At 34.7% G+C, this 144,179-nt stretch overlaps 2 protein-coding genes across 2 annotated transcripts; one reads left to right on the top strand and one right to left on the bottom strand.

Annotated features, from left to right (window-relative positions):
- Positions 1-58,490: 58,490 nt before the first annotated feature.
- On the bottom strand, positions 58,491-119,773 carry LOC149562332 (uncharacterized). Its single transcript, XM_089825856.1, has 6 exons — positions 119,316-119,773; positions 116,051-116,600; positions 97,241-97,409; positions 96,775-96,885; positions 96,119-96,494; positions 58,491-59,867 (listed from the first exon to the last, which is right to left on the bottom strand). The coding sequence occupies exons 1-6, from the start codon at positions 119,451-119,453 to the stop codon at positions 58,626-58,628; spliced, it is 2,586 nt and encodes an 861-aa protein (XP_089681982.1). The 5' UTR covers positions 119,454-119,773; the 3' UTR covers positions 58,491-58,625.
- A 14,553-nt stretch (positions 119,774-134,326) lies between these two features.
- LOC149562331 (uncharacterized) lies at positions 134,327-138,026 on the top strand. Its single transcript, XM_089827962.1, has 2 exons — positions 134,327-136,218; positions 137,750-138,026. Exons 1-2 carry the CDS (start codon positions 134,327-134,329, stop codon positions 138,024-138,026), a joined length of 2,169 nt encoding a protein of 722 aa, XP_089684088.1.
- Positions 138,027-144,179: the final 6,153 nt, after the last annotated feature.

Raw genomic sequence — 144,179 nt, 5'->3', positions numbered from 1 at the left:
TCATCTGAGGGATGTTAGAAACAATAGTCCACCAAGATAACTGAGAGGGGAGGGGGGTGAATCAGTTATCCAATAATTAAAATATTTATCACCCTTAAATAATCTTAACCATTCAATAAAAATAATCAACAACTATAACAAGATGCACATATACAATTACACTAGATATGTTAACCAGAGAAAGCTTTGATCAAAGGGGAAACCCTTGATCAGAGGGAAAACCTTGGTGGGAATGATGCCCACAAGATGATTTACTAATATAAATATTCCTTGTTATTGGATGGATCCTGTAAGGAGTCTATTACAACATTTAGTACCTATGAGTCCCTGTTAGAACACATTGAATTCCTATTAGGAGATTCTAACCCTATTAGTAGTTATGTCAACCCTGTTAGGAGTTGTGGAAGACAAAAGGACCCACTATCCAAATAGCTTCTAGGGCAAGACCACTGAACTCACTATCCAACTAATCTCTGAACTATTCCTTGCAGAATAATTATTTTTACTAAAATTCAACTTATTTCCTCAATCCTGTCAATCAGACCAATCACTATCAGACCTTGTAGACCAGGTCACAAACCTCAGATCCAAGTATCAAACTTCAGATCACACAATAAAACCTTCGCAATGAAGTTTCCTTCACTGTCACTCTACTCCACTTAACTTTGGATTTTGATCTTTGTGTTGCTTACAATCATTCACATTTCATCCATACATGATAAAGGAAAACATCCCTTCTTTATACCAAATCCATAAAATAATTCCTTGAGTTGGTTGTTACACCTTCTCAATTAATTATTATAGGACCACATTAAGAACACGTTACACTTAATGATAACATTAATCTTTCACCTTGTAACTTGAATAACTTTTCATACATGTAATATTATGATGAGAAATCTTAGCCACATCATCTCCAACATACCTTCTTCACATATTTATCTTCTGCTTCTCAAATTAAAAATTTTTGATAAGAGATATAACAAGTTTACCAAAACAAGCTTCTATAAACTCCATCCTAGAATAGTTTTCACCGAAACTTGCATAACTTGTTCCAGACTTAATATCTTATGCTTCTGAGGTTTGTTTCATATACTAGACATATGGTATAATCTCCCTTTGACCTTGCTAGTGAAAGTACTCAACGATCTATCCATACCAACTTGATCTTTATTGTTAATCATCTGTCAGCTACCACAAAAAATTGTTATGTTGACATCAATAACAAACATGATCATGAATGTAACATATCATCATGATAATGATCTAATCAGGTTTCTACAATACTCTCCCATAGGAATATCATTAGCATTCATGCTTTCAACAAGGGATGGGTATTTTGAGTTTTTGCTTGTTTTATTTTCATGTTCTTTTCCTATTTTTGTTGGGAAAACTATGAAGGGAGTGTTGGCATTACTCACCCTTAGATAGGGTAGAAGGGGCCATGTAAAGGGTAGGGGTTATTTGGACTTCATTTTAGTGTAGAGTCCCTTCTCACAATGAGAAGGGGGATGAAATTCAAGGTGTATGGACCCTTGCATGCCACTGCCTATTGATTTTGTTTGGAGATGAATGGATTGTGAAAGATGGTAATCCATGTGAGGTTCTAGCCTTGGAAGAGGCATGTTCTATATGTTTTTGGCATTGGCCTCTCCTACATGAAAGATCCACCTTCAACAATGTGATAGGTTCAAGATGAAACCTATTGTGTATAAATTGGATGGGGATTGTATGTTGACTTACATATGTGTGTTTGCATTGTAAATGTCACCTAGTTAGTTACAGATTCTCCTAGCTTGGTGGGTGGCCTTTCAAGGCCTATGATGTGAGGTGAGCTCTCCATGGTTTTTCTTTTTTATTTTTCAAATTTCTTAGATAGGTCCTCATGATGGAGCAACCTAGGTTTTGGGGCACTAATTGTGATCTTGATGTCATTATAGAGTAATACCACTTATTGTATTGTACATTCATGTTGAAAATGAATATGAAAGGAATGGATTAAATGTTGTAACTCCAATATTGATAATATAAATTTAGTTATTGTATGAGATATGCAAGTTATGTGATAAGGTATTATTGGATTGAAAATCATATCTTACTTTCAAATTTATTATCTTGCAAAAAATTCAAGTTGAATACTCTCTATTTCCTCCATGAAATCTTTGATTTAATTCATTGTATTCAAATATTTCATGTTATAGGGCGTTGATGTATGAGTTATTTAATTTATAGATGTAATCTTTCATCCTTAAGATCACAAGATATAACAATGCTCGAATTAGATACATTCATCCTACCTACACCTTTAAACCTTAGCTAGTATACATTTTGATAAAACAATGAAGTGTACCCTTTGATGCAATGTATGTAAAATACCTAAAATCATTCCTATTTGCATATAAAATTCATACCAATATTATATTTACAAACCCACTCAATAAAATGAACCAAATATTAATACACTATGCCATTATAAAATGCCTAGGAAGGAAACACCTTGTAAAGGAAGGAGCAAATAAGTAAAACAACCCCATGTATTTGAGCCAAAAAAGGCTCTCTAGAATTTATATGGGAAATCTTTTTTCCAATATTATGATAGAGAATATTCTCTGTAGATGCTCTCTAAATAAATTACATACTTTAATTTATAACAATAAAAATAAAATAAAATAAAAATCAACTTACAAAATATCTATATTTGAAAACCATCTTCCCCCCACCAAAAAGTCCCCACCTATAGAACTTTACCATAATTACCCATTACCCTATCACATAATTAACCTACCTAAACCATCCACATCATATTCCTCCCCTTCCATGTGTGTCTTGTCTTGAGACATGGACATTCACTTGAATAAATGTAAAACCTTGCTCATTTATAACTTATTAAACTTGAATACCCGCTCTTACTTGTCATTAGTGGGAACCTTATGTTTTAAAAAGCAAATATAATCATGACATGTTTACCCTTAGAGAAAGCCTTAGGTAGCGAATTGCAAACCTAGGTCAGCATGCCAGGCTTTGGAGGCCGCCCCATGACCTTGGGGAAAGGTAATGACAACTGGCCAAGTGGCCTTGGATAAAGTTAGGAGTAGGTTAGGAGATAATTAAAGGGTTAGTAGACTATTAGGGGGTAAGTGGAGTTAGTTAGTGTTAATAAAGTTAGGAGTACATGTTAGTAGTTTAGGATTAAATTAGTGATGTTTAGTACTAATTAAGTAGGAGTGATTAGGAGTTAATAAAGGTAGAATTTTTTAATGGGTTTTAAATAGGTAGTATTTAGGAGATAGTTAGAAGTTTAATGATTTAGGTTTGGATGTTGATTTTAAATATATATTTTTATGGGATATTTGGAAATTGAATTTCATATTTAGAATAGAATAGATTTAATTAAATTTGTAAAATTATTATGGGATATTAGTCTTTAGGTGTAATATTAGAGTTAAATCAGGATAATGACATAGTGAGGTAAACTATTTTTTTTGTTTTTTTATGTATGGATATAGGTATAAATAGATTTAACATAATGAATGAATCCAAACATTACATTATTTCTATTAAATATTTAATTGGTTATAAATTTAATGATTTTCAATGTTGGGATTATAAGGTGTCATCAAGTTATAAGTGTTCATGTAATGTTTGAAGGTGTTGAAAGTCAAGTTGACTAGACATCTTGATTTAGTAAATTGGATTATGTTTTAAAATGAAATGAATGACATATAAGGCATAATGAGGATCATTTAATAATTAAATTAGTTTTATTAGAGTATAATTTTGATTGTGACTAAGTACTAAGGTCAGAAGTAAACTTTTGAAGAGATGCAAAATTAGTTCACCTAGGGAATTGTCCAACATAAAAAAAATGAATATATGGAATCATGTCAAACCTATAGTGTCTTATGTAATTTAATCAAACATATTTAATTAAACTTTAACTGAAAAAATATGGAACCCTGATGCTTATCAAATATGATGTCACACCTTGACTAGAGTTTAATCAAAGAAATTATGTATCTCGACCTAGGTGTTCTTGTAGCACTGGAACCTAGGGTTTTGAATCCATGTAGTAGGATTGAATACAAACTCTATATTTGCATGCAATGAAAAAAAAACTCAAACTATGTACCTAGATCATGTAACCCAAAAAAATAATTGTACCATGCTATCAATCTTCTACAATGTACTCAATGATGGTCTACATGTTTATCTATTAACTTAGTTGAATTTACCTTTTAAAAAATGTTTGTGTGTTTTTGCCCTCATTTTTGGGCGTGATGTTTTGGTATCATAGTCTAGTTTCAACACTAGGTACCTAAACCCATTACGTTTCAACTAATTTAAACTATAACTATTGTGAAGGATGCCTCTTGTCACACAAAATGCCCAATGAGGTAGAGGTCATAGAGCTGCAAGTATTGGGGCAGAATAGAAGGATGGATCACCACCAACACCACCATGGAACCCCAACCAAGATATTCTGGATGCCCTCCAAAACTTGATTGGGGTAGTCTAGTAGAGGTTATTGCCACCCATACTATAGCATGAGAATCAGATTCCTAAAGGGGAAGCATAGGTAATAGAAGGAGACAGGGCAGATGTTAGAGAGAAGAGTAGGAGTCCTCCACCGACAAAGGTTAAGGGACAGGGTGATCACAAGGGTGAGTTGGTGCATCAGTTGGAGCCACCACCTGATAGAACTACTAGATATTTAGGAGATGAGATCAAGGAGTTTCTATGAATCTAGCCACCATTATTTTTAGGTTCCAAATACAGGGCAATAGTAGAAGCTTGGTTATAGAGTCTGTAGTGGTAATTTGGATTATGCCCTCATGGGAGTAATCTAAATGCATGACTTGCAGTCCATCTACTATGGGAGAATGTCTCCAACTAGTAGCAGCAAGAAGAGTCCATAGGAGGAGTGAGGATTGACACCCTCACATGGGAGACATTTTTGGCTAGATTACGTGAGAGGTATCTGTTTGAGCACTTTAAGCAAAGGCAAATAGAGGAGTTCCACTCTCTATAGTAGATGGGCCTCACAATAGCCCAGTACGAGAGCCAGTTTCTCAAGCTCCTTCCTTATGTTGAATACATAAAGGACAAGAAACTATGGGTCCATAATTTCATTATGTGCCTTAATTTCTCTCTTCAGGGCACAATCCACTTGGCATTCGCTACTACTTTCAAATAGGTAGTTGAGATAACACTAGTTATTGAGGATACTCATGTTAGACAGGAGTCTCAAAATTAGTCTTAGAAGTGAAACCCTACCTAGTAGTTAGGACAAAAGAAATCCCCTTGGAAAGGGAATCAAATTCATTTAGCAAGGTCCTTTAAGGGCCAATAGTTCTAGTAGCAAAAATCATAGAAGGACTTTAGGTAGAAACCATCACAGGGATATCAAGGCTCTAAGCCCAAGCAATGGCAGTCACATAGTCCTAAATAAGATCAAAGGACGTAGACCCCATATTCACAGCGAGTAGGGAATCAGTTACCCTCTAGAGGTGGTTATAGTGGATCTAGTAGGAATGGAGGTCCACAACAGTCTAGATCATAGGGTGTATAGGTTTATGCCCGTGGATTGTGCTACACTTGTGGTGGCATGGATCACATAGCTAGAGAGTTTCTATAGGGATAGTCATCCAATGGTCAAAGAGGGGCTACTTTTGAGCCTACAGTTGGTGATAAGGGTACATTCCATAGAGTGTTTGTAGTGGTTGATAACTGTCATATTGAGCATCAGGCCACAGGTATGATACAAGGTAGTGTGGTTATTATTTTATTTGATTCTAGAGCTACTGACTCATTTACATCACCATTTATAGTGGAGCATTGTAGGCTAGTGGCAATTAGATATGATGTTAGTTGGGAGGTAGAGTTACCCTCAAGAGCCAAGGTGTTAGTTAGTTCTATGGTACAAAATTGTTAGATTTGAGTTGGAGACATGTCCACGATATCTGATCTCTGAATTACCCCTCTAGGTTCATATGATGTTGTCATTAGCATGGATTTTCTTTATGCCCACAATGTCAAGATGGATTGTCAATAGAAGAGGGTAGAGTGTGTGGATGAGCATGGGATTCTTAGGGTGATCTCTGGAGTGCAAAGACCTTATTCCTTTGTATGATTTTTGCTATGCATCTTAGGCAACACATGCAAAAGTGATAGTTGTTTGCTATCACCATTAGTAATAGAGAGGAGGATTTAGAGGGGGATCATCGATGATTTTCCTATTCTACCAAATTTTGCATATGTATTTCCTTCAGAGCTCCCTGGTATGTCTCCACCTAGAGCAGTGGGTTTTCACATAGATCTTATGCCAAGATTTAATCCAGTATCAAGAGCACCATATAGGATGATACCCATGTCAATGATTTTCCTATTCTACCAAATTTTGCATATGTATTTCCTTTAGAGCTCCCTAGTATGCCTCCACCTAGAGTAGTGGATTTTCACATAGATCTTGTGCTAGCAGTCAAGCTAGTATCAAGAGCACCATATAAGATGACTACCCATGAGCTTTTTGAGCTAAAGACCTAGCTAGAGGAACTCTTAGCGGAGGGGCATATTCAACCTAGTGAGTCACCTTGGGGTGCACCAATGATCTTCATGAAGAAGAAGGATGGATCACTTAGGTTGTGCATTTATTATTAGTAGTTGAGAAAAGTAACCATTAAGAACCAATACCCACTTCCCAGGATTGATGATCTCTTTGATCAGTTAAAGGATGCCCAAGTATTCTCAAAGATAGATCTTGTTAGTACCTAGTACGGACACAATTTTAAAACTCTTAACTTATGTTTTTGAATCACTTCGAACTAAAGTTCAAAGTAGTTCGAAGTGGTTCAAAGCAGTTTGAAGTGGTTCACTGGTTCAAAGTGGTTCAATCTACATAAGAAGTTTCACAGATTCAGAATTCAGTTTGGGTGTTTGCTAATCTCAATGAGTTCATATGCTCATAATTTGAAGGCTACAAATCAATGAGTTAAATTCAAAGGTTCAATTTCAGAATTATCAAGGATACGCCATTAAAAGTGTAGAGCCCCTAACACATGATACATGAATTCACAGTCAGCTCAATATATCAATACTCCAAATAAAAGTGAATATGCTCTTTTGGGATTACATTTACTTATATATCAATTGAAATCCAAAGGGTGGAAAGTTATCCAAAACATGTGAAGAACAAATTCGGCCTTGGTAAACATGAAAGACTTCTATGTGTATAAGGAGATCACTGGCCCAAGCCATTGAAATGTATATGAAGCAATGATCAAAAGCTATCGCTTGGCGAACCCACACCATTCAAAAGGTAGGAGAAATAAACACAACCCAGCCAAGGGTAGTGGTATGACCAAAACCCGATCCCCATGAATACAAATACCATAAGGAAGTCCCATAGCGCCATATGTAGGATTCGAGTTTTGAGAATGAAGTGATGCAGGGATTAATCACAGAAATATGTGTAGAGTTTTGTCTCAAATTTCCCATATGATAGATTTGTTTAAGGCTTTATGATAGGGAATACAAAAAAGGGAGAAGTGAGGGTGCGAATTTGATTTCATATGAAAGTGTTCAAGCTAACCCGATGATGGCCATTTGGGTATACACCTAAGGTATTGACTCCTGACCCGTGCCTCTTTTTGTGTTGAAAAGAAAGAAAAGGTAGTAAAGAGAAGGATATAGATGTTGGTAGATATGATGAAGACAATGGTTTTCATCATCAAATACATGGACATCGGCCCTTAATACAAACCATCTTCTATGGACCGCTCCAGATTTTCCAAGTTGACATATGGAACTCGCAGCAAGCTCCCCAAGTTCCAAGCAGTAATTGAGATTTCTGTGGTATATTGATAATACTTAGGCACATAGCAATGGTTTCCATATCAAGTGTAGATTGCCTTATTCAAAGGACCGACCGTAATATGAAGAAAAGCTCTCAACACTCTATTTGGTTTCCACACCAAATCATTTATGGGGAGCTTGACATGAGTAAAATTCATCAAAGTTGAACTTCATATAAATGTCTATGTTCTCACCTTCAAGTGTAGAGGCGACAAGTTGGAGATAAGTCAATAAAGAAGTATGTAATGTGTTTGATGTTATGTCCAAGAAGATTTAATGATATCAGTATGAAGATTTGAGAAGCTGAAGTTGTACCAGTTAGCCCAACTATGTACATGCACTTTCAAATATTCTTGAGATGTCGCTACTTCAATTGGGTTTGAAGACAAAAACCTTCTCTCAGCATCAAAGAAAGAACATGGTGCGATGACAAGTACATACGCAAATCAGACCACTACACTATGGAATTCTTGCATCTTATTTTAATAGTATTTCTGACATCTATGTACTCGAACAAAAGAGATCTGAGAAAAGGGCAGTTCCTGTTGCAATGAATCTTTTAAGGGGATATTATGGGCTTTCGCCAGGTCAGAGAAAGGGTAATGAAGGAATGGAGATGTATATATACAAAACAGATAATAAATCTTGCACAGAGTGTGAACCATTAACTCCATCTCAAATGCATACAAGTGATGGATCCCTTCATGCTTGTCGGTCATCATACCCATTCAAATCTGTAACAATGGGCATGGAGGCTCTATCTCTAGGTTCATCGAGTCCTTTGGCGACTCACTGGTAGCCAATTGGAAATGAGGCATGGGTCCCATATGTGAACCAGAACAATATCATAAATCTCCAAAAGTCGATATCGGTGGAGATGACTAGTTTTTAATTAACAATAATTCAATTGCCCAGCGAAGCATGAAAGAGAATCATTGAGAGGTTGCATGAACCTCAAAGCTGGAAGGAAAAGATGTCAAATCCACCATAGAAGTGAATAATGTCATGGCATATAATATATATATAGAGCCACATAATCAGTTTGTCCATCATGTGGATACCACAGAGGGAATATTGGTGCTATAACTACAAGTGCCCATGAAGCATTGACACAACCCGATTGACAAGTCTTTGTAGATGTTGATAAAACTTCTGGGATCATGCCCATAGGGAAAGAATCATAGTTTGATATCATTATGAGAGGCTGGTGAAATGGAGTATTGACAAATATGCCGAACACCAAAGGAAGTGTTTTTGTGTATAGGTAATGCAAGTTATATAATGTCTAGACAGGTTCAGATTCATTTAGAAAGGATTAATCTTACCACTATGAACAACTATTAAATCTTAACGGTACTTTTTTCTATTATAAAGTTGTATTTGTAATGTGAAAAACATTATAAATATTAATATTGTAATAAAGAAAGCGGTCTAGGAAAAGAGAAAGTTATAAAGACATGAGAATAAACTGATTTAAGGGAAGGCAAATCATAAAGTTTTTCAAGATTTAGTTAGGGAAACTGAAAAGTTTTTAGGGGAAAAGAGAAGAGATAAATAAATTGACAGTAGCAAAGAAAAGGGGGCTATATTTTCCTTTCCTAATGATAGACTTTGCGCTACAATAGTGTTGGTAAACAGATTTGTCCTCTCTTGTTCCTTATGAAGATACGACTCTTAATGCCTAAATAATGAACAATATCTATTTACAACAATTGAAAAGCCATTCTTTGATTACTGGCTTCTCTCTGAATTGGTAGGTACAGCTCCCCGTGTGAATGATGTTCAAGGAATTGTGTTTTATTCCTAAAGCTAATATGGGGTATGCTCTTAACCCGAGAGCAGAAGAGGCAAACCAAATTAAGCCTAACTAGAACTTAATTCAGGCGTGAAAGACTTCTAAATACTGAAACATATTCACGTATCCACACTTCTTATGAATCCATAAATCTATTCACATATGACTAGAATAATTTGAAATTCAAATTTAAACTATGATTGATAAATCAGGAAAACTAAAGGAATCCTTTTGTCAAATGAATTATAACAATACTTATTACGTTCATTTATATTCTGGAAAACAGGGGATATGAAACTCTATTCTTCCTTAGTTCTCTGGAATATAGAAAGGAAATACTCACTAATCGCAAAATGTACTGGAACAGAAAATGATTGAAACAAAATACCATTCAATTGTCTCTGCAACAAAATAGTACTTCACACCAAAATTTTGCCGACCTTTGATTAATCATTGAATTTCATACATATAGGATTTGAGAGATGATAGTTACAATGGGAATATTAATCAGTTCATCTTCTCCTGATGACAAATGGAAAGATGCCAATTTATCATATCAAAATATTAACAAAGACTTCAAAAATTACAACAAAAAATGAAAAGGGGGTAATTTGAATCACTTAGACTTCTTCCCCTTTTCAGTTTTCGTCCTATATGTTTTAGCAGCCACCATGATGGGAATCAACTCTTCATGATTGGGTACTTGTACGTTGGTGAATCTCAAAAGCCATCTTGAATGCTCTAGAGCTAGTTCTTTTACTTCATTCAACTGACTTGCCACTTCTTCAGCAGCCATGTGCACGCATCCACCAAGTGTTTGCAATTCTGTTACCCTGTTTTGACTGCTTGAAGCTATCCAGACAGGTTATTTAAATATGTAGAGAAATTATTCTTCATCACTTCTATATTGATAAAGGATTTCCCTTGTCCACTGGTTTGTGACTCAGTGTGCAATCCTTGCATAAGCTCAAATGCTCTGTCTTGGGTCTTCTTCACTTTGTCCCCTATTTCTCTGAGTCCTTTCTCAGCCTCTTGAATCATTTCTAACTTGAAATGCATACTCTGGAGCCATTCATTTAGAGGTTCATTTCCCTTCTTAAGAATCTTTGCTTCAAGTGCATCCTTTGCTTTCATCTGAATAACCATCATCAAGAGAGAAATACATTCTATACACCTCGCTCTTTCTCCAACCAAGGTATTACTGTTAGACATAATATTATCCTTTTCAATTTCTAGTCGGAGGATAATATTCCCAATTTGATCGATTAGGGAAACTCCATCGACATTGAGTTTCTCAATCCATTCCTTTCCAATCTGACCAAAATGCCTATCTTTTTGGAGTTGTGATATGAAGGCTTATACCTCTTCTGCTAAAGGATTTTCAATGGCAGGCACACCAGTAATAGTTGCCAATGGAACAACTAATTGCCTGATGAACCTTCTTAACTCTTCTATTTTAGCTTTCATTCTGATCTTCGATGACTTGAGGTTCTCCAGTTGCTCTTCTATCACCTCATTACTCGATTTCCATAGGCCTACCTTTGTATCATGTCTCGCCTCTCTCAGATCAATTGAATGTAGAGCGAAGTCCTCTGGCGTCATATCTTCAATTCTCCCTGCCTTGTTTGGTTTTGCTACCTCCATAGTTAAGTGCCCTGTTTCTGGATCTTGTCCCAATAATGACAAGGTCTTCTACTTTTTAGCTTTTACTATGGCAGATCCTAAGCGAACCGCTTGAGATACAACATCTTTTGAAGGAACACTTTCATCTTTTCTTTTTTGCTTCTTCTCCAAAGTATCCTCGAGCCAAGACTCTGTATTAATCAATTTGGAGGCTGTTCCAAGTGATTAAATGCTGAACATTTTCTTCTTCAATGGAGTCATTGTCATTGTAGTTGTAGAAAAGGGGGTCTTTGGATCTCAAGAAAGAAGCCTAGATGAACCTGGAGCTTTCTCTTCTTCTTGAGTTTTCTTTGCAACTTCATCAGACTCAGTGGATTCACTACTACTACTTTTATCATCTCCAATCTCTACTATTTGAATGGGAGAACTAGTGGGCTTTAGAAAAGGAGCACTTACAGATGGTGTAGGGCTATGATGAGGGGATAAGACAGGGGCGACATGAGGAGATGAGACTGGAGAAGCTTGAGGAGATGGGGGTAGAGTGGCATGTGGAGGTGAGACTGGGGCAGGAAATCCATCTTTCTATTCTTCCATTTCTTTTTCAGCTTTGGCTTGAGCTCCAATGACTGGTAGTGATCCACCTGGACAGGTTGGAGCTATTAGAACATTCTTCTCTGAGGCTTGATCACCTCCTCCTACAGATTGAGTTGGACCTTAAGCAGGTGTAGTAGTAGCACTAGGTGTGGCACTTTGAGATGAAGCAGGAGTAGCTGCAGCTGGAGAAGCTTGAGTAGTTTTGCTCTTGCTCCGGCCTTTCTTAGCTGTCCACTCAACCCACTTCCTAGTCCTTTTGATAATTATAATTCTTGCCATCATGACATCAAAATCTTCTTCTATGTCAACATATGGTTCAAAGCTAATGGGAGTATTCCTCAATTTTGTCAAATATGTATTAATGTACATATTTTGACCATCATCTTCCAACCCTTCCACATTTAGATTTATACCATATGTCTTTACTTGATCAATTGTAAATCTGGCAAACGCACGATCTCGACTCTCCAGTTCATTTTTACAGCCTACCCAATAATCCTCCATGGTTGTCACATATCTAATTATGCTTCTAGTTTGAAGCAAGTCTCTAGAATATCCATTCGGATCAAACATGGACCTTACTAGCTCATATTCTTCCAATTTGAATTTACTCTCAAATTCTTTGAGTATATTCTTCGCATATGATCTAGTCTCACAATTGTATGCTCCGACTTTTATAGGGAATTCATACACTTTCTTCCTCAAATTGGTGCTCAACATGTTCACTTGTATTGCTTGCCTCACAATCTCCACGAGCACGATCATATCATTTGGGTACCTAGGCAACTTCAGTGGGAATCCATCGAATGTTGCAAGATGCAAATAAAAAAATGATGAGAACTGAATGAAATAACTGCTAAATTGGTTGATAGTTGCCATCGCTTCTGGACTGAATCTCTGCTCTGGACACCCTTGGAGCTCCCTGCAAATCCTCATGTTGAATGCATCATTTACCCGGATGTATTTTGCATAACATTTTCACCCATCTTTCAAAAAAATTAGAACAGAGTACTTCCTTGGGCAAAATCTGCTTAACTCAATTCTGTTTGCAATAACCTAATCAATCCACTGATTTTTTTATATTGACTTGCCCAAAATAATCTGCAATCAACTCACATACTTACCATGCTTGCAGGAATGATTTTTCTTGAAATGTGGAAAATGGCCTTCGAGGGTAGAAAACCCGCAGCAGAGAAGCAAATTTCTGATTTTTCTCTTAAGCTTCCGCTTTTACCTTTCTATTTAGGCCTTTGCAAAAAATTTACGTCTTGGTTTGAAGTCTGCCAGAGGAGCAGCTACTTTTGAGTTTTTTAACGATGCTTATCCTGATCATCTTAATGAGTTCTAAGTAATTTCCGCTATGAAAACATGATAATTTTGAATGTTTTGACCATAATATGGCTTACCTTTCCTTTTTCCAGCCTATAGATAGCATTTATGGATCACTGCGGAGTTTCACCTTCTGGGTGCGAAAACTCACTATGGAGAAGAAGAAACTTTGTTTTTTGCCAATGCCCATTGTATTACTTCTTCTACCCTATTCACTTTATTTTAAGCCTTCGAAAAACACAAAACTAACTTCGTAAGTGAGAGATGGGACCCATTGGCTCTCTTAATTCCTTTACATACACCTCTTCGAAAAACTGATTTCTGACTTTGGAATCTGCCACGGAGAAGCTCTTTCCTGATTTTCTGCCGATCACTATTTTGGTTATTTTTCAAACTTTAAAATGATTTCTCACTGTGAAATCATGACATCAACTGAATGATATTTTCATAACATGATTCTCTTTACTTCAATAAAGCTTACAAATAGCATTTGCCAGCCTTTGCGAAAATTCACCTTCGAGGTGCGAAAACCTACTCAAGAGAAGTTGAAACCTGATTTTCTGCCAATTCAATTTTCTCTATCTCCAAACTAAATGAGCTACAATAAATTCAAATGATGTAGCACAATTCAAGAATCTCCATCTATTATGGCTCTAAATTACCCCTAAGACTCATGATAATCAAGAAATACCCACCCGGGCTATATGTGACACGGGAGAAAGGAAAAGATGAAAACCCGATCGAGAAACTCAGCATCTAAAGAGGAAAGACCTATTGACCAGACTTTGACAAAACATGACATTAGTTCACTTTCCACTTTTCAAAATTTGTATATGATGAAAAGTGGAGCAACAAATAGGAAGGAAGAGTATTTTCAAATTCTTTTGTTCTTCTAGGAGAGAGAGTAGAGTTTTTCGGTTTATTTTTCTGAACTGTGTTGGAAAAGAGGAGATATTTTGATTTTGAATGTAATGTAGGGGATAAAATTCATGTTTCCTTTTTAGATAGTGATTTTGATGCATAATGTAATGAGATCTTTATTATCTTTGCATTTTTAGAGAAGGGAGGTTCGGGAGACAATTGCATACCAAAACTTTGAATTTGGGCAATTTTCTTTTCACTAATTGTTATCTTTGTATAACTTTCAATTTTCTCTAAACACATTCAATATCATGGTTTTCTAAATATATTTGATTTCAAAGTGTCTTTAAAGCTCTAATTCTTCACTTTCTCAGACTTTCTTTCTCTTTTTAATACAGTGTGCAAATGGATTTTGTGTCATTTTCTACGTATATTCTTATAGTCATTTAGCTTTTTGCATCTACTTTGTGTTTACAGGTAGATGTTTTTTATCCTTTCGTTCTTTTAGGTTAAAAGCATTCATATTTAAATTTATTGTAAATCATATAGGGGGAGCTATACCTGGATAATTTAGACGGCACTTACACTCTTTCAATAGTGAAGTGACCCAACTGTTAGTGTTGATTAGTCTTCTTACTTGAGCATTTAGAGTTAATTTGCATGTATTTCCTTGGAGAACAATCAGTTGAGGATTGTGGAGATTTATATCCACAAGACTGCATTTCATATGAGGTATGGTCATTATGAGTTCATTGTGGTACCATTCAGCCTCACGAATGCTCCAACTATATTGATGAGCCTCATGAATGGAATATTTCATACCTTTTTGGATAATTTTGTAGTCATATTCTTGGATGATATTTTGATATATTCTCGCAATTAGAAGTAGCATGAAGAGAACCTAAGACAGGTTTTATAGAAGTTGAGAGAAAACTAGTTGTATGGTAGCTTGTCAAAGTGTACATTCATCATACCTAAGATACATTATTTGGATCATGTTATATTAGGCGATGTGGTCTTAGTAGATCCATCAAAGATTAGGTTCATCATGGATTGGCCAACACCCACCAATGTCACTAAGGTGAGGAATTTTATGGGATTAGCAGGATACTATTGATGCTTCATTGTGGGATTTTCTAGATTGGCATACTCAATCACATCTCTTCAAAGAAAGGTAAAGAATATGAGTGGATAGAGAAGTGTGAGATCTTTCTGATATCTCAAGAGAGCCCTCACAAGTGCACCAATCCTCGTAGTGCCAAATCCTTTTACGGATTTTGTGGTGTGCACAAATGCATCTTTGGATGGTATAGGGGCAGTCTTTATGCAAAATGGATGACCTATTTCCTACAAATATAGGAAGTTGAAGAATCATGAACTTAATTACCCTACTCATGACTTAGGGCTTACAACAATGGTACATGCTTTAGTGAGGTGGATACACTTCCTTCTAGCTCATAGATTCAAGCTTTATTCCTACCATCAGAGCTTGCAATACATATTCACACAGTTATACCTTAATGCTAGGTAGAGAAGGTGGATGGAATTCCTTTGTGAGTATGATTTTGGTGTTCATTACATCAAGGAAAAAGAGAACATAGTCGATGCCTTAAGTAGAAGGCACCATGATCTTTCATCTATGACTACTTGCAATGATTTGAGAAAATGCATCCTACATCATTTTCTAGAAGATGAGCTATATGCAGAGTTTAGTTAACTGGTGCATTCTCAGAGACCCTTAGAAGGAAAATATTTATAGTATTCATTGGAGTCCAATGGACTTTTGCATCATAGAGGATTCATCTATGTACCTTACATTGAGGTTTTGCATGAGCTTGTTGTACTTGAGGCTCACAGAGCACCTTATGTAGCACATCCTAGTGTTAATAAGTTACATACAAATCTAAGGTAGTTATATCATTGGCTAGACAAGAGAGTGCAGATTATTAGCATTGTTGTGAGATGCCTCAAGTGCCAGAGGGTGAAAGCAAAGTGCCATCATCTCGATGGGCTTCTTTAGCCTCATGAGATTTTAGAGTGGAAGTGGGATACTATTTCTATGGATTTTATTATTGATCTTTGCATATATTCATGTCGCTATGATGCCATTTTGGTGATGGTCAACATGTTGACCAAGGTTTCCCACTTCTCACCCATACGTACTACTTTCACAACACATGACATAGCTCAAATGATTTTTGCGGCACATTGTCAAACTCCATGGTATTCCCTATAAGATCATCTTAGATAGAGACTCATTGTTCACATCATCCTTTAGGAGAGACCTATAGGAAACATTGGGCACTAGGCTCAATTTTAGTAGTGTACCATCCATAGATTGATAGTTAGACTGAGAGAGTAAATTAGGTATTGGAGGATATGTTACACATGTATGTGATGGATCATCAGGTCAAATGGGAGGAATATTCGTATCTTGTCGAGTTTTCCTATAACAATGGGCACCATTCCTCTATAGGTATGACACCTTATCAAGCCTTATATGGAAGACTTTTCAAGACACCCTTGAGTTCAAATAGGATCGAGAATAGAGTATCTATTGGTCCTCAAATGGTCAAAGAGATGGAGCAACCAGTAGTTTTGATTCGACACTGCCTTAGAGAGACACAGGATAGGCATAAGAAGTATGTTGATGCAAAGAGGATTGATTGAGAGTATAGAGTTGGAGACAAAGTCTTTTTGAGAGTGTGACCACACAAGAGTCTATTTTTTTATAGAAAGGACTCTAAGTTTTCACCTCAGTTCGTTGGACCATTTGAGATCTTAGAGAGGATAGGACTAATTTCTTATCATCTAGCTTTTCCACCTAGCATGTCGTACATCCACGATGTATTTTATAGTTTTATTCTTAGAGGATATATATATGATGAGTCTCACATTATAGATTGGGATGACTAGCAGGTGGAGTTAGACAAGAAGCTAGCACTAGAGCCCATCCATATTATTGCCCGACGGACCCTAGCTGTTTGAGGATAAGAAATGGACCAAGTTAGGGTCTAGTGGGATAGTTATGATGAGGCGATAGCTTCATCGAAGGATGCGGTATAGGTGAGATGTCAATACCCATACCTTTTTTATGAACTCCATGAGGAAGTTCATGCCTAGTGGGGGAAGATGTGAGCCCTCACCCTGATCCATCATAGCACATCTGATACATTTTATTTTGACACATTATGACTTGATATGTTTGAGACATTATTTGATGGACTGTACATTATCTATATTATTATTTATATCATGTGATGTGTTGCTTTAAAAAATTTTATTATGTTATTTGATGCTTTATGTATAGGCATACATTATGATGGTACATTTCAGTAAATGATTCAGGTTTATGAATATGTCAATACTTTAATTATGAAAGGTATCTTGAATATATATATATATATTGGAATGTGTGTGTGTGTGTGTCTGTGCAATAGGTGAGCAGAGTGTGTGCCCCTAGATTAAAGTCGTTGCTAACACTTTAACAAGAGTAATGGCTTTAACAGAAACATAAACAACTCCACTGATTATGTTGCCACTACAAGATTCCTCCAAATGAAGACAAATCAATGGAAATACCACATAAACATGCAGAGAAAATAGAAGGGGTCTACCTACTGTGGAGTCAGTATGATCATAAGATAATATATAGATGATATTATTAAAAATGAATTGACATCATTGCCCAAAGAAATTAGAACTAAAATCACAAAGGAGGAAAGATCACATAAGATATGCAAAGAAGAATCTTTTTTGGACCATGACATACAGACCAAAAAGAATCAGTACTACTAAGTCACAGATCGAAGCAGATTACACAAGGAAACATGTACAAACAATAGCACAAGTACAACATAACATGAAACAACATATGGAATAATAGATATACATATAGAAGAATAGCACAACAAATTTGATTCCTTTATCACCTTGCACCAATCGAGAAACAAGGATCATATAAAAGAATCTAACAACATGTAGCAAACACATTATGGGAGAAGCACAAAACAATAGGCAAACACAAAACAAAGAAAACTATCATAAAGGACAAGCCAATCAAGTGTGTCGCCTACCCTCCCCATCTCATTGTATATCATTTACAGAAGGTGGGTAACTTGCAAGAGGGACTATATCCAACATAGTAGGAATGATAGCTAGTTCCAAATAGGGATCCTCTTGAGAATCACATTATTTGATACTAGGTGTAAGTGTCAATTGTAAGGAAAGCATATTAGATAAATCAACGTCAATGTCAATAGTTTCATATTCATCATTAACATCATTAATATCATCAAGAGTATCTTCTTCATCTAAATTAATCAAAATAGGATCTAAGATATGAATAGAATCATCATAATCATGCATCTTAACATCATTAGTAACAACTTCTTCTAACACATCATACATAGTTGTATCCAAAAAAGGTAAAGATTTTTGAAGAATAGGATTACAAGCTTTAGCTTGAGCACAACTCTACTTAGGATGTTCATTAGCAAATCAATTATGTTTTGTCTTTCTTGAAATGTGTTGAGAACTAGAAGGAACAATTATTGGATCCTTCACATGTTCTATAGGAGGATTAATGGGATTATTGGGAGACTGACAAGCAAAAGGAGGAGCTTGATTAATAGAGGTAGAAGCCATAGATAAATGAGGTATAGAAGGTGTAGGAAAAAGACCACAACTAAGATCCATAGGAGGTAAACTTAACTTGAGAATCATACAATGCTTATAGGCTTGATATGAAAGGAAAAGATGATCAAGTTGAGAAGGACATTAATTAGGTAATGAAGGCCAAAAGAAGTCAAGGGTAGCACAATCCCTAGGCTTATAACTGCAATATAAACTATGATTAACCATCTTCACTTAATCATCATGAAAAAATTTAGGACATTTATGAATAGGTGAAGCAACAACATGCATGGAATTTAACCATAGAAAACCAAGCTTAACTTGAAATTGATCAGAAGTAGGAACAACAACAAAAGTAATATTCACAATTTTTCCACAAAGCTCAGTAAATCAATAGAACCAAATGATGGATAAAGAAAAACATTACAATTTTGAATCCACACATCCAATGCATCATCAAAATCACATTGCAAACTTTTCATAAAAAAAAATTCTTTAGTAATAACATTGACTAAGGAGGTAGGATCAAGAAGACAACCACGAGTGGGTATCTAAGAAATCTTAGTATAAATATAAAGGGGACCATCAGGATCTTTAATAGTCTCAAAATCATCAATGGTAATCAAAATTTCTCGAGGTCTTTTATTTTTAAGTTGTTCTTGAGGTTTAGGTCGAGGCTTCAATTTAGGCTTAGGTTTCTATTGTTTGTTGAGATGAAACTTGAGATTGAAGTGGAGGTTGAGATTGAGGTGGAGATATAGATTGAACTACATGCTCCACCTAATTAAAAATGTGATTAAAATCATCCAACTTTGAACCATACACAATATCCATAGAAGATGGCTGAACAATAGTATTAGTATCATGTTGAGGTAAGAGATTCATATAGATTTGTAGATTTTGATTAGGAGGAGAAATGGATTTATTCCCACTACCATCAAAATTATCAATAGATAAAGAATTAGAGTCAATTAAGTCTTTTACCTTATGCTTTTAAAGAATAACATTTCTCAATATCATGCCCATTCTAATGATGATATTGACAAAAATATTTAGGATCAAAAGATTTAGACGTCATTGTAGTAGGTAAAAGAGGTTGAATAAGAGGTAAAGTAATCATATTAGAATTTAACAACTTATTCATAATTAAATGTAAATATTCAGAAAGAGGAGTAAACATATGATTTAATCAAAAAGCAGTGGATGTAGAAGTGGCATTGTGAGATGCAACAACAACTTGATCAGCAACTGCACTTGCTTGTTTCTTTATCTTGATATAATTGTTAAATTTTTTAAATTTATTTGGATTAGGAGGAGCATCACTTTTATCAATAGGAATAGGAGCCATTGGAGTGGTTCTCACAAATGAACTCGCTTGTAATTGATAATGATGAAGCATTGCACAAAGTTGTTGAAAAGAGGTAAATTTAGTAAGCAAAATCTTATCTCTAATATTCTTTTGCAAATTTGAAATAAACATACATTGAATATCAATATCAAGAATATGATAGGAAATATGAGCATGCAAATGCTTAAATCTACTAATAAATTCAGTTAATTTTTCCTTAGAATTTTTTTTTACAATGCATCAAATTAGTCAAAGACACTTGTGGGCCAATTTTGTTTTGAAATTATTGAATAAAAGCATTAGCAAGTTGTGGAAATGAATCAATAGAATAATGAGGTAAGGAACAAAACCATTGTAAGGCCTTGTCATGAAAGGTTCAAGAAAATAATTTGGCTAAAATCCTATGATCATGAGCATAATCACTACAAAGGATTTGAAATGTTTTAACATGATGAATAGGGTCTCCCTTACCATTATAATTCTCAAGATGAGGCATATTGGCTTGCTGAGGAATGAAAGTATGAATAATATCCCTAGACAAAGGACTTTCCATGTCACAAGAAGGAACACTAAACTAGTTTTGAGTCAAGGATACAAGTTGTTGTTGTAAAGATGACACAGGTTGAGCTAAACTAATAAATTTTGAATCATTAGAAGAAAGAAGAGGAATAGAAACATTAGAAACACTAGGTAAAGTGTATGAAGCTATAGGAATGGAAGACACAACTAGAGAAACACTAGAAACCACAACTAGTAGATGATTAGAATAGTAAAAGGAGCATTATGATAAGAAGGTTGTGATATAAGAAGAGACATGGGAGGAACACTCATAAGAATAGAGGGAACCATCACAGTCACCAAAGAAGGAGTATAGGTAGGAGTACTAGGGAAAGGAACAAAAGAAGGTTCTACACCAGTGATAGGAGGAATCAACCCTAAATCTTGAGCTTCTTGAGCTAAAGGTTTAAAATTGGAATTCACAAGATGAGTAATACCATGCAAGAGATTAACACCTTGATCACTATCATGAAGAACCTTCTTAAGAGCCTCTATAGCTTGAATAGAATCTTGATTATGGTTTTCTTGAATAAGCCAATTACCCATTTTATCAAGTTTAGTGGAAAGCTTTTGGACTTGTTCAAAAGGAACTCTTAAAGAATCATCCTCATAATGAGATGAGTGAGAAGAGTTTTGCTCCATAAGAGGATTAGAATTAGGAAGAATCAAATTCTCATCTGGGATCCTAAGGAAAGGAGAAAAAGACTCAAGTTCAAAGGTACCCATAAGTCTATGACTGTGTCTAATTTGAAGATTAGAAGTACAACTAGAAGTAATAAAGCTCATAAACCAATACAACACAAATGAACTAAACTAAGAAAACATAAATCATAAATATATTTATATTTTGAAAGAGATTTTGCAACAAAAAAAAATGTATTTTTGAATTTTAAAATGAAAGAGCATAAACTAAATCTAATCTTAATGCAAGAAAAGACCTAACAAGTATGAAATGAAATTAACACCACAAAACACAATAGGGCATCTAATTTCATAAAAGAGAGGAGGTAAACATGTTGGGTTCACCAAACTAAATAGGAAGAAAATGGGATCTATCCTCAACCCAAACTCCCAAAAGGGAATGATCCAATTCGATCAATCACAAAGAAGTGATCAATGCACAAATGAATCAAGCAATGGAGAATAGGAAGACAGGAGTAGATCCTATGGTCTTGTTATTGATTTTAAGTATTTGAAATCTAAAATGAATAGAAGACAAATACTAACCTTGAAGTTGAGTAAATCTGAAAAATGCTGATTTATGATGTCTATGCATAGTTTCAGGGAATTTCACAACCTATTCCAGACTAGAAATGTCAAGACAAAGAAAACCTAGAAAAAATTTGTCCTTTTGAGGGTAGGTCGACCTTGACCCAGATAGCAAGACACAATCTTAGGTCCCTAGGAACAATTGTACCCCAAAAATTTGACCTTGAACTACACTACTCTGATGAAATTTTTGTTCATGGATCTCGCAAGTTTGACGAAAATGGTATCCAAATCTGCACTTTAATTTGTTGTTCCACACTTGTATCTACAATAAAAATGGTTTTGTTGTTTGGGTGTGGGGTTTGCCTTGGTCAAACCCCAGTTTGGAATCAACCTTCAAAAATAATTGAAATTGTAATATGTAAATAAAGTAAATGAAACAATTCACCTTACTTATATTGAAATTGTTGTGGAGGATTTGAATCCTTAAATCCACAAGTATAGATGCTCCAAATGAATGTATAAATGTATGTAGGATGTCTCAAATAAATGGCATTTAGGTATTCAACACCAATCTTGAATGGATCTTTCCATAAGAAGAAGCTTGAAGGAATGTGAATTTAGAAATCTTCAACAAGAGGGCTCCATAGAGATTGAATCCTTCAATGGATAAAAATGGACTTCCTTGATGAACTGAATCTTGAATGCTTGAATGATAATAGATCCTCACTTCATAGAATAATGGATGTGTGAGATAGTGGATAGATGAAAGAGGGAAGAAGGCTTCCTTATATAGTGATCTAGGGCACAAACTTCTAGAGAAGATGACATTGGAGAATTAAACCCCAATTAATCATAACCCCTATAAATGGACCTGTATTAAATGTAATTTAAGAGTCTACCATTTTGAAACTCAAAATAGAGAAACTTTTTAAAGCTCAATATCCCAAAACTCCCAAAAATTGTAAAATTAGACCTAGAGTCAATGATGAGGTTGTCCTTGAGCTAGGTTAGGGTTGAGGTCGACCTTGACCCTTTAGGTTGTCCTTGACCCATAAAGTCAAAGTCCTTAGTTTCATAGATAAAATTGTCAGAAAGAGGTTGGAAATAAAGAGAGAGAAGTAGAATAGGGGGAAAACTACTAGATCCATGCCAAGACCTATTCAAGGTGCTTGACATGACCCCAAACCGCTTACTCAAAGAGACAAATTCTCTTAGCATGGAAGTGCTTCTATTTTAAGATGATAATAATAGTATTTTAGATGAAGGAGGTAGTGACACAAAATATAGATACATTAGTGCCAAACATTTCAGTAATGCAAGCCATTTTAACTATTGAGAAGGATGGAACTGACATTTACATAGGTTAGGAAGCTAGTCCTACACCTATTTCACAAGTTCAAGGTGAAGTTCAAAAGGAAGTAAAAGAGGATAATAGGACCAAAGAATCAACTTTGACTATTAAGCTAGAGGAACAGATTTCCATATAGACATTAGTCACACTACCAATTTTTGTATCACCTCTTACTAGTCAAACTCTTTAGAGGCCGAGCACAGATGCTACCCCATTGTAAATATCAAGGCCTAGTCCTAGAACATCAAAGAGTGTTGAAGATACATCTTATGGAGATGTGAGCCTAGATGAGGTGATTGATCTACCAAAGTTTGATATTAACACAATCACCATGGAGAAAATGAGCATTCTATAGGAAGATCTACAAAGAAAGAAACAATAAGAGTTGCTAAGAAGGGAGCATAAGAAGAAGCAACTGCTTCATGACATCAAAGACATATTTCTTGATACTTTCAGCCTTCCAGAGCCAAATGAAGAGAAACCCATAATTGAGCCACTAGTAAACATTGTTGACAAGATAAGAGATGAAAACCTAGATTCAAATGTAAAACTTTTAGAATAGTCTGAGAAAAAATTTCACTCTAAGGTACTTGAAAATATATCTAGTGTTATTGCACTAAGACAGATTAATCTAGAAACCAAAGTGGAGAGTGTGAAGAAGGTCTTCGAGAAAATATTCTCTCTTTACACCAAGCTATGTGATGTGGATCTATTCATAGAAACTACAGAGGGCTATTGGCTAGTTGCAAGGAAATCTATAGCTAACAAGTACAACATTGCAACTATCTCTTGGTCAAAGCTATTCTCATTTCCAGAGACTTCTGTCAACTCGAGGTGAGCTAGTTGAGTTACAAACACAAGATGCAAATATAAGGGCTACCTTGATCAGTATCTAGTCCATGTTGACCCCATACATGGAGATGTTGCATAAGGAACTATCCTTTGCTAAATTATTGATGAAGAAAGATAATCAAGTTTCAACTCATGATGGCTTAGTTGACCTTTCTGCCCAGCTTGACATTCAATACCAATCTTTAGAGGTAGAATGCAATAACTAGGATGCAGCATTGAAAATAATAATGGAAATTCATAAAGCATTTTTGAATAAACACACTATTTGTGTACCACCTAGGATATAAGTGTCAAAAAAGGGGGAATAGATGTAAAAGAGGGGAAAGTGAGCAAAAGGGAAGACGCGTATTAATAAATGAGCATAGTATAGTTTGAGTAAGGGGGAGTACTAATGCAAAAATAGGGAACAACAAAAGAGCACACATTTACTCAGCAAGAGTACAAACTTCAAATACAGAAAGGAGACATCTACTCAAGGGGAGTTTTGGAGTTTTGGAGAAATAAGATATGACAGATAAGTCATCAATTTTTTAATTTTGCAATTTTTTGTAATTTTGTATGGGAGTCGAGTAAGGTATATAGATTGTCTGAGTTATGCTCATATTAAGGATGTATATGCATGACCAAGTGTTTTTGTCACTCATGTCAAAGGGGGAGATTCTTGATCTCATTTTGGTTTTGCCAAGGTAGTGACAAAACACTTAAGTCATACTCTAAGTTAGTGTCAAGCACCAATATGTGCCAAGAAAATAGTATGTGTCAAGTCACTCAATTGTCAATGATCAAAACATGATCCAGAAAGATGTAGAGGATGTTGGCACAAGAAAAAATGGGAAAATATCAAAATCCATTCTTTTGGTATTTTCTATGTTCTAGTATTTTGCATTTTTGGAGGTCTCCAAGGTATTTATGGGCTTCATTAGTGCCAAGTATTCATAGTGCTAGGCTCAACACTTCAAATAATAAATGTAGAACTCTAGAAGATATTTCCATAAATTCTAACGGTTTGTGATTTCAAGCTCTGAGTAGAAAGTTATGACTTCTAAAAGTAAACATAAATTTTAATGTAGATTCTTGTAGTTTTTGTAGTTGTTAGAGTTTTTTTGTAATTAATTAGCTTGTGGACTTCTTGTTTTCATATCCAAGAGATAATGGTAACCCTTGGGATCCATCAAACTTGTATAAACTCTATTTTTCAAAATGAATGGATGACTTTTTGGCTTGCAAAAATATCTATTGTTGCATTTTAATTGCTTTCAATTTAGTCACAATACCGTAGATTCTACACTAGGTATTGTAATCTAAATCTTCATTTAGATCAATGTTATCAGAGCTTGTTCGCTCATGTATGTCCCATTGTACATGGCCATCTTATTGAAGGTTGGGATTGGCCATGAGAAATCTCTCAAATTATCTTCCTTTGAGACACACATGGTCACAGATGGCAAAAAAATCATCGAAAGGGATGGATGAATCCTTCAAAGTACTAGTAGAAGAGGCATTAAATAAACAACGTGAAGAAATGATACAACAATTTTCATAGATGCTTGAAAAATGTAAGTTACATTCTAGTCCAAGCAATTCAAAATTTGGTAGGCAAACCCCATTCAAGGTGTAGGTAAATTTTGACATTCCAAATTTTCAAGGAAAAATTGATGCAGATGTTGTTGATGATTGGCTGTCTAAATTGGAGAGCTAATTTTGAGTTAATAATTTCTTAGATATTGAAAAGATAACCTTCGCCCTCCTCAAAATTGAGAATCATGTGAAGTTGGCATGGTAGGTACACTTGAAAACTAAAGAAACCCAAGAATCTTAGGATGGACATGAATTTTCTATGTTATTTGATGAAAACCCACATGGGAAGAATTTACAGAGCATATAAAACAAGAATATTACCTTGAGGATACCTATGAACAAAAATATACACAATAGAAATTACTCTAACAGAAGAAAGACCAATTAGTTCAGGAGTACCCCAACATTTTTTATGCTCTCTCTATAAAGCTTGGCATCAAAGACTCGAAAAAACATCAAGTTCTAAAGTATAAGAGTGTTCTTCATAGATACATTCAGACTTAAATAGATTTCTTGAATATAGAAATGTTGGCCAGTGCTTTCAAATATGCATCAAAAATTGAGAAGTTCAAACAAAAAGGGAGGAGGGAAAATACAATGAACAACAAATGGAAAGGTGAAGGTAATAAGCCAATGGGAAATCAAATAGTCAAGGAACCATCTCCAAATTCAATAGCAAAGAAGACAAGGGAGGTAAAGAAAATAGGGCAAGAATTGGGTATGTGGTGTAAAGCCCATAAAAGTCTCTCGCATAACACTAAATATTGTAGAATTATAAATAATTTAATTATGGAAATCCATGGAGAATCTATTGAACCCGAGATGACAAAATTTGGAAAATAAGAGGATGAACAAATGATTGAGGTTGACCCATATGCCATTGTGGCCACTACAAAGGTATTTTTCATGATGATGAAGAGAGATTAATCCATTCACAAATGTGGGTAGGAGGAAAATCTTTGCAAATTTATTGTTGATAGTTGTAGTCAAAATAATTTGATATCTTCTAAAGACTATAAAGAGATTTAATCTAAAGAAAACATCACACCTGTAACCATATTCTATGGGGTGGGTGAGCCAGGGGTGAGACATTCAAGTAAACAAGCAATTTCATCTTTCATATTCCATAAAACCATTCAAAGATGATGTGATATGTGATGTAGCTCCTCTTGATGTGTGTAATATTTTGTTGGGGCAGCCATACATGTATCAACATCATAGAGTGTATGAGTCAAGGCCACGAAGCATGAAAATCAAATTAGGTGGACAAAAGTAATGGATTTCAGAGGTAATTCCTACACACTATGCATCTTTGATTAGTGTAAAATAGTGTAGAAGGTTAATAGCCCAAACTAGTACATTTGTATTATTAATGATCTGTCTTGAGGAAAATAATTTTTTTTTGTGTAATTCCCATTCCATGGTGTCCATTACAAAAAAACAACAAAGATCAATGGATCAGAATTTAACAAAATATTAGAATGTGTTTGAGTTTCCAACAAGGGTACCCTCACATTGCCAAGTTAGACACTCTATTGATTTGATACCAAGAACCCCATTGTCTGATGAGCCAGTATATAGGAGATCAGCTCTAGAAAATGATGAGATACAAAAGGCAGTACAAGAAGTAATTCAGAAAGGGCATATCCACCCAAGTGCATCTCCCTACGGTAGCCCAATTGTTCTTGCAAAGAAAAAGGATGGTACATGAAGGCTTTGTATTGATTACAAATTATTGAATAAGATCATTGTAAAAAATAGATACACAATTCCTCAGATAGATGATCTCTTAGACCACCTTAGATGGACAAAATTCTTCACTAAAATTGACTTGAAATCTAGGTACCATCAAGTACCAATTGATCCAATAGATGTATGGAAGACTACTTTTAAATATAAAGAGGGGCCATTTGAATGATTGGTGATGCCTTTTGGTCTCACAAATGCCCTAGCCACATTTATGAGGATGATGAATGATGTTCTTAGGCCATTCACTGACTCAATTTTGGTTTTGGTTAGTTTGTGGTGATTGATCAGGGAAGTATTGTGCATACTTCATAATACATATGGTCGACATGTTGAAAACCTAAAGTGGTAAAAATACTTGAATAAAAGGGCTTAGGGTTAGGGATTGTTTCATTGTTGTAATGCAAAAATTGGTTCTTGCGGTGGTATTGAGTTGTAAGAGATTACAGATTGTAATCAGGTTGTAATCATTGGATCATAATAATATTAGACTTGTTTTTTGGTGGACGTGGTCCAAGGATTGGGTGAACCACATTAAATCTCGGTTTCTTGTGTTCTTTTTTGTGTGATCTATTAATTTTTGATATTGTTTAGATTTGCATGTAATTGCTATTTATGTCCATGGTTTAATGCTAACAAGCGGTATCAGAATGAGGTTGTTTTTCAATTATTCTCTGCAGTAAAGTCTCACAGTTGAGTGGGAGGGATGGAAAATGAGAGCAAGTTGAGGGTTGATAGGTTTGATGGGCAGAACTTTCAATTATGAAAGATGTAAATGGAAGACTATCTTTATCAGAAGGATTTATGGAATCTGTTGGAAGGAAAGCCAAGAATCAAGGATCTATGTCAAATGATGACTAGGATCTTTTGGATAGAAAGGCACTTGGAAGAATTCAATTATACCTAGCACCATTGGTGGCACTTAATATCACAAAAGTGTAGACAACAAAAGAGTTGATGCAAACCCTAGTGAAACTATATGAAAAGTTCTCCACTTCAAACAAGGTATTTCTCATGAAGTGTTTATTTAATATGAAAATGGTAGAAGGTGGATATGTTGTGGATCATTTAAATGAGTTTAATACTGTTACTAGTCAGTTATCTTCTATGGGTATCAATTTTGATGAAGAAATTAGGGCTCTCTTGATTTTGTGTTCTTTGCCTGAAAGTTGGAATGGTTTGGTAATGGTTGTGAGTAATTCTATTCCTAGATCTAGTACCCTAAAATATGATGATGTAATCAGTGTTATTATGAGTGAGGAAACTCATAGGAAATCCTTAGGTGGATCTACATCAAGAAGTGCTTTGAACGTAAAAAGCAAAAGTAGAATGATCGAAAGAGGAAATAATTCCAAAAATCATGGGAAATCAAGAGGAAAGTCAAAGGGGAGGAGGTCTTGGTTGAGAGGACAGAATGACTGTTGGTACTATGGGAAACCAGGGCATAAAAAGAAAGATTGTTGGACTCGAAAGAAAAATGAAGGAGATAAACCAGATGGAGACAAGGAGGAAAATGTGGCAAGTAACAAATCTGAAGAGGATGGTTTGCTTCTGTCTTTAGAAAGTATTGATGATTCATGGGTTTCAGATTCAAGTCCTTCATTTCATGCTACACCTCATAGAGGTTATTTCATTGATTATGTCCAAACAAATTTTGGACTTGTTTATTTGAGGGATAATGAACCCTGTCAAATCGTTAGAAAGGAAAAAGTTAAGATTAAGTTGTAGAATGGGAATCAATGGCAACTTCATGATGTAAGATATGTTCCAAGGCTAAGTAGGAATTTAATTTCAATAGGGAAACTTGGTGATGAGGGTTGTGTAGTTAATTTTAATGATAAAAATTGGAAGGTTTCAAAAGGTTCCCTTGTGGTAGCAAGAGATGTGAAAGTAGGCACCTTATATTTTTTTACAAGTCATATTGTTCCTTCTACTTTAATTGTTTCAAAGAAAAATGAATGTGTAGGAACAGTTGTTGCAATTGAGCAGGGAGAAAAATAGCTATTGTAGATTCTGATACAGCACTGTGGCACAATAAACTTGCGCATATGAGTGAGAAAGGTATGAAAGTACTTCATTCAAAGAAAGTTTTACCAGGTCTAAAATGTGTTAATTTGGATTTTTGTGAAAGTTGTGTGTATGGAAAACAAAAGAGAGTGAGTTTTGTGAAGACTGGGAAGGAAAATAAAAAGAAGAAATTAGAGCTTGTGCATACCAATGTATGGGAACTAGCTCAAGTATCTTCTCTTGGTGGCTCTCATTATTATGTTAGATTCATTGATGATGCAAATAGAAAAGTATGGGTTTATTTTCTTAGAAAAAAATTTGATGTATTTCAAACTTTTAAGAAATGGAAATGCTTGGTTGAAAATGAGATTGGTAAGAGATTAAAATGTCTCAGATCTGATAATGGTGGTGAGTATTGTAGTCATGAATTTGAATATTATTACTCCACTAATGGTATTTGTAGACAAAAAATGGTTCCAAGGACTCCACAGGAAAATGGAGTGGCCAAACGCATAAATAGGACTATAATGGAGCATGCAAGGAGCATGAGGTTGCATGTTGGGTTGTCCTTACACATGTGGGCAGAGGTTGTCAATACTACTATATATTTGGTTAATAGAGGTCCCTCTACTCCTTCAGGTTGTGGTATTCCGGAGGAAGCATGGACTAGTAAGAAGGTGAGTTATTCTTTTCTCAAAACCTTTGGTTGTGAAGCATTTTCTCAAATAGATTCTGAAAATAGAACCAAGCCTGGAAGTTAAGTCAAAGAAATGTGTATTTTTTGGATATGGCACTAATGAATTTGGTTATAAGCTTTGGGATTTTGAAAATCATAAAATTGTAAGAAGTAGGGATGTCATATTTAATGAGAAAGTGTTGTGCAAAGATCTGTTGCAACAACATGAGAAGAAAGAAGATGATTATGTAGTGCTGGATGATACTCCAAAAGATGATGTTCCAACCATTCCTCATGATGTGCAACAATCACAACAACAAATACCACACACACCAATGAATGTTAGAAGGTCAACAAGGAAAACTAGACCTCCACAAATATTTTCTCCCTCTTTGTATTCTATTTTACTTACTGATGATGGTGAACCTGAATGTTATGATGAAGTTGTATAGGTGGATACTAAGATTCAGTGGGAGTCTGCAATGAAAGATGAAATGGACTCTTTGCTAAAAAAAAAAGACTTGAGATTTATGAAAGTTTCCTATAGGTAAAAGGGCTTTACAGAATAAGTGGGTTTACATTATAAAAGAAGAGGATGGAGGTAAGAAAATATTTAAAGCCAGGTTAGTTGTAAAATGATTTTCATAGAAAAAAGGCATTGATTTTGATGAGATATGCCCTCATGTTGTTAAAATGACTTCTATCCATACTGTTTTAATTATTGTGGCTACTGAAGATATGCATTTAAAGCAGCTTAATGTTAAAACAGCCTTCCTTCATGGTGATTTGGTTGAAGAGATATATATGGCTTAGCCACAGGGATTTGAGGTCAAAGGTAAGGAGAACTCAGTGTGTAGATTGAAGAAAAGTTTATATGGCTTGAAGTAAACACCTCAGAAATGGTATTTGAAATTTGATGGTTTTATGCATGAGCATGGATACAGTAGTTGTCATTTAGATCATTGTGTTTATTTTAAGAGGTTAGATGATGATAGCTACATTATTTTATGTCTACATGTTGATGATATAATTGTAGTTGGGTCTAACATGGATCATATTAAGGGGTTGAAATGTCAATTAGCACATGCCTTTACTATGAAGGATTTGAGGGCAGAAAAAAAAATCCTTAGTATAGATAGGAAGAACAGGAAATTGATGTTATCTTGAACTGATTATGTTGAGAAGGTGTTGCAACATTTCTCTATGGAGATTGTTAAAGTTGTCAGCACACCTTTACCTAGTCATTTGAAGTTGACTAAGGAGATGTGTCCCAAGACACACGAAGAGGAGGATGAGGTGTCCAAGGTACCCTATGCTTCAGCTACAGGAAGCTTGATGCATGTTGTGGTATGTACAAGGCCAAATATTGTACATGCATTGGGAGTCATTAGCAAGTATATGAGTCATACAAGAATTGAGCATTGGAATGCAATCAAATAGATTCTCAAATATTTGAGAGGAACATCCAATAAGTGTTTACACTTTGGGAGCTCTACTACTGATTTACAGGGTTATGTTGATTGAGATTTGGTAGGGGATATTGATACCAAGTGGAGTACTATAAGTTATGTCTTTATTGTTGGTGGAGCAGTCGTGAGCTGGGTTTCTATGTTACAGAAGGTTAATGTTTTATCCACTACAGAGGCAAAGTATGTTGTTGCTACAAAGGCAATGAAGGAGATGATATGGCTTCAGTTCTTCTTGGAAGAATCAGAACACCCTCAAAAGTATAATTATTTGTTTATAGATAGTCAGATTGTGCCATTCATCTTATAAAGAATTCAACTCTACATTCAAAGACCAAACACATACAGTTGCAGTACCATTTCATTTGGTCTGTTTTGGATGATGGACAGTTAAAGTTGGACAAGATACGTACATATGAAAATCTATTAGATATGTTTACCAAGGTAGTGACAAGGGAGAAGTTGAATTCCTCTTCTAGACTAAATAGGAATAAAAGAACAACAAATTCCAAGGTGATTTGATCCAGTGGGAGCCCCATGTGGTAGTGGTATTGCTACAAAATCAACCTCCAAGTGGGAGATTTTTGTCCAATGTGGAGTGTGATCAATCCCCAAGTGGGAGATTGTGAGTTTGTGTTGACTGATTAGGGAAGTATCCTACATACTTCAAAATACATATGGCTGACATGTTGTAACCCTAAAGTGGTAAAAATACTTGTATAAAAGGGTTTAGGGTTTAGGGTAAGGGATTGTTTCATTACTATGATGAGAAAATTGGTTCTTGTGGTGATATTGAGCTATAAGGGATTACAAATTGTAATCAGGTTGTAATCACTGGATCGTAATAATATCGAACTTGTTGTTTGGTGAATGTAGCCTAGGGATTGGGTGAACCACGTTAAATCTTGGTGTCTTGTGTTCCTTTTTGTGTGATCTATTAGTTTCCACTATTGTTTAGATTTGCATGTAATTGTTATTTTTGTCCATGGTTTAATCCTAATAGTTTTATATCTAGATGATATTCTAATTTTAAGTAAAACTTGGGAAGAACATCTGCAACATATGGAACAAATAATTTCTACACAAATAGACCATGGACTCTATGCAAATAAACACAAATATTATTTTGGTATGAAAACTATTAAGTACTTGGGATATATTAATGATAGTGAGGATGTTCATGTTGATCCTGAAAAGATCTAGGTAATTAAAGATTGGCTTGCTCCAAGGAATCTCACAGAATTGTGTAGCTTCTTGGGGTTAGCTAACTTTTATCACAAATTTGTGCTTGGATTTTCACATTTGTCTTGTCCTTTGAATAATTCATTACAAGGAGGTATGAAAAAGAAATTCAAGTGGACAGATGCTCAACAACAAGCATTTGAGGAGTTAAAACAAAGGCTATGTTCTGCACTAGTTTTATCTCTTCCTGATTTACAATAGTCTTTTGAAATACAAACTGATGCATCAGAATATGCCTTGGGAGCAATCCTTATGCAACATGGACATCTAGTTTCTGACCATAGTTAGTCTTTTTCTGACACAGTGCATAGATATCCCACCTATGACAAAGAATTACATGCTATTGTTCAAGCTTGCAAGCAATGGAAACATTATATATTGGGAAAGGAGACTATCATCCACACATATCACAAACTCCTTAAATTTTTGCAAACACAAGGTAAACTACAAATGATAGGCATCAAAGATGGTTAGCTTATCTTCAACAATTTCATCTCAACATTCATCATAAGATAGGAAGCACCAATAAGGTAGCAAATTTTCTGAGTAGGCCTTCAATTGTAGGAATAAGTATGGCATTAGAATCATGTGGTCACCAAATAGAAAATTGGGCACTTGTATGGACATGATAATGAATTTTCTAATGTTTATACTCAAGCTAGTGGAAGGTAAACGTGTGAATGATCTTTACTTGCAAGATGGAATTCACTGTAACTTTGGCCAAGTCTGTGTTCCTGAGGAAGAACATAAGAAGTTAATATGGGAAGCTCACTATAGTAAAGTTGTTGGTCATTTTGGAATAGGTAAGACTACTATTATACTACAAAGATATTTTTACTAGCTAAAAATGAAAAATGATATGATGAAATACATTCAAGCATGTACAACATGTGCCATTGCAAAGCCTGCAAATTGTGAGCTAGGTTTATATTTACCACTTCTTATCTGAGATAAACCTTGGCATTCAATATCAATGGATTTTACATCTAGTTTTCCTATTACTAAACATGGACATGATTGTGTATATGTTCTAGTTGATAGATTTTCAAAAATGGCAATCTTGGTAGCTTGTAGAAAGGCAATCTTTATAGAAGAAACTCTGAAACTCTTTTTTGAGCATGTTTGAGTTCATTTCAGGCTACCAAAAAGCATTATTTTAGATAGGGGTAGTTGGTTCTTAGTAAATTTTGGTCTTCATTATGGCCAATGATGGACACAAAACTAATAAATTCTACAGCTTTCTACCCTCAAACATATGGTCAAACAGAGGTTGTTATTCAAAATGATTATTCAAATCCTGCATATTTATCACTCCAAACATCATCGTACATGGGATGAGAGCCTTCTCTATGTACAACATAGCTACAACATGGTGTTGGTGTAAATAAGTATTTACTATTTACACTTTAATTAAGTTTTCTTAGGTTAATGCATTATTTTATTATTTATTTAGCTGAGACACTTAGGATTTTGTGTACTCTCATGAGTTTTCATGTTGACAAAACTAGAGTAAGAAACTCTAATTCGGCACATAGTGTCTACAACACTAGAGTTTGCACCATTAACTGAGTTGTCATGTAGACAACACAATTATTTGCACTCCTAATTTAGCACATGGTGTCTACAACATTATTTTTTTTCCTACACCTTTGTAGGCTTATCCTCTCATCATTGTACTTACTCTTGTGCTTACTAGAGGATAACCCATATCTAGTGGACATGTGCCTAGCTATATGACTTATCATGTTGCTGACTTCTATGCATTCTAGAAGATTTCTAGAGGCCTTTATATACATGCACTCCTAATTTACTTTCAATTGAATATTGAATGAATATATCATCATTCTGATCATACTCTTTCTGGTCTATTGTTGTGTTTCTATTTGAGTTCCTTGATCTTGAGTGCATTTTCCTTAAGACAAATTCTTACATGGTATCAGATCTTGAGGACATTCTCTTCACATAGCCATTCAAGATTGTTCATGCTTCAACACCTTGATTTGAATCAAGAGAATCTGTAGAAATTGGGAGCGTCTAGAGCCAAATTAGACCTCACCATTAAGTCCAAAATATCGATTCAATGAAAATCGGCTATAAATTTGCCTATGCTAGACTAAAGTCTATTGTGAGGCAAAACGTTTTTGTAAACTGGCACCCGAAAGTACCAATTTACAACTTGGGTATGGTCATTTATTCGATCTACACATTTCAATTGTTTCAGATCTATAATTAATTTAATCTCTCTACAATTATTTTTTTGAATTTCTACTTTCAAAAGAAGAAAAAATTCATCCAATCGGACTAGCAGAGAAATTTTTTTTGCAGAACTGGGCAATGACACCCTAGCCTCACAATTTGGGAGGAATATTCTATTATTTTAGAGAATATTATATTCGGTGGGCATTTGCATTTAAATCAAGCATCCCCCACTCATTTGTGGTTGTACAGTCCAAAATCTAGCAACTATACTAGTGGAATAGAGCCACAAATCCAATGGGCATACTATTCCATCGGACCACCACAATATTTTGGTAGGCCACATCCAAACCCTTTGGCCACCTAGCAGTGATCTATTTAAGGTCTGTGGCAATCTTGTTTTTAACAACTTGCATAGTGACTCCCTCTTGCATGTGGGACTAAATTAAGTCCCCACTGTCGAAACTCTTAATTTCCAGAGCCTAGGAAAGACATTATCAGTGACCTATTCTAAGACAGTAAACAATGATACATGGCACTTTAACATTTGTCCACACACCTCTGCCAACTTAGCTGAAAACTCTGCAACCCACATGCACAGCAAGGAGACACGTGGCCATCCTGTCACATAGACCGCCATTCACCAGTCCCACATCAACGATCTACACACTAACACGTGACGTATAAACTAGATGTCAACCTCCAAATCAGTAGACTATACATTGAGTCAAAAAAACCTATCAGCATTTTTCGTGCAGTCCATACGAGGTGACATCATCATCTGTACTGCTGACATCATGTTGATGTCATCACAGGGATGAAAATTGTTGATCTCATCAGTTCGTGAGCCTAAATTTGTCAGTCATATAACCGTCATCCAAGGGAAAAATAAAATTGTTGTGATGGTCATATGACCCTCAAATTTAACCCCGTCTTTTGCTGATACAACCCCTCCCCGGACTGATTTTTGATTTTGTAATCTGACTTTGGGAGGCCACATCTCAAGCATCTGGACTCTAAATCAGGTGCATTTTTTTTGAAATTGGGTAGAATTTCCTAAAATTTTAGTGGTATAGCTCTTTTTTTCTTTTGGTGCAAGGATTTGTCATAAATTGCATCTTTTGGTGACTGTACCTATCCAATCCTGCATTTTACAACTTCAAATGCTCTGTATGGGCTCATCTAGACACGAAAATAGGGTCCATTTTTTTTGAAAATGCGTTATTTTTCATCCACTTTCTAGATTAGCAATCAGATTATAGGGTTGTGTGGACAAAAGTGTCACTTTCTAAATTAGGTCCTTTTCTACATTGTAATACTTTGATATATCTTCAGAATTGTTGTATATCTAAGATACATTGTAATGTTCTAGTTTTGAACTCTATAAGGAGGTTGTAAAAAGAAAAATCAAAAGTCCACAAAGGCCAAAATTGGCAAGTGGTCATTGTAATCGCACTACATATAAAGTGCCAAAAGCATCTTTTTTGGGGGGGGTTCTTTATTTAGTGAAAAGGGAGGGTGTTGTTGGTGTTGTGTTCCTCTTTTTATGTAGTTTTGCTTTCATTTTCTGCATCATGAGAAATTTTAAGTTTCTAAAATTAACTCCTCATAACCATGCTACAAGGTCCATTAAAATGTGGTGTCATTTAATGCATAAAGGAGTTTCTCAATATGTAGATGGTACCTTTCCTAAACAAATAGGTGATCAAGTATCTACCAATGAAATCATTGATTGGAAAACAATGGATAGGAAAGCCCTAGGTGATATTTGTTTGGGGGTTGATGACAAGATCATGTATCAAATTCAGAAGTCTCGTACATCTAAGGAGGCTTGGGATACCCTCCAAAACCTATATGGTAAAGTGTCTAAGGAAGATGTTTTCAAAATTGAAGATGAGCTTGTCTCCTTAGATTCTAAGGCATTTAATTCCATACAAGATTTCATCATAAAGGTGAATGAATTAAGAACGAAACTAGATAATTGTGGGAGTCCTATTAAAGATGACAGGTTAATATATCTCATACATAATAAGCTGCCATCTGAGTACTCCACATTTGTTTCTACTTATAACACCTCAAAGCTACATTAGGGTATGCCTATCAGAAAGTCTCTTTTGATGATTATGCTGACCTGTTGGATAGAGAAGAAAAGAAGTTGAAATCAATGGGGATTCTCAATTTACCTAAGTCAAAGGCATTGGTGGTCAATAATGAGGGTTCTCAAAATTTAGCTGGTCAATATTCAAATAAAGGAAAGGGCAAGAATAAGAAATGGAAGACTAAAAAATCAAAGGATGAAGAAAAGACAACACCACAATTAAATCAACAAGGTAAGTCTTCCTTGAATTCAAATAAGAAGGGAGACAATAATAAGGACAAGAAAAAGTGTGCTTATTGCAAGAAATTGGGTCATGAAGAACATGAGTGTTATCATAAAAACATTGATGAGTTGATGACTAACATGAAGAAACATAATGTTCCACTACCTAATGCTTACAAGGAGAAAGGATATTCTTCAGGTTCAAAGGGCAAAGGGCAAGCACTCATGAAAAATCCAAGTTCTTTAATGGAATGGATTCTTGACTCAAGTGCCTCATATTATATGGGTTCTTCAAAAGGGGATTTTTCATCATTGAAGTAGTCAAAGGTACTGCACATCTTTGTGGGAGATGATACAAAAATGGAAGTTGAAGGGAAAGGAAATGTGCAGATGGAAAATGGAGAATTCAAAGATGTTATCTATGTTCCAGACCTAAGTTCAAATCTCCTCTCAATTTACTAAATCACTCACCTAGGAGATGGTCATAAAGTTGAGTTCCTTCCTGACTTAGTAAAGGTGCATAGTCTAAAAAGTGATTCATTGGTTGCAGTGGGGAAAGTTAATCATGACAAAACGTTTTATTCTTTCTCCTACTTTGTGCCCAAGTCTCCTTCACAAGCCTTGTTGACTCAATCCAATTATGGCATGATCAGTTTGGTCATCTTGCCTTTCTCTATCTTCAGCAAATTTGCTCCAAAAAAAAGTCAAAGGTCTACCTTCAATCAACTTTTCCACAGGTGAATGTTCAACAAGGTCACTGGATATGCATCTAGAGGAGAAGTTACATAAATAAAAGTCTTCAAGAGCACCAGTTGTTCTTCAATTGGTTCACATGGTACTAGCAGGTCCTTTTGCAGTGACATCAGTTAGCCAAGGTCACTACACACTCACTTTCATTGATGACTTTTCACACTATACTTGGGTCTACTTTTTTCATCACAAGAATGAAGTGTTGGATAAGTTTCTAGCCTTCAAGGCTCATGTTGAAAAAAAATCAAGGAAAGCCATCAAAGTTCTAAGGATGGACAATGAAAGAAGATATGTGAACAAAAAACTTAAAGAATTTTGCAAACTTGAGGGTATTGACCTTCAAAATCCACCAACATTTAGTTCACATAAGACAAATGTTGCAGCACTAAGGATACAAACTATTAAATCTATGGCAAGTTGCATGATACAAGCCAAGTCTCTCAATCCATGACTTGAAGTTGAAGCAATCAGTAGTGCCAATCACATACTTAACAGGTCTCCTCATCTTACCTTAGATAGCAAGACTCCTTTTGAGGCATGGTGCAGCAGAAAACTAGTTGTGACACACTTCAGAGTCTTCTATTGTCCCACATGGGCAAACATATCTTCTAGGGGATGCAAGGCACCACCACCTCAGCCTTGTACTTTCATTGGATATGAAGACAGTGTAAAGGCATACAAACTTATGGATCTTGAGACACATCAAATCTTTGTGGAGAAGGATGTACACTTTGAGGAAAGTTCACTAAGCTTATCCTCTAATCCTCTTTGCACATCATACAATATGGAAACTGATAGTGACACCAGTGATAGTGCTTCAATAGATTCAAACTCATGGGGTTCTATTGATAGTTGCAGTGAGAGGTCACGACATCAATATAGTCCACATGCATATATTGCCACAATGATAAGTCCAGCACAGTAGGGTACACATTGTTTTCTAGCTCTAGCATCAGTGTTAGATTTGGGAGACAGTATTGATGATTTGCCTCTTCTCTTTGATGAAGATGATCCTTCTATAGTTTTTGTGAGGGCTCACTTTGACCCTCATGTCCATTCTCTACATGATCAATCTTTACAGGTTTGCGTGATTGTGGATACTTATGAACAACAGTTGCAGAGGGTTTCTTCATCATTTGAGGAGATAGTTGGCTCTTTGGGATAGGTTCTACATTCATCCTTGAAAAGGATAGTTGATCAAGTCTCAAAGACATCAGTGATCATCGGGGCTCTTTCCACACACAGCAAAAGCATCTCCCTTGTACCCATGGTAGTGTTTCTTCCAAAGGGGAGGAACACTATTCTGCAGTCTTGGATCAGCTTCTACGTCAAGGTGGATATCACTGATTGGTACTCTTAATTTGGGGGGAGACTACCTTATCTCTCTTCTTCTTCTCTCTTGTGGGGGGACCTTTTCCTCTTTTGGGATAGTGTTCTTCTCACATTTCTCTATTGTATATACTTGATGTATGTCGTAATGGGGGGGTCTTGATTACTCCATCCATCCATGCATCTAGTTTTTTCATCTCTCTTTTTGGGGGAGGGTTTTTCCCATGAGGTTTTGCCTCTTTCTCCACTTTATGAGAGATTGCATTTCATTATGTACATGGGTACCTAATATGGCCTAGTAGCTGGGACCCATTATGCATTTCATTCTAGTTTTAGTAAGCTTAAGGGCATTCCCCTAAGTTGCACTTAAGGGGGGTGTTGGTATAAATAAGTATTTACTATTTACACTTTACTTAAGTTTACTTAGGTTTATGCATTTTTTTATTATATTGCATTATTTTTCTATTTATATAGGTGAGACACTTAGGAGTTTGTGTACTCTCATGAGTTGTCATGTTGACAACACTAGAGTAAGAAACTCTAATTTAGCACATAGTGTCTACAACACTGGAGTTTGATCATTAACTAAGTTGTCATGTAGACAACATAGTTATTTGCACTCCTAATTTAGCACATGGTGTCTACAACATTATTTTTCGTGCTACACCTTTGTAAGCTTATCCTCTCATCATCACACTTACTCCTATGCTTAATGGAGGATAACCCATATCTGGTGGACATGTGCCTAGTTGTATGAATTATCATGTTGCTAATTTCTATGCATTCTAGTAGCTTTTCAGAGGCCTTTATATATAGGCACTCCTAGTTTACTTTCATTCAATGGATATATCATCATTCTGATCATACTCTTTCTGGTCTACTATTGTGCTTGTGTTTGAGTTCCTTGATCTTGGGTGAATTTTCCCTAAGACAAATTCTTACACATGGAAATTCATAGTTCAACTAGCCATAGCCTATTTGAAGTTTGTCTCAGATATCATCCCTTAGCACCAATAAATGTTTATATTCTTGTTATACAACTTGACTTGGTACCATGCTTTGATAAGGAGAAGAAAAAAGAAATGAAGTTCATTGATAGAATTCATCATTTGCAGCAGCAAGTTCATGAAATTTTGGAGCAGATGACTAAGAAGTATAAATAGAGGCACAGTGAGCATCAAACTCCTCATAATTTTCAGGCTGGGGATAAGGTATGGTTGCATTTCAGAAGGAATGCTTACAAGGTCCTCATAGGAATCTTCGTCCTCTTCACTATGGTCCTTATAATATTATAAAGAAATTTGGTAAAATGCATTTGAACTCAACTTGCCTCCATTTTTGGGTTTTTACCTAGACTTCAATGTAGAACTGTCGAAGTCATATTTCTCTCCTTTACTAGATATTGCAAATGTTGTTGAAGAATACGGTGGTATAGAGTTGAATCCATAAGTTTTCAATCCACTTCAAAGTGATCAAATTGTGGAAGTTGTCATGAAGAATTTGAGGAACCAGAAAATCTATTTGTGTTGTGTGGTAAAAGCAGGACAATTTGTTCAACAAGGAAAATGGCTTACACATGAAAAAATCTAGCTTCATTTTCCACATTTGATGCAAAGTGTGGATGAAATGGGGCCTATTTCCTCTCAAGGAGGAAGGAATGATCAAAACATAGTCTAGGAAGATGCAAAGGATGTTGGCACAAGCAAAAATGGGAAAATACTGAAATCCATTTTTTTCAGTATTTTCTATGTTCTAGTATTTTGCATTTTTGAAAGTTGAGTTGCAGCATTGAAGATATAGTGATGGCCAAGTATTAGAGCCTTTAGGTGTCAAGTGAATAATTTCTGGCATAGTTGTTTGTAATGACACAAACTTCTATGTAAACCATTTTTGGACTGACCTAAGGATTGTTTTGTGATTCTAGAAAGTAAGTATGAATGTATATTGTGAATCACTTTGCAGTGCATGCAACCAATTAGAAAAAGGGATGAAATAAAAAGCAATATGTATCAACCAAAGTCATTGATCAATCCCTAGCCTACCCATGAAAATGCTTATACAAGGAGGACAAACCCTCAAAAAATTGTGAGCCTAGTGTGTGTAGAGAATGTGAGAAAGAGAAGTGATAAGGGCATTCGTGGTGGCTAAGGAGGTTGAGATAAAGGTATGAATTGCAAAATCAGTTAGATAGAACAAAAAACAACAAATAAAGGACAGAGGATACGTATCTGATTAGAAGGATCAAGGATACATCAAGAAAGAGAATATCTGACATCTAGCAGTGAGGTGCTAATTGAAGGATCATGGTGTCGAATCATTTTAACAGGTGATATAGAGAAAATCTCCTAACAGAGAAGCCTTAATAGGTTTTGACTTCTAAAAAGATCTTATAAATCTCTTAATAGAGTGCTTACTTCATTGTGAGTTAAAATCCTCTAACAAGGTGAGACCTAACAGTCTTTGTAGCCTTTGACAGGACAAGCCCCTCACAAGGTAGATCATAGTTTATGATCAAATTCATTGTAACCATAATTGGGTACACTTTACAATTGCGAAAATGAAGATTTGTGGGTGTCATCCCCACCCCAGTTTTACCTTCTCTTTGCAGGGTTTCTAAGTAACCAATATCTTATGTCAAATGTTAATTTCTTTATGTTATGAATGACATGCATGGATAGTTATTTCAATTTACATATTAGATTATGAGATGGACGTGTGGTGAATATGTTATGATTAAAGTTTTGAAGTGTTGATTCACCACCCACCCCACCCCCACCCCTCTCTTGGGATTCAATTTTCCATTAAGTAATTCCAACAGAAAGTGATTTAAAACTAATATAGGACACTTGTCTATATGTAGAGCAATATATTATAAGATCACTTTTTTAACATTATAAAAAAAGGAGACCAAAGATCATGAGAATTATTATTAAATTTTCCATTTCAAGATTTAGTAACTAAAATTGAAAAAGACCATTGGAAAGGGAAGAACATAAATATGTAATAGAAAGATAGAGAAAAGGGGTTTCACTTATTTTTATGGGAATGGTGAGCTACATGAAGAAGGTGTTTTTCTAATTTTTGTAATAGAGAGGATATGTATTTCTTTTCAATGCAACTCAGTGTGCATATTTTGAACTTGTGAGCTCATTTTCTTGATATTGAATAAACAGAGAAAGCATTTTTGGGTTTGTGCATCTTGTTTAGTTTGGGTTATGTTAAGTTGTGCCTTTTATAATCATTTTCAATATCATTATCAATTTTGATATGTGGCTAGTTTTGGGACTTTTTTTTTCAGATTAAGCCATTCATTAAAAGGGGACATGGACTCTTTATTCTTTCTTTTTAGTTGTAGTTTTGGATGTGAGGGAATGGGCTGTATATTAATTTCTCTTATTCATTGGATTTTGTGTTCAAGTCTTTTGCATCTTTTCCAAGTCTATGAATAGATGTTTGCATGCCTTACTTTCTTACAAGTTAAAAGTATCTTTATTTTTAGTATAATGGATTCGTTGAAGATCTTACATTGGGAGTTGTACCTGAATAATTTAGAGGAAGATTATCAATCTCATCCTAATCTATCCAATTGTTAACAAGGATTACACTTCCATATGGGTGTCAAGAGCTATTTCATCTTGGTTTTTCTAAAGTGCAAAATCATTCACTAACATATTTTTGGCGACTTCACTGGGGAAAGAAAGAAAAGCTCTAGTTCTTTCTTTTTCTCAAAAAATTGAAGGTTCCTCCCTAAGGATAGAGGTTGGGGACTCTATCTTTATCTAGTAGAAGAATCATAGTGTTGATCATGGCCTTGATTGTGGCTCATTCATGACGGTCACATTTTGGCCATTTTGGTCTTCCTTATTACACATCCATGCCTACAGGATCAAAGCAATACTTTCCAAAGTTTTTCGAAAGAAGTAACCAAGATCTTAAGAATCACATTTGAGCATTTAATACAACTTGTAGGATTCTTGGGGTTTTGGAAGAAGATGTCTATGTATGCTTGTTTGTTAAGTCTATTGTTGGTGATGTCACTACTTGATTTCAATATTTGGAAGATACGTGTATCACAATTTGGAATGTGATGGAGGATAAATTTCTTGCTAGATTCAAGACAGCAATCAATGTGTTCTCACTCTTGTACCAGTTTATTCAAATTCAAAAAGGGGAGAACAAGGAAATAAGAGAGTTTGTGGAAAGATTCAATCGGACATTAGTAAAAATTCCACAAGTTGATCAACCCAGCCAAGCCAACTTGTTGTCAACTTTTGTTGCAACGTTATATCCTGAGGTTAGACTCTATCTTAAAAAATATAAGGTATCTGACTTTGAATTTTCAAAATAAGAGGCTATCAAAATTCAAGATGTTCTATTATTATTAATGTTTATTAAACAAAATAAATTTACTAAATCATCTTATAATGAATGTGTTGATTGTTATTATCTTGAATCAAAGGTCCCTAAACTTTTATCTCACACAAGTGAAAGGTCAAGCCTAACAAATTTCACTCAAGAGTATTCCCAAGATAATAGAGTCAATCATTTGAATGAGTGCTTTGAAACAATCAAAACATTCAATCCTTTTTTGAATGATGATTATGATAGCTCGAGTGATGAAGGAGAGGATGAGTATATTCCTCCACTGGTTCAGCAATCCATACCTGTTGATGTCATGAATGGTAAGGAGGGAGAAAAATCAATTAGAGAAACTACTAGTGAAGACAAACATATTTTAGGCTTGGCCTTAGACTTTGAAGATTCCTCTTTTAGAAGTGTTAATGCTACAGTTGTTGAAAGAAGACAAGCTCTTATTAGTATAGCACAATACAAAAGTAGTGCTGATATGAATGCTTCTCCATTAATATTGGAGGTTATAATTGGTGTTCCACTTAGTGAAGATGAATAGCTGGAAGATGGCATGACCATGGGTGAAAAACATGGGTATATCTCACCTCTTTTCAATCCACTTTTATCACCAAAAAACCTTGGTGAAGCCTTTGAAATTAGAGATAATCCTCTCTTTGAATTACATGTTGATGAAGATATGGAATGGTTAGAAAAATGTGACCTTCATACTGATTTTGCAGGGGGAAATACTACTGAAACAATATGTTATGAAAAAGATGAGGAAGGGCATTTTTGTATTGAACCTGAGGCTTGGGACAACTATAAACCTATAGAACAAGCACTTAATTTTGCTCCTATTAGAGGTAGTCTTCATGGTGGTATAGAAGAAGATATTTAGATAAAAACCACAGGTAATTAATTTTCAGCCTCTAAGGAAGAGGCTATGTTAGAGACATTTGAAATAGATCAACGAGTTGGAGTGATTAATGAGGAAAAGTCACTACTGAGCTTTTTCTTAAGGGTAATTTCACATTTGACAAAGTTAATACAACTTGCAACATTTCAAATGTTTGTAGAGATGAAGTTGATCTAGATCAAGATACACTGGTAGGTTATCTACAAATGAATGGATCAAGTTTATGTGAAATCAAATGTGGAGTTACAAAAAATCATAAACATAGAACATGTGGCAGAAATAGGATTATGGATAAAAACTTTATTTACCGAGCCTTCTCACATGTAGCGAGTCTTTGGTCGGTTCTCCAACTAAGCCTAAATGTGTGGATGCATCATAAAGGAACACATATTTCCTATAGTAGCACAAACTATTGATCTCATTTTGGTTTTGACAAGGTAGTGACAAAACACTTAGTCATTATCTAGTAGAGAACAATGCAAGTTGAGTGCATTATGTATGCTGAGCATAAGGGCCCAGACAATACATGTTGATTAAAATGATAGTTAGTGTCCAGCACTAGTAGTTGTTGAGTAGTCAATGTGTGTCGAGTCACTTAGGAGTCGAGCCAATAGAAGGAGCCAAGTCAATAGTATGTGCTGAGTGATTCAGGTGTTGAGAAAATAATGAGTGTCGAGCTATTCGGAGGCCAAGTATTAGCATAAAGAGTATAGTGAAGGTCAAGCATCAGAGCCTATTGATGCTGAGTGAACAATCTTTGACATATTTGTTTGTAATGGCACAAACTTATATGTAATCAATTTTTGGTCGACATAAACATGATTTTTTGATTATAAGAAATAAGGATTGAGTCATCTTACGAATCCATGTGCAATGCATGAAACTAATCAAAAAAGGGAAATAATTAGGAAGCAATAAGGATCAACTATAGTCATTGATCATGACCTGGCCCATCTTCACCAATGCCTATTTAAGGTGGCATAGATGGTTGTGACAAAGTAACAAAAGAAAGTAGTGAAAGGATAGAGAAGAAATATCTAATCAGAAGGATCAAGAGTTAAATAGTAAAGAGGAGAACTGACATTAAGTAGCAAGGTGTTAATCAAAGGATCAGGTATTGGATCATTCTAACAGGGGATACAAAGTAAATCTCTTAATAGAGTAGTCCTAATAGACTTTGTAAATCTCCTAACATAGTGCTTACTTAATTGTGAGTTTTAAATCCTTTAATCAAGGTGAGACCAAATAGTCTTTTAAGTCTTTAACAAGGCAAACCTTTCATAAGGTAGATCATAGTTTATGATCAACACATTGTAGCCATAATTGGCCACACTTTACAACTATAGTAGTGAAGATTTGTGGGTGTCATCCCCACCCCAGTTTTAGCTTCTCTTTGGAGGGTTTCTGGGTAACCAAAATCTTTTGTGTTATGTGTTGAATTTACTTTATGTTGTGGATGTGATGTATGGTTACTTATTTCAATTTACATGTTAAGTTATGAGATGAATGTATGGTAATTTATTATTAAGGTTAAAGTTTTAAGTGTTAAATTTTGAAGTTTTTTTAATATGGAATTTCAAGTAGACTATGATGCTAGCAACAATGTCATTGGAGTTGTTTTAAGATAGGAGGTAAACCCATTACTTATTTAGTGAGAAGTTTCTTGAATCCTTTAATTAAGATAAGGAGTTTTATGCTATAGTTTAGGCATTAAGGAATTGGAGATATTATATTTTTCCTTTAAAAATACTTTGTTTACTAATCATCAAAACTTATAGTATTTGAATAACCAAGGAAAGTTGAATCAAAGACATTTAAAATGGGTTGAGTTTTTGTAAAGTTATATTTTTGTTTATAAGTAGAGGATTGAAAAGTCTAATAGGGTTACGAATTCGCTAATAAAAAGGTGTCATTTGTTTCAATAGAGATGTAGGTTGAATTTGTTGGGTTCAAGAAACTCAAGAGTTTGTATCATGAGGATCTTGGTTTTCGTTTAGTCTAGAGAACTTGCACAAAACTTGTTACTCTAGGAATGACCAAATGGTTGGCTTTTATTATCCAAAATAGAATGTTATTCAAAAGTAGCCATTTGAGAGTTCCAAAGAGCTCCATGATGGAGAACATAATTAGAGAGAAGCATAATGGAGGATTATATGGACACTTTGGTCAAGATAAAACCACTGCTATCATTAGTGAGAATTATTGTTGGTGGCAATTACAACAAGATGTTAAGAAGTTTGTGCAGAGTTATAGAATTGTCAAGTGGCAAAAGAAATTAGTCAGAATAAAGGGTTAGATCAATCATTACTTCTAACAGAGAGATGATCGGATGATATTAATATGGACTTTATTCTTGGTTTACCAAAGACTCAAAGAGTACATGGTTCCATTTTTTGTGTTGGTAGATAGGTTCTCAAAGATAGAACATTGTATTCCTTGCAGAAATACCAATGATGTTGTTCATGTGGAAATTTAATTTTTTGGGCAAGTGATGAGGTTACATGGTATACCAAAGAGCATAGTTTCAAAACAAGACAATATTTTTTTAGTTTTTTTTAGGACATTCTTGAAAAAGCTAAAGAAAAAATTGATTTACGGCTTAGTTCACCATGCACAAACAGATAGGTAGACAAAAGTGGTAAATAGAGGTTTGGAAAACTTACTAAGATTCTTAGTTGGAGATAAACCAAAGGAATGTAATTTAAATTTAACACAGGCATAATTTACATATAATAATTGTTTCAATAGGAGCACTAGTAAATCATCATTCTAGTTTGTATATGGAAGTAGTCCTTGCTTTTGAGTTAAAGAAAATGGGATAAAGGAGAGAGAAACTAGTGTCAAAGTCAAAGACTTTGCAAAATACTTTTTAAAAATGCATGAAGAGGTGAGGAAGCATATTAATAAATTGAATATCCAATACAAGGATAAAGATAATCAGTCAATGAGACATACTAAATTTCAAATTGGAGATGAAGCCATGGTTCATTTGAGAAAGAAGATATTTCCAACAAGAACATACAATAAGTTTAAAATGAAGAAATTTGGACGATGCAAAATATTCAAGAAACTCTTATGAAGTAGAGTTGTGAAATGAACTCAATATTTCATCAATGTTTATATTTTAGGTTTCATAGAGTGATATGAAGGAAGTATTGATAATGAGATAACAAAAACACAATGCAATATTTTAGCACCTACTTTAGCTGTAGGAGAGGTAGAAGAAATCTTGAATAGTTGTGTTAATATAAACACAAGAAATGAGTAATGTGAAAAGTATTTACTCAAATGGAAAATAAGACATTGAAGTTTCATCACAATTGCTATAGGAGGAAATTGAGCTCTTTGGTTTTCCTCTAAACATTTGAGTTAAGAAAATGTCACTTCTCAAACTATCTTGAGTGTGTGGTGTAGGAGCATCTAGGGTGTAACAGAAATTTCACATCACCCAAAAATATTCTCTAACATTTTAATATAGGCTATCTTTTGGCAGGGTTACTAATTTGGCAAGTCTAGTATTTTTAGTAAGTTATTTATTTCAGCACATATGTTCCAATTGCTTCCCCATAGATTCACAAGATCAAGTCTAATTTTGAAGATAATGAGTTCTCAATTTTGGTAAGGTAGTACAAAAACTTTGAACTCATTTTTAAAGATTTTAGGGGCTCTGAAAGGGGGTTCAAACTTTGATTGATTGGTCTTTGGTGAGCCCAAGACTATAGAGTGCTTCAAGAGGTTTTAGAAAAGTGGTTATTATAACCAATCGGGTCCACAATTCATAAGATATGGTCTCTGAAAGTTTTGCTACTTTAGGAGAAAAAGTTAAACCCTTTAAAAACTCCAATGTGTATTGAAAACTATTTGGGGCATATTCCAATGTAAGGAAAAATAATATAATGGATGTCAACCTCCAAAACCTTCTATGGCAATTAAACTTCTCAATATATAAAAGAGAACCAAATAAGGTTATCAAGAGCAGTTATGATGGTGCATATGATGGCTCTAGCTTTTAGATTAAGGATAACTTTAGTGGTGAATATTTTCCAAATGGTGAATTTCACTCATTGTGGACCCTGAATTTGGCAAAAAAAATGCACTTTTAGGGTAGCCATAGCATCCACACTTTATGAAAATTGGATCCCATTCTCAGACCAATCGTCAATAATGATACATAATTATTTTTATTTTGGTGATGACTTCCCCAATGGAATCTAATCTTTCCACATGGAAAATTAAATATTTTTGCCTATCATTTCGAGGTGTGTCTTACTCAATGGTCGCATTTGCCAATATGTGGTAAAACTTTAAGTTAGGTTATATGTTAAGTACATATACTTGACATGTGTCGCTATTCTAAAGACTTTCCAAGTAATTTTTTATACTTTTATTCTTTAGCCCAAAATAGATTTGATTGTGGACATGTGCCATTATTCCGAAGACTTTCTCTAAAACTTGTTTTCATTTAACATTTTGACCCAAAATAGGATTTATACTATTGATTTATGATCATCTAGTGGTTATTGAAATGGGTTAGTGCATTTTAGAAGATACAAAAATATAGTTTCTAAGTATTTGTACTTTTGGTCATGATTTTCTTCAATAATTAAAGATTCGCACGGTTTTACAGAATTTTCACACGATAAAAACAAAATCGTCAATAAAATTATTATTTTTCCTAATTCAAAAAAAAATATTGTCAATAGAAATTAATTTTCTCTCTAAAATAATGTTGCATTTGCCAAGATTTTATATTTTTTTCCAAAGGGGGTTTCTTAAAGTTATCCATGTTTCAAATTATTGTGATCAAAATGTCAATGTGCTTGTAGCATGTTACTTTTTTAGTATTATGATGGTGTTTTATTGAAAATAATAGAAAGTGAGTGTTTATGTTCTTACAATTGCTGGTTATTACATTTTTATTATTATTCCTCTATTGTTTTGTGTTAATGAGAGTGCCCTTCATCAATCATGCATTTGGAGCCTTGTATTTGCTAGTTATCTCTTGTTGTAGTACTTTGTTCTTACCAACAAATGGGTATTTGTGTTTGTTTTTGTAATCAAATTTATCCACTTTGTTATCTTTAAATTTGCTTGTATAATGTACTTTTAGATTATTACTAATTTTTAGTACTGAAAATTGCAAGCATTTCATTGATACTTGTTCTAATATTGTGCTTATTGCAATAAAAAGTTGCTCTACTATGTTCCCTTTCTATTATTAAATTTTTTAATCTATAATAATAATAAAAGCAAATTACCATATATAATATTATGTAATAATATGTTTTATACATACATATATAGACATGTGTGAGAGATAATAATATAAAATATTCATATTTTATATATAGACAAACTTAATATAAAAAATGATATCATATATACAATAATAATTATAAGCTAGAAGGCTTTCTAGGGTTGGCTAAGCTCAACCATACAAAATGCAATAAGACAATAAAAAAAAAATCAAATGAACGAAAACACTTTTTGACAATTATTGTGGATTTATAGCACAAGGGATACATATCATGAAGATGAATGTTGAAAATTGAACAAATGTTCAAAGTCCAGTGTGTTTTATGTTTTTACAAATTTGATTAAAGTTGCATTTTGAAAGGAACATAGGCTTTCACTGTCGTCAGCTATCCAAGGAATGCAACCTTTTTAAGTCGCTTGTCCTAGTCACCATATCAAATGCTTGATGACAGCATTGAAAGTGGGGACCAAAAAATATTATTAATAATCATCTAAATCATAAGGCTCTGACAAAGAAATAACTTATTTTCTTGGAAGGTCACTATAGAGAAGATTCAACATGCAAATTGATTGATTTTCAACCACTCTGTGAACCGTATTAAAATTCCTTCACTCATTCATCACTGTTGATCTCATGAATGTCATTAAAATCAAAGAGAAACTCCAGCGTCTTGAAACTGATGGGGTCAATAGCATAGAAGGGAACAACGCATGTTAGAATTAAGAATACACTTCTCAACAGAGATTCAGCATCCTAATAATCGTCGATTCAAGCAGGATAGAATGCACAACAAAGCACACATATTATAACATATTGGAATTAAATGCAAAAGGTCGTTTGCCCCTAGAGCCAAACGACCACCTACCATCCTTGATGACCTGCACAATGAATGTGGTAGGTGAGTTTTGAAATCACGTTGAGAGGGAAAATGAAATATGAAAAAAGAGAATGTTTTTCATTTCATTCAAGGTAGGTAGTGTTCAGCATAACAAAAAAAGAAGAGAGTCAGTTCAGAGTTCAATAGAGCAGAGAAGGAAGAAGAAGAAAGTGATCAGTAGATCCAATCTCTCTAGTTGCACGTGTTTCCCCTGTTCACTTTGTAAGTTTGTTATTGTTGGATTTGTCCTGTTGAAGTAGTGATTGCTCCAGGCACCATTGTATGCAGCCATTAGAGCTACAAGTTTAAAGTTCATTAAAGTTTGAAGTTTTATCAGTTTAGGGTTATTTTAGGATTTTCTGGTTGAAGCTGAATGCTCCCAAATTTTGTAATATTTATAATCTCAGTTGAATAGAAAAACAAGCAGGCATACTTGAATCCATTGTTCTTCATCTATTCATTGTTTTTTCTGAGAAGTTTATTGTTGAATACTTCAGTTTGGCTCTTTGTCTTAAGTGGTAAAAATATTAAGTATATGAAACAAAACACTCGGCATCCTCTTTTGTTGTGTATCACTTCCTAGTGAATGTCGAGCATTGCCTTTGAGTGTCGAGCTCTTCTTGTGCCGAGCTAACTCGGCACCTACTACTTGTCACTCGACACCTTCACATGCCGAGCAACCTGTCACTCGGCACCTTCACGTGCCAAGCACATTGCCACTCGGCTCCTTTAGGTGCCGAGCAAAAATGGCACTCGGCAATTGCAAGTGCCAAGCAAAATTTTAAAGTTGTGATTTATTTTTTCACATAACACTGACATGGCGTCTATGAATTAACACTAAGCAATAGAATATTATAACTGAATATTGAGATAAGAGAATCTTTATATAATACTTTAAGAATCAAACCATCAAAGAAGAGTTATGAACAAAAAATAGGAGTTTAACATCAGAATGGACCATATCAAGGGATGAGACTTGAAGTTCCATAAAAGTATGAAGATTTTATTTGTAATTAAATATAGCTAAGACTCTCAGATGAGCCACAACAGTACCATAAATAGACACGTGAGTAATAAGAGTATAATTAGTGCTAGTACCTGTTGGGTAACTAAAATCATTTTTACAAATGCTATTATATTGTCATTGTTATAGATATATTGCAAATGCAGATTTGGATCTCATATAAGTATGATAGAAGGAGACATGTCGCCAAGGTTTAAACATCATTAATTAGTATATAATAATATAACTAATCATACATATAATATATGCATAATTATTATTATTATTATTATTATTATTATTATTATTATTATTATATAAAGGAATATTTATATTATCATCAATAATGAAACTCATGATCTATCAATCTGATTGAACTACAAACTTAACACTCCCTCTTAGTTAGGAAGGATTGATACAGAACATATTATGTTCTTGAGTATACAAAGAGATATCATCTCAATATGATATTCCTAGAATGACATATTTAAGGATATCAACATAAATCTATCAACACACATATTATATATTGAATTTGCTACAATTCATAATGAGACTAAATTTATCTACACTTTTCCTTTCAGAAAGGAGGGAAATTAACTTTAAGCAATTACTATAACTTTAATATGAGTTTGAATACCACGTTAAGTAATTTAAGTTATGTTTTCCGGCAATATCCAACCTAATAGCAATGACACCAATAATTTTCATGGTGTCTGGCAAGATTGGGCCTAATAACCATGATGGATATCAATGTGTCCAGCCAAATCCGGCCTAATAACAATGACACCAATAATTTTCATGGTGTCCAACAAGATCCAACCTAATAACCATGATGGATATCAATGTGTCCGGCAAAATCCGGCCTAATAACAATGACAACAATAATTTTCATGGTGTTTGGCAAGATCAAGCCTAATAACCATAATGGATATCAATGTGTCTGGCAAATTCTGGCCTAATAAAAATCACACCAATAACTTTCAACACTTTCGGTATTAGAAGGTGGGTCATCTATTGATAAGATCGTCACATTACAATAATTACCTTATGTTCATTATCATAACTTTTAGAACACCGAGACAACAATTTAATGTAGTTTGTTATAATAATAAGTCCAGTTATTGATAAGATTGTCACCTTTGAATCCCCTCTAAATATATACATCAATGAAAGATCGTCATCTTTCATGACATAATTACAATAGCATCATGTAGTAACGCATGATATCCACCATGAACCAAGGCAGAGGGTGGACCCACCATAACTGCTACTAGAGGGTGGAACAAAGAATTTTCACCTCATACTTCTCTCTCATAGAGAAGAGCGCATTACAGAGAATTTCTATTAGAACTTCACCTCATAAAAAATATATCATCTACAAAAGATTGCATCTCAAAATTTCTTCCTTTGAACATCGATCTTGGGAAATTAGATCCTCTAGTTACTTCCTCAAAAACTCTCTTCAGCCAAGGATCCCTATCTAACTCACTCTGAATCTAATATCAATCTTTAGATTTGCTAGTGATAAGTCAATATTTCCTCATAATATATATAGAAGTAGGCCCATCAACATCATGCAGTCACCCACATGTATTTCTAGACTCTTTCTAAGTATCAATCTTCTAAGCTCCTACATTGCCTTCGAAGAAGTGTCATGCTCCCTCTTAATGTAGAAAACTCTCATAATCTTAATCATCAAAGACGAGAGCCTCATTTTATCCATCTTGATCATTAGGGTCTTTGGAGCTACTATCATTAGGTTGAGTTTGCACAATATCTAGCAGCATATTTAAAGTACTAACTTTCTTTTGCTATAAGAACATCCTCAACCATAAAAGAAAAGATTAAGTTAAATAAACTTTATAGTACACACAGAAATTACAAATAAGAGAGAGATAACTGTTATAACTAAGAATACTTATCTACAAATGAAGATTCGGAATTTTCTTCTTGGATTATTTGAGAATGGAACATCTCCCCTATAAAAGTGGGAATGGTACATTGACTACTGTCCCCCCCCCCCCAAAATGTAAAATTTCCACTTATTCTTATAAAGTTGAACAAATTTGTATCAAAAATGATAACTCTTTTCTAAGTTATAACTTGCTCTTTTATCCATTGAAAGTCCAAACATTCATTTAGCTTAATAGTAGAAGTGAACAATAGAACAATATCTTGATTGAGTATGATTGTGCCACTTGAATGATTCTACAACTCAAACATCAAGTTTCATTTATCAAAGAGAGACTCGTAGGTGGTTCAATTGAAGTCATCACTTTCTCATGATGTACACAAGGGTAGGCCCATAAAAATCATAAAGTCACACCCTTGTATTTTTCAGGCTCCTCTGAATATGGATCTTTAAAACTCCTTCGTTGCTTTATCCAGCTTGATCATCAAATGACTAATGAGTTCTTGATCACAACTTCTATGGAGCTACTGTCATGAGACTGAGTCTGCACAATATGCCTAATGTACATTCTTTTTTTCCTACAAGATCACCTTTAGATACAAAAGGAAAAGATCAAGGGAAATAACTCATATAGTACATATAGAAATATGAATAAGAGAGAGACTATAATGAATAGATAAATGTAATAATTAAGAATAATAAATACTTATCTATACATCAACATCCTTGATATAAATGCTCCAATTAAGGTCTATATGCATCAAACCAAAAAATGCCTCTAATGGGAATGAAACTTTGAGTTAAGTTAATTATTCATCCCCCACAATGTAAAATTCCTACCTACTTCATTTTATAGATTTCTCAATCACTATCAAGTCTAATGAGAGACAATCATCCATGAATGATATCAACCTCTCTTTGTTAGTAAATTCTTCTTTCTTCTTTTTGAGTTTTCATCTTCTTTCTAGTTTGGTCTTTTTATTCAATGAAGATCCAAACATTCATTAAGCTTATCAATAGAAGTAAATGAGAATTGGCATTTCTCTAAAATCATCCACCATATACCAATATCTTGACTTAGAGTGTTCATGCCACAAGGATTTATTACTCATACTTAGAGCTTTGTTCATCAAAAGGATAACCATAGGTGGTTCAAATGCTTTGGCGACCATAACCATACATTTTTGATAGTTTGCCCATTCTAATTTTACTTAATGTTATCTATCATATAAAATTTGATGATACTAGATCTTTGATTGACATTTACATAGACTTCTTGTCCTCGACCCTTGATAATAATCATAAACTCTTATTTGGTTATCCAAAAATGAACAATATGATGAAACAAAGAAGGTGATTCTTTCATACCTCGATGTTCATAAAACTTTAGGTCACCTTTTAAGAATCTTCTTCAAAGTTTCTAATGAATGTTCAATAATTTAATTGTATGCATATCCTTTAATTTATGTACAATATAGATGTTTCCAATACTGGATCCTCCTTGCATATGATGGTGTGGTTAAAGAAAAGCAACGCCTCTTAAGGTATATATCTCACCTCACCTCTTCAGGATATTAATTTCACTTCTTTTATTTAATAATTGTGTTGTAAATTATCAGATCAACAAACAAGGACATCTGATCCAATAGAAAAATGGAAATAGAAATCTCCAACAATATATAATTCTTTGACTTTCGGTTATGAATGCATATCACTTATTGTACTGCCTTTTAACAAATTTGTTGACTGTACCCAGATTGTATCTTTCTTAGTTCCTCATGTGGATATGGGGAATGCATGTTGGATGGTTGATCGTTATGTTTCTAAATTCAAAACTTATGACTCTCGTATTCAATCATCCGCCACATAAAACATGGATCAAATGGGGTGGGTTGCCTATATTATGTGAGGTTGCCTTTTTAATACATTTCTCCTTTTGGTCAACCTGTTGGTGGGGTCTATTGTTTAGTGTGGACCATGATATCCACATAGGTGCACATTGAATTTAAATATTAAATTAACCACACTATATATTAAGTGTCAAGCTGCTGACTTGTACAGACCTGAGCCCTATTCGTATCGTACAGGCAGTTGTGATAATTCTTGGGGTTCGAAACTTGGCTGCTACTTCCCATTTTATATTTTTTCAGTGTTACTTTCCACTGATGAGTACCTGTAGGGCTTTGCTAATAAGAAAGTTGAGGCTTAATATGACTTGTTTTTCCTGATTTTGATGCATTATTATTTGCATTTGAATTCAGGATAGCCGCATATGTAGTAGGAAAAGTCATGGGCACTCTCATGATCATGGCCATTAGTCACACTTTAATTTAGTTTATTTTATATTATCTCTAATATTGTCGTCATGTTGGCTTAGATTGGCCGTGAAGTAGCATGCTTAACTTCCACATTGAGTCGCACACTCCATTCATTGTACAATCACATACTTCTGAGTAGTGGTGATCTAGTAAAAATCCTACAACTTTATATAATCTCTGACTGGCAGTTCCAACAGTGTAGATCGTTCTTCCTCTCATACAACAAGGAGTGAGTCTCAAATCATCTTGGAGAAAAAATCTCGATCCCTCTCACACAGTGGAGATCACATACACAACTCTTAGATTTTGACAGTCAGGGTTCTAATAGTAGAACCGAGAAGCTTATCTCAATAAAGACAATATCAATGAAGATGACCCTATCGAATGCCTAATAAGTGCATAGAATCCAATCTATGCCCTTTCCCATGGATCTTTGATGAAGACTTATGCGGTCCCACCCTATGCTTCATTGGTCTGACCATCCATTTCACATATTATTGGCAATGATCAATCTTTCAGCCTTATCCTAGAAGAACATAAGTTCCCTTGATATGCACCCACCATTTGAAGAGTCTTTTAAATTAAGTTGATAATAATTTCAAAAATGTCTTCTTATATTTGCAAATCTAGCTCTGATACCATGTTGAGAAAGTAAGATCGTTTCTGCAAATGTAATTATATTGCCATTGTTATAGATATATTTCAAATGCATATTTGGATCTCATATAAGTATGAGAGGAGACATGTCCTTTGAAGAGACATGTCTCCAAAGTTTAAACATCATTACTTAGTATAAAATAATATAACTAACCATATGTATAATATATACATTATTATTATTATATATATAATCATCAATAATGAAACTCGTGATCATATCAATCTCACTGAACTACAAACTTAATAGTACCACCAAGTCACAGCCCACAAGAGTACATTGACACTCCCCTAAGGCCTCGATCACATTTTTCTTGACTGAGAATCAGAAATATAAGACTTATCATTTCAATACAACGAGAGTTGGATTTTTGAACCAAAAGAGATAAAATTCAACACCCTTTAACACAAGGTTTCACACCGATCAAACATATTGCGCTAACTTATTGGATTCTGTAAACTATACACTATACTGGTCATTTAAGTTATCTAATCAACCAAAAAATCTATTTAATAATAGCTATAACCTACATGAATTTACAAGAGCTATTACAAATGTCTACAAGGTGATCAAATATTGTAAATTATAGTAAACGAAGAGAATTCAAGGTAATTGTCCCAAATCCCCAAGCCATTATAGACAAGAGACATTATATGCTCTTTCCATTATACACATTCAGAATTCAAGGTAATTCTCTCTACCAGACATCCTCAAACACATTCGGAAAACAAAGCAAACTGGGTTGCATATTACATAAAATGTAGTCTGCTCAGTACATACTTCAATTGGATAGCCTCTATATCGTAATATACCTTCATCTTAAGCTATTAATGAAAAAGATGAATTAACGGAAGTAATATTTAAATAGCCTGGATCATATTACTTCAGTCTCGAAGAGATCAAAAAGTTGGATTTGTTTAGATTTTTGGGTTAGACTTTCTAATATTTTTCATCGTCAATGTTTCGGATCATACTACATTATCATCAGAATGCAATGACTGCAGAGCATAAATGAGATGTTAGTTGTGGACTGATGAGACTAAATAGAAACAAGGATGGGATCCTAGAACTTAGAATAGAGGGAAGGAAATTGCCCCCAAAAGAGCCCAAATTAATAAAACCGCCTGTAAGGATGAATCATGAAATCAATAAAGAAAAGGCACTAGCAAACTTGGCTAGAAACTAGTCTGATATTAAACTATTACATAAGTTCTAATGTCTAGAAAAAATCGATATATCAACTTAAACATTGGATCTTAACATAAAGATTATATTGTCCTTACGCTGTCCTATGTTTTTGGAGAATACTGTATAATAATCTACCACAAATTCAAATTTTATATAGAATTTTTCAATTCAAATCATCCCACCAAATTGAGATGCCAAAATTATTTTTAAATTGACTCAAATGCTTCAAATTTAGAATGAACTCCATGTCCCCTTATTTCGCTTCAATACCATGTAAAAAAAAGTAGCATTGAGTGAAGCTAATTTGAAAAATGTATACATAAACATTTCATGCTTCCATATGTTTTCATCTAATACACATTTCATAAACATATATGAATTGCATCTCCTCTATTATTTGGAACCTCCTCTAACAACTCCACTAATTCATTGAGTTGTTTCAGGAACTCAAACAAACAAGCATTCGACAAATAATCATTTCATGATACACTAACAAACCTTCCGGAATGATGATATTCCCAACAGAAGAAATACAGTATAAACTTTTCATTCCAAAATCCTATTAGTTGCATCAGCGTGGACAAAAAATTAAAGAAATACAATATACACCTTTCATTGCAAAATCCTAATCTAAGTCAATTTCTCAACTACAAGATAAAAATTCAGAACCTTCCACTAACAGATGCCAATAGAAAACATATTTTCTAGATATTTCATTTAAGTTTTAACATTCCCTGCAAAGCTACGCAGTACTTGCATCTGGACAGCTCAAAAACCACAAATTTTAAGAGATTAAATTAACAATATTTGAAAAGTCTAAACAGTCAACTAGTTTTCTGGAACAGATCATACAACTCAGGGACTGCATTTAATAGTTCTATCTTGAATTTTTCCCATTCATCAATTGCTTGCTCCAACCTATCATCCAGATTTTGTAATCTGGTACACTGTACTGCTGCTGTATCAACAGACTCAGGCTTCTCTTTCAGAACATCCAATGTCTCCTCCACTGCCCATATAACTACTTTCTGCAAAGCCTTCCATTGGTACTCAGCACGATCCTTGCAATTTTCAAGTTGCTTAATAATAGATGGGCATGACTCGTACCATTGGTGAATTTTTGTAGCCTTCTCTTGTGCTTCTTGCAATTTACAAAGGCGATCATTCAAGGTGGTCAGAGTCAGACATTGTGATGTGACTTGCTGAACTTCACACAATAACTTACTGCCTTCAACATTTCTCTTAGTCAACAAAGTCGGCCAGTTATGCAGTTCAACAAGGATAGTAAAAGACTCTTGTGTGGCAACACTCAGCTTTCTGTATGATTTGTTTACCTCTTTTTCTAACTCGTCTGCTATCAATAAATATCTAGAAACCAGGTCTCTATTTATGTTCAATGGGACTGGATCCTTATTCTTAGAATCTGCCAAAATCTTCAATGCCACTTGCAATTTATCAATGGTATTAGTTGGTAAATCTTCCTCAGAAACATTGATAGCTTCTGTGAATGTCTCATGAACAAACTTGTAGATTGAATCAATCTTCTGATGTAATTGTTCATTTTCCAACTTACATTTGGCCACTCGCTGCTCAATCTGTTTTTGGAATGAACTGGCTACTGTTAGAACTGTAGTATGTTGCATTTTGGTAGGTTCTAGAACAATCGAGCTAGTTAAGGCTGGCCCCATTTCTGAAATCTGTGAATTTACCCTGGAAGCACAGACAGTAACATCTCGAGACTTTAATTTCTGCTTCTTTCTCAAGTGTTGCAAAAAGAAATCAAGGCCCGCTGGTGGTGTTGCATCTGTGCATGCATTCATTTCTATTATTTGGGTTTCTGCAGAACATTGAAAAGATACAAAATGATCCTTTTCTGGCTGAGGGTGCACTATGGTGTCTGTGACATTCACTTCTGATATTGTTTGAATAACTGCTTGTTTTTGGTTTACTGAATCTTGATGTCTTTCTTCACTTTTCTCTCTTGGTTGATCTGTTTGGTCAACTTGTGGCCTCATGGGAGTTTGAGTTGAGAAATCCTCTGTATTGTGAATTTGACTATCCATTCCCTGTTCATCAGTATTCCCAATCAGTGAAACAAATAAAAATATAAATTAGAAACCAAGGAAGAAATAACATGAACCAGTCCAAATTGAGGCTAAGAGGAACAAACCAAATATTGTGATAGAAAACACCTAAACAGAATCACTTCATGAAACTAGAGATACATACTATAGCATTCAAGGATAGAATTTGGTGTTCCCCAATTTAATGTGACCCCAATACTCAAGAAATAAATTCTTGGAAATTGAATGAATAGATAAACTACAGCCAACCTCAAACAAGCTATGTTATAGTGTTCCGTACATTTTCTATGTGACATGGTCCTGGCTGGTAATTAGGGCTGATCTAGATTTAGCTATTGTGCGTCTGAGACATGCTCAAGCTGCATCCTGACTGAACCCAAGGGGAATGAATGGGGTTCAGAAAAAAACAGAATTTAAAGAAAATGAGTTTAATATAATGGAAGAAATGTACTTGTTTGAAGAATTTGGAGATTTGCTCAAAGCATTAATGTTATGAAAAATGGCATGCACTATAGAGGTGACTAATAGCTATGGCTTGGAATGCCTTAATTTAGGCTCGGTGGTGGGAATTCCACCCCAAAACCTTACAAGGGATGCTTCCTTATTGTCTTTTTACTTGATTGAGAAGCAGCATTTTCTCATTAGTTTTTTCAGATCAAATCCTAAGTAATTGTAGTTAATTTCTTGTCTTGGTTTGCCTAAGTCAATCCCTATTCCAAGTACTACTATGATATAAAGTTTTTTTAAAAATTAATTTATCTCTTTGTATGATTTGACAATTGACACTGCATTATCGACCATCACCTATATTTCCAATTCTTTATTCAATTTGGTGTGTGTGTGTGTGCGCGCGCGCCCCAAATCTAGCTTTATTTAACCTAGGGGGAAAATTTTGATGAATCAATTGGACCCAAATCTAAAACAAAGATTGACAACATTGCTATTTTGGTCATACACAGTAAGGTAATCTCAAGATACCAAACATAATAAGGACAATGTTCTTAATAGACTAAGAGCTTGTGATCGTGAAATAAGTTGGGGCTACTCAAAAGCTAGACCTGCTGACATCTTTGCCTAGCCCTATCCTCTTATCCTTCACATAAGGCAAAGCAAGAAACTGTCCCAATACAAAAAGGCAAATTACATTGATTTGACTAAAACTAGTAATAATTCTCAAAATTTTATTTTATCTAAAAAATTCTACACTAATTTATGTAGAATTACCTGGTAATGTCCAGTCAAATCTTAAAAACAGAATGGACATATGCTCAATATTCATCAGAAATTAATTATGTAAATCAAAGTAGGAACCCCACATGGATGAGAAAGCACCATGTTTGATAACCTCAATCCATGTCCATTAATTCAAAAAATGTTTTTTCTCAGCACACATAGGATTTTAGAAACCATGGCTTGAACCTAGAACTTGTCCCAATGAAATCTCATCACTGGATTCAAAATTAATACAAATTCAAGGCATATTCAACATTTCTGAGCAACAAGATAATTCCCTTTGGTTTGGTATTTTGGATAGCTTCCAATTAAAGATTGCTATATGGAAAGGAAATCTGCTTGGTCAAGCTGGGAAGATTCAGCTGATTAGATCTGTTCTTTAGAATTTACTATTTAGTCATCTATGCTATAGGCCTTTTTAAATTTCCAAAAAAAATCACGGAGAGAATTGAGCAAATTCATATAATGTTCCAATGCACTAGTACTGGAAAAACAAAGAGGATTCCTCTTGTTGATCAGGAATAAGTTTGCAAACCTAAGAAGATGGTGGACATGGTAATCAGAAAAATCAGCGAGCTCAATCGTGCTTTGCTTGCCAAACAATTCTGGAGACTCTTTCTAGAAAGTAATAAATGGAGAAAGATTATGGCCGATACATATCATGCCGGTTTTAGTAATTTAAGACAAGTGCTGATTTCTGAGGGTCTTCCTTCTACATCTTTGCTATGGAATAATATTCTGAATCTAGATTTATCATTTCAAAACATGTTAGGTGTGTTAAGTTGGAGGATCTCTTCAGAATGCTTCTGATATGCTGCGACTGGAATGCCATATGCTGACAGGAATGTAGTTGGTAATCTGCAATGTTGCTTTGTTAATTCTGGGACTGCAAGTATGTTATGTCTTTCATATTGCCTTGTCCACCGATGAGACTAACTATATATATAAGTGTGAAGAGTTATGTCCCCGTAGGGGCATGACTCTACATGGTCATAAACAAATGTTTGTTAACCATAACCATTCAAAGGTTAATCATACCCAATAACCTGTTCAATAATGATCTCAATGTTTATCAATGGTAATACAAATGAAGCCTGATCCCTGATTGGTGATGATAGATAAATCTGAAAGTAATCCGATGTGTATCGATGGCAGTTGTAATATCAAGAATGATAGAACCCGATGTGAATCAGTAACAGCAGTAATATATATATATATATATATATGCCCGATCTGAATCACATCTGTCTAAGTTATACATAGACATACCTGTACATATATACGTATGCATATTATCATATATATATATATATATGACAAAGCATAATATATTCAGATGCTCAGTATTACTCGACTGAAGCTAAGCTTTCAACACTCCCTCTTTAGCAAGGGAGAAGTAATAAAGAATCCAGATATTAGAATATCTACACATAATATATTATTTGACACTACCACTCTAAGAAATAGAGACTTGTCAAATAACATAAATCACAATGCTATGAACACTATCATATCATAAATTGTGATCTCTAATTGTCCGAAACAATATCTAGAGTAATCATAATGTATTTTTTATTCATGACTTCTGAAATATCCGGACCAACAATCATAATAATAGGCCTATCATTTGTAAGATCATCACCTTACAAAGATTACCTTCAGTTTATCTGTTATCATGGTGTCCAACAAAATCCAGCCCAAAGAACCATGATAATAGGTCTACCATTTATAAGATCGTCATCTTATAATAGTTACCTTCTATTTATATGTCAATGAAAGACCGTCACCTTTCATTACATATCATATGTGAAATAGTAACCACCATGAACCCAATCAAAGGGTGGTACAAAAGCTTTCACCTCAAATTTTCTCTCACAGAGAAAAATGCATTTCAATGAATTTGACTTAAAACTTCTCATAGAGAAGATATCATTCACAAAGGATTGCATCTCAAAATTTCTCCCTTTGAACAACAATCTTGGGAAGTGAGGTCCTCTAGTTACTTCCTTAGAAATTCTCTTCACCCAAAGATAATTCATCACTTCCTCATGATATACATAGGAGTAGGCCCATCACATCATGCAGTCACCCACGTGTATTTCTAGATTCCCTCTATGAGTATCAATCTTTTAAGCTCTTGTGTTGTCTTAGAGGAAGTGTCATACTCCCTCTTAATGTAGAAGAATCTCATAATCTCAATCATCAAGGATGTTTGCTTCAAGAGCCTCAATTTATCTATATTGATCATTAGGGTCTTTTGTGCTACTATTATTAGATCGAGTTTGCACAATATTTGGTAGCATATGTAAAGTACCAACCTTCTTTTCCTATAAGAATATCCTCAAACATAAAGGAAAAGATCAAATCAAATAACACTTATAGTATGTATAGAATTACAAATAGATGAATAGATAAATGTAAAAGATAACAAGTACTTATCTACCCATGAGGGTCATGAAATATCTCCTTTTCTAAGGATGGTTCAAGTGGGAATGAAACATTGGCTATTATTCCCCCTCACAATGTAAAATTCCCTCTTATATCGTTTGAACACTTTTACATCACATCAAATTTGATGACTTCTTTCTAAGTTCCAACTTGCTCTTTTCATCCATTTAAGCACCAAACATTCATTAAGCTTAAGAGTAGAAACTAACATAAACTCATCCACAATACACCAATATCTTGATTGAGTATGATTGTGCCACTTGAATTCAACTCTTAAACTCATACGTCAAGTTTTATTTATCAAAGAGAGACTCGTAGATAGTTTAATTAAAGTCACAACTTTCTTATGATGTACACAAGGGGTAGGCCCATTTACATAGTTGCATGAATTACAGTCCTTTTGACTGTTATAATTTATCAATCACTAAAGATTCCATCACAACATTGGTTTACTCCCTCTGAATCAATATGATCGATATCACTGATGGTTGACGAAACCATATCCTCTATCTGCTCCCTCTGATGGATGTGTCAAAATCCCTCTGAACATAAATCTTCTAAGCTTCTAAAATAAACTTCCCTTTAACAAAGTGTTAGACTCTCTTTGAATTTGATATTAATCCTCATTTTCCTGCAAGAACATTCTCGAAGCAAAAAATCAAGGCATAATAGCTCCTACAACATAATTATATTTCTCATTAATATTATCATGATTCACATTGTAACTCATATTAATTGTTATATAATTTCCAATATAGCATAGATCAAATAAATAAAAATTAAATGATACAATAATATTCAAGGATAATCAACAAGTTTGCATAATGATATAAAATCATTTTATTAATAATTCTACATAATAATATAAGATCATCCCAGTATAATATAGATACATGCATATACTTTGAAGTTTTAAACATATAAGCATATCTTCCATTTTCTATATATACTATGAACTATTTTAACATATTACTTCCTCTATTAATAACACAAACATCTAAAGTGATCAATTTCACTTATATTCATAAAAAATATATTTTACTTTATATACACATATAATCACCATATATTTTTAGTTATATTACCTCATATAGTATAACTACAAAATAGTTATTAATGATGACACATAGAATGTACCACTCTTGATGCATTATAATAATAACAATTTCAAGAAACTTAGTATAAGTTATGTACTTACCTCAAAGGGATCAGTGTCTTTACCACCCTTGAATCCTTGTATTGTGCATCACTTATCTCCCTTGAAGGCGTATTCATTTCGTTGTATTTTCTTTAAGTCTCCGGATAGGTCTCTATGCTCTTACTTATCAAGTCTTGTTTAACAATACTTTGCCTTTATGTTTATATGTTTATATCCACGATGAAACCCAAGATGTCACCAACCAAAATGCGATGAGGATGACAACCAACATCTGTACCTATAATATCCAAGACTTGAACATGCCTTCACAATTATCTTCGCCTTATCTTTAAAACCACTCTTGGGGCAGTTGTATATGCGAAGAAATTTAAAGTTTGTTCTCATTAATAAAATGGTCATCATGATATTCTCTTTGCTAGAATGACACCTTTCTTTTCTTCGAATATATAATGTCAATTACTAAATCAACGTGCGATTGCCTTGTTCAGCCAATATGTCAAGGCATTGGAGAATCTCTTCATTTTGTGTGTGTTCAGAATGGATATCTGGTTCCGCATTGAATTTCTATAATGCCCTCTATCAAGAGTCTTATTATAAATCTTGTCTTGTTATCATGTTCGATATATTTCACTTTCCTTGTCTTGTATGCGTATGAACTTATTGTAACTGCCGAACATGACAAACTAGAGCAATATCATATCCATTTTGATGTTCTATATATAATCCTTCTATATATTTGATGGTTACTTGACAATGCAATTTGACCATTTCCTATCAGATGGAAAAGTGAGATTCATTGGATGTTTTTCTTTGTCTTGGTTCAACATCTTCCCTGATCTTCTTGCGATTAGATTGAAGCGATACGTAGTTCATTCAGTAGTCCACTCCTTCAAATCACACTTCCTTAATCCATCTCTACCTGGTGTTGCTTGTCTTGATAAAAATAAGCCTCCCTTTAAAATATCATTTCTTATATTTCCCATCTGATCGGTCTTTAACATTTGATTAAACAATATCTCCGACATCTTGTGATGGAAAGATATATCCTCTCCTTCAGCCAAGGATTGGGTGGGCATTAGTCTCCTCCTTACTCCATAGATGATAATTTCATAGGCTTCATTTTTCTTTCCACATGCCCAATTTGGACAAAGGGCACCTGTTCCATAAATCTCTCCCTTATCAATCTTAGTTCTCCGTATGAATTCCGAATATTCCATTGGGGCAAATTCTATCAATGCAAATGTGCATTTCCTTGCCGACAATGAGTCTGTAACATTTTAGATCCATATGGTATTCACATCCAATCAAGATGAGATGTGTCATGTTTGTGACAAAAGATTATCTCATAAGCTATGTGAAATATGGGCTTGGAGAGGAAGAGTTGGATGAAGTGGAAGAGGTTGTATCCATCACGCACAAGCAGTCAGACATCTGCAATGCGTCTGTGATCAGGAATGGAGGGAACTGGAATAAATTTCTGATGCTGTAATGTGGAGTTCTTTGTACACTTCTGGTAATCGCTTGACATCCTCCTTGATCAACCTTCAAGCTGTTTAGGCTTTTAGAAAAGGAACTTGGCTCTGATACCATGTTAAGTTACAGGATCTCTTCAGAATGCTTCTGATATGTTGTGATTGGAATGTCGTGTGCTGACAGGAATGTAGTTTGTAATCTGCAATGATACTTTGTTAATTCTGGGACTGCAAGTATGTTATGTCTTACATATTGCCTTGTCCACTGATAAGAGTAACTATACATATAAGTGTGAAGAGTTATATCCCCGTAGGCGCATGACTCTACGTGGCCAAAGGCCACGTAGGGTCATGACCCTACGTGGTCATAAACAAATGTCTGTTAACCATAACCATTCAAGGGTTAATCATACCCAACAACATGTTCGATAATTATCTCAATGTTTATAGATGGTAATACAAATGAAGCCTGATCCCTGATCGGTGATGACAGATAAATCTAATAGTAAGCCGATGTGTATCGGTGGCAATCGTAATATCAAGAATGATAGAACCCGATGTCAATCGGTGACAGCAGTAATATATATATATATATATATATATATATATATGCCCGATCTGAATCACATCTCTCTAAGTTATACATATACATATATGTACATATATACGTATGCATATTATCATATGTGTGTGTGTGTGTGTGTGTGTGTGTATGACAAAGCATAATATATTCAGATGCTCAGTATTACTCGACTGAAACTTTCAACAAGGTGGGTTCTTGGTAATGGGATGCCTATTCACTTTTGGGACAAAAGGTGGTCTAGTGACGCTCCTATGAGTGATCTTACCTAGGGGCAAACTTTCAAAGACCTATGTATCGGGAATTTTGCAGGATGGGAGCTGAAAACATTTCCCTTTGCTGGACTCTTATCTTGCTGTTTTTCAGAAGGCTCTAACTTCCTTCATATCCTTCTTCCTAGGGATGATCAATGTAATGTCCCCTTTCCTAGCACGCATTGTATGATGTTGTCGTTAGCCTATTTCTCCATGGTGATGTAACCCAACCAGGAAAAAGAGTTTTGAGACAGTTTTGGGCATACTTACTATTTACACATCTAATTAATTGTATAAAATCAACAAAAAGATTTATTCATCATTGATATGATTTATTATGAGTTAGTAAAATTATTTTATACAGTAATTTAATTATTTAACTTTATTAATGCAGTCTATAGTTTGTGGGAAATATTTGAATTATGGTCCCCTTTATTTATAACATTATGGAGACATACAAGATTAATGAGGAAATATTAAAAGAAAAAGCACTTACAGGAAAATAGCAATCACAGAAAAGTAGGAGCCTCAAGAAAACTGAAGGAAAAAGTGTGTCCCAAAAAAATAAGTAAAGGCAATCATTTTATGTTATTTATCCCACATTGACAAAGTAACTGTGATAGCTCTTGTGACAACAATAGAAAAAGGATTGAAGAGTACTCTTTCAGCAGGCTGGATATATATGAAATCGATAAAATATTGGAGAAATACTTCTTCAAGTGGTTTGTGAGGACGAAATCCCTCATGGACAACAATCTCTTCACTTATGGAAGACACAGTCACAAGGTTTGATTGAGTTTCAAAGTAAAAATATGAACATTGAAATACCTGATCTTCTATTGACATTGTTACAGTTAGCTAGGAGGGTTCAATTTTGGCAGTTTGAGCAGAATGTTGTTATTGAAGTGTCTGGAATCGATCTTCTGTTTGACAAACACTCATCTCGTCATTTATTTCAACTACAAAGTTGTTGTACAAGGTAGGAGTGTTCAATTTTGGTAGTTTGAGCTTAAGGTTGTTATTAAAGTGTCTGAAATCGATCTGCTGTTTGACAAACACTCATATCATCATTTATTTCAAGTACAAAGTTGTACAAGCTAGATAGACCAGGGAGAGGTGATGTACATGTCGGAGCGAGACTTATTGGCTCAGATGTACGCTGTACATGTCCAGAAGGGCCTATGACAGTCAGCAATGATTCTGAAATTAACTACAGCAGTGTGAAACACCTGAAATCTAAGTCATACCAGTCTGAGAAAGATTAGAAAGGAAGTTGTGTGGGTTTGCAGCAGATTAAGTGTGTTGTACATGTCATGACAAGGCTATATCAGGTCTGAAACTGAATCCTGGGTAGCAAATCAAAGATATATTTGATTTGAACCATTGATCAGGCATTTCCGGCTACTTTTAGGAGGATCGCCGTTGACTGGTACACAGATTTAGAGCCTGGGAAGAAGGCTACATGGAAGGATCTCCACACAGCTCTTGAAGAAGAATTTAGACTCTTCCAGGATGACGACGAGATGGTAACAGAAATATAAAATAGAAGACAAGGAAAGAATGAATCCGGCCTACAGTAGGAGGATGAAAGAATTAATAGGGAAATTAGAAAATAAACCAGCAGATGGGTTAAAGGAAAGATGGTTTATTGAGGGCTTAACGCCATCCCTTTGTAGGAAAATGAAAGTAGTGCCACCATCATCCTTCGGGGATGCTTGCACACATACTATGGATATAGACAGTGAAAGCAAAACCTCAAAAGGGAGGAGGCATGGAAGGAAAAGTGAGAGTTCCGAAGACAGTGAGGATGAGTTTAAAACAATCCAAGCATTCAGAAAAGATATGATGAGGATGATGTAAGAAATGGCATCGAGCAAGGAAGGTAATAAAGAAGAGAAAGAATTATAATGTACTGACTATGAGAAGGAAGGACACACAAAAAACAATTGCCCTAAACAGGCATTATGTGATATGTCAAGTATTGGGACATACGATATTAAGGACTTTCCTTATAATTTGAAGGCACATAATACTTTGATATTTTTGACACAAGAGGAACAATCCACACCACCTTCCACTCCCCCACAGAACACAGACATGGAAGCATCACCTAGAGGGTACCAAAATAACAAGAGGGGAAGTAATAACAATAGCAATAACAATACACTCAAGAGTCGAATCCAATATGAAGCGAGGGGACGTCCCATGATACAATGCAAAAGGTGCAATGAATGAATGTTAGGGTGGAGGACGAAATGGAGGAATGCTCAACATGTGGTGTGGACTTGGTAACCATGAGGACGCCAACTACCCCAGAACAAAAAGGTATGAACATGCTGAAAATCGCAGACCCAGGGAACGAAGTACTAGCCATTACAAGAATGCAAGCCAAGAAACTTACTTATCCTAATGCATGCGCAAAGAAAGAGAAGTTTGAGGAAGCTAGGAAAGATATCCAAGATACCATGGCGAAGGAAGGACAAGTGAGTACCTCTATACTCCCTTCCACTGGCTATGTATCTGAAACTAACATTATGCAGAGGGTACTAGAGACAACCATACCAGCAAAGGTTGTCGATCTATTGGAAATTTCACCTCAAATAAGGGTGGTGATAACACAAGGAGGAAGTACTAAGGAAGAAAAATCCGAGGAGGATGAGGAGGGAGCAAAGGCAAGAAAGGATACTAACACTTTATTTACCATTAGGATTGGAAGGATGCCTTTTGTGGTAGAAATGGAGATAATGGAATGTAAGCTAACCAATACCATTGTGGATGGAGGCTCGGATGTTAATGTCTTTCCAAAAAGAACTTAGAAGGCCCTCTGGAAACTGACTCTTTGGCCACCCACATTTAAGTTGGTAGGAGATGGACTAGGACCCAATATTGAAAGCAGCAGCCTTTAGGATCTTCCTAGAATATAAGGATGTGTTCGCATGGTCATATAAGGACTTAAAGGGGGTGCAACTAGAACTATGTGTCCATCGAATACCCTCATACCTAGAGCAAGACCAATATGCTTAAGGCCCTATTGGATGAATAGGAGCTACGCAGTTAAAGTCCTGGAGGAGATCACCATGATGTTGGATGCAGGTATAGTATTCAAGGTACAAACCAATGAGTGGGTTTCACCCATAGTTATATCCTTGATAAACAATGGGAACCGAATCCGAATCTAGGAAAATTTTAGATGTTTAAATGTAGTAACAATAAAAGTTCCCTTTCCAATCCCATTTACAAATGGCATTTTAGAAAAAGTGGCTGACCATGAGATGTACTCCTTCATGGATGGGTTTTCAAGGTATAACCAAATTAGCATTGTCAAAGAAAACAAATTGAAAACCACATTCATAGTGGAAGGCAAGGTGTATAGCCACAACAATATGCCATTCGGACTATGCAATGCACCCGTCACATTCCAAAGAATTATACCCACATCTTTGATGGAATGCCAGTTGGGGATTTCAAAGCTTTTTTGGATAACTGGTCAATTTATAGTGGAGAGGAGCACCACCTGAAAGCCATCAGATAATGCATGGAACGATTTTGGAGAACAAGATTCGCGTTGAATCCAAATAAATGCAGATTTATGGTTCCTCAAGGCAGACTCCTCAACCACATACCAGATTGAAAACAAATCTAGACAAGATCAAAGTCATTCTTAATATGGAGAGACCTTCAAATGTGACTATCAACAAATCATTCTTAGGGCATGTGGGATTCTATAGAAGGTTCATAAAAGGATTTGCAAAAGTATCCCTACCCTTGGAAAAATTAACCAAGAAGGGAGAACCATTTATCTGGCAAAAGGAACAGGAGGAGGGTTTCCAAGAATTGAAGTCTGGACTAGTGGGAGTGTCAATTCTCATTTATCGGGATTGGAACAAGGAGTTCCATGTCCATATGGATGCTTCCAAATATGCAATAGGCACCACACTAGCACATGTTGGATAGGAGGGATTAGACCATCCAATGTACTTCACAAGCCCACAACTTTCAAGGGCGAAAACGAAACTATAGCACAATAAAGAGAAGCACTAGACATGGTTCATGTCGTTCAAAAATTTAGACATTATTTATTAGCCACACCTTTCAAATTTTTTGTTGATCATCAAGCTCTCATGTACTTGGTAAACAAACTTATTATACAAGGAAGCGTAAGTAGGTGGCTAATCCTCCTCCAAAAGTTTACTTTTAAATCATAGTACATGCAGGAAAGAGCAATGTGATTGCAAATCAGTTGTCCAAAAAAAAAAGGAGAACCTGCAGGGTAAGGAGTGAATGGGGATTTTCAAATGTAAAATTATTCCAAATTACAGCATTACTGCATTGGTATGAAGGCATTGGCCAATACCTCTCAACTTCCACTTTACCGAGAGACATGCCACTTTCCGAAAGGAGAAAGATTGCATTGAAAAGTAAGATGTTCCAGCTCATCAATAGGTTATTGTATAAAATGGGGCCGGATGAGGTACTATGGAGACGTGCAATGGAGGGAATTCTAGGAGTGTTGAGGAAGTCTCATGAAGGAATGATAGGAGGCCACATGTGACTAGATGTTGCAGCACGGAAGTACTGCTAGCAAGACTCTAGAAGCCTACACTTCACAAGGATGCTCGGGAATGGTTCCTAAGCTGCAATGCATGCCAAAGAGTAGGTAAACCTCTCAAGGGAGATTTTATGCCACTCTTTCCATCACAACCTCAGGAGCTATTTGAAAGATGGGGGTTGGACTATGTAGGGCCACTACCTGCTAGTAACATGCACAGATGTAAATACGTAATGGTGGAGACAAAGTACCTCACAAATTGGGTGGAGGCAAAGGCACTTCTTGACAATACTGCACTGACTGCTACGAGATTTATCTATGAAGAAATAGTGTCTCAGTTTGGCATATCTCTACAAATAACAAGTGATAGAGTACACTTTGTGAATCAAGTAATCAGGACGGTGACAAGTGAGTTCAAGTTCTTTCATACCCTCTCCAATCCATACTACCCTTGGGCAAACGAACAAGCCAAAGCCATAGGCAAAATATTGGTTTCCATCTTGTACAAGACATGCAGACTAGAAAAAGAGGATTGAGAAGAAAAGCTTCCAACAGTCTTGTGGGCGTACCAGACTACTTATAAGGCCACCATTGCATAAGCCCCTTTTCACTTAGTGTACGAGTAGGAGATTGTAATGCTAATGGAATATAATATATCAAGTATGAGAGTGGCAGATGAACACAAATTGGGGGATATGCAAAGCCTATAGGAGAGACTCAATGTCTTAATGAAACTAGATGAACGAAGGATGATGGCTCATTTGGCTACGGAGGTAGCACAAAGCAAAAGGAAGTTTAGGCACAATAAACATTTGAAGAGGATAAATCTTCGACCAAGGCAATTAGTACTTGAATACAATGGTAAGAATGAATTAAAGCCAGGAAAGTTCAAGGTATGTAGGTTGGGGTTGTACAGAATAGGGAATTAGGGACAAATGGAGAAATAAATTTATCAAATGTAGACAACAATCCCTTCAAAGGCTCTGTTAATGGGTCCACATTGAAACTTTATAAAGAGAGGAAAGAAACTTTTCATATTTATTCCATACAAATAAAAGAAGAAAAACACTTAAAGAACATAAAAGAGAAATTAGAAGGTGAAAAGGAAAAGCAATAAAACAATTAAGCTAGAGGAACAAAGCCTATAAATTCATTACAAAGGAGAACAGTAGAAAGAAAATAGGCAGTAGCAAGGAAGGCAACAAGGGTAATCCTTCAAAAGACACAATATAGAGATCAACGACAAGAGTTGAAGGGAGGATACTGATCGAACGATGTATGAACGCCATCATCATAGAGAAAACTATTGTATGACGTACGAACATCAAAAGTAGGAAGCATACGAATGGCAGCATCACAACGCAATCGGTCGAATGGCATACAAACATCAAAAGTAGAAGACTACCTACATGCATGAGAGGAGGACAGCATACAGATAGCAGCATGAAGGACCGTATAGACTTGGAGCATACGAGCTTCATAGAAGTATCATTTATACGATGTACCATTGTCCATGAGAAACGAAATTGTACAAATCTCTCCATATGTACAGACAATAGCGTATGGGTGAACATAAGGAAAGAGGTCATACAAAAGGAACAATTGGAACGATTGGACATGTGGAAAGAAACAGTTGTGGGCAAAGGAGTGATGCAGAGCCACACCTTGGAAAGCTCAGGAGGAATACTCACTCAACTGAGTTACTTCAAGGGGCACGACATCAATCAGCCGGGATCGAACTCGAACCAAACTCAAGATTGGATTAATCAAAATATATAAATCTCCATAGTTTATCTTCACCCGCACACCAAGATCTTTAACCCGAAATGTCCTCAAAGAAAATATATTTGCACTTTGACAAGAGAGACCAAGATCGAATTGCTGCCAAACTCCATAGTGGATTATCTATATCCTTTCTAAGGCAAAAACTGAAACTTTCTCTATTACCCAAATTCGAATGCCTCTCTTACATAGCCAACCGGCTTATTTAAAACTGACTCTCCTTTTCTAATAAAAGGATGAGAAATGTTTTTTTCGTCTTCTATCCAAGAAAAGGATAAGAATCTGAAACTTTTTTTCTACCAATATTAGACAGTCGTCTTCTAAGTCAGGAATATTCCAAAAACTACCTACTACCTATTATTGGATTCTAAAAATCATTAAACACTCCACCTACGAACTAAAAAAAAACTATTCTAATTTAAGATCCACACACCTGGTCCTAGGTGGCTATATCTGGAGAGCTTATCGAACTGCTACTCTAGGTATGCCACCACATGTAGGACGTTATTACAAACTTAAAAAACTAAAAGCATTTAAAACATAACATTAAATTTCCTATTACATTTTCAACAATGTTGCCTCCTATAGAGTTTCTCTTCTCTGCCACTGCAGCAAGGAGCACAAAGGTCATTTGGGTATTTAAAAAGAATCACAAAATGATGAAAAGAAGCATAGGTAATCCAAGGAGGGGAACGGTTACTGATTCAAGAAAAGATAAGAGATTACAAGTAAAGAAAATGGTGTCTAAGACAAAGAGTAGTGAAAAGATTATAGTGGCCAGTGTATCCTTTGAAAGCGTGGTGGGAAGCGAATGCAGAAGAAAACCTTGTGCTGAAGGAGGCATTGCACAAAGCAAAGGTAGATAAAATCATTTCCATGTTGAATTTTTATTTAAAAGAGTTTGGGCCTATGTCGATGATTTCTAGATATGATAAGTAGCATAAATTAGTGATTCAATATTTTCAGAAAACCATTACCATTTTGTATTCTCTAAAGGAAATAACAAGGTACTCGGGGTTCCTAACCGAGGGCAAGATCAAAAAATAACCCAACTAAAATTACAATGGAGGAAAAGGAAAAATGATCGAGATTGAAGTGCAGGAGTGATCTCACAAAACAGCAATGGGAAAGTATCCTAAGCAAGAACAATAGCAGAGGACTGAAGAGAATCTTTATACAAAATGAGTGGAGGTACATCATGGACCTGGTGAAAATCAAACTCACTAATGGGATAGGATGGAAGCCTTTAAATGTGAATCACCCGTGAATCGGCGATGAATCGGCAAATTTGAAAAAACCCTTTAAATGTAGAGATTTTAACAATTTAAGACTTATTTCATGCACCCTTTATTGAATATAACTTAAACACACTATAACATCATCAAATAGAAGTTGAAACTTAACATATATAAACATGGAAGTTTGTGTTTACCACATGGAGTAAAGAGTTTTTATAAGACAACTTCACATCCAACACCTACTCCAAGTGCTTCAAAGCATATCACCCCTCGCGAAAGGCTTGCTCTATTGTTCTCTCCACCACAGACACTCCATGCCTGCAACAGCTTCAGGTCTCATCAACTGGTGAGACTTCCCACGACTGATAACCGCAGCGACTAGGGGTCTAGGGGGCAACGCCCCCAGCAGGGTCGAGGGGCAGCGCCCCTGTCGCCAAAACCAAATTTGCACTCTGAAACCCACACAAAACTATATGGAACACAGTGTTTTTGTGATTTTCTTCTGATCCCACACTCTTTCTGGGAACCGCTGATGTTTTACTACCTGATTATGTCTTTCCCTTCCCTTGGGCATCATCCGTTATGCATTCTAAACATTTTTTATTTGTCGTCGTTTTTTTTTTTTTTTTTATAACCTATGGTTCTTCTTTTCTCTTCTCCTCTCTTCTAGTCATGCTTAACAATTAGAAGGCCCTTTAGGGTTATAACAAAGAGGAAAGGTAAAAAAGAAAGCAAAAAACATAAGTGATCTTTTTATTATTTCCAACTAAACATGCATGCTGTTGCCAGCCGATTTTTGGCGATTTCTAATGGCGATTCAGGCGATTTTTTGAGTGAATCGCCGATACATGCGATTTACCCGATGAAATCGCCGATCACGATTTCCGACTCCAAAAAAATCGGGGTGCATGAATCTGATCGCTGAATCGGCGATTCACGCGATTTCAGCACGATTCTCGTTACTCTGGTTTAAAGCGACATTCTTGGAACTTCAGCAAGCAAAGGAATTGACAAGAAAAATAAAAGAAGAATGGGAATCTGAGAAAGCAATCGAGGCAAAGAAGTTGGCCTCAACAGAATAGGATAGGATGGAAGCCTTGCGAGTGTTACAAGCAGTTTGAGCCAAGCAAATGTCAACAAAACGATGTCTACAGCTTCTGCCACAATGCACATCCAATTCAAGGATGTCCTCTCACCCTAAATCTTGAAGTATAGTTTCTCTTTGGTTAATTGTTGGGTAGTCATCTCAACGACGCCTTCTTTTTTGTGGAGGCGGTAATGTAGAGCTTAATAAAACAATAATGTAATTAAAAATAGTTAGTAAAGGGTTTGGATAGTTTGGTAGCGAGGGGATGTGTCGGTTGGTCTCCCTGACCAACCAAGCACTATATAAGAAAATCTGAACATGAATGATGTACTTGTTGTTTTTGGTAATAAATAAAGAATATTGTTTTCCCTCACAACTATTTGGTATAATTATCATTCGAAATAATTTTTAATGTTGATACTGGTAGTATTGAATTCATGCTTTAATATATTGTACTATAACCATTCTCTTGCCTTACCTTGGTCTTACTTGCTACCAAGTTTGGGTTTGGGAAGAAGTGAGTTGGGGCGAGACTAATGCTCTAGGGATGTACCAAGCCACCTGTTGGTTCCCAAAACCAAAGATTGGAAATCCAAGAGCCTACCACTTCTCCAATAGGATTCCACAACCATTTTTGGCCAACGAATGAGAATCACCTTGATTCCCCTGCACTTTAGGCTCCACTACACCCAGGCGGGCAGACCTTCACCTCAAACACTAACTGCCCCATTCAAGGCTTTTCTATAGAAAATTTAAGATTTGATAAGTTCTCGGTTGGCAAAGTCCTCGAACTCCATTGAAATGAAATTGAATGCTGAATATTTGAAATAATTGAATGTTTTGTAACAATTAGAGGTTTGTAAGAAGGAAGGTATAGATCCAATACCTCAATAATAAAAAGACCAGTACTTTAGCTTATTCGGGCAACAGAGTCAACTATAATGAAGATTATAATGTACAACTTTATAATGTTCTATGCACATAATCAAGATGCAACAGATCAAATATATATACGCAATTTTAAACTAGTCCAGATTGCACTTCAAATGCTAAGGTCAGGGAGATGGACTAGACAAGGATTCGAAAACAAATAAACATTCACAATATTTGCGATGATTGAGTTTAAATTTAAAAAACATGATTATAAAGGACCTGATGGAACATAAATTTTTGAGGGCATCTGTTTGAAATGATGCCAACGTCTTTGGCGACATGGCTTGGAAGTGGCAGGATCTTTGGTGAATGAATACTTTTTCCAAGCTCTGGAGGAAATGTATAAGAAAACACATGCTTTGATGCTTTGGCGGCACTTTAATGAATATCTCAAGCTTGATGTCTCACAGAATAGTTTTCAAGGGAGCAAGCTAATTGATGAAGAAACACTTTCTAAAGCTTTGAAAGAGATATGTATGGTAAAATGTTTACAAGAGAAATGTTTGGTTGTTATGCAACATACATTGCGGTTGTGTACAGAGAGCACATCTTAAGGATTCCAAAAGTTACAAGTTATGGCGCGATTGGAAGAATTCACAGCAGCAGTGGAGAAGAAGATAGAAGAAATAAATCAAAGGGATAGCACAGATGATAATGAAATAGAAATTATCCAAAAATAGCTCTTCCGATTTGATAGATGAAATGGAGATGAATGATGCAAATGAATCTGGAACATGTGGTGAATATAGAGAAATAATTTCTAAGACAGGGATTTCAAAGGTTGGCCATATTGTTCATGACTTCAGAGGGCTTGGATTCTCATCAATTACTGAAGATGCCTATGCATCTGCTATTTTCTCTCTTTTAAAGACAAAGGTTCATTATTTAGCAAGGGAGGATTATCAGACGTCTGTGCTAGAATCCATTAGAAGATGGATTCAGGCAATCATTTTTCAATTTCTACATATAATTCTACCTTACCTATGTGCTCCATTCCGTGAGGATAAGAATAGTGATTCATCTACTTGCATATTATCTCCAGCTTCATACCCTTTATTGTGGAAGAGAGATCACATTAGAAAAAACTACTAGATGGCATTAACAACTTGAATATTTTGCATATGAAATTTTGCAAGGTTTGCAAATTGGTTAATTATTTGATATTATAGATTATCCCAAGAGCAAAGATGCTATAAAGGATTTGAAACGGTGCTTAGATAATACAAAACATACAGGCAAAGATGTTGCGATCCCGCTGAGAATTAAGAGGAGAAGGACTATGCTATATTCTTGGAATATGCATTGAAATTCGTCTCGTGAGGATATACAGAGAAATGCACCTAATAGCATACAAGGATCACGGACTGTGGAAGAAGGGATAGCGACACTCACAGATGTTATTCATAGTCAGAGTAGTTGTTGAAATGAAATGAATTGGTATCGAGCGGGAAATCAGATATATTTTTGGGCAAGAGGAAGATACCTTCATTGGATGTTTTCTCCAACTCCCTTGATATGCTCTAATACACAAAAACATGCGCATTAATTACTGACTCAGAAGTTATCATTAATCCATCGAAGGGTCATGCGGAGGAAGGGTCATTTTCGAGCAGCAAGTTTTGTCATTACTGATGTCTGTGTTGAACAGGCAAATCATAAACATTGTATTTTGCGTTGATACCTATTGCCTCTTTGTTTTTGTGGTTGCCGATACAGGAACTCGCAGGAGGATATTTACAAGCCGAGGCACATAGAAACGTCAAGATTAGGTGATTATCGATTGCAAATTCGCAGCAAGCAAGTCGTCAGTGTAAGAGAAAAGTCATCGCAAACATAGAGCAGAATATTATCGTGCGTGATGCAAATTTTTCAAGACATTCAAATTACCGCCGGCCAAATCTTTAAATATATATATATATATATATATATATATATATATATATATATATAATTTGTTATGAATTTCGCTTAAGATATATTATCTTTTGAAAATAGTAGGTTTTTATGTTATGAAAAGGTGCAACTTTTAAAATGTAACCGACAACTTCTCAATGTTTATAAATGTTTGTAAAGCCGAATCGAGAGAGAGAGAGAGAGAGAGAGAGAGAGAGAGAGAGAGAGAGGATTCATTTTATTTTAAAGTGACATTGAGACTACTACATTTCCAAATCTGTAAAACTTTCTATCATACTATTGATGTCTTTTTGTCTAAAAGAGGAGTTGGAGATTTGAACAAAGCAAAGGAGAGTTCAATTTTTTGAGTATTGTTTCCAGAAATTGTATGGATTCAGTTGTGTTGGATTGAGCATCAAGATTTGAGTGTCTTCATCACGATTTGTCCAACAATAAATCAGTAAGAAATTTTTATTTGTCTTAAGAGTTGAATCATACATAACTCATCCTTTATAGTTGAGTTGTTCAATTGTCTATAATTTGATAAGTACATTAAATTGTTCGCTGCTATTCAGATTTGATCAATACGAATAGTGTAGGATATCATCTTGTTCTCATTATTTGTATCTATTATGCCCGTGTGATGGTTAAATCATAAAAGACTAATTTGAATGCGTTAAGTTGTGACAATTTGTGGCGTTTAAATTAACTAAGTTACTAATAAATATCTTATCAACAATATTGTAAAGTTGTATGTAAGGAATGTATTTTTGACTGTATCGCCCAAATAGAATTCAGCACTGATCATAAAATTGCTCATAAGTTTTAAACCCAATGCTGGCATTTCTCAGTCTTTTCCTTTCGTAATCTGATTTCATTTAGTAATTTGTCTATTTTTGTTTCAGCAACATTTAATAACATCTTAAATAAAGTAATTGAAGTTTGAAGATAAATAATCCAGAACGTTTCCTTGATACTTGCCAATTGAGGAGTTTATTTGATTGCTGTAATCCACTATAAATCATCTTGGAATTGAGTTTTGCCATCCAAGATTTAGGTAAACAAGCCTTGGTCCAATGGAACCAAAAACGCAGAGGATTCGAATCAATCCTGTCAAGTTGGCCAAAATCAGTTAGATACCCAGCATCAAGCAGGCAAAGCTCGTAGGTTTCTAACCGGCGATTTTGGGAACCAACATGACCAATCAACTACATTTTAATTCTCCATGCCTTTTAAATAATCAAAAAACAAAAAGGCCTTTATTAATCATTAAAATATAATTATTGAATTTTCTATTACAAAACCATATTTAAAATTCCTTAAATTCCTTACCCCTCCTTCCAAGCAAAATATTTCTTCTTATGAATCTCAAATATTCTTTTTGAATGTGTTCGGTTTGGATAAAATATCCCCTACTTATATCTTTTCAATTTCCAAATGAGCGTCAAATCTTTTAATCAAAGAGTATCGGCTCTATAGTCATATCTATTGATTATAACTTTATGTGCCTTTATCTCATCTTGTAATCACCAATAGTTAATATTAATGAACTTATGCTTTATCAAATTCTTCTTAAAATTTATCTTGTAAAAGATAAATCTTTTATTCAACCACTCTTCAATATAAACATAATTTTTTTCTTACAATGATGTCTGGATATGTTTATTGCATCGAAACATTTACTTTTCAATATCACTTTCTCCCACTGTGAATGAAATACTATCGTGGCGTGAATATCGCTTTAGACATTGATTTTTGGATAAGGCTATGGGACCAGTGTTCCAGTTCACACCTCTTTTTTGCAAGACTGCAGTGTTACTTTTGACCTAGGGCTTCTTGCTTCTGGATGATGACTCCTGATAGTATCCAAATAAACTACTGACAGGTTTTCTGATTTTCACAAATTGTCATCTAGATATATTGCACAAGTTTTCCTCAAGCATATTATGGAGGGCGAACTTCATTTCTGTCGTTTCTTTGACTAAAGGTATTTTGACATGGATGTTCTCCATGTATGCCTTGTTGTCTTCATATTTCTCACTCTTCGGCAGCCCCTGCTTCACGCAAAACTCTGGTCTATGCCCTGGCCTATTTTTCTCAATCTCTGGCTTCTTGACTAAAGGATTTGAATGACAACAGCATCAAACCGATCAACATCTGAACACTTCCACTCAATTTGTGATGGCACATAACTTCATGTCTTGCTCAATGAGACCTTTGAAATAGTCTTCGTGCCTCAATAACCAATGATTCAGATATATTCAATAGAACGGCCTCTGGAGATGTCAACTAAACCTCAACACGAAAATCAGGAAGGAGAGTAACACATATCGAAGCATTATCAAATCAACAAGTTGTCCTGAAACTGGCGAGATTGGAGCAATTTCTGAGTAGCCATCGTTTTTGTGTTGCATATATCTGACATGAGCAGTCCAGAATTTTGTTGTTGATTGAATTTGCTCCAGATGCTGCCTTTGTCATATAGCTAGAGACTTTAATATTTTCAGAATACATCAGTCATTTATTGCTGTTGCATATGTGTCACTAAAGAGGTCATGGGTTACCAACAATTGCTTCAAATATTATTGCTACTGACTTGGTGTATCTCACTTCCAATGATCATAATTTATTTGCCCTTTTATTCTACATAGTGAAAGATCCCTGATAGATGCCCTTGCTGATCTGTTGTAGTTTTTAAATTAATAAACTATATTTTCCTGTGATTTCTTTGATGGTCTTTGAGAATAGACAGAAGTTGCAGAAGGTTTTGTTTTTGTTTTGTGTTTTTTTTTATAGTTTTCACAATAGTAATGAATAATGAACAATAAACATGAGAGGAGACTAAAAATAAATAAGAACATAGAGCCAAATCAGAATTGCTATAAATCGTACCAGGCAGATTTCTGATTTATAAAGCCAAATAATAAATCCACTGCAGTTCCAAGGAGCTTACATCCAACAATGATGCCAAACTACTGCAAATGGCAGCCGTAAGACTGCAATGAATCACATCCCAGCTGAAAGAATCAATCTGTAACGCTGAAACCATAAATTTGCAACCTGAATCCACAATAAAGAATGTTGTACTCTATCCCTGATAGCAACGCACACTGTCTGAAGAATCCAATGCCAATAACTGCTGAGGGCTACTTCCCAGCCAATCCAGAACCTGGGGTTTGCATCCCAGATGAAGAATTGCTCTCTCAGAGCCAATTCACAAAAACAAGTTTTTCAATATGCAAAAGATAATAAGAAATTAGGTCTCCATCTCCTTATATCCCCTTCCAACTGTAAATCGAACCCTAAAGGGAAATTACAATTTGCCCTTTAAATAAAATATAATAAAATAACATTTTCCCAATTAAAGTCGTCCATGCTATAGGAAAAACATTACTTTATTAAAATTACATAGCTGAAGGCATCAAAAAGTCTACAGATAGTAAAAATCATGTATAATAATTCGAGACCTTTCCAACGAGCTATAACACATAGGTGTGCTTGATCAACTGAAGCCAAAATCCCCTTATTACTCCAAAATGGTTATATTATTAACCTTATTTTAATTTATTTAATCACCAACTTAGGAAATATTTAAAATTTTAAATATATTAAAATATTTCCCAAATGGTCCCAAAAGGCCCAAAATGACCAATCAAACATGAATCTGACCTTGTCACCTGTCTATGACTGATGCCGGACAAGATGTGTCAATTGGTAGTCCATCCCTAAAATCTAGGGATGCTCCTAAAAAGTAGGAGACAGCCCCAATCAACCAAAATTGAGTCCCAATGACTCCCCTGCTATGTGCACCTCTGAGAGAACTGTCACTGAACTGGGAGTTCCTCCTAAAAAATAGGAATGCCTCCTAAAAAATAAGAGATGCACTCTAAGTTTCCAAAACATTCGTCGAGGTCTCCAAATGTCTCCTAGACCACTCCTAATCAATCCCTACAAATTAGGAATCCCTCCTAAATTGTAAGAAACTGTTGTCTACTGCTCCAAACTACTTGGGAAGCTCATGCATGACTCTCAAAGTCCTTGGGTTGGTTCCCTCTACGCTCTGTTGGCCTATGGGAACCAAATAATAGACCAACCCTACTAGAAATGTTGTCACTAAGGAAGGGCAGAAATTGGGGACATAACAGTCCTCCCTTCCCAAAGATTGCTTGTCCTCAAGCAATGTCAATCCAACTACACAAACATCAGGCAAGTCCATACCATAACCAAGAATGATCCCAGGGTCCCAAGCCATCCTTGAAGGTTTGTAGTTCCATCTTCTAGAAACATTGTCCTGCACTGCACCCAAACAAGTAACCTCCTGAAAACCCCCTGAAGGAAGAGCAATCAAATACTGTACCAACTCTGTCAACTCCTCAATGAACTGCTCTCCGAAAGAACCAAACTGGAACACTAAAGGCGGAAACTCTAGTAAGCCTACATTGGCTTCCACATCCTCAACTATTGAACCGCAAATCCAACTGATTCTAGGATTCCAAATCCGCCTCAAAAGGGAACCACCATGCTGACGCTTTGTCGCTTTGATATAAATATTAGTGAACCACAAGTTGTGAAGCAATTCATTAGAACCCTGAAGCACCAATGTATCAATGAGACCAGGGCCCGGATCCCAAACCAAAATACCAAATGTACTGAATGAGATGAAGAAGTATCTCAACCGCACTCCATGAAACATACATACAATGAAGCAGACCAGCAAGGTGTGAAAGTGAACTCCCATAAACCAGTATTCCAACCCACATGACCACCTAACAATGCTGCTATAATTCTGACCAGCAACTTGAATGATATCATAGACGTAATCATACCAATGCCAAACAACAAATGTCCCAAAGAAACACTCCTCGATGCCCTCATACTGAATCATGGATGTAGTCAATGCCAAGTCAAGTAGTAAATGATTCCAGCTTAGACAGCCACTAGTCCATAAGGAATCGAAGGCTATGGAATCACCAATCAACAAGGATACCACTGCCATATCAATGGATGTAGATGACAAACTCAAAGATGAAGTATGTATGCCATCATGAGAAAAATCAAAGCATGTGTCATTTGTACCCAACATTGTAGGATTATCAATTCCTGAATCCCATATCGATCTGAGAAATGTTGCTCCACCCAACCACTGCACTACTCTGATGTAAACATCTGTATACCAAAAGTGAAGCAACTCAATATGAATCCACTGAAGAAATACCCAACACATGTTGATGCCAAGATCCCAAATCTTTGCACTGACACATCCCTCTGGCATGTTGATACTCATTATGTTGTTGTTGTGAAACTGTACCTCATCTAACCAACTAAGAACTTCACTCCAAATGAAGCTACAATTACTACCAACAACCAATGCTGTTAGGAATTCACAAATGAGCCAATCATCGGCAAGGAAAGTTTGTTGAATACTTTTCCAAGTCCTCCAAACAGCTACTGCAACTTTACCTATATTTCCACAAATTAGTGTGCCTTCATTAAAGGTTGTTAAGTAAATGTTTTGTTTAACCATGTAACCAACGAAGTCCCTTATATTCTGATCTTGAAAGCCCAATGTAATATTTAAAAAGTCTGAATCTTCAATCAAAAGGTACATCGCTGCCCTATCATATGTAAGAGGTGATAAACCCATTGATGAATGAGAGATGTTTCTAATTCTCAACAAAGATAGGCTCTTTGTGGCTGGTCCACTAGGTATGCAACTTAATATATCATCAACTCTTAGTAGGGAAGGATCAATTTCACACTTGAACACCCCAACTTGAATGTAACCAACCCAAGGTTCAAAGTTTGACTCATGAGATGAAAGAGAATTGCTATTCAAAGTCAGAAAATCAGAAGTATGTTCATACTTTTCCACAATGTTTTTGCGGTCTTCTCTTGCCTCTCCTTCCAAGGTAGGTGACTCCTCTAAAGGTGCTGGTCCATGGGGTGTGTTCAAACGAATATAACATGTCCCATTAACTGCCTTAACTGCCCAAAATCTGATCCATACCTCTATCTCCATAACTAATATGTTTTCCATTACTAACAAACTCCAAGGTGTAGTATGCCAAACAAACCAAACATTATCTACAATGGAAGGACAATTGTTAAGATCATATGAAGCATCTTGTCTTAAAGAGATGATTAGGGAGATTAAGAGGCTACTTACTAAGAAGAGTATGTCCCCAATTTCTGCCCTTCCTTAGTGACAAAATTTTTAGCAGGGTTGGTCTATTATCTAGTTCCCATAGGCCAGCAGAGCGTAGAGGGAACCAACCCAAGGACTTTGAGAGTCATACATGAGCTTCCCAAGTAGTTTGGAGCAGTAGACAACAGTTTCCTACAATTTAGGAGGGATTCCTAATTTGTAGGGATTAACTAGGAGTGGTCTAGGAGACATTTGGAGACCTCGGCGAACGTTTTGGAGACTTAGAGTGCATCTCCTATTTTTTAGGAGGCATTCCTATTTTTTAGGAGGAACTCCCAGTTCAGTGATAGTTCTCTCAGAGGTGCACACAGCAGGGGAGTCATTGGGACTCAATTTTGGTTGATTGGGGCTGTCTCCTACTTTTTAGGAGCATACCTAGATTTTAGGGATGGACTACCAGTTGACACATCTTGTCCGGCATCAGTCACAGACAGGTGACAAAGTCAAATTCATGTTTGATTGGTCATTTTGGGCCTTTTGGGACCATTTGGGAAATATTTTAATATATTTAAAATTTTAAATATTTCCTAAGTTGGTGATTAAATAAATTAAAATAAGGTTAATAATATAACCATTTTGGAGTAATAAGGGGATTTTGGCTTCAGTTGATCAGGTACACCTATGTGTTATAGCTCGTTGGAAAGGTCTCGAATTATTATACATGATTTTTACTATTTGTAGACTTTTTGGTGCCTTCAGCTATGGAATTTTAATAAAGTAATGTTTTTCCTATAGCATGGACGACTTTAATTGGGAAAATGTTATTTTATTATATTTTATTTAAAGGGCAAAGTGTAATTTCCCTTTAGGGTTCAATTTACAGTTGGAAGGGGATATAAGGAGATGGAGACCTAATTTCTTATTATCTTTTGCATATTGAAAAACTTGTTTTTGTGAATTGGCTCTGAGAGCAATTCTTCATCTGGGACGCAAACCCCAAGTTTTGGATTGGCTGGGACGTAGCCCTCAGCAATTATTGGCATTGGATTCTTCAGATAGTGTGCGTTGTTATCAGGGATAGAGTACACCATTCTTTATTGTGGATTCAGGTTGCAGATTTATGGTTTCAGCGTTACAGATTGATTCTTTCAGCTGAGACGTGATTCATTGCAGTCTTACGGCTGCCATTTGCAGCAGTTTGGCATCATTGTTGGATGTAAGCTCCTTGGAACTGCATTGGATTTATTATTTGGCTTTATAAATCAGAAATCTGCCTGGTACGATTTATAGCAATTCTGATTTGGCTCTATGTTCTTATTTATTTTCAGTCTCCTCTCATGTTTATTGTTCATTATTCATTACTATTGTGAAAACTATCAAAAAACACAGAACAAAAACAAAACCTTCTGCAACTTCTGTCTATTCTCAAAGACCATCAAAGAACTCACAAGAAAATATAGTTTATTAATTTAAAAACTACAACAGATCAGCAAGAGCATCTATCAAGGATCTTTCAGTGGTATCAGAGCCTACATCCTGCCAGCCTGTAGGGTTTGTGAGAAATTGTCACAACAGATTTTGGCATCTAGGTATTGGATAAAAAGTTTTGATAATTCATTTTAGCATCTGGGTACTAGCTAAAAAGTTTTGATAATTCATTTTGGCATCTGGATATTGGATAAAAGCTTTTGATAATTCATTTCAGCATTTGAGTACTGGCTAAAAAATTTTGATAATTCATTTTGGCATCTGGGTACTGGATCAAAAGTTTTGATAATTCATATAAGCAGTACAGGGTCGATTTTTGCTCAGGCATGTTAGTTTCAGTTGGTCAGCGTGGTAGTTCGTTATGGCAAAATTGTTAAGAGATATAACCCTGTGGAAAGAATGGGAACAGTCACAACAAAAATTCAAGCTTCAATTGCAGCAATTCAATGATTCTATGTCAAGGAAATTTGGACATGCTAGTGGATCATCATCTTCTTCTAGAAAGGATCCATTGCCACTAGACAGGAAAACGGAAGTAATTAGCATACTTGAGGAGTATAATACTCTTCCTCAATATGTTAAGGAGAACTTTCATTTCAAAGATTACATTGACATGCATATAAAATTTTGTCATAAGGTTAAGCTTGCCAAAAAAGAATACCATGCCATAGTTGATGATATGTTGTCATGTGAGAAAGAAGATTTGTGTCAACCTATCCATGTTCATGATAAAAACACCATAATGGATCAGTCACTTGCAGGGTATGCAGAAGAAAGGCATGAAGATGTGTTATCATTTGAGTTGCAGCCTATGAAAAACAAAAAATCAGTCATCATGTGGGATTCCTAAAGAAGAAATTGGGGACATGACACATAGCCGTCCATGTGGTTTGTCAAACATTGTCTCTATATCTAATGATCCATGCATCTGACCAGATACTAGTGATTTGAATTCAGAGTGCCAAATGTTTTGTCAGTCCCAACAAGCATTAGAACTTTGTCTTGTTATCCATTCTTGTATGCTGCATGTTGTTGCATCAAATTGATGTCCAACTATGGTTATGATATACCCCTGCATCTGAAACTTTTGTGTCAAACCTGTAGATGGTCATTGCTCATATACTTGCTACTGATTTATATATTCTTTCTTCTATTAATGTCTGAAACTGCGAGTCCTACCATATGTCTTTTAATATCCCTTCATAACAACAGGGACACTTGATTTTACTTGACAGTGGCATCTTTCATCGTTCCAAACTGCAATGAAGCTCCCTTTCTTTCGTTTTAATGTTCATGGTTTTCCTTGTATGGTATTGTTTGAGCATTATTGCTTAGGTCTTAGTCCAAACACAACACATTTTCCGATTAATCTTATTAATACTGTGCACTGGCTTCATGTGATGAATGTCATTTACACATCACTGTGCATTCCCCAACCTTGAACTTGTTTAGAGCTCCAATTCTCTTTGGCAGATTTATTTGACCACTCATAGAAATGGCATCAAGTCCAAGCTTACACAGGATCAAGAAAGGGCCTCTTGTACGAATGAAAACCATTGTAGTACTTCTAAACAACTCATTTAAAAGATAAACAGGATAGCAATCAAATCTACAGTTGAATACTGCGAAAATACTTCTACCTTTAGTCACTCTTCACAATAAAAAATGGAGACCAAGTTTAGGCATCATCAGCACCCGCAAGCCAAGTAGATCAAAGTGCACATTATTTAATTTAAATACAATAGACCACACCCAAAACAAAAATATCATCATCTAATGCACCCATCAACATATCTAAAAATAGAAATACAGACAATTGGCTTAGTTGTTGCCTGGGTTGATTTACTAAAAAATAGTATTGGAAACCTATCCAAAAAAGGGTATAATGCAAATATTAACTCCCTAAGCACAATAAAATATGTTTCATTGTGAGTCCCATAAACCTAAGTCATTAGCCAGCAAGAACCTGTTGAATACACTAATATATCACCGTGTTCAAGTCATTAGGAAGGGGTCATTACATCCAACTTCAAATAATAAGAAAGGCATCTAATCTCACATTCCAAAGATGTAGCAATATATATTGAATCTTGCAAATTTGTATTTCAAAGGGCTTTACATGATTGATGAATACAATTGTAGAAGCACTAGGATATACTTTTATTCAACTCTAGCTACAGTAGATAGTCTTACTATTGAAACCAGCATTCCCTTAGGGTTTTTGTCATTCATTTACAAGCTCCCAGAAGCTCTCCAAATCAAAATGAGAAGATAACCAAGCATCTCTTCAATGAATCCCTCACTACTGTTTAATAACCTATTGGTGAAGCTGTATAAGCTGTATAAGAAAATTTCTACTCTTTATTAGAGATATAATAAAGTGGCAATTAAGTCTCACTTAAATAACCATTGAAGTTACTCTTTAAACTTACTAAATTAACTAAATAATATCACCCATTCCATAAACTTTTGATTGATAATATTAAAGACTTAATATCAATTAATTCCTTTTCTATCAATAATAGCCTATGGAAATTCAAGAGGTTAATAAGTTCCCTAGAAATGACTATGCAAAAAGGGACACTTCTTTTCCAGAAAGTTAAATTGGCCTCTTAGCAACTTCCTGTCATAATGTGTGTTACCCTTCACTTTGTTCCATATCAATAGCCTAGTGGTACAAAACTCCCAACAAGCTGGTAAAAGAAACCAACTTTGATACCACTGTAATATACTTACCTTATTGGAACTTTTATTAAGACAATTTCCTGATAGAATGCCAATTGTTTTTTGCCATGATATTTCACTAGATCTTATTCGCTTTTTTTGTTTGCTCATTTTAGAAAATGGTTAACAAAATATTCATTATTTAGTAATATGAAGTAGAGTTGTTGCTTTGCTAAGAATCTTAAATAAATACCACTGATTGACCTCCAACATACTCAGCATAATAATATGAATATTCAAATATATGACTACATAGCATTAAATAACAACTTTTTACCTTTGTCTTACTACAATTGTAGACTATGTCAATATCCCTCTATAAATACTTCATATTGCTAGATTTTTCCAGCGCCAAAGCATTAAAGTTTTCATTTTGCCCATGTTACAATTTTCTGAGCAGCTGAAATCTGTATCTTTACACTCTGTTGGTGACCATAGAGTATACTTGACCTAGTTTCTAAACCTACAGGATGGTTCTCATTAATTTTAGCAATATTTGCAGACCTTGTTTATGTCATGTGCCCTTTTTTAGCCCAGTGAGTTTTGTGTGCCATTAGACCATTTTGCCTTGATCACACGAGCAAATCAAGTTTACTATAAGGTCAGAGTAATTTTTGGCCTGGGTGGTTTGAGTTGCAGGCAAATCGGGGTTGTCACAGTGAGGTTTCTAGACACTGTTTAGCAAGTCAGCAGACTCCAAATTCTTGACATTTCAGGGTTGGACTAAGAGTGCCTTGTCGAGACCTTTCAGGCGAGCTATTTCACATGCGTATTCGGATCCATCTAATCAAAGATTTTAATGCCTAAATATCTAATTGATAAAGTGACTTTATAAAATAAGTTCACACTATTAATTGTTATTTTATTATTATGGGCACTTTATTTCGTTAGTGGAAAAAGTATTATTTTAAAAAGGAATAAAAAAACAGAGAGAGGAATGTGAAGGGTCATCAAATTGTGTTTAAAAGGAGTTCATTTCATCATACTTGGTTTTGTGATTAGGATTTCATTTTCTGTTGATGAGTTATTTTTGAAAGTTTCAGCTTTCAGCAGGTGAGAGGACAGAAACCCTCAATCTTGGACAGTACGAAAAACCCATTGTCGGTTGGAAACATCATGCAAGTGTTTCACATTATATTCTAGGTTCACATGCAAGTGTTAGAAGCACCGGGATCCAATGAGTGCTAAGTGTTCCATTTATTCTCATGAGAGATGGATTCATGTTGAATCACTACTCATGAAACATGGGTCAATGAGTTTGACTCAAAATCACACAGTTAAATCCTGATAGCAATATCACAATTTGACTTGCTGTGGAAATTATCTCCTACTTATCAATACTTTGATTTGTAACATTTGAATGTAAAGGGAATCTGATTTGCCAATTATGAATAAATTGTTTAACGCTCTTATTTTCATATTGTATTCTCTGTTGGTATAGACTGAAAATCTGCTATCTTGAGAAAAAACATTCCGCTGCAATTCAAATAAACATATTCGGTATACTATTATCGCAAGTGAGATATCATTTTGGTATAGTGATCTGCGGCAGCTTCATTGCATCAGAGGGTTCAACCTTGGCAATCAGGTGGGGACATCTCAGTACCAACACAGGCTATTCTACAGTATTTTGTGTGAACTGTTAATACCAAGGACATTTGGAGATGATTTCAGGACTGTGACTGATCAATAAACAAGGACAGGTTGCAACTTGAACTCTGATTACCATGCAAAGGTTCTATTCTGGAAGCGAATAGAACAGTGATTGATGTGCAAAGTGAAAGAAGGTTGCACAATCATCAGGCATATTATCTTTGTTTCCAACTGGCTATTGAATTAAGGGAAATATACAGGGATGGGTTGTGCTATTGTGTTGCATAACTATTCATGGGGTTCTACTGAACTTAAAGAAACCAGTATTCATGCAAACTATTTGATATATTGACGAGTGTGACAAAATGCATCGAGGGGGAAAACAGTGAAATCTTGGTAAAGATTAGCAGAGAATTTTGGAGTGGTGCATGTGCAGGAAATAAAAATCTTCTAGGTAGCATATAATTTCAATAATTACATTTGGTGACAATAGTAAGCAGTTTTGAACATTCACTTTCAAAGGGAGTTAGTCTAGCTATGGGATAAATACGGGGCCTAGATAAAATCAAGAAAGATTCTACGAAGCTACAGTAGCAGTTAGCCCAGAATTTTGAACCTCATACAAGAGCAGAAATACTCGACATTTATGATGTGTATAACAAACTTCCTCCACAGGTTAAAAATATTTACCCTTCTTTAATTATATAGACTTCTATCGAAAGCTACAAAATAAGAATGGCATGGCAAAGAAGTACTATGAATTGGCCCAAGATCTTCTTGCAAAGGATAGGCACAAAAATTTGTATGAGTTTTCAGCAGACAAAAAATCAGCTTACAAGTGGTCTTGGAAAAGAAGGCCAACCAACTACCATTGACTTGCAGCCCTCTCATGATCATACAGAAGATGTTAAATATGGTACATGTCTATTAATTGGTAGCATGGAGGTGGAGGTTTCTAGCCGGGCTGCCTATACGAGTATTCTTGATAGACATTTTGATAACGCATTAGACGAGACTATCCAATCAGCCAATGATGAGGGGTCAACATCGTTTATGAGTGTTGATGTTGATTTTGATGCAGATTAAAGGGTCTCTACATATGGTATGTATTCTTGTTGTGATGAATTCATTTCTGAACACAGTGCTGCCCCTAAATCTTTTTCGCAGCTAAGTATGAAAGATGACATTGATGATGCGGATATGTATTATGAAACACTTGATCCAACCTCATATGCATTTGACTTATCTCGTTCACCTACTAGTTCACCTTATTTGGAGATTCAAATGAAAGTAGCTGAATAAAGTTGTTGCAGCTCTATCACATTTTGATAACATATATGAGATGATTGAAAGACAGTTTTTGGAGGCAACAATTAGAGAGAAGACAAAAAGACCTCAGAGGATTTCTCACATTTGCATGTGATTTAAGAAGGGATGATAACAATACTCGGACTCTCTACATCTTCTTTCAGATCATGATCATCTTCTCAATCTTTGAGATCTATTCCGAGGCATTAACGAAGAAGTGGACATCCTTTCTTGCAAGCTCACGAATACTAGGGACATCCTAGAGGCTACCTTAGCGGCATTTCATGAGGCAGAAAATCAGATTGTTGATCTTAATCATGAATTAAAATTGACACACTCTACCTTACTTAACATTCAGATGTAGGAGTTTAGGAGGTTGATAGTGATGATAGTGAGAGGGTTGATCAACATAGGCATGTTTTATCCACATTCAGTAGACAAGGTACCGTATGGTGAGTCATTGACTGAGGTTGAGGTTATGCACCGTCACTATACAATGAGGAGTCCCCATCATTTTTCGTTTGATCCACAAGTGGAGTATTTGATTGGGCGCAGATGTGGATTGGCTCAAAGTTGGTATCATCTATTATGTGATGGTCAACTGTCATCTACAAAAGATGGGATTAGAGGCTGCAAGTATCCAAATCAGGTGATGATGGGAGATCATTTATAGTGGCACCAATCAGTTTTTTGTATCCAAAAGGGCTCGATATAGTTTTACAAGGTGGCTATGGTGTCAATTGCAGCCAATTGGGTTACTTATAGAGTCAGCACATCCAGAGGGGTCTTGCAGTGGTTGGATGTAACTATGAGGTTGCAGATTTTTTCACCAGCTTGTGTCTCCTTATGGCCGATTGATGTAAGAGTAGTTTGTTTTGGGACACATTGACAGAGTTGGCAGTATAGCTTAAGGTGAATTTCACTTATAGGCTTCACCACTTTTGGTTTCGTGAAAATAATATCTAAGTCAAGCAACAGAGTCTACTGTTCTTTTTGGACCTATTTTGACTTTGTTGGATTCCTCGTGTGTGCAAGATTTGGATAGTTGGTATAGTATATAACCTTGTGCAGTTGAGGGAGGTGTGACATTTTGGTTTCCTAAGTTGCTCTCAACTAACATGTTCATCCTTGTGACATGTATTGTTGGATTATTCCACCATTTCCAGCATGATGGCATGGCATTTGTGCCAATTGGGTAGGTATTATTATCTTCATTGGCACATGTGATACAGCATTTAGTTAGGGATACTAGGGACATCATATAGATCTTCACTTGGGACCCAGGGGGAGCATTCACATGGGTTATGGATTAGGGAGTTCAAAGGAGCGATTTGGTGCATTCCTTTCTTGACAGAGATTGGTATGTTGTTGAGCTCCCACCACCTCTTAATATTATAGATGTTGTAATTACATATGTAGAGAGGTAGTCAATTGGGTAGAAAGTGTTTTCTTTTATGACAGTAGAGCATGGTAAATTGTCCTGACAGTATACACCTGAGATATTTTGTGGACTTGGCATTCAGTTGACTGGTGTTTTGATTCATGTTGTGTTGCTTCACAACTCTAGGGTTAAAGACGTTTACAGTAATGTAGCACAGCAACTGGACTGAGCATCAGCTTTAAGGCAAATCTGGGATCCAAGCATTTGGTTCCAACTTACAGATGTGGATTGCATGAGGGCAAGCAATCTTTGGGAAGGGAGGACTATCATGTCCCCCTTTTTAGGCTAGTGAGTTTTGTGCGCCATTAGCACATTTTGCCTTGGTCCCATGGGCAAACCAGATTTTGTATCAGATTAGAGCATTTTTTGGCCTAGGCAATTTCAGTTGCAAACAAATAGGGGTTGTTACATTGGGGTTTACAAACACTAACTATTTTTAGTAAGTCAACAGGCTCAGTATTCTTGGCATTTCAAGGTTGGACTAGGAATGTCTTGTTGAGACCTTTCTGACGAGCTATTTCACATGCATATTCGAGTCCATCTAATGAGAGATTTTAATGCCTAACAATTAAATTGAATAATTAATTGACTTTAAAAAATAAGTTCACATTACTATTTGTCAATTTATTATTATGAGCACCTTATTTCCTTAGTGGAAAAAGTATTATTTTAAAAAGGAAAAAGAAAACAGAGAGGAATATGAAGGGTCATGAGGTTGTGTTTAAAATGACGAGCTCATTTAAACATACTTGGTATTCGAATTTGGATTCCATTTCTTTCTTGGAGAGTTATTCTCGAAAGCTTCAGCTTTCAACAGGTGAGAGGACAGAAACCCTCAATCGTGGACAATGGGCAGAAACCCATTGTTTGTTGGAGACACATGCAGGTGTTTCACATTGTACTCCAATTCATCTTTTCTATTATCCAATCTTGTTCTAGTTACAGTATTTACGATTGGATTCTTGGTCATTTTGTTGAAGAGCTTCAATGAAATATTATTTCTAAAAAATGTATTTCTGCTGGAGATTTATTGTAATAACAATTTGAGGCTTCTTTTTATCTGATTATTTACTGGGGTTTTTGTTGATGAAATTTGAAATGCATCATGAACTGTTTGTTTAAAATTTCTGGGATTTTATTTAAGGTTTGGGAAAAAACTCAGTTAGGGATATTACAGTTTACGTTATGATCTTTATTTAATATCTCATGCCACTCTCTATAGCTTGTCAGTAAGTAGTAAAGCATCATGAAGGATACAGTCACATATGACATTCAAAACAAGGGTGGAACTGAGTATAAAGAATCATAGCATATAATCACACAACCCTTCTATAATCTTCTCCCTCCCTCATGTATCCCTTAATGGCCAAGACATACCATATGTTAAACCTTCATGCTCCTTTCTAACAAGAACGTTTTAATCAAAAACAGTAAAATGTTGAAACAACTTTCAGGTGATGTGGCTTATATATCCTTGTAGCTGGCAAGTAGGATATGTGAATGTAGATATCTTGCCAACCTCTTTCTAATGTTCAAAAACAATAATTAATTGCAAGCAAATGAATTTCAGAAAGCATGTAAACCAAAATGAACTCCAATCATTTATATCACCTATGAGTCCTATGCAAATCCACTCCTTCATCTAGGTGGACTTTTGTCCTTGAAACTAATTGGTAAAAGAGTTTTTGTCCTTCGACTAAAGAATGGATCAAATTCAATCTCTCCATTTAGGGTTCGTAAATTAAATGTGAAGGGGACAATTTCTTTTTGACTCCTTTTATATGCTCTCCCCAAAAATAATAAAATAACATTCAATTTCCCACCAAGTGACTTTACTAATTAAACTTTATCTTTTAAACTTTGAAAAATCACTTCTTCCATTTATCGCATCACATTACCAAAGATGGTACCTGAGTTATATGTTCGTTTAACTATTTTACAATGCATATGTAGGTTGTAATAAAGTAATTAAGGTAATTAACATAGTAGTTAGGAAAATATATGTACCAAGAGTCGCAACGGTTGGTTCTTGTAACCAATCCGAGCACTATAAGTAGGGAGCATAGGGAATGGGAAGGGATATGGTAATACTGGAGATCATTGGTATTGGTAATGTAACTCTTTGGTACAATCAATAAAGATATATTTCTCCATTTATGTGTACTGTTCTCAGAAGTAGTACAAATGCTGCAATAACATTAGTAATTAGACTTGGTATGTAATTCTGCACTTGGCAGTAGACTGCCATATCTGGCAAGGAATCACTTCCATACCTGGTGGGTAAACACTTCCTCATATGGCATAGGGCCATTTCCGCATCTGGCACAAGGCTCTGCCATATCTGGTACACAATAGCATATATCTTATATTTAACTAGTCCCTGAATGGTGCTTATGCCAACAAAGGGCACATTACAGAAAAGGGTTGCAATAAAATGTGAATCACAATCTTTCTATGAAATTGTTACTTTCAACATAGTACATAATCCTGGATTAGAAGAATTTCTCTCATAATGTTCGATGAAACAAGAAGATAATCACATAAAGTTTTATATTCCATTCAAATCATTGAGAAAATCATGATGGGGCAGTGACAAAACATGAGCACTTGATACTTCTAACTTTATCACCCCCGCATTGTAATAAAAGATTTTGCCAAATACTTACACAATGATGATATTAGAGTCTTCAAACTTTAATGACTATAAAAACAAGTTTCAGGAGAAATGCTGCAGACAAAGTTATGTATCGCCAGTTTTTTGAAAGTTTTGTATGCAGTTTTTTCCAAAGGCAGTATAAAAAAATTTTAATGACCCTACCACAAAACAGCTGTAGTATTAATGTGCCAATAGAAGCAGAAGACAATGTCTCTTCCATTATAACAGAACTACCGGAAAGTGACAAAACCTGGTTAGTTGCAACGGATTTTTGCTGCAGATGCATTGGATCCTTGTCTAAAAATTGCCCCGAAGCCTTCCCTGCATCTTTTCCATCTTTGGTTGCCATTGGTCCATATTTAAGGGTGTTGTTTGCAGGGTCGGCTGCAGCTGCAGCCTGTTTGCTTTTTCTTTTAAATGCTATGTCTTTCTCAATAGGATCCTCTATGAAATCAGCCTTAGTTTTCCTAAGTTCATCACTTAGACATGAAAACTTTGGTGCCAGATGTTCTTGGTTATCTCTGTTAGATCTATTATATTGTGACTGGCTATTTTGATGATCTGAAGCTTGATCCTTCATAGTGTCAAATGTCTCTGAAGTTCTGTCCTTGTTACTTGAAAATTTCCTGTGAAAGAAGAAAAAGGTAAATAATCTCTTAAATTACCTGTGGCAATTATAGCAGCTCTAAATCAACAAATTCACCAATCTTTGCTCTGCTACATTATGTCTCAAAAATGGGATATTTGCAAGTTTTAACTGCTCCATTATATCTCAAAAGTCAAAAAGGTTTAAGGCTCAATCACATATGCATCCAGCATTCTACAAATCATATAGAATTTCACATAAAATAGTTAAAACTAAGATACTAAAACATGTAGTTTGAACAGTATTATTAACATTCCTACCATTGCAAGCAACCATGGATGGCTTCAGCATATGGCCACAGATGAAAATAAGAAACTATTGTTGATGCCTCATAACTGCAAGATACAGTTTCAAGCAAAGGGCCTTCTACACTGCAACATGAAACAAGTTAATGTACCTGATTGTATACTGAGTCAGATTTTCTTGCATTCGAAACCATAAGAGTATTAAATGCTCAATGGCACAAAAAATAATAAACAGACTGTAGCTTTCTAATCAAAGGCATCCATTACCAAAATGATAGATTTGGTAAAGGTTCTCAAAAAAATGTCAACAAATTCAATTAAAAATGGTGTCATTTCATATTTCCAACTATCTAGAGGATTCATGTCTATATCACAAATTAAACTCCCTTCCAATGAATACTAATAAAAACCATTATACTGGGTATTTCAAAAGAATAATCAACAGAATTACATATGAACCGCATATACTGCCCAATCTTACCTGCTAAGAGCTAACTCGATTGGAACCCATTTAACCTCTACATCTGGGAATGAAGTAAGAGGAACTTCCTTTATGCAGCGCATCATATATAACTGACTATTTGTCTTTGCTCTGTTTAACGAATATACTAAATGCTTTGAAAGGATTTCCAAATCGCACTCATCAATTCCTGTTATAAAGTACATGTTATAAGGTCATTATCATTCACCAAAAAAATGGCACTTTTCACAAACCAATATTTCAATCAGTAAAAAAACATTACATTTATGAACATTTTGGTAACACAGATAAAGAAGTTAACTCATGCAAAAGATTAAGGAGCTATGGGGTCGGTTTTTACAGATACTGGTTATGTGTTTCATGTTTTGGATCCATCTGGCCTTTTGGGCCATGTATCAAGATCTGGATGATCATTGAATAATAAAGGGTATAACTAGGTATCCAATTTTGTCTAGGGGTCCACTTAATTGTTGCCTTGTCAACAAAATGGAACATTTTCCAGTCTTTGGAGCCAAAATCAAGATTTCAACCTTATTTATGGATTTATTACATCAAATTATTCCTTGGGTGACTTAGTATCTGCAATGTCCCCTACATGAGCATACATAAAACCACAATATCTTGGACAAATCGTTGAATCAAACCTACAATATGGATTATATTTTGCATTCCTTGTTGTTTTTAGTCTCCTTTTGTCTAATCTTGTATGATGTTTTGTGTTTGCTGATTTAAGTGCATTTCATTGTTATTTTTATTCCTTTGGATCACTTTCCATTGCACACACTATCGAGCTAGCACACCTGAGATCCTAATTAGGAAAACCAGGAAAGATGACGAGAGTTATCAATTGAAGTATGCGCACTAGTAATGAATATAACGAATCAAACTCCTCCTACTATTAGTACACCACCGTTTGAATTATATATTTGTCAAGTATAATAAAGTCACAACACCCAATATATGGCAGGGTCCATTATGTTGCAGCAATAATGTAAGGAAGTCCAAATAATATTTTTGAGATGATTTGTATGATATTGTGATTAATATATTGCAATAGAAGGGGTTGGGTAAAATTGGGGGTGTCGTAAACAAACAATAATAGTTCCACACACAACATGGAGGGTTGATACAATGGCATAAATGATTAACTTTATCAGACTTGGCAGAATTGTATACCTTGAAGGAAATTCAAGGAATGATCTTAAAATACACAGCTACAACGTAGCCTCCAATGAAAAAAATCACTTAACTATCTAGGAAGAAAGCCAATACCCATATATGGTTAAACAATAAGCAATTCATTATCACCCAATTGTTGATTATCATAGCAATATTAACTATTATAACCCACGGTCGATAATTATTATTAAGGTTACGATCATCATATTAAGATAAGGATTCAAATCTTAACTATAACCCAAGAAGTGTGATAAATAGTTGGTGTGGGACGTATCTTTTTAAAGACAACCCCACCAACATATATATGGAAGAAATAAAATGAGTTATCCCAAGGGGGAAGTAAGTGATGTCTGGAATAAAAACAATGAGAGGAATAAGAATTGAACAAGAAAATATGTGTGAATTTGGAATGAAGATTTAAGAAAGAGAATATATGCAAGTTGGTGTATGGAGAAAATAAGTTACATCATATATACACCTGCAGATTAATGAAGCATATGTGTCTGTTATGCAAAGATCCATTATTCAAGCATAGGACAATTAATGAGGAATATATATAAATGATCAAGGTAGAATTATAAGAATAATATGTCAAGAATCGAATAAGAAGATGTGGAATATCAATTATAACTGGAACTCATAAAAGGAAATATGCTATACTGCTGGGTGGAATTTTAAAAAACTCAATAATTGTATTGTATTAACAATTCACACTCTTAAATAGAATGTCAAATGCTATAAAAAGCACTAAGTAAAAAGCAAAATCATCTAATAAAGATATCTAAAATTAGACCAAATTAAGAAAAATATAACAAAAGCCTAAATAAGCATTAATTAAGGTTCTAGAATAACGAGCTAAACATAGCAAGAACCCTAAGTTACCAGTTTGAGTTCAGTTCCAAGTTCGCAGTTCGAGAACCGGTTCCCAAGTTCGTCAAAATTTTGGAAAGGGGTTTGGCTTCATTAGTACAGAAACAAGTAAGAATTATATATATAAAAGATTCAAAACATTAAAAATAAATCTATTAATATTCTAAGTTCTTCAATCTTCATCTTCTTCTTCATACTAATAATTGCAAAATTTCATAGTTGCCATTGAAAATTCAGGTACTGGCAAGCTATAATGGTTTTTCATTCATTATATTTATTTTCTCAAGCATTTCCATCTATTCTGAAAAAACAAAAAAATTGCAAAAGCATTCAAAACAAAACCAGTTATCCAGCATTAGTCTAGTGTGAACGAGTGGGGCCCTTTACATGATATGTGTGACGAAATGCACTCCCCTACATCATATGCAACTGAATGTTCTTGTACACCTACTAGTTCACCTTATTTGGAGAGTCAAATGACTGTAATTGATGATAAAATTGTTGCAGCTCTGTTGCATTTTCGTAACATATATGATATGGTTAAAAAGAATTTTTGGAGCAAACAATTAGAGAGAAGACAAAAAGGTCACAAAGAGGAGTTCTTACATTTGCAAGTGATTAAGGAAGGGATAAAAACAATGAAAACAGATTATCTACATATTCTTCAGATCATGATCATCTTCTCAATCTCACGGAGATATATTCAAGGCATTAAGGAACAAGAAGAATTGGACACCTTTACTTGCAAACTCTCGATACTAAGGACACCCTAGAGGTTGCCTTAGTGGCATTTCATGAAGTAGCAAGTCAAATGGTTGAGCTTAATCAAAAATTAAATTTGACATGCTCTACTTTAGCAAAACATTCAGATGTGAGAGTTCAGGAGGTTGTCAATGATGATAGCAAGAGAGTTTTCAGGATGAGCATAATTCATCCACATTAAGTGGGCAAATTGTACTTAGTGATGAGCCATGATTGAGCTTGGCTCAAGGGTTTTATCATCATTGTGGGAAGGAGGTTTGTCATCTTCAAAAGATGGGACTAGAGGCTGCAAGTATCCGACTTAGATGATTATGGGACTTAGATGATTATGGGGAAGTACTTGCAGCGACACCAGTTATTTTTCCATCATTGTATCCAAGAGGGTTGGTTACTAATATATCAAAAAGATCTCATGTAGATACTAGGTTACAAGATGATTATGGTGTCAATTGCTAAAAGCAGGATTACTCGCAGAGTCGTCACATCCATAGAAGTCTAATAGAGGTAAGATATAGCTGAGGTGGCAGACAACTTCACTGAGTTGTATCTCCTCAAAGCCAATGGATGTGATAGCAGTTTGCTTTGGGACCCAAGTATTGGCAAAGTTAGCACTATAGCTTGGGTGGGTTCCACTAATGGGCTTCACCACTTCTAGCATGATGGCAATGGTGTCAAAGTCAAGTGACAGGAATCCAACAATCTTCCGAGACTTATTTTGATTTTGATGGATTCCTCTTGTGCGTGAGATTTGGATAGTTGGTGTGATGTATGTTTTTGCCCAGTTGAGGGAGGTAAGACAAGTTATCTTAAGTGGTTCAAATTAGGCTCCAACATTTTTGCAGGGAGTGTCTATTTATAGAAAACCACCCAATTTGGATCATTCATCATATTTCATCATCATGATGCAAATTAGATGCATACTTCTAGTGTGGTTGGGTCACTTTTGCAAATTAGATGCATTATTGGTTATTATTTAATTATGTCCACTAAGGTTGTTATTTCTATTGAAATTGTTTAACGGGCACCTTAGTATTATAGCTCGTATATGTAAAGAGGCACATATGTAAGTTATGTGAGGTGTGTAACAGAAGATTCAAGCTCAATTTACATTTAAGAATTACAAACGCATTTAATGCAAAAAAAAAAAAATCATTCTATTGTGCATTCGATATGGTGAACATGATGAAGAGCTCGTGCCTAGGGTTTCAGTAATTGAAAGATGGAAGAATTAAGAATTCTTCTAAGTATTTCACACTTTGAATTGGTTGTTCTCTGCCACTGAATTGTGCCGACGATAATCTCATCCAAATATTATTTCGCACTTTAAATTGGATGTTCAAATATCATTTCGCACTTTGAATTGGTTGTTCTCTGCCAGTGAATTGCGCCGACGATAATCTCATCCAAATATTATTTCACACTTTAAATTGGATGTTCAAAGATCATTTCGCACTTTGAATTGGAATATTCAAGCTCAATTTGCATGTACATTTGATATGGTGAATTTGTTGAAGGGTTTGTGTCTAGGGTTTGAGTAATTGAAAGATGGTAGAATTGGGAATTCTTCCAAGTATTTTGCACTTTAAATTGGTTATTCTCTGTCAGTGAATCGTGTCAAAAATAATCTCATCCAAAGATTATCTCATTCTATGTATTTTGCACTTTGAACTGGATGTTCAAAGGATCCAACTAAGTTTGGCCCTGATGTCATGCTATCACCTACAATATTGTCTATTGTTGTACCACTTTCCTCTACTTTAAGAATGTGAGAATTGGTAGTTGGGCATCACTGCATTTCCATGTTAGACACCAGGACCATGCATAATTTCATACATGAGGGATTTGTTAGCTCGTGTGGTCTTCGAGCAGAGGAATTTGGTAGAATCTAAATCAGCATGGCATATGGCTTCACCCTAACTTGTACTAGGCAAATACGACATCTCTCTTTATTCCTTGGTGATTATGAGATGCAGTCAAATTTTTATGTGATCAACTTGGGATGGATGGATGTTGTGCTAGGGATGCAGTAGATAGATAATAATTAAGGAGTTTTTCCTTAGCCTATGCATGATGGAGATGAAATTTGAGTACCAAGTTAGGAAGCATGTGTTGTAATGTATCCCTGAGGGGAATTTACAAACTGTGTTTCTTTGTGCAATAGATAGGGGGGATTTACGAAGGCATCCTACAATTCAGGTGTAGTGGGATACACATGATGTCTCTCATAGTTCACAATTGCCTAGTTCACTTCATGAAGTCCCTAATTTGATATGGATGTTACCCTGTCATATGACAATCCACTATTTGAAGTTAATGATGGTTTCCCTCAAGAGATGAGTGAGGATGATGTTTGGAATTCCACCAATGCATCTAAAAATCAGTCAGTTGTTACAAGTTTCTAAACGAGTCTTACTAAGGGGTTCACAGAGGCTTGTACGATGAGGAGTGCATACAATTTCACATTTGATCCTCATGTACAGGATATTTATCAGGTGCAAACTTTGTTTGTGCATTACTCTAATGTTTGGTATGATAGCTTAGTTGGCATAGACAAAAGGAGCAAATCGAGACTCCCTATTGAGTTGTTTCCATGTGATGTTCCTGCTTTTGCATCACCAGTACTAGCACCGAGTTCAATACTGCAGACTATGTTGATCATACCGATGGTGTTGAATTTATAGGGTTTATTTGGTGATGACAAGGACATCACACACACATTTTCCCAAGGATCCCGATAGAGGCCAGATTCTCTTTGGGGTTGGATTGGTGAGTTATTGGATGCAAGACTGCTTGGGGACAAGTAATTTTAGAGAGGTCTGACTGTACTATCCCCATTTTAGCTCACCTTGGATTGCAATTGGGTTTAGCCTATCACTAGGTCCTTGTAGGCTAATACTGGTGATTAGAGGACCTTGTTGTGGAGTTATTTGGCTGATCAAAGGACAATTGTGAGTGTGTATCTCTCCAAACCCTACATATATTTTGAAGCAAGGTTTTTCAATGGGTTTTGGCTCTATTTTGAGGGACTCGCTATTTATAATAAGTAAATGGATGATTCCAAAGAGCTCAGATGATCTAGAGGAGTCATATGATGATTTGTTATGTTATTTCTGAATTATGGATTGGGCTCCAAGATTCTTAGACGGAGTGTCTATTTTTAGAAAGTAACCGAATTCAGATCATTCATCTTATTCAATCATCATGATCACTCGTGTGGTCGGATTAAACTTCCGGAGTGAGTGGGCCATTTTCGCAAAGTGAGATGCATTATTGGTTATAATTTAATAATGTGCACTAAGGTTTTTATTTCTATTAAAATTCTTTAATGGATACCTCAAAGTTATAGCTCGTTGGAACATGGATGAGAGTTTTGAATCATGCGGACATAAAACATAGACCTTGAACTTCAAGATAACATTATATTAATGAAAAGGTCATTTTTGGAGCAACGAGGGAGTTTAAATCAGTACAGTGACTTTATTATATGTCAACTTTAAACTATAACACAAAGTTTCTCTTGGAGGGAAATATAACAAAATATTATATTCCGAAATTTGCAACCAAAGAGGCACATATGTAAGTTATGTGAGGTGTGTATTGGAAGATTCAAGCTCAATTTGCATTTGAGAATTATAAATACATTCAATGCAAAAAAAAAAAAGAACCATTCTATAGTGCATTTGATATAGTGAATTTGTTGAACAATTTGTGCCTAGGGTTTGAGTAATTGAAACACAGAAGAATTGGGAATTCTTCTAAGTATTTTGCTCTTTGAATTGATTGTTCTCTGCTAGTGAAATGTATCAGTGATAATCTCATTCAAAAATTATGATTGTACTTAATTTGATGACCAAATTCTGAAGAAGATTCAGCATCTCATATCAGATTAATTTACAAGAATGGAGAATGTTTATTAATCCTCGAATGCATAATTATGGAGTTGTGATTGAATTTAGAGGTCATCACTACAGATGGCTTTATTGTTTCCTGCCTATGTTTTGTCATAAAAGCCTAGGATCGGTTCCTTAGTGGATGCAGTTGATTATCTAAGGCAGTGAATATATCATTAGCAGCTATGATATCATCTTTGCAAGGGAGTGTTTATTCCTAGTATTTCTGCATTACAATTTTGGCTTATATTGAAGGTTATTTGGATGCACATTCAATCTCTAGGTTCACAGAATTTCATGTCTGAATATTTAGATTTAGATAATTGCATTCTAATAGCTTGTAAATATTTCAAAAAAATGGTTTAAGGCATTGTTGCAATTAGAATTCAAAATCCTTGCATTGTGTTGTACATTTCATTTATTATTGTTAAAAAACCAAAAAAAATTGCAAAACAAGTTCAAAATCAGAGATCCAAGCAAAATATCTTCATCAGTTAGCATTATCCGACCAAAGAGCCAGCAAGGTTCTTTATAGAAAGCTTCATTTTTCAGTAGCTCTGAGGACAGAAACCCTTGAGCTTGCAGGCAGTGAGCGGAATCCCATTGTCTACAAGAGATGTTACATCGGTTTCTCACTTGTGCTTAAATATCTCTTCTAGTTTATCAATCTGACTATTATTTCCGTATTTGAGATTGAATTTTGCCATTGTTCTGTTGGAGGTTAATGAAATATTCATTTCTGGAAATATACTTTCATCTAGACATTTTCTCGGGTTTTATCTGGTTAAATCTGAAATATATTGTAGGAAATTATTGCTTACATTTCTGATATTGCATTTGAGAAATTGAGGTAAATATCTGATTAGTGATATTACACATTTACACCATAAGGAAACACCACTACATACGGTAATGTTGTCTGCTTCTGAACACCTCCATATTGCAAGGAGACATGGCTACTTAAAGAGATTCTAAGACATGTTTGGACTTTTTTATACTTATATGTTCTTAATTTCTTTATACTCATTCCACTATCTAGATATGAAGCCAAACAATTAAGTCTGCACATTTTCCCTTTTTGTACAGTTGTCAAATCCCAGATAATTGGTTTTTTCTTGAAACCTCACTAGTAAATAGTTCTCTTTATATCCTATTGTTTGCTTGGCATTAACCACAGTTACAAGATCCCAACTCCACTCACACTTGGCATGCTGATTTTTGGCTCGAACTCAAACTTGGCGCCTGGACTCAGCAAAAGTTCAATGGAAACTTGACAAATTCAAAAACACAAGAAATTAGAATTCAAAACTTATTTCAAACATCCTTTAATAAATTACACACAATAATCTCACTAAATAGAAGTTACTTTCAACACATACACAAGTTGACATTGCTCACATAAGTATAGATGCAAATTTTAGGCTTTAGATGAAGCAAATTGATGCAATAGGAACACCTAATTGTATCTCCTAACACAAAACAAAGCAATAAACCAATGCAAAGACTCTCTAGTTCAAAATTAGAATTCCAAATGCAACAATAAACAATGTCTAAAAAACTTATACAATCGATTCTAGAAATCAAATTACGCATTTCAAATGGATTGTGGAAATCTAATATTGTTAACAATAAACTAAGTTTACATTCAAATCAAATCAAAAAGACTAAATTTACAATCATGGCCAATCACTAACCTCTATTTTCTTATTCTCAATTGCAACCCCAGCACACTATTGTATTCAACCTGTGTTATTTTCTAATATCCCTAACGGCGCTCTATTTCTCTTCTCAATCACTACTCTTGTTCTCTAATTCATTGCACTTCTCCCATTTTTAATGGTTCATTTTGCACTTTGACTTCTCATTTCACCTCGCAAGCCAAACCCTTTCCACATTGCCTCTCCTTTATCCCACGCGACCTCCCATCTTCCTCCCAGCCAATTTCTTATGAAACGTCCTTATTTCCTACTATTGCTTCCCTTGTTACCAGACATGGCCGTTCTCATTCTACTTGCATGGAAGCAAAAAGACTCTCATACACCTCTATCTCCCTCACTGCCTCTTCCCTTCCCTTTCTATGTAGTATTTCTCTACTTTTCCATCCCTTTTTCTTTTGCCATCTGAAAGCTTGATTTTGGATGAATTGAGTGGAAGCCCTTTTAAATTTCTTGAGCCTTGAGATTACTTATCGATTTGTTTGCTTTCTAATACCTTTTTTAAAAAATCATTTATGTTGCGACAAGACTACATATTACTAATTTGTTTATGCTTCCCATTTTTGCATACTAATCTACTTGAGCAATAGCAACTAGAATCTACAAAATAAAATGTTAATTCTGTAACTTGCAATCCTATTGATCTGATAACAGATCGGTCTGACCTATTCTTAGATAATATGGATTGATCAAATGTCCTTGCTTAATCCTCCTTATGATATCGGCGTCTATCCTTAAAATGCTAGTTTAGATTTAAACTAAAACTCCTTTGTGGTAGTGTTAATTAAACTTGTTGTTTTAATGAAAAGGTCGTCGACTTCTAGGGATAAATTAAAGGATGTTTTGGAAGGGACATGTCCCTTGTAAGGACATGTTCCTAGGTCTCTCTATTTATAGTGGGTATGGTTGAAGTCTAAGAGCACACAAGAACAAATATAAGTCTGCTCCTTAGTCAATACTGCCCACATACGACTTGCAGAACAAAAGACATTTTTCAAAATATATTTCTAATTTAATTCAAGACAATAACTTGAAGTTATTCATAGCAAGCTACAAGGAGAGGAAGAAGATAGAATTTAATCTCTGATTCAGTCATAGAATTTGTAGAAACTTTAAATGGTATCGAAGCTCTGGTAGTCAAACCTAGGCTCTGCAAAATTCAGTAATCAGACTTTATATATATCTAGCATCTATCTCCTATCTTCAATGGCATACACAATCAAACTCGAGGACAAGTTTGATGGGAAAGAACACTTTGATGCCTAGAAATTCAAAATCATGATGATTCTTGAAGAAAATGATGTAAAACAATTTGTTGATAGAGCATCCAAACAACCTAGTATTGAACCTCATAAAACTATAGAGTAAAGGAAATAAAAAAGCCATTCAGATCATATTAGATGGAATGAGTAAAGAATGATATAATACCTATGCTAACAAAACATCAGACAACATTTGATATGATGGATGCATTACTAAATGCATATGAGGTCAACAATGCAACTAGGGTTCTCACACTGAAAAGGCAACTAAATCACATACAAATAAAGAAAGGAGAGTCAATGAATTCTTATTTCCTAAGGGTTGCTGACATTAGAGATGAACTGTCAAGTATACGAACCATTATTATTGACACGGAACTAACACTGATGGCTATAGATGGATTACTAGTTTCGTGGGAAACTTTTGCATAAGGAATAAGTGCTAGAGATAAACTTCCTGACTTAACAGACTTAAGGGGGATTGTCTTCAACAAGAATCCAGAAAACTAAAGAAAGAAGGGAAATTGAAAACAATAGATAAAGAACTTCATGTTCTTAATAAAACTCCTTCCTATAAGGGCAAGAAGAAGCATTTCAAATAGTAAAAAGAAATTCAAAATAATGGAAAAACCAAGAAAGATCTATCCAAGATAAAATGTTTTAGATGTGAAAATTTTGGACACTACAAATCTAATTGTCCTGAGAATTCTAAACAAGCAGCGAACTGTACAAATGTTACTAGGGAAGAAAATAACTACGATCCCGAGAATCGTGTATTGTATTCGTTACTATCAAATGAAATCTCAAGTAAAGCATGGGTAATATATAGTGGATCTTCTAGACATATAACATGATACAAAGAAGCACTAGACTCTACATCTGAAAAGGTCAATGTCGAAGTCACCATTGGTGATAATTCAGCACATTCTGTCAAAGGAATTGGAAATTGCACCTTGAAACTAAATTTAGAAAATTCTCTTCTTCTCAAAGGTGTACTCTATGTACTAGGAACAAAAAGAAATCTAATCTCAATTACAACACTTGAAGATGATGGGCATAATGTTGCATTCGTGAACGGTAAAGTAATAACTTGGGCAAAGAAATCCTCAATTAAGAAAGCAAAGTTGATTGGTCAGAGAAAAGGATATTTGTATGAATTAAATTTAGAATCTAGTCGACCTATTCAAGCCTTAATTCATGAGGTTGCAGACATAAATGAAATATGGCATAGAAGATTAGAGCATCTAAATTTCAAAACCTTATCAACTATGGATAAGATGGTTACTGGTCTACCTAAACTAAATAAAGACCACTCAAGCATATGCAAAGGGTGTGCAATGGGTAAGAACACCCAAAGTCTATTTCATGATAGCACTAGAAAAAACAAATAATGTTTTGAAATTAATTCATTCAGATTTATGTGGACCTATGTTTGTTCCTTCTCTTGGACAATTCTGGTACTATATTTTGTTCATAGATGACTTCTCTAGGAAAACATGGATTTACTTCTTAAAGTGCAAAGAATCAGAAGAAATCCTAAAAAGATTTAAAGAATTCAAAACATTAACTGAAAACTTATCAGGACATAAAATTAGAACTCTTAGAACTGATAATGGAAGAGAATACACTTCAGATTTGTTTAAAAGGTTTTGTAAAGAAACAGGAATTAAGAGAGAGTACACCATTCCTTATAATCCAGAACAAAATGGGGTAGCAGAAAGAAAGAATAGAACAATTATAGAAGCTGCTAGAGCTATGATATTTGATCAAAATCTAGAATATTATCTTTGGGCAAAAGCCTCTTGTATTGCTATCTATATTCAAAACAGAAGCCCTCACTCTTACCTTAGAGATAAAACTCCTAAAGAAATCTTTACTAAGGTTATACCCACTATAAGTCATCTTAGGATTTTTGGGTGCCCCGTATATATCCATGTTCTAAAAGAAAAGAGAACCGAGTTAAAACCCTCTAGGAGGAAAGGTATTTTTGCAGGGTATAGTGAAACATCCAAGGCATATAGGATTTTCATACCTAGATAGAAAAGTATTGAATTTAGTGGGGATGTAATTTTTGAAGAAGATCTAACATTCAAAAAAGCCCTAACTTCTGAAGAACCTTCTCCTTTACCTAGTTCTAAAAGAAATACTAAGTCTAAGTCTCAGAGGGAGAACATAGAAAAAATTGAATATGAGATTCAAAACCTAAATCTTGGAGAAACTCAAAATTCAAAGAAATGACCACTTTGGGCCATTAAAATAGTAGAGGAAGCACAAGACTTTGTTGCACTTTCTGGAACAGTCAGAGAAAGCAAAAGACCTAAAAAAAAATTTAGTTATATAACAAACATGAATGATTTGTCCAAAATAGAACCAACCAACCTTCAGATGCTATTAAACATACAGGCTGGAAAAAAACTATGACACAAAAATACCAATCTATTATGAAGAATGATGTTTGGGAAATTGTTCCAAGACCTAAAGGAAAATCTATTGTTTCTTCTAAGTGAATATTTAAAATAAAGCATGTTGTTGACGATAGCATTGAGAAGTATAAAGCTAGATTTGTAGCCAGAGGATTTTCTTAGAAAGAAGGGATTGATTATGAAGAAACCTTTGCTCCTGTTGCCAAATATACCTCTATAAGAGCAGTCCTAGCAATTGCAGCATCGAAGGGATGGAAAGTACATCAAATGGATGTAAAAACAACATTCCTAAATGAAAAGATTACAGAAGAAGTATATTTGGAGCAACCTAAAGGATTTGAAACTCATGATCCTAACATTTTTGTTTGCAAACTCAAGAAAGCTCTCTATGGGCTTAAACAGGCTCCAAGGGCTTGATATGAAAGAATCGATGAGTATCTCACCAACTTAGGATTTTCCAAGAATGAAGCTGATCCAATTTTATATTACAAAAGAGATAAAGATGATATGGTAATTTTGATACTGTCTGTTGATGACTTACTAATAACAGGTGATGATCATCTTATAGATCAATGCAAGAAAGATCTAATTAGAGAATTTGAGATGAAAGACTTGGGACTCCATTACTTCCTAGGACAAGAAGTACGGCAGAATTCTGACAACATCATACTTAATCAAGAGAAGTATACATTAGATATTTTGAAGAGATTTGGAATATGGAATCTATGTCTTCTCCTATGGAGACTAATCTACATAAACTTAAAGAAACAGCAGTAGAATGACCTTTCATAGATTCCACTCTCTACAGACAGACGATTGGATCCTTTATGTACTTAGTAAATACAAGACCTGATATTTGCTATGTTGTTAATGGCTTAAGCCAGTTTATGTGTGAGCAAAAGGAGATTCACCTAGTTGGAGTTAAACACATTATGAGATGCTTACAAGGCACTCTTAATTTTGGGCTGAAATATGAGAAAGTTAATTTAGATTTGCATGGATTCACCGACTCAAATTGGGGTGGAAGTGTTAAAAACAGAAAAAGTACTTAGGATGTTGTCTCAATTTAGGATCAGCAATGATATCTTGGATATGCAAAAAGCAGTCCTCAGTAGCTCAAAGCTCCACAGAAGCCAAATACATTGCAGCAGCGATGGCCTCTCGAGAAGCAGTGTGGCTAATGAAGTTACTTGTGGGATTATTTGGGCAAGCCATGAATCCTACGATTATTCATTCTGATAATCAGAGTTTCATCAAGCTTTCGATGAATCCAATTTTTCATGACAGGTCCAAGCATATTGAAATTCCTTACCATTATGTAAGAGATATGGTAAACAAAAATATTGTGAAATTAGAATACATTTGCACTACAGATCAAACAGCAGACATACTCACCAAACCTCTATCTAGAGTGAAGATAGATAACTTCAGGAGAAGAGTTGGTATGGTTGAATTGTAATCCATTTGTATTCTTTAAATTATTAATAAAATAATTTTATTGTCAAGCTATTGACTGTAATGGGCTCCACCATTTGTATTCATTATTTAAGAGGTGACGATCTCTGAGATAATGAACACTTGTGTAAAAGACATTATTAGAGATGATGATATCTTAAATAATGTGCTAAACAGTAGAGTTCTACCGTAAGATCTAGATGAGTTCAAGATCATGTTGTGATGTAGATATTGCTATGTCTATAAGTCACAATTTGGATAAATTTAGAATTTTATTATTCTTCGAGGTTTATCCTATGTTCTAGTAGATCTTAACTCAGGATCATGTTGTGATATAGGAATACCAATATCTATGAGTCACAACTTGGATAAATGAAGAACTTAAATTATTCTTCAGATTTAAATAGTATATTGTTATCACTAGTAGCAGTGATTTGTCATATCACAGGTTTAGTAATATGACATTGTATCATGTGTTCTATGTTACCACATGCTAAGAAGATTCATATAGATATAGAGTATCAATTCTTGCTTGTTCATCTTTATTGATGTTGCTAAATATGATCTCAGTATGATTATTAAGTTAAGAGGAAGTGTTAATATTGTAACTTGTAATCCTACTGATCTGATAATAGATCGGTCTGATCTGTTCTTAGATAATATAGATTGATCAAATGTCCTTGCTTGATCCTCCTTATGATATCGGCATCTATCCTTATAATGCTTTTAGATTTAAACTAAAACTCCTTTGTGTTAGTGTAAATTAAACTTGTTGTTTTAATGAAAAGGTCACTGACTTCTAGGGATAAATTAAAGGATGTTTTGGAAGGGACATGTCCCTAGGTCTCTCTATTTATAGTGGGTATGGTTGAAGTCTATGAGCACACAAGAACAAATATAAGTCTGCTCCTTAGTCAATACTGCCCACATATGACTTGCAGAACCAAAGACAGTTTTCAGAATATATTTCTAATTTAATTCAAGACAATAACTTGAAGTTATTCATAGCAAGCTACAAGGAGAGGAAGAAGATAGAATTTAATCTCTGATTCAGTCATAGAATTTGCAGAAACTTTACATAAAAGCCCTTTCCTAATGCTTTGATGTATACCCATACGTTACTCCAATGCTCTCGCTCAAACGTGAAGTTTCTCATTTAGGCATTTTGTCAAACAGTTTGTAAGCTTCTTGCTTGAAAGCTTTTTGATGAGTTTTACCCTTTCGATGGTATTGCATATCAGAAAAGTTAGTTAGCAAAACAAGGTGTCCATCTAGGCATTATCTTCTCTTCACATCAGTAAGAGCATTTTCAAGACGATTCATGTAGGAGAGATTACAAGTAATAGATTGCACTTGATTGAGAATGGGTATTGGTTCTATAGCTTTGCTTGAGCCATTGCATTCTGCCATTCGACTGGGATTGGTCAAAGAGTTAAGTTAAACAAAACCACCACAAATCAATATTGAAACAAAAAATTGAAAAAAGTTGGCACTTGATGATCGCCAATTTCCCCAAGATGCTTTGCATTAGAACTAATAAACAAAATAGCACATTACAAATATAAATAGAATCAAATGTCTACAATATTAATGAATATGAAATCCATGGAAACGATGTTCAAACAATGTATCGAAATAAAAGCTAGAACCTAGAAGAAGGCTTAGAGGAGCCTATATCAGTGACCACTCGACACTACAACCCTCCTACATGTAAGCCTAAGATAGTATAGTGTCGCTGAATAGGACCATTCTTAATTCACACTGAAATTCCCAATTAACTTTGGATTGCACTTGGGACTCACAACTGGCAACATTCCCTCCGCATTATAAGCAATTTGTTTCTCATTTGTCCTATGTGAAGATCATCCAAATATATTTCATAATTTCTTATCTTAATTGGATGAGTTTAATGTATGAATTAGATGTTGAAACTAATCCTGTTGTGGAGGTGTTCATAGGCATGTTGGAATCTAGTACTAATAGCAGAAAAGGGATTATTGGGATTCAAAATGATATGTATCAATTTGAGAATGATATGTTTAAGAATGGTATTTTCAAGAATGATGTATTTCAGAATGATGTGTCTGAGAAATGATGTTTATTTGGCTATGAGAGATGTTCTTTTGAAAGACAAGATCTTGTTGTAAGCATGAGCGATGATTGACACAAAAGAAAAAGCATCATTTGCAGGGACTGTAACTATTATTTATTATAAGTCTGATAGAGGTACAAAAGATAAAGAGGTAGAAAATGTTGTGGCTCACATGACGGAAGACATTGTTGGTGCAAAAAGTATGGTCATTATTGTAAAAGAAGAAGTTGTGGATGAGAGGCAGAGGCTTGCCTATTGCCCAATAAGAAGGTCAAGAAGCCCAAGTCGTTGCCTTGCCTGGCAATGAGAATAATAGAATGAAGGACCTTGGTAGTGTAGGTTATGTGACATCTACCTAGAACCTCAGTTGCTTGGGGCCTTAGGGAGCTATAGCTAGAGCCGCCATCGGAAGCTTCACAAACCCAAGGGTTTTATCCCTATCTACAAATGGCCTTGGTGATTCAGTTGATAGCAGTGCTTTGCAGGATAAATTAGGGTGCTTTTAAATTTGGTCGTTCTGATTCAGATGGTGATTCAAATTTGAGGGGTCACGAAGCCATATATGCAACCAATGTTGGGTTTCCTTATCAATGCTATTCATCTCCAAAAAAAGATGATGAGTATCCCTTTCTTATTCATTCAACACAAGTTGTGGATGGTTATGGAAGCTACAATAAGCCCTTTGTGAGTGGTTTCTCATTCTACCACCAGCCGGCTGTTGAGGCTAGCAGTGAAGTTTTTTAATTTCAACCAGATGTCAATGACGAGAAGGGGAAGAAAAAGAGCATTAGAAATAAACAGAGCTGAATTGACAACTATTGTTGGTTGATTGGCTACATAGTCATTATTTGGTGGCTGTTTATATTTCTATAAAATGCTTTGCCCCCTTTCATGTAGCAGTAAGCAATAGAAACCAGTACTGGCCCTCTTCCCGATCCTCCAGGTGGGAAGCTGAAAAATGAAGGGTTGGAGGCATCCTGGTATACCATACTTTCTGTCCCAAAATTGTTATTAAAGAATTTGAAAAAAATGAAAAATACTGATGTCCAATTCATTGAGGCCAACCTCCATGGGATAAGCAAGAATAAAGCAGAAGACGTTGTGGTTAATGTTTTTTTTGGTGGCGGGAACATTATAGCAAACAATATTGGTGAAAGGGTTTTTTTGAGTGCAGCGGCAGAGTTCAAATGTATAAAAAGAAGATGAGTTTCTAATTATCAATTATGATTTGGAGGAGTTTTTGCAAGCAGGAAGATTAGAGATAAAAGATGAGACAATTATTTTAAATTCTATAAATACAGAAATCACTGGACTTTGTAACATTGATTAAGAGATAAAAGCCAGGAATGTGGTTGGCTGTTCATGCATTGTCTTAAAGGATTATAAGAAGATTAAGGGGCTGGAAAGTGGAAACCAATTCCCAGGGTAAGAGGGAGGGCATTGATAAACTTCATGAAGTAAGTTTCTTTGTTTCTGACTTGCAATGGAGAAGATTCATATGAAGTGTTCTCAAACAAAATTTGGAGAGGCTTGAATCTTACAGCTTAATCTTACTTTTTTTATACGATCAATGAATCGGACAGCTAGGATATCTCTGTGAGCTTTGTCTCTTTTGGTGATTGATCTTCAAGTGGGAGATTGTTAGTGTATGTAGCCCAATCATTTTTGTAATAGTTACTGTGGTTGGAGAATATTCTGACTGACATGATCAGTCCTTCAGTTGTAACAGTAAAAATTCTTGGTCTTCCATATTTAGTAAATTGAAGACTGTTTATGTATTGATGGACATTGTCATTCTTATGACTGTTGTATTGCATTGTGAGAAATCAGTAAAACTGAGAATCCCAGATTGAAAGTGGATGTAGCCTGTAAAGGTTAACTGCTATAAAATTTTGTCTCTTATCTCTGTGTTACTTCTGATTTATTTTACTTTGTATTCTTAATCTACAGAAAGCAGGCTTCCAAGTTTATTACATATACAATGCATATAGGTGTTTGTGTTTCCTCAAGCAGCTAACTCCAAAATGATCTCCTAGATTTTAATATAAGATAGTGAGGTCTTAGCCTGTTTCTTAACTGCGCACAACTCTCTATTTCACCAAAGGTTTTTTAATCTCCTCCAAACAGCCCTCCAATGGCCATAGCCAAGTGGCATCACCATGTAGCCAACGAAAATATCAGGAATTTAGATTTCTATGTTGTTCGATGGTGACGAATGCAATTCAATTACTTCCATGTTTCATTGTTCACACCACAATGCCGAGATTGCCACTAATGCTTTGATCACAAGTTTGCCAGCATATTGGAGTCTCTAGTCAAGCCACCACCATCACTTTGAAATGATTTGGATAACATCCCTTATGTGCATGACAATTTGTATGAATATGGCAAGGTACTCAGTCTTGAGTCACCAATATAATCGACCATTTATGGATGGCGTACGGGCTCTTCTCCTATTAATATAGCTCGCTTGACAATATCTATATTGCATTCTTATAATACTTGGATGCCCATTATATGGTATTTAATATAGGTACATCCAAGAAGTGTTTTTGACATTTATCCTCTTCAATTATTTCTTATTCAATGACGCTGATCGATGGTCCAGGGAAATGATTTCAGACATATCCAAATTGCTGACTCCCCCAAATATTATTCAGTCTCCTTCCATACTACGTAAGACAAGAGTAGCGACTAGTTTAGTCCCTGCTTTTGGTCATTTGCTTAAATCTATTGTTATGTCTGATATATAGACTATCTTGAATTTACCTTTCAGGAAGCCATATTATCTGATCTTTTTGAATAGAAGTCTCTTTCAAATCATGTATGCATATAACATTTTTGTTAAGCTAAGCACTTTTTGAACGAAATGAATTCATGAACCCAAATATCATATTATGAAAGAGAATGAAAAAAGTTTCATATGACAACATCGAGGGCAACTGTTTAGAAAGTATTACTGTTGGAAGTTGATTATTGTACTCTTTCGTATGCTTGAAGCTTATTGTCCAAGAAAAACCAAGTAAATATGGGTGCACAGCAAGCACACAACTAATTGAAGATAATCAACTACATAGAACTAAAATGCTTCCTTTTTTTATCAGTTTTCTACTTCAAAAGTATTATTCCAAACATACGGAAAGCATAGATAAAAATACAGACCTGTTTGCTCCTTGATGGCTGAAAAGGCCAGTTTCTTAAGTTTTTGTTGTTCATTAGTTGTTGTTCTATTTGACATATCCCCAGCATTTGCAATATATCCAACTGGACTCTTACTAGAGCCTATTACTTTATTTAGCTTTGCACACTCTTGGGGTTCTTCCAAGTTGTCAAATCCATTAACATCTTTTTCAAGGAAAGACCAAACACCTTTGGTTATGGAACCAAAAGTAAGGATGCACCTATCATATGCAGCATCCACTACAAATACAGCAACATTTGATACTGGAAAAGTATTTGCATTTGACATAGTTCTTGGAGAATTCAATGCTTTACAAGTTTCGCAAGCTTCATTAACCATTTTCTCAGTTAATGTAGCTTGCAGAATAGAATCTGATGCCGAAACATTAGTGCCCTTCAAGACTCCCATATAGGCTAAAAGCTTGCTGCTCCTGATTACAGCCATCTTGCAGAATGTGAAAGCATCAAGAAATTCAAGTTCTGGAAATTGTTTTAGATGGTAATAGTTATACAGCCATACCACTGCACGCATCTGATCCAGACCAAAACTAATCAATACGACCATCATCTCCCTTACCATCAATCAAAGAATAACCAAGACTTTATTTGAAGACATATAAATATTCATATGAAATGCATGAACCTATTTCCTACAAAGTTCCGATTTTGCTACGTTACCATATGCAGCTATAAAATAAAAGGGATTAAAAATAATTATTTTGCAATATATAACACATATATATATGTTAGCATATGCAACCATAAAATGAATGAGCTTAAAAAATGATCTTACAATATAACATACATATATAATATATATACATAAATAAGAATCCACAAATCCCCACAAGTGCGGAATATAATTTTTAATCTTTTTTAAAGGAAAAGAAATGTCTATCTTAAGCAGGTACAATATGGTATCAATTTTTAGATAGCATTTATCTTTTTATCTACTCAACACAGAATACGGAAACCTTATTTTCAGAATAAACATACAGCATTAATGTAAATAAGTAGTCCAAAGTTTGAAAAAAAATTGGCTTAATGAGAGTTTGATGCACTAAATCACCAGCATGAATGCAAATACAATAGATCAATGAAGATACAATGTTCGTGATCAAATTGATTCTGTAGAAATTTAAATTTAATAACAATTACAATGTAACCATCACACTACACTAAATACAATAGATCAATGAAGGTAGAATGTTCGTAATCAAATTGATTCTGTAGAAATTTGAATTTAATAACAACAATTACAGTGCAACCATCACACTACACTATAAACAATAGATAACATGTATTTTTTATTTCAAAAAATTGTACATAAAATAAAACAAAGTGTATCTGACAAACAAATAGACTGTTTATTACAAAGAATTTAATATTCAAATTGACAAATTTCTTTCACGCCCAAAGTTGGCAAACTAACAAAATGACATTACATATAATAGTTTTAAAAAGAGCAGTTTCCTTTGGTGTCTCTGTTTTAGATTTTCATTTAAATTACCTGAAAAGTCTGATACTCCTTGTCACACCTGGGATAGTAGAACCTTTGACTCTCTGTTCAGCTTTTATGTTCAGTTCGATACTTAGGCATTTTTATTAGAGCTTGGAGACTTGCTAAGCTATCTTTTCAGTTCTAAGCATCTTACATTGTGGCCTCCAAGGCTTTTGGAATTTGCTATGATTGCTGAAGTTTCTTCAGCAATCCCTTGGCCTGTTAGTTGTATCAACAAATTTCTCTACATGCAGTGCGTATATATACATATATTTGAGTGTGAATGTACATTTAAATTCAGAATAATAATTAGAAATTTGTAAAAACATTAAGTAATAAAATATATCATAAATTTTGAACAATAATTAAGATTTTTATATCATAGCATTTGATAATAAAATTTTCTGTGTATTGTTCGTTGTCTTGTGGTGGAAAAATATGGAATATAGTATTCCCAATGAATAATTTAACTGGCACAAATAATTGGTTATTATAAATTAACAGCCGAGTGACAAAATTGTGCACTGGCATTCACATGGCAAGAATTATGCAGCTGAAGATGCAACAATGAGTTGGAACTTGTACTATTGATTTTGAATAATGTACGGAAATCCAACTTGAAACAGCATTGCCTTAAAAATCAAACTTCAAGTCTCCTGGCACTCTATAAATCAACACAAATATTACCCTCAATTTGTCTGTATGTAATATTAAGTTCTTGATTGTACTGCACAAATTTCAAAAACTTTTTAAGGCAAAAAAATTACTGCGAATGTAGCTGGGAAAATAAAATATGTATTTGTGCAGAGCCAATGCCATTAATTATCAGAATTGCCTATCCTTCAATGAGATATCGAAGGAAAACTGAGCTTCAAATTGCTATAGAATACTTGCGTCTGTATCTGAAATGAATACAGTTTAAAGCGTCCTTTTGAAAATGGTGTATAACTTAGACAAAGCCCATACAAAATCTATTCAAAACCAGTTATTTTAGTCTTATATCTTAGCGTATGTCCGTAGAATTGATGCAGCTTTATCATTTATTGCTAGTCTCCACAGTATTTTCTCTCATTTATTGAACCTACCTTCTAGCTGCCTATTATAAGAATCTAGATTATCCAGGAGGCTTTGGCTAATTTTCTATGCATCACTGTCCTTTTGTCTACATAAAAAGTATATCCTCCTTCACATAGAGACGGAAAGCTCTCCCATCCAAGCCACAATATCCATAATGCGTGTCCACTAAAATAATCATTATTTAGCGCAGGTATATAAAATGGTTACCAGTTCGTAAACAGCGAACACTTTCGGAAATCTTGGCAACTAAAAAGATAAATAAATAAAACTTGGCAGATAAATTAATTTTGCAATGATTTTTTTATACATGGGCCGGCCTTATCTATGCAAGCAATGAATAGAGGTTAAAACGCAAGAATTGAAAGACAAATATGTTAGTAAAGACATTTTGAATAGGACTTTCTTTTCCTAAAACCTAGGCCACTACTCCGCCGGATGTTAAAACTGAAGAGATTTTAAAACAACTGAGCTTTTATCTACAGATTAGAGATAAGATGTTTCCAATGCATATCGTACTCGAACACTTTTTTGAAATAAGAAAACAGATGTTTGCTCTTATATTCAAGAAAAAGAAACCCAAAAGAAAGAATATTAGCAAAGGCTTAGAAACATTTGTAAATTGAGAAAAGAAAAATAAGAACACGCCATGGGTTATAATGATAATGATACCTGTTTGGCAACAGCTTGATGGGCAGCAGGAGATGGAGTTTCAACACGGCCATACGTCTGGAGGATAGGCTCCACCAGCAGCTTTATGAATGCGTGGATGCTCTCTTCGGTTGGTGGCATCTCCTCATCCAAATCCATCAAGAAAACAATCAGCTTATGCTCTTTTCAAATACTAAAAGCTGAATTGTAGGGCACTTCCGAGTTTTCCCCTTCTGCCCTAATCCAATGCAAATGTCTAGTACCCAGATGATGATAACCTCGCATACTAAACGTCAAGAAGCCCAAAAATACTAAAGCATTCTTCTTTTGCCCGAGTACAATTCGCTACCTTATAATATTAGCAGGCATAGGGCTATGCTTCATGTTTATTTTGTGCCGCAATTCATGTCTTGTTTTAGGTCTTCTGCAGCAGCTCTGAAGACAGCTGACTTGCTTAAAGTTGTACATCAGAATCATATTTCCGATATGCTTCTTCAGTGTCACAAATAATGTGCCAACATCTTTTGCATACGAGAGCTCAAAGAAGAAATTAGACAGCGACGGGTTCAATTCATGATTGCGTTTAATTTGTCTTTTTCGGTTTTTTAAACTGGTTTTGAGCACAAATTTTAAATGAGTTGAGCACCATCACAAGAAAAAGCTCCATTGACCGTCAAATACACACGCAGTCAAATTCGTGTATATATAGAGTGCAGTTGAGTACTCCACCACCTTTCGCACTCAGAAGGACGCGTGAAAGAACCAGAATTATGATGAAGCTGTCATTATCGATATCTTCAACACCCATGATTTTGATTTTTGTCGATATGGAGATCATACTTCCCGCCATTAGTTGTTATTTGATTGACAGCAGTATTTTTTTGGGCCCAATCGTATCAAAGACTCTAATCAGTAAGATATCAGAGATTGCGAAGACAATAACAGTAAGATGTCAGAGATTGACAGTAAGATTGAGAAGACAATAACGGTACTGGCCACACCTATAGCGTCAAATCAAAGCCTGTTGTGAGTCCGTGCCTTGTTTTGATCCAAATAAAGTGAATGTCTCAAATTTATTTCATATAAATTCCCAATGACAAAACCTGTGTGAGTCGCTTTCTTTTTGCCTAACTTTCATTCACGCACAACATGGTGTGGCGATAAACTTATTAGAAATGTGTAACAAAAATCTCATGATATGATATGATATGATATGATAGATTTTAATGACGTCCACAATCTTATGATATGATATGATATGATATGATATGATATGATAGATTTTAATGACGTCCACAATCTTATGATATGATATGATATGATAGATTTTAATGACGTCCACGAGACTAAAGTAGTCTATGGGACCCATGCAATCGCCCTCCTGAGTCAGGAGCCAAACTAGTCAGTTGCAAAGTTTTGGTTAACTTGTCTCTTCTTCTCTGAATTTTGATAATCAACTCCGCTGTTCTCTTCACTTGATCTTCCTCAAATAAATAGTTGAAGTCCTTGTTCTGCAGAATTTTTGTATAATCAAATCTGATGTCGTTGTAAGCCAAGCATTCCATGACAAAGTGTTGCTCTGTCTCCACTGTTCCCATATTGCAGAATAAACATGTTTTGTCTGCCCACTCTTCCTTTGGAACTTGCCATCTACCAGTTTCACATCGCAGCTGATGTGAACTAGTTCTAATTTGTGCCATCAACATTTTTGCTTTCCAATTAATAGGTGCCCTTATATAGGCCTTTTCATCATGACTAGAAGTGGGATTAAATTCTTTAATGTAATAAGATTTTTTCCTCCCTATGTGTCTTGTCCACAAAATATTGCGAAATTTTTCATTGACAAACTTTTTTATTTCTTTAATGTTATCCGGGCAAGCTTGGATGTTGATATCCCATTTTTGCATCCATTTGTCATTTTGTTTCATCCATGTGCTTTTCCGCCTCACAAGTTTTTCCTCTATTACCAACTTGGGCCAACGATGTGTTTCTAGACCTTGAGTTTTCTTTAAATAGCTTAGCATTCGGATCAATGCGACGGCTTCTAATAGAAAGGAACCCACCTCCGCCAAAAGGATTTCATACGGAACTGTGGTCTTGACTTTAAGATTGCATGTGATAAAGTGTTTTTGAATTCTTTCTACTTGCTGTTATTTCTGTTTGGACATACTACCGCCCCACACTTCACATCCGTATAGAATAACTGGAGTGACCAACAAACCAAACAGAGTTTTCATGGTCATCCAATCCCATAATTATGCGTTCCTGCACTTGTTTTGTAAAGAGTATAACGCCTTCCAGCCCCCTTGGATCCTTTTCGATCTACAAGTATCCCAGTTGAGTTTGTTATGAAAATCGATGCCCAAGTATTTGTACTCTTCCACAATCTCAAGGGGGCTATTTTCAAACAGAAACTTGTCTTGTATGCCCCTATTCTTCTTTAGTGAGAAGATCATAATTTTGGTTTTGTTAGTGTTAACTTGCATTCCTACATCATGGCAAAAAAATTCTAGTGCTTTCAAGTGCTCTTTCAAACCTTTAGCTGTTCTAGCAAGAATTATGAGATCATCTGCATATAAGAGCAATCTTATCACGAAGTGGGCCAGCTGCACCCCCTCACCATTGGTCTTGTTTATCCACTCTTCTAACTTGTCAATATAAAGTCCGAATAGTGTTGGAGAAAGCAGACACCCTTGCTTAACCTCGATGTTGCTGTCAAAATCTTCTGATATCCCTTCTGTCGTTCTGATTTTAGCTTTGACCTGCTCATATAATCTGTAAACCGTTGACCTAAGTTCTTTAGGGACATCCAGCTCTACTATTCTATCCCATAGTTTATTACGTGGCACTGTGTCGAAAGCTTTTTTAAAGTCCACGAAACAACAAAAAACCTCGTTCCCCGGAGTGTCCCAAACTTTCTCTATCAAATGCCTGAGAGTGATGCCGTGATCTATAGTAGAGTGTTTTGGTCTAAAGCCTGCTTGCCCTTTTGCACGTTTGCCTTCTGTTTCAGCCCAGTTGCTGATTTTTTGTTCTACCAAACTACCAAATAACTTGCCAAATAGTGGATTGATCATGATGGTTCGGTAATTAGAAGGATTGTTTATATCTCCACTTTTGTGGAGTGGGATCACCACACTTGTAGTCCATTTTACAGGGAAACCTTCTCTATTGACACTGTTGAAAATCTTAGTGATGTGTGGTGTGAGGATTTCAGCACCCCATTTTAAGTATTCCGCTTGTAGCCCATCTATATCTTGCACTTTACCAACAGCTAACCTCCTGATGCCTTGAATAATATCATTTTCACTGAATAACTCCCCTGTAGTCTCTGTTTCCATGGTACTATGCTCTCTTAGATCACATTCGTAGAGAGTCATGGCATATTCCAGCCATTTGGTTCCTGTTATGTTATTCACTATCTGAGTTTTTCTCTGCTGAAGCTCTTTCCAAAATTTTCTGGGGTTGTTTTTACCAAGATTAATCAACTCTATTCTTCTCTTGTTCACATACTCTTCTTTCTTCTTTTTAATCAGTTGATTATACTCTTTTCTACTTTCTTTGTTCATGTTCTTTTTCCAATTCCTTTTTGCCATTTTGCACTCCTCATCAAACCAAGGATTGGCCGGAAAAGTGTTCTTGGCTTCTTTTGTGGCCCTAGATCTTTTACACTCCTCCAATGCTTTAATGATAGTAAGAACAAGATTATCCTTGTCCATGAAATGTTATTTTTCAGACTCTAGATGGTTTCCCGGAACCCTAGACAGCCGCAAAAGAGAGTCTTGAAAAGTATCATGGTTTTCTTGTGTCATTAAAACTTTGCCAGTTGGAATCATCTTCCTCTTCTGTAAAAGTTTTGGAACAATATGTTGATCTTTAAAGTGAGTAGTCACCCTTATCAAGATGGGGTTATGATCAGATTTTAACTCCATGGGGCAATCTTCTATCTCAAAGTTAATTATCTTTGCGACATAGTCTTGCGAGCATATAACATAATCAACAACACTTTGTCCATTGTGTCTTTTGCATGTGATGCCTCCTGATTTAGGCCACTTTTCCATACCATTGCATATAACCATGTTGTATAGGCAGCATAAGCCTAGTAATTCAGCACCAAAATGATTAATCTTTCCCATGCTATCCTATGAAGATCTTTCCCATTTTTGTGTCCCTTCTTCTTCGAGCCAAACTGGATCTCTGCTTTCATTGTAACTCTCCTTAAGATTGAGAGTTTGGTTGTTTGCTATTCTAGCATTGAAATCCCCTATTAACATTATTTCCCCTAAAGAGCTAAAGGTTGTTATGTCTTTTTTTAGCGCAACGAACGGATCTTCTCGATCCAATCTATGTTTTTTATATATTTTTGAGCCTTTTGGAGCGAAGTAACATATAGCCACCCTTGTAGAAATATGATTCTCTGTTATTTTTATCCAAATATACTGCTTGTTTACATCTTCTTTCTCTAAGTTTACAAATCTGCTCCAAGTTTCTTTTATTAGAACGGTGATGCCTCCATGCCCCTTACCATTATCTATCTTTTCATTCCACAGTGATACCTTCTTATACCCTTCAAAATCTGGAACTCTACATCCATCATGTTCATGAGTCTCGGTAAGCATAATGATGTCATTATCTTTAGCTATCGGCCCTAACCCAGGTCCTCTTCTCCAAGGATAACCTCTACAGTTCCAACTAACTATAGTTAAATGTTCCTGGGTGGACCCGAGTTCCTATTTATTGCGTGTGATTTTGTCGCTGATTTGGGCTTTGCCATCTTGTAGCCACGCCCACTTGCCTTTTCCTCTTCCTGTTTTCACTTTTTCCCATTCCTTCCTCCTTTCTTCTTGCTGAGTTACGGTGAGGTCATCATCAAGATATATGTGTGTGCCTCTAAGAAACTTCCTCTTGCTGAAAATGTTATTTTTATCTCCTATATTCTTCATTGTCACTCTAACATGTCTATCTTTGCCTCCTCTAATCCATTTTCCGATTCTTTGAGCTTGCATGGTTGTTCCATGCCAGTCTAATTGGTCTTTAAAGAAGTCTTTAACTAAATCCGTTGTTTTCTCCTGTTCTCCATAGTCTCGTACCCCTTTGACAACGATATTTGTTGCTTTCTCATTTCTTTCTTTTTCCTCTCTAATCTGTCTCCGAACTTGTTTTTCTATGTTGTCAATAGGAGTGTTTGCTGGCCCCTTTACTATGTTGGCCCATGATCTAACTTCTTCAATATGTTCTCTGAGTTGATTCTCTTTTATTTCCATATTGGCCATGGCATCTTGTATATTTTTCATTTGCGAGTTTTTGTCTGCTTTTGTAGCCTCTCCTTCTCCCATAGTACTTGCTGCTGTCCTCTTTTCCCCTACTTCTTTCTTTAACAATATTAATTCATACTCTCCTTTTTCCATATTAAATTGCAATTTTTGAATTTGTTCTCTAAGTGACTTGACCTCCGCTGCCAGCTTCCAGTTATCTTCAGTAACTCTTTTCATTGTGATACTTTCTATTTGGTTCCTCTCCTCAAGTGCCCACACCCTTTCCTTCATAGCTACTAAATCGTTCACAAAAATGTCTGGATACCACGTCATAGGTGTCCTTGTGGGGCTGTAATTATTCAGTAGCCCATCCTCCACTGTGTCTATCACCTGAGAATTATCTGGCTTCCCTTTACCGTTAATATCTCTGGTATTATCAAACTGCTTAATTGTTTTAGAGATTTCAGTCGGCCTCAGACTTTGTTCTCCCTCCCTTGTGCTATCTGGGGTTTGTGGAATCGGTTTCAGAAGTAAAGCTGCTAACTTCCCTCTTTTTGCATTTTTAAACTTTCGTATCTTTCTCCGCCTAATTATTCTTTTATATTGTTTGGCATTCACATAGATGTAGTTGCCTCCTGTGAGTGGTTCGCTGGCTTGTGATAAGCTCAAAGTGTTTGTGGATAAATTACCATTTGTCCCTCCAAGATTGAATGAACTTGTGTGTCCGGCTGAGGGTTCTGGAATAATGAGGAAGCTCCCTTAATTCCACTTGATGATGCTGCTGTGCATTAAACTATCTCCGTCATATATTTCAAAGCGTTATATGTGGTATTGATTTAAATGTTTTTTTTTTGCAATAAAATATTTTGGTTTACACTTTGTTTTTCAAATAAAATACAATTCTCTAAGAAGAAAAAACAAGTTGTAGTTTTAAAAAATTTAATATTTAATTATTAGAATTTACTAGTAGTTTATTTAAAATTAATTTATATTAAAGTAAAATATTTATGTTTAATGTAAATGTTAATTTATTTATAATATTGTATTGTTATTAAATTGATAAATTGTTTAATAAGATAGGAATATTTATTTTTACACATTTTAGTTATTAGACATTTGACAGACGGCTTAAAAAATTTTCCAAGCTTAATTTTTCCAATAGTCGACATTTGAGGGCAACATTTTCAAATTTAGGTAAAGAAAATAGATTGTTATTAATTTTTTAAAATTATTTAAAATTATGAATGAATTAAAATTAAAATAAAACTATTTAATTTATTTTCAAATTAATTGATTCATTCAAAGGATAATAGAATTCAATAATAAGGTCTTTAAATTTTATAATTTATATATTTTTAATTAAATATATTGAATGAAGCAAAAATATATCAATAATTATAATTCAAGAAGAAAATAAAAGAATACCTCAAAATTTAAATGCACTTAGTTAATTTCAATAATTAAAACTAATCTATATTTTTTATTTTATACAAAATTTGGGATATATAAAATAAAATAAAAAAATAAATTATCAAAATAAATTTCATTTATATATAATTATAAAATATATTTCAACCGTTTCATCCACTACTCGTATATATGAATCAATTATCTTCTAGAATGTCAATCTTTAAAACAAAGCCTCTCATTTTTAGTTCCTGCCTTTGGCAGGAATACTAATGCATTTGTGCAGGTTCCTTTAGTTTTTTAGTTTCTGCCAATCAAATTTCAATATTTTACCAAGTTTGGAATTTAGTCTAATGTTTCTTTTCTATTTTTATTTTTCCATTGTAAAACATTGTCTTTATTTCTTCTCTCATTGGCTATTGTCAATTTAGGCAAGGAATAAATTATTTTTCTCAGAAGGAAAATAGGAAAAAGTAAAAAGTATATTGATTGCCGCAAACAAAAATAATAATAAACATCCTGACATACGTGTCTCTGTCATAAATGTTGTTGCATATCTGGACCGCTTTAATGTTTCAATCTGTACTCCATCGGTTGCAAGAGATTACGAATTCATAAATGCCTCTGCGAATGGATTAAACATCAATTAATGTTTCAGTCGGTGGTTGGCATGTGCATATGCTATATTAAACCGCACCCGTCATTGCTTTCTTCTCTCGTTGACATTGAAATCTGAAACAGGTAATCAGGAGGAGCTATTCAGTGTTTTGGTGCGTGTTAGGAATTATCGCTGCATGCTTTGTTCTCTCTGGTTCGCTGAGTATTTTGGTGTGTGTTAGGAATTCTCCCTGCATGCTTTCCTCTAATGTATAAGTTCTCATTTCTGTGTAACGCTAAGAATTTTGTCTTAATACGTCCATTTCGTTTTAATATGGATCAGGTGGAGGTGTCTTTTTTCCTAAACTGAGACTTTGTCTCTTCGCTGCGCACAGATATTCGTCTCAATATCGACACAAGGTACGCCTCGTTTGTTGCATATTCATGAAATAAAATAACTGCACATTCTAATGTACTCTACTATGAAACAAATTGTGCTTTAATGTTTGAGATTTTGTTTCCTTAAACTTTATCCGCCTGCAATTAGTAACCCTAGAGCTCGCCTGCATAACAAAATGGCTTTGTACGAAAAACTTATGTCTTAAAGCACCTTCAATAAAAAAATTTAAGACAAAAAACACTGTGGCCAGATTTCATGTAATCAAAAAAATATCGATGGTTAAGAGCTCAAAAGCTCAGGATGCGAACGAGTTTCGTCCATCACTTGTCTGTCTCTCTCTTGGGGTCTATTGTTGCTTTGGGCCGAGTCCTCATCAAAATTAACCTTGGCTTTCTTTCCTCTGATATTCCTGGCTGCTGAATCATAAGCCCTGGCTGCCTCCTGCACACATTTTGGAGCTGCTCATATTTTTTGTGGAAAAAATTACAGTCACCTAAGAAAGAAGCTCACTTCTGTAATCGATTTGCAAAATGGGGTTTTGCATTGAATTTTCCCTTTGAATTCTCCACCTCAATCTCTTACACAATGAGGAGCAGGTTAAAAACTAAAGCCAAATAAATTTAAGGGTTGTAGACAAGACTTGGGCTATATTATAAATCGATGGATTCCCATACCCTGTCTAAATGGCCATGCACACCTGTGTTTCCTGCGGGTCTTACACATATTTCCCAACTTCCATGGAAATCACGTGGAGGGCATGCACTATATTTTTGGATGTGCATCCTTTAGAATATGAATACACCATTTAAATTGATTTTTTCTTATTATTATGCTAAAATAAAGGTTGCTCCTGTCAAACCCAAATGCCTCAGTTTATGAGCTACAGTGAGGACAAGTGTAAAGACAACGTGGCAAGATAAACAATAGTCGATTTCTTTGAAACCCTTTTTTGGCCATATCTAAGCGCAAGCAGGCACCAAGTAAGTCAATATCTGAGACAGCAAAGTTTACCTTATCCAGCATTAACAGAGCTTCTCTGGCATACCTCAACGAAACCTCGCAGTCATGCCAAGCATTATCTACTTTCCGCTTGCCCTGAAGCTCGATGCTCTTGGATTTGTTCGCGCTAAGTAGCTTGTTCTTTCCAGACATGGCGTCCAATCTCACACTTTCCCTAAACCTCCGCTAAATTTTGATCGTCTGGTCGCCAGATACACAGCAACGCGGGGGTTTTAGGAAAATCTTATGAGGGGATAATCCTACTCATCATTGTGATACTGTTCTTCGTCTTCTTTCTCCTTCTTCGTACTTGTTTTCCCTCTTTCTCCTTCTCAAAAAGAACAAAGCGCACACGCACAAGCAGAGACTCAAAAGAGGAGTGGAAAAGATATACTATATAAAAAGCGTCCTCAGCTCCATTTGTGTTTAATGACAATCTAATTTGCAATTATAATGTCTTAAGGGGAAATTTGATTTCAATGAACAATTTACTTGCTGTATTTTGTATTTTGTGCGTACATCTTGGGCAAACGTACCATCGAGATCCAGCGAAGATGCGGCCGTGGTAACATTGTGATATATTTTAGCATTTTTCTGTGCTCTGTGTTTGTTGTTTCTCTGGTAGCGGTTTTTACAGTTTGCTACGTTAGAATAAAGAAAATATTGGGCAACTGCATACTGACATTTGCATTAGTATTCACCATACCGCCAGCGGCTTCAATGGCGCGACCAAATGTATTCACACCAGAGCACGCTGGAGAATCGAGGAGGCTAGGGTTTGGAATTTGGGTGCTCTGGTGAAGAATTTTGTGAAGAATGTTGGGGAAAAGTGTGTGGTTGGAGTCGAATTCCTCTGCCTCCCTTCCCTCCTTCAAAGACCTCCGCCGCTTCTGCCATTCTTTCCCACTTGGATTCTAAGCCCTCCGCTCCCTCCCGAATCTGCTTCCCAAATCCGATGCAGAGTGGTTCGTAAGGCCACTTTTCCTATTTGCATTTGCCTTCCATGGAAGTCGAAATGGAGGAAGCGGTGCTCGCGAGGGCTTGCGTGCCAGATTTTTCCTAATTTTTGATTGATAATACAATGTATGTTTCATCTTCTCGATAGATGAAATTGAGAAGTAATTTGATTGAATTTTTTTTATCGTTGTACAAGTGATGACTTCATAATAGGCTCGATAGCTTTTATCCGTACAAATCCATTTGACCAACCACGAATAATAATGATCTGAATCTGGGTCATTTTATTTTGAACAATTTGATTGCAGTTCTCTTTGGAGTTCAAAATTATTGTAATTGAGGGTTTGGATTTGACTTTGGACTCCGAGACATCTAGGTTCATCACTATTTTGTCGCCAATTGTGATATTGGAATCCTAAAAGATTCATATTTTTCAACAGTTTCCTTCATTTGAACAGTTTCCTTCAAATGAACAGCTTCCATCATTTCAACAACTTCCTGTCTGAACTGGGTCCTCGCTTAAGAGCCTCCAACATTAGTTTCCTCGCCTCTTGTGCATAAAGTTGCTCAGTAGATCTACCATCTGCATCTGGGTAACAAATGCTATATCTTTTATTCTTTTAGCATTTTCTGCAGCCCCTTCCTTGCTCAGAAGACCACACTTTCTTGAGGCGACAGTTTGCTGGAAAAAACTCGCTCTGTGTGATTACAGTACCGAAAACAGATCCCAAGAACAGCAAAATTAAATACATACACATGTTGACAAAATCCTAGCACAATCTTCCTTCCGAATTTCAGCGGAATGTACAGTATTTTATTGCACACAATAATTAATTTTCCAACTACCGCGGATTCTGGTATTATTTTTCCAGTACCAAATCCATTCTGAAAATGCGTGAAGTTAAATGCAGAACTGAAGTAGCGTGTATTACAAATGGTTTTGACTTTGCGTGTAGGTAATAGATTGTGTAGGTAATAAATTGTTTATCGTTTTCATTCTCCTTGTACGCTATGATAAAACTAGTTAAATTATTACTATTATCTTACTTTTATAAAAATAAATTAAACAATGTCATTTTTTAATTATATTTTATAATAATTTTTGTAATATGTATAATTGGTAAGTGTCACAATTTTTTAAATTATATTATTTATTATTATTAATATTTTTATTTACGCAATTTATTATTTAGTTTAAATACATTTAAAACTTAAATATATATTTGAATATTAAATTAAAGCTTTATTTTATATCAAAAAAACATACTAAAGCAATAACCACAAAATAGAGATAATTCAATTTAAAAGATACATAACTTATTATTAGGTTTTTATAAACTATGTATCACCGTCAACTTTATACGTATTACATCTACTTATTATTTACAAATGTACATATTAAATTATATATATATTATTTCATAATTAATGATTACTTATTTTTATGAAAAAATTGGAAATACAAAATATTAAATAGTAAACTTTCTCTAAGTGTCTAAAATTAAACAATTGCTTTTACTTATAAAATATTGTTATATTTCAATACATTTTATTTTTCCTTATAGAAATCTGAGTTTCAATATAAAAATAAATTTAAGTCTAGCTTCTTTGAGCTAAATAAAATCAATTAAAAGTTAATAAATAATAGTAATTAAAGGTCAGAAGCAACACTATAAGCTATCCAAATTCATACATATATGCATATACATATACATATATGCATAATATATTTGTACATATGTATGCATATATGTATATATATGACACAAACAAACATATAAATAATAAACATATAATCTGATATTACTTTTAATATTTCTATTCTAACATTTTTTTAGATTTTCTTGACAATAATAAATATACATTTCTATAATTTTGCTTTTTTAATAAAAGTAGTTAAATTATTACTATTATCTTAAGTAAATTTTAATATTACTATTATCTCAATTGCCCTTTTCTCTTAAGTAAATTTTAATATTACTAATTTTAAAATCCTATGTTGCATTCTAGTTATTTACAACACTTTTATTTATTCTTTTGAATTTTATCATCTAAGTTCTAGTTCATCTAAAATTTTAACAATTGAATTTATTGTTTCTCTTTTGAAATTAAATTACATGTCATTAAATCAAATAAACGAAAAGTCAAGAATGAAAATACCCTTACAAATTATTGCCTATTTCCTTTATAGCTGAGGGAAATAATACATCAATTCAAAATGATATAGATTAGATATAATCTATTATAATTATATAGTTCAACTGATACTTTTTAAGTTCTTAAGACTAATTATATTTCTCAAATTCATCATGTAAACATATATTTATTGTAATTTTTTCCTTATCATTTTTACTTTACTAATTATTTGATGTTGTAATATTTTTTTCTGACATTTACTTCTACTTTTTTCCCTTTGAACAGCTTATCACATGCTACTTCATTTTCTCTGAACGTTTTGGTGCAATTAGCTAAAGTAGGTGAATCGTCCCAAGTATTTTACTAGCAAAGTCTTTTACATTTAGGTAAGCTTATTGTAAGAAAAAACTATTCTTATTTACTTTCTTTAGTTTTGTTTATACGTTAACACTATTATAACATATATTTTTAGTCTTACATTGCTTTTTCTTAGAGGTTTTCCTTTTTATAATTTCTCTCTTCCATTTCAAAAAACTTTGTCACCTCTAATTCTACTTAAAAGGCTGACGCCAATACATCAAATTTTGATTCTAGAAAACGGTGACATGTCCTTGAACATTGACAATGCACTTAGGCAACAAGGACTGTGTAGAGTTGCAACATTTACATATAATATTGGGGACTGTTTATTTGATTCACTAGAACTTTTGCTTGACAATAAGTATACATCAACTGACCTTCGCAAAGGAGCTATTCAATACTTTTTGACCAGTCTAGAAAAACAAGAACTAGAAGTAGTTAATTCTTACAACCATGAATTGCATCCAGAAATACTTTACGAGTTGCATAGAGTTGAAGACCGTCAAACATATTTGCGAAGAATGCAAAGAACTGCAAATCCTAAAATAATTAGTGATGAACTAGGTCTTTGGGGAGATATATTTTGTATACGATGGTTGTCAAAATGGTTGAATATAGGAATATGTGTTTGGTCATCTACAATCGGGAAAAAATACTTGCATTTCAATGAATTTTTAACAACTGAACCATACTCAATTCTCTTCCATGATGTCAATCCACTTTGTGGCCATTTCGAACCGTTAATACAATCACTACCACCAAGTTCAGAAAATCAACAACAACTCCATTTCTCTCAATTTAAGAAATCAATTAGAAATACTACACAAAAGCAATTAACAGGAAATGTAAATATGAGACCTATGATGACAATAGATGAAAGCTATGAACAAATAAACAACACACAAAAGCAGTGTATAAAACAAAATACTTCTCTCCAAAAATTAAAAAAGTCTATTCGAAACAATACTATAGAACAAGTCCGTAAAAAAAGGAAGAGAACGTTATCTCCAATTGGTGTATTCAAGAACACAATTAAGGACACACCAATACACATGTGCAGCGTTTGTCAAACATTACAATTCAAAAAACACATTAAAAAATTCCACTTTCAACAAAAGGAGACTTATTGCAATTTAGTCAACTCAAATTCCAACACATTATCAAATTCTATTTGCCGCAAATGTAGTGATGCATTAAAGAAATACAAGATTCTTGAATATGCTACACCGCATAACATTCGAATGAACAAGCCAATGCAATATGTGCAAATGCTAACACAATTAGAGGAGCGTCTTGTTTCATTGCGAATTGCATTTGCACAAATTTGGGAACTAGGGCACAGAAGATCTCAAGTTGGTTTAATTGGTTCAATAATCAATGTACCTGTAGATACTAATGTTACACAAACAGCTTTGCCCCTAGCAACTAGTAATACAACAACAATTGTTGTCTCTTTGAAAAGAAAACTAGAATACAAAAATGCATTTCAAAAAGGAATGGTACGACCAAACATTATTATGCAAGCGCTTCAACAACTATTAGGAAGAACACTTTACCAAATAGAACATGTTAAACTTAATAAAGATTGGAAACAAGCTCTAGAAACAGATAATGAGACTAGTCAAGAGAACAAGCTAAATGACATTGAAACTGAATGTGAAAGCGACAATGAAAATTAAGCTTTCGAAACTTTGGTACATGGATTCACAGAATCTATTAACATACATAAAATGGAAGACAAATTACTAGAAATTGCACCTGCACAAAACCAATGTCCCATTGGAATATTTAAAGACAAGTATGCAGAAGAAATGAATTTTCCAACACTATTTTTTGGTGACCCATGTGACCATGACATTGACCAAAAACTATCATACCAAAAAATTGCAAAATGGGAATTGTTGCACTCACAAAGACATTTTTCATACCACATAACAAATCTTTTCTTCAAAACAATAAAAATACTCATACATCAAGTTATGTCCACAATATGGATTAGAATTCGCAAAGGACAACTTAAAGGAAGAAAGCTATTAGCAAAAGATGTTAAACACAAACCAAATTTAGAAAAAATACTAAAATCAGATATAGGCTATGTCGATTTCAAAAGAATTCGAATATCTCCAGACTATGCACATCAACTAAAAAAAGATGTCTTTGCTATGATACGACAACTAGGACCTCCAACATTTTCCCTCACATTTACTAGTGCTGAACAGAACTGGGAGGCTCTAATGAACACACTCAAACAACTATATAACAATCATCAATTAACAAAAAAAAACATATCAGATATGACAAGAGACCTTGATACAAATGAACTAATTAAAAAAGATCCAATAACTTGTGTGCGGTACTATAGACATCGCATAAATGCTCTAAAAAAAATGATACTTTCAGACCACTCTTTTTTTGGAAATGTAGTTGATTTCTTTTCAGTAACAGAATTCCAAAATCGAGGAAATGAACATGATCACTTTCTCATATGGGTGAAAGATGCACCTGTCTATGGAAAGCAAAGCAATGAAAGTATTACAAATTTTGTTGACACATATCTTACATGTCAAACAGAAAATTTTGATCCAGGTATTGCTATCCTCCACAAACATCATCATACAAAGCAATGCAAAAGATCAAAAAATAAACATTGTAGACATAACTTTCCATTTCCACCAATGAGAGCAACGACAATACTTGACCCGTTATTTGAAAAAGACAAAAACATAAGCTTAATAGCTAACAAAATTCAATGCAAACTTGAACTTGCAATGTATGATGCATCTTTTACATTTGACGACTTTCTCAATGAAATAGACATAACTGAAGAAAACTACGTTCTTGCTTTAAGGTCGACAATCCATAGACCAACAATCTTTTTGCAAAGAAAACCATCACAGATTTGGAATAATAGCTTCGCAAAAATGATACCTTCTTTATGGAAAGCCAATACAGATGCACAGTTTATTCTCAATGCATATGCATCTGCAATGTATTGCAGTTCATACATAGCAAAAGTTGACAAATCTATGACAAATGCTTTCAAAAAAATACGTGATGATCATCAACGAGACAATATAGATGCAGTCAAGATGATAGGAAAACTTGGAAATGCTTTGCTAAACCTACAACAAATGTCTGCTCAACAAGCAGCTCATCTAGTTTTAGCTCTACCCATGCACTCGAGCTCTAGAAAATGCATGTTTATTGATACACGCTCACATAATGACCGTACATTTATATTAAAACCAATTGAACAATTAAAAAAAGAACAAGATAATTCTGAAAATGTAATGTGCAGATCATTAATTGAATATTACCTATGCCGTCCACAAGCTATTGCTAACATATGTTTAGCAGAATTTGTATCAAGTTATAAGAAAAATGGAAGAAAGCTTGAACCAAAAGCTAAACCAAATAGCATTCGTTTCATTAATTTTAACAAACATTTACAGCTAGAAAACTATTGCAGGGAACAATTATTGCTATATGTTCCCTTCATTGTAACTGAAGACACATTTAAACAAAATTACAGCTCATGGGAAAAGGCTTACATGCATAATGAAAATATAATTCATAACAATCGAGCAAAGTTTTCATACAACACAAATTCAATGTGGGGTGATATTGACAACGCTATTGATGCAATAAATGATAACGAAGAAAACAGAGCTAGTACTTTCCAACAACCAATAATTAAAGAACCTGATGAGCAATATGACATGCATGAAGATATAAAAACCAAACTTCCCAACCAGTTTAAAAGTGGAAGTCAAAAATCTTTCGAAATCACACAACTCCCTCGAATAATGAATAACAATGAGTACTATAACTTAAGGAGAAAGTTAAATAGAGAACAACAAGCAATCATCAAGGATATTGTAATGAAAAAACTCAAAGACATAAAAACTCCATTGCATCTTTTTCTAACTGGAGGAGCTGGAACTGGAAAAACATTTACAGCAACAACCATTTTCCAAGCACTTATTCGCATTTACAACAATTCCATTGATAGTGATCCAGATAAACCTAAAGGCCTAATAGCAACATATACAGGAAAGGCAGCATACAATATAGGTGGAAGTACATTGCATTCAGCTTTACACATACCTTTCAATAAATCAGATTTCATTCCACTAAGTACAGAAACATTAGATACACTATCAAAGCACTATAATCAATTACGTGTACTCCTCATCGACGAAATTTCATTCGTAGGTTCCACTTTCTTACGCTACATTGACAAACGACTACGTGATATAATGCAATTGCCAACATCATACTTTGGCAATCTAGACACAATTTTCTGTGGCAACTTCTATCAAGCACTTCCAGTACTTGATTCACCCATTTTTGACAACAAACCATCAACAATAGAATTAATGCCTTATACATTTTGGCCTGATAATGTAAAATGCTATTCACTAAGCACTACGATGCGTCAAAAAGATGAGAAATTTGTTTCAATTCTAAATAACATACGTCTAGGACAACATACATATGACGATATACACTATCTCAATCAAACTTGTCTTCAACCCCCACCTACTGATCCAACATTCCCATACCTATTTTACAAAAGAAAGGATGTCAATTTACACAATAACAATATGCTTTCCAAGGTCCCTGGAAACTATATTATATTAAATGCAATAGACTTTGAAGATCAAAATTTCAATGCAATGCGACTATATCCACAAACAATGATTCTACCAGCTCAAATAGTTGTAAAGCCAAACATTCTCGTTGAAATTTTTGCAGGAAACTACAACACACAAGATGGTCTTGTAAATGGATCTGATGGAATATTTAAAGCGTATACCAAACAACAAGAAATGGACATAGTTTGGATACAATTCAATGATACAAAAATTGGCCAGCAACAAAGAAACAAACTATGCCAATACTACATTCCAGGCATTCAAAAAGAATGGGTTCCCAGCCTTCGAATTGCAAGGCCGATTCCAAAAATATCAACTATCGGAAAAGTTCGAACTAGAAAACAATTTCCAATACAAGTAGCATGTGCTAGAACAATACATAGAGCCCAAGGCCTCACAATGGATGGTCTTGCATTTGATCCTAGTGGCATAACACAACATGGTTTAACATACACATCACTTTCAAGAACAAGAACAATTAATTCATTATATCTTTTGAAACCTTTGATTCCAACAAACCTCAAAATTCACAAAAAAATCCATTATGAAATGTCTCGACTACAGTCAAATGCAACATGGAAACTTGAAAGTCAATTTTCTTGTACAGCTCACAATAAACACATATTGCTATGTACATTGAACATACGAAGCCTACATGCTCATGCAAATGACATTTTAAATGATTACAATACAATGTCCGCTGATATCATATGCCTGCAAGAACTATTTTCACTCCTACGCAATATTGATATTTTGTTCAAAAAATATAACCACCATTCAATGTATCATATACATGGCGTAACAATACTTACTTCAACAAATCTTTTCGTGATCAATTCAATAGAACATAGATCAAAAAACATTGAAGCTATAACAATTACAATTAATGAATCAGATTCTCAAGTCAATGTTTGTAATGTTTATATACGACCACATACAACAATTGCTGAAATCAAAATGCTTATTACTGAAATAGCTAGAAACTACATATCAAAAAACACGCTTTACATTGTTGGAGATTTTAACATAGACATGTCAATAGAAAACATAATCACAACAACACTCATGAAACATATGCAAAATTACAATATTCAATTCATCCTAAATCAAACACATAGCATAAACAAACCACTCATTGATCATGTATGGACAAATTCACCAACAAGTACATGTTCCATTTACAAGACTGAAGCATACTGGACAGATCATCTTGCAACATTCATTCAAATATATGCAACTTGACTCCAGTTTATCTTATTTATTCTTTTGAATTTTATCATCTAAGTTCTAGTTCATCTAAAATTTTAACAATTGAATTTATTGCTTCTCTTTTGAAATTAAATTACATGTCATTAAATCAAATAAACGAAAAGTCAAGAATGAAAATACCCTTACAAATTATTGCCTATTTCCTTTATAGTTGAGGGAAATAATACATCAATTCAAAATGATATAGATTAGATATAATCTATTATAATTATATAGTTCAACTGATACTTTTTAAGTTCTTAAGACTAATTCTATTTCTCAAATTCATCATGTAAACATATATTTATTGTAATTTTTTCCTTATCATTTTTACTTTACTAATTATTTGTTGTTGTAATATTTTGAATCTAAACTTTTCAATCTTTTCAGCTTTGCAAATATTTCTAAATAAAAAATATTGACCTTTACTTATTACAGGTCAAAAGAAGACAATGAACCATGTATATTAATAGAAGATCTGAATGCAAGAAAAGCAGGCCAAAGTTTCAAAGGTGATGTCCTAGTAGTTTACAAAACTTTCCTGGACAAAGCAACCAAAACACGTGAAGTTCTACGTGCTGATCTTACAGATTCCAAAGGAGAGCTTACTATAACATTAAATGTCAATGGCAACAACCTTCTCAGTAAATATGAAAGTCAAATAATTCCAGGCATGGCATTAAAAATAACAGACTTTGACATAAAACCAAAATAAGATTTTGATCGAGGAGACAGTGACTGCATACTAATTCTAAAAGATTCCAACATAGTTCAAACAATACCAACTATATTGCATCAATACAAATTCATTCCTGGTATGACTATAAAGCAATTACTCACAAGCACAGCTGACTACTCCATTGGAACAATTGGTGCTATTGTTCTAGCAGCATACAAAAAAGGTACCCAATATCTGCTCGAAATCAAGGATGGAAACAGTGACATGAGCAAGGCATTGGTAAGCTCATACAAATTCAAAAATTAAAAAACTAACTTTGCTCTTTGTATTTACCTATATATGCATTCACCTAACTTTGCTATTTGTATTTAGCTATATATGCATTCAAGTTTCACATCCCAATACATTCAGATACACGAGCAGCTTGAAAGAAATGAAATACCATCACTGGTCTTTAGGAGCATAGCTAAAAAAAATGATCAAAAACTAGCTCTACGAACAACTCCAGCAACATTTATCTGCAAACTACATAACAAAAGAGCAGTGAATGCACTCCATGAACTGTTACAAACTCCAATTCAGGCAAGTTGTTTCCAATCCTCTATCAATTTAATTGAATATTTTATCTTCCATGTTTTAAAGCATACTAATAGAAGCACGCTATGAATAGGTCAAGGGAGATTTAGCTGTGGAGAATCCATATTCAACTCCATTCCATGCTTTTTGTCCAAAATGCAATTACAAATTTGAAAGCTATGGAGCACTAGAAGGAGAAAAAGGTCGCTGCAACCGATGTGATGAAACTGTCTCATACAAATATAGATTGTACTTAAAAGCAATTATCACAAATCATAGCCAGCAGCCAATTCACTGCTCTATTGAAAACAGTATTGTGCAACAGTTACTTCCTGCTTTTAAAAACATTAATTATCAGCAATACATTGATGACAAATCACAAGTAATATTTATGCTCCGAGACTTTTCAGCAACTGGCACATATACTCTCAACCAATACAACACCATCACACATGCAGTTCTTATGAACCAATAAACTACACATCAAACAACACAGGTACTGCCTCTTCATCCTTATCTATTTATATTATAAAAAGCATGTACATTTTTTCTGTTACATGTCATTTGCAATGCATTAATCATACTACCAATTTTGCAGGTCCTAGATTTTGGCATTCAATGTAAATACACTATCTATATCTCCTACAATGTAAAAATGCATATATATTATCTCCTGCACATAACTCAATTGTCTTCGCATCTCAGGTTTGTAAAATATACATTATATAAACAACTAGGATTCAAATTTGTATTTTAACATCATATTTAATCTTCATGATCAATACATAGCTGTAAATATTTCATAAGAATACATGCACCTGTTCACCCTAGTTTCTACAAATATCTACTCTTATAATAAACTATTTATTTACTAAGTCTATCTGTGTTTTTCAGGATGAGATTATTGCAAGGATCAAACACAGAATTCTCTCTTGAACCCTTCTTCCAGAAAATGAGGAGGCAATACAGATCATCAAATGAAACACAAGACAAATTTTGCATTATAAAAATAGACAAAAATAAGAACCTTGTTTTGATATATTTATCTGCTGTCAAATTCTATTGCACATAAATTTGACAGCCTACTATATATATACTTCCTTTGACTCCAAAATTTTACAGCCTTCGATATAACAATAATAGTGTATCTTGCTTTTGGTATACTGCAACAATATGTGTACAGTGCTCTCTCTATGTAATAATGACAAAATTTTAAATCTTATAGTTTTCACTAAGAATTAATCTCAATGTTTTAAGAATTCTCTATTTAATTATGCATTCACAGATTTGATTATGATCAACACATTTGTTACAGCGTTATAAAACATATGAACAGTTGGAATTGTTTATTGTCATTGATACCAAAGATTACAAACTGACGTCTTCGTGTTTGCTCAAACATTCTACTTCAAAAGAACTAAAAGTTGTTTGCTGAACATGATAGTGTTTCTGAACCCACAGAACAGTGCCACAGAAGCACGTATTAAGTGTTATAAAACAGTGGAAAACAAGTATGTACTGAACAACACAAAACAGTGGAAAACAGGTATGTATTTTGGTGTAAGAATTCTGAAGTTATCGAATTCCTTTGAGCAGATTTTGATATAGAAAAATCTATTTTATTGGACTTTGGAATGTTCTATGGAACTTATTTGGGTTCAAAATTTTTGATTTTAATAATGACTTTGGGGACCAATTCAAGTGCAGAATTGGACTGATTTTATCGACACATTTTCGCTGGTTTTTCAAAATATGATTTGAAATTCACAATTGGTATGATATTGGATGAAAATGATGTAAACATGGAAAGATCATTATGTTTTAACAGCATTGGAAACTATTTTTCAGATTTAAAATGTGACTGAAAATCAAACTTCATTTCAAACCATAAAATCAGAATTTCGAAAAACTGCCTCCAAAGGTTTACTAAATGCAGTTCTCTCATAAAAATGAATTGCAATCGCAACTAACCCTACAACTCATGTCGCTGTACACCAGAATTCTTCTTCAAATGACTCCATCATAAGGTCCTATTATAATTATAATAAGCTACAAATTGTTCTACTTTACAAAAGTGATAGCAACTATTATTATTAATAATAATAATAACCACCAAACTTTTCTGTATATGACTTATTCTCTCACAATGCATATTGATGGCACTTTACTAAACATAGATTTACAATTTTAATCAATGTAAAATCAATCATTCCTCTAAATTAAACAATATTATTTTTTAATTCTATTTTTTCTACCATATGGCAGGAACTGTGACGCATAGCGTCCCTTGTTTAAAATTGTATCTTCTATTTTGTTTATACAACTTAATTAATCATCCAATATAAATAATAAAGTTTGATTTCAAATCAATGCATGTTTCTAAAATTTGTTTTATTATTTTGTGTCTCTTTATGTTACTATTGATTTTTTCATTGAAAAATCTTAAAATCTACTCTCTTTTTTCATGACAAAAGCACATAGAACATGTCTGATTTTAGAATATACATAATATCTACACATAACTATAATATTCCATATTCCCCTCTCTCTCTCTAAGTTTGATTCTAAGTTTAATATTGACTTTTAAAAATATGCTATTATGTGTTTCTTATTACACAAACCAAGAAATCAGATTTAAGAGTGAAAAAACAAGATAATGAGGAAACAAAGTCAGAGGGAGAAATATTTCATTAAACTAAAAGTTTGGTAATCATTTGATGTGAACTTTAGATTTTTATGAACATATCATAAGAAAATTAGTTTGAATGTGAGAGACTTGATGCACAAATTCATGCAAAAGATGGACCTAGCTTGACCAAATGTATTCTAATTAAATGAGATTAATTATAATTCTTAATATGATGAATAATTAAAAATAAATTATGCACTATTTTTTATTATATTATATCTTATTAATATTCTAGTAAAATTTAACACAATTTTTAATATAATTCTAATATTCTTTTTAAAAATAAATATATTATATAAGATAAATAAAAATTACATAAGAAATAAGAATTTATTATATAGTATGTCGAATTTTTTTTAAAAATAAATATATTATATAAGATAAATAAAGATTGCATAAGATCTAAAATTGTATAGCATATAATAAAATAAAATATTAATTATTTACCAAATTTGAGTAAATTAAATAAAAAAATAAAAAAATATCATTGATATAACACATGCAGAAGTCTATTTTCTAATAATTTAATTGTCTTAAGGTTAAAAAGGCAAAACTTGTTTGAAATTTGTATTCAAACTTTATTTGGATTAAAAAAATGACTATGTTGCATGAACCCCTCATGTAATAGGCGTGAACTAATGATTGACACTATAGGTGTGGCACGAGCTATGAGGTCGATGCAAATATTCGGCCAAATAGCCACTGCCGACAATAACAGTAAGTTATTTTCCTATTCTTATTTCGGTAAACAAATGAACTCAAATTGTTATCGTCATGAATTCTTATTAGGTATTGTTAACCATTTTAAAGAAAAGTAATCTTTACTTAAATTTAACTTCGGTTAATTATAGAAGACCAATTAATTTAGACTAGTATTTGTTTTTTCATAGTTAGTGTATTATTATTATTATATAATAGTAAATGTATGTAGTTTGCTGATATAATATTTTATTTTTCTTAAGATTTTGGAATTAGATTAGTTTTGTCTTGACAAATGTGGTATATTTATTCTTATTAATATATATATTTAAACATTGTATTGAATTGATTTGTCTTTTGGATCATGTTTCAATTTAAGAATGAAACACTTTTCTTATGTTTCGATGATTACTTACTTCTATGGTTTCTAACCGATATAAATAGATAATTTATCAAAATATCTTGGAGATTAATTGTTGCATTGCAAAGGGTATATGTTCTCATTGCTTAACCTATTAAAATGTGAAAAATATTAATGACGATATATAAGAGCCCTTGGGTAGATTTCATATTCCTAGTGCATTATCCAAACATTTCATTATTGATTACTCTCTTAATGCTCTAGAATGAGAGAGAACTTTTAGATTTTGGGTTGTCTTGATGGATGCCCTAAAACTAGCACATAGCGTTAACTTTGAAGACAAGTACCTAGCTGACTAGTGTGGAAAAATACAAATACATAAATTTCCTTAATATGGTTAAATAGTCATATCCAAGTTTTGACGCAAGGGGCGATGGAGAATGATTCCAGGGAAACACTCACCAACCACCATGCTAGAGTTACACATGGAAGCCAACACAAATATGGATGAACAAAAGAAATAATATTGATTCCAATGTAGATCTGTTGAGACAAACTTCTTACAACATGTCAAACATAAGGCCTACCTGGTTGCAACCATTACAATGAGCAAGCTTAGAGGCTCGTGTCTTTCCATTCAACCTCCAATCTATCTGTTAATTCTTATCTACTATTGTCCTACTTACATCCTAGATTTCAAATATATAGCCATCAGAACCAAAGTTGGATGGCAGACACAATTATTATTAAATATAGGTCCTGCCCCTAAAAGGGAAATCTTGCGACCACACAACTAATAAAAGTATTAACCATAAACACAAGGATAGGTTCAAATGTGATCCTAGAAGATGTCCCCAAAGCCACGGGATGTCGTGTAATCATATGAACCTTGCCAAAGAAAATTACCACATGATACTCGATACAATAGGAAAGAACACACCTTGAGCAAAGATGAAGGATAAATTTTCAGTGAGATGAAATTAAGTTTCATGAGCATAGGGCAAGGATCCACAATAGGTCTGCATTAAGCAACCAACTGCAAAAAAAGAAAGAACGTAAACGACAAGGGTTGTCCCTTGAACAACAAACTGGAACGGAAATGAAGAAAATATTTTTGGTTGATTTAAGATTGCCCAGAAACCCAAGATAATCCTGCATTAGACACCTGTGGTAAATGAAGACTAATGTCCACATCAAGAAGTTCTAATGCTCTAAGCATAATTATAAAGATCCAACTCCGCTGGAGAAATCCATGAACTATCTTAAACTGGTTTATTCTGTCACTAAACCATATATTCTTTGTAGTATTTTCCTTTGGTGCTTTTGCTTACTCTAGTATCCAAGATTCATTCAATCCCTTTTGTCTTCTTCGTAGGATAATCAAGATTATTAGCTGCCTCTTCATCAAATTCAAAGTACTAACAAATGTTTGTGATGTTGAATATTGGTGAAATGTCCATGTCCTCAAGTAACTCAACCTCATAAGCATTTCGACTATCACATTTCCTTGAGATATTACAAGGCCCAAACTCCTTCATCTTTAGTTCACTATATGTACCAACTAGAAATTTGTTCTTCTTCAAATGTACCACCACTTTTATCTCTAACTTCAAAAAAACTATGTCTTCTCTTATTATCTTCCTTATCCTCATATCCTTGATTAGTTTCTCCAAGTTATTCTTCACCTCCTCATGTAGAGTCTTTGTAAATTCCACATATTCATCTACTTTAGCACCAGTCTTTAATTCAAGACATGAGTTTTTGAGCTCAGTAGGGCCTCTAGGGTGTATGTCATTTATTATTTCAAAAGATGTCTTCTTAGTACTCATGTTCACTAAATTGTTATATGCAAACTCTGCTTGCG

This window comes from Cupressus sempervirens, chromosome 4 (genome assembly GCF_028749045.1).
Source record: "Cupressus sempervirens isolate cs-2001-9-10 chromosome 4, ASM2874904v1, whole genome shotgun sequence".
In the NCBI taxonomy this organism is placed as follows: domain Eukaryota; kingdom Viridiplantae; phylum Streptophyta; class Pinopsida; order Cupressales; family Cupressaceae; genus Cupressus; species Cupressus sempervirens.
The sequence above is the reverse complement of the archived record's forward strand: the minus strand, read 5'-3'. Positions and strand labels throughout refer to the sequence as shown.

Bases quoted from the DNA above. Each gene is read 5' to 3' on its own strand.
- LOC149562331 (XM_089827962.1), top strand. From the start codon at position 134,327: ATGATACCTTCTTTATGGAAAGCCAATACAGATGCACAGTTTATTCTC. The intron at 136,219-137,749 runs GTATACCAAACA...TACTTATTACAG, and splicing joins TCTGATGGAATATTTAAAGC to GTCAAAAGAAGACAATGAAC.
- LOC149562332 (XM_089825856.1), bottom strand. From the start codon at position 119,453: ATGGATTTGGATGAGGAGATGCCACCAACCGAAGAGAGCATCCACGCA. The intron at 116,601-119,315 runs GTATCATTATCA...GGTCTGGATCAG, and splicing joins ATCAAGCTGTTGCCAAACAG to ATGCGTGCAGTGGTATGGCT. The intron at 96,495-96,774 runs GTAGGAATGTTA...CTTCTTTCACAG, and splicing joins ATCCATGGTTGCTTGCAATG to GAAATTTTCAAGTAACAAGG.